General features: G+C 42.7%; 2 protein-coding genes and 1 pseudogene across 2 annotated transcripts; 1 reads left to right on the top strand and 2 right to left on the bottom strand.

The window, feature by feature from the left end:
• The first annotated feature begins 15,335 nt into the window (after positions 1–15,335).
• Dhx9 (DExH-box helicase 9) lies at positions 15,336–50,541 on the top strand. Its single transcript, XM_032914854.1, is given in 29 exon segments — positions 15,336–15,479; positions 18,014–18,146; positions 19,078–19,218; positions 23,659–23,773; positions 25,673–25,788; positions 26,190–26,338; positions 28,641–28,687; positions 31,070–31,206; positions 31,555–31,644; positions 31,740–31,901; positions 32,003–32,080; positions 32,620–32,811; positions 35,092–35,233; positions 35,640–35,722; positions 37,276–37,432; positions 38,647–38,747; positions 40,529–40,742; positions 40,885–40,979; positions 41,292–41,365; positions 43,081–43,233; positions 45,007–45,167; positions 45,740–45,851; positions 46,064–46,225; positions 46,332–46,459; positions 47,265–47,494; positions 47,586–47,701; positions 48,028–48,228; positions 49,525–49,834; positions 49,837–50,541. Coding segments are annotated over 28 exon segments (4,179 nt in total). The 5' UTR covers positions 15,336–15,479; positions 18,014–18,035; the 3' UTR covers positions 50,239–50,541.
• A 3,252-nt stretch (positions 50,542–53,793) lies between these two features.
• Positions 53,794–84,762, bottom strand: Shcbp1l (SHC binding and spindle associated 1 like). Its single transcript, XM_032915289.1, is given in 11 exon segments — positions 53,794–54,045; positions 56,563–56,685; positions 58,061–58,311; positions 60,072–60,225; positions 72,204–72,309; positions 73,897–74,115; positions 74,186–74,272; positions 77,104–77,203; positions 77,206–77,317; positions 80,859–81,008; positions 84,406–84,762. Coding segments are annotated over 11 exon segments (1,911 nt in total).
• Positions 84,763–86,440: 1,678 nt separating this feature from the next.
• Positions 86,441–91,938, bottom strand: LOC116911629 (annotated as a pseudogene).
• Between the last annotated feature and the right edge of the window lie 13,788 nt (positions 91,939–105,726).

The raw sequence follows: 105,726 nt of genomic DNA, 5'->3' as shown, positions 1-105,726 counted from the left end.
AGTCCCTAGGCTTGGCTTGAGCTTCTGAGACCTGCTTGTGGGTCAGGCTGTGAACTCTCTGCTGTTGCTGCTGTCACACTTCGGCCCGGCCATCAGGGACTCTTAACTCTAAAACCATAACCCGGAGTAAACATTCTTCATGTAGAAGTTGCTCTGGTCATGGAATTCTGTCACAGCAAAGTGATTAAGACAGTGTTAGAGTCTTTCTAGATCCTCTAAAATAGGACCCTGCCTGATTGAGAGGGATCCGTTGTCCGAGTCTCCTGGACTTTCTCACTGAGCCTGGCGCTGAGTCAGACGTCTTCCTTTTAGGAACTTCCCTCTTTGCACACCAGGAGCCTCTTCTGGCCACACACTAAGCCTTGCAGTCTGTAGGCTGAGCAGGTTTGCTCCCACTCTAGAGACTCCCCAGTTTATACATCCAGGGACGGCTAATGTCTAGCCAGGGGGATGTGTCTTCTGGGAGCCAAGCACAGCCCTGAGATCTGTACAGGAGGAGCAGCCTCTGCTTGCAAATCCAAGCTGGAGTGGGGGAGGTTAGGGAAGTCAGGCATTCAAGAATTCTTATTTCAACACCAGTGATCTTTGCCCTGTCGAGGACTGGAGTCTCAGCTGGCTGACCTCAGGCTCAGGCTATTACTGCAAAGTGACTCTGAGTGATCGGTTTAGCTGCTGGCCACAAAGAGTGGGCCCTACCACTGTAGGGAGACTTAAGCGCCAGAGCCAAGCTGTCCCCTGAGCTTCATTTGTCCACATCTGGTCTTCCCGTTCTGCCTCATGCAGCTGTCTTCACTGCAAGTCTGGCAGCTTGACCAGAGGCTCTAGCTCTTGTGAGTATACCTTGTCATCAGGCCCCTACGGTAGGTAATTCAGTCCTAGTTCCTTCTCAAGATGGAGTCTTGCTGTGGCCCTCTGAGACCTGGGCTTTGACAAAATGGATTTCTCTGGCACAGCAGAGTCAAGGAAGTCACCAAAGTCCCAATTAGACTTACTACTACTACTGCTGCTGCTGCTAATAATAATAATAATAATAATAATAATAATAATAATAATTTATGCTGCCAAAAATAAGACTCTTCAGCAGAGTGCCTTGCCTAACTTTCTGTTTTAAATTTTTAAATTCCATCTATTTGCTTGTTCATTTGTTTAGTGTATGTGGAAATTAGAGAACAGCTTGGAGCAGTTGGTTCTCTCCTACCCTATAGGTTCTGGGACTCCAACTCGGGTTGTCTGGCTTTGTGGCAGGCACCTTTGACCACAGGTCATTTCACCTTCCTGTCTTAGACACCGTGGCCATGGCAACTTAGCAGGTAAGATTTTAATTTGGGACTCATAGATCCAGAGGATTAGAATCCATGAACATTGAGGCAGGAAACAGAATATGGTGGCAGGCATCCAGGCAGGCAGGGAGCAGAACATGGCGGCAGGCAGGCAGGCAGGCAGGCAGGCAGGCAGGCAGGCAGACAGGCAGGCAGGCAGGCAGACAGGCAGACAGGCAGCAGGCAGGCAGACAGGCAGACAGGCAGCAGGCAGGCAGACAGCAGGCAGCAGGCAGGCAGACAGCCAGGCAGACAGCAGGCAGACAGGCAGACAGGCAGCAGGCAGCAGGCAGGCAGGCAGGCAGACAGGCAGCAGGCAGCAGGCAGCAGGCAGACAGGCAGGCAGCAGGCAGGCAGACAGCAGGCAGGCAGGCAGGCAGGCAGGCAGGCAGGCAGGCAGGCAGGCAGGCAGGCAGACAGGCAGACAGGCAGACAGGCAGCAGGCAGGCAGACAGCAGGCAGCAGGCAGGCAGACAGCCAGGCAGACAGCAGGCAGACAGGCAGACAGGCAGCAGGCAGCAGGCAGCAGGCAGGCAGGCAGGCAGGCAGGCAGACAGGCAGCAGGCAGCAGGCAGCAGGCAGCAGGCAGACAGGCAGGCAGCAGGCAGGCAGACAGCAGGCAGGCAGGCAGGCAGACAGGCAGACAGGCAGACAGGCAGACAGGCAGGCAGACAGCAGGCAGACAGGCAGCAGGCAGGCAGACAGCAGGCAGACAGCAGGCAGGTAGCAGGCAGGCAGCAGGCAGGCAGACAGGCAGAAGGCAGGCAGGCAGGCAGAAGGCAGGCAGGCAGTGGGAAGCATGGTGACAGGCAGGCAGGTGCTGGAGGGAGGGGCTTTGAAATGTATGACAAGTACCTGTGACTAGGGAGCCTGGAGATCTTCATGGCTTTGATATTCAACCCCCGGTGTATGTCAAAGAAGCCATATGCCCCTTCTGTTTGAGGTAAGGGAGATGACTCCTTGTGGCCAATGGGAACTGGGGTAACAAGTTTCTGAAAAAGGCTGGCTTCTATCTAAGCGCCAGAATGCCTATAGTCTAGCCTGGGCTCACTTCTGGATATTTGGACATCCTTAGACCTAACAAGAACCAACGAACACAGTATATGTGTGGAGGTCAGGGGACTGTTGTGAGGCCTCTCTTCTCTCTCTCCACTGTGTGGGTCCTGGGGATCCATGTCTGGTTGTTAGGCTTTGACGCCTGTGCATTTACCTGCTGAGCCATCTCCATAGCCTCCTCTCCTCCCCCTTCTCCTCCCTCCCTCCCTCCTTCCTTTCCTCCTTCCTCCCTGCTATGTGGCAGGCCTCAGTCTTGCAGTGACCCTCTTGCCCCGCCTCCCAAGAGCTGGAATTGCAGGTGTGTGTCACAATAGCACACAAATTAATTTTCCCATGAGAATAAATATTTCACAGCCACTCAGTGAGTCTTTTTTTTTTTTTCTCTTTCAAAGATGATATTTGATTTCTTTTTTTGAGACAGGGCTTCTCTAGCTGTCCTGAAACTCACTTTGTAAGCCAGGCTGACCTCAAACTCATAGAGATCCACCTGCCTCTGCCTCCCGAGTGCTGGAGCTAAAGCCACTATGCAGCCAATACTTGATTTCTTAAATGACAGTTAATGAGATCTTAAAGTAAAAAGAAGGGCTGGAGAGATGGCTCAGTGGTTAAGAGCACTGACTGCCCTTCCAGAGGTCCTGAGTTCAAATCCCAGCAACCACATGGTGGCTCACAACCACCTGTAATGAGATCTGATGCCCTCTTCTGGTGTGTCTGAAGACAGCTACGGACGGTGTACTTATACATAGTAAACAAATAAATCTTAAAAAAAATATTTAAAGTAAAAAGAAATATGATAGTTAAAACTATCTGGGCTGGGTGTATCTTTTTAGATATCCAAATGCTTAGAAATTAACTTTGTATATTGCATGCTGTAATCTCTGTTTCAAGATAAAAACCTGAAATGAAGCTCACTGGGAAAGTTGGCAGTAGGAAGCAGTCTCTGAGACTGATAGTACTTGGGACTTCTTGTGGGATTAAAGGATTAAAGACATAGGAAAGTGCTGTGAGCAGATCATGGGACCAGGAGTGGGGAGTAGTGCATGCACTTTCCTAGAAAAGCTCGAAATTTGAGAGAAATTTCCCCTTTATTATTATCCAAAAAGCACAGGGGATCCCCGTGCTTAGGGAACGTCCTAGAATGACTGCTGTGTTTTATAAAATGGAGGTGGTGTAATGCAGAGGGAGGGAGCACCTCAGTCAGCCAGGCCAATGTGTCCCCCCTGAATAATCAAGCCATGCAACAGGCCTAATATTAAAGGTTTATTGGTGGGAAGGGAAGGGGACCTGGAGAAGCAGGTAGAGGCAAAGAAAGGAGTAGGACAGAAAGAGATAGGAGAGAGAGGAAGAGGAGAAGAGGCCAGCAGGGAACATAGAGGGGAAAGGGAGAGAGGTAAGGACTGGTCTTCATTTTCTTTTTTTTTTTTTTTTTTTTTTTTTTCAGAGCTGGGAACCAGAACAGGGCCTTGCACTTGCTAGGCAAGTGCTCTACCACTGAGCTAAATCCCCAACCCCTGGTCTTCATTTTTTAAGATCTATTTATTATGTATGCTTGCAGGCCAGAAGAGGGCACCAGATCTTATAATAGATGGTTGTGAGCCACCATGTGGGAATTGAGCTCAGGACCTTGGGAAGAGCAACCAGCACCCTTAACCTCTGAGCCATCTCTCCAGCCCAGGACTGATCTTTTTAAGTGCCTGGCTCCTGGCTGTACCTGTGGTCAGATACAAGCTGTTTATTGCCCGGAACCTCCCAGCCGGGAAAGCTTAATGGCGGAGGGGGGGGGGCACAGAGTAGAAAGGACTCTAGTGATAGCTTTAGTCTGAGGGTCCCTGGATGTTCTAGCTCTCTAACTGTACTGAAACGCTGATGATAACTTCTAAAAAGTCCTATAATGTTTCTTGCTCTTTCTGAGGGCAAAAGGCTGCTGTTTTAAGCTATTGACACCTGTAGCCTAACAGCGAGGGATTAAGTAACTTGGCCTTTGTTCTATGTCAGCAGGAACTGCTCTAACTTTCAGCCTGCTAGTCTCAGGAAGAAAAAGGGACACTTTTTATAGTGTTTATTACTAAGTTTTTATTACCATTTATTACTAAGTTGTAAAAAGTTTCTTATGAAAGCTATCTAAGGGGAAAAGTAGAAAGATCCTAAGTGGGGGGTGGGGGATAGAGGGTGGGGGTGGGGGATTCTTCTAAGTGGGGAGAGGGAAAAAATTCTAGTAAGGGAAAAATTCTATTCCTCCTTCTCCTCTCTTTGTCCTCAGTACTCACACATCTTTCAGAATACATGATCACATGTTAAAAGGTTCATCACAAAGTTTACACACGAAAGTCAAACCATACATTGAAATAGAGAATGTTTACATGCACATCCATTGGGAGTAATTATTTGGGTAAACCTCCATCACCTGTCACAGCTCCATAGGTTCACAGAAGGTTTAAAACCATAACTAAGTTATTAGTGAAGTTTTGTATAGATTAAACCCAGTCAATATTTTATCTTCTGTCCTAGCACCTATAATACATTGTTAGTTCCCTTTTATGACCTTTGGTTAATTGTTTTACAACCTCTTGGAATGTGCTCTGAGTAGGAGAATGTTTGGTTACCATCTAAGAGCAAGTAACTGGTGACACCTGGGAGACTGGCAGAGATCTTATTGTAGTTTTGACTATCAGAAAATGACCTAACAGCAGCCCCACTATAAAAGAGCTTAATAATCACTAATATAATTTTATTTATTTATTTATTTATTTATTTATTTATTTGGTTCTTTTTTTTTCGGAGCTGGGGGCCGAACCCAGGGCCTTGCGCTTCCTAGGCAAGCGCTCTACCACTGAGCTAAATCCCCAACCCCAATTTTAGGAATTCTTATAGGATCATCATAGGACTTAAGAGATCATCTATTTGTCTATATAGCATCACTACAGGCAGTACATCTTCGTAGATCTGCAGAGGAATGGGCTATTACTTAGTGATTGTTATATATGTTTAGTAATAACAGGAAAAGCATTTGAATAGCAGGAATCTTTCCTAAAATGAATTCCCTTACAGCCTTGCTTAATAAGGGTGAACCTGTCACAGATTATATAGTAATCTGAAGCAGGCCATCTCAGGAAGATTGAGATAGACAGTGTTCTAGGACAGACTGGGCTACACAAAGAAACCCTGTCTCAAAAACAAAACAAAACAAACAACAAAAAAGACAAAGAAAAGAAAGTTAGCCTAGCCGGTGTGAGGCGTGCATGCCTTTAATCTCAACACTCAAGAGACAAAGGCAGACAGACCTGTGAGTGTGAACCCAACAGCCTGGTCTACAAACAGAATTTCAGGCCAACCCTGAAAGGAGGTTGAACTCAGGCATTACTCACCCTCAGGCTCATGACCACAGATACAATGTGACCAGCTTCCTCTGTCCAGTTGTTGCACAGAAAATACATGAGCCATGGTTTCTTTTTTTTTTCTTTTTTCTTTTTTTCGGAGCTGGGGACCGAACCCAGGGCCTTGCGCTCGCTAGGCAAGTGTTCTTCCGCTGAGCTAAATCCCCAACCCCGTGAGCCATGGTTTCTTTAGTGGTTCATCTCTCAGACCGGAACCCTCTCATGACCAAAGAAACAGAATCCTGTTGGGATAGAGTGGTTCTATGGTCATTATGCTTACTAGTTGTGTGATTATGATTTCAGCTAATCCATTTGCCGAATCTTGGTTCAATTCAATGTTGGGGTTGAATAAGTAGGGAGACGACTCAATGAGTGTGATGCGTTATTTGCTCTTCTCCATGCAGGTTCTTGTTCTCTCTCTCTCTCTCTCTCTCTCTCTCTCACACACACACACACACACACACACACACACACACACACACACACACCATGTGAAAGGACTGAAGGTCTGTATGAGGTAGGTGGATATGTGGCTTTGGGTTGTAGTCATTAGACTACAAATTCCTCTAGGCTCTGCCCAACAGCTATCAACTGTCAGGAGCCACAATGGGACAATTATGAACTCTATGAACTCTATCTCAGCCTGTAGATCAGGCTGGCCTTGAACTCAGAGATCCTCCCTGCCATTGCCTCCCTAGTGCTGGAATTAAAGGCATGTGTCATGCCCACCCAGCTTAGGCTCACTTTTTTTTTTTTGGAGCTGGGGACCGAACCCAGGGCCTTGTGCTTGCTAGGCAAGCGCTCTACCACTGAGCTAAATCCCCAACCCCAAGGCTCACTTTCTTAAACAGTCCAGGATCTCATTGCAGGAAACAGTGCCACCCACCATGATTGACTCTTACTGCCTCAATTAATATTGATTAATTAACTGGGCCAACTTGAACAAGGCATGCCAGTAGCAGAAGATACACCCCAGGACGAAGGATATATAGATTTGAGAGTTATTCGCTAAAGATTCTGGAATTCAAAGAAACGAATAGAAGTCCATAGATCTGAGTTCAGACACCAGGGAAAGAGTTGAAAGAGGTGGTCTTTAAGGGGCAAGGGGCTAGAGACACAGCTCAGCAAGAAAGAAGAGCAGCCCACTGAGGAGGTAAAGGGAGAGACAGATCTCTATGAGGCCAGCCTAGCCTACATAGTGAGTTCCAGGACAGCTAAAGCTACATAGTGGGACTCTGTTTCAAAAGAAAAGGAAGGAAGAGGAGGAGGAAGAAAGAAAGACAGAAAGAAAAAAAGAAAAGGAAGGAAGGAAGGAAGAAAGAAAGAAAGAAAGAAAGAAAGAAAGAAAGAAGGGAGAAAGAAAGAAAGCACTTGCTGCTCTTGCAAAGGAACAGGTCCAGATCCACATGGTATCTGGTGGCTCATAAACACCCATACCTCCAGTTCTAAGAGCTCTGACACCCTTTTCTGACCTCCATGGGTATGGGCATACATGTGGTGTATGGTGTACACGCATGCATGCAGCCAGAACACTCATATGTAAAAAACAAACATGTCTTTTAAAATCTTGTTAAGAGCTAGAAGAAGCCACATAATGTAAATATAACTATCAACTTAAAAAGAAATTGAACAACTGATACGTGGAGTGGTACAGAGGGAGAAAAGACAGTTTGCAGTAAGTTTTCACTTTACTTCATAGTTTGTGTCATATTATGTCCGAAGATCTAAAGTACATATATCTGGTACAGCCAGAGGCATCTGGATGAGTCCAGAGCAGGGAGAGAGGGCAGCAGAGTAAACTGGGCCATGGGGTCGAGGGGTGAGAAAGGGAAAAGAGAGAGAAAAGGGGAGTGTAAATGAGCTATAAGAGCTGGGGGTGAGAGTGGTGGGGAGGTAACCAAGTGACATGGCAGGGTCTCATAGGGAAGAGAAGCAGCTGGAGGAAGGGAAGGGAAAGCCTGGGGAGGCTTAGGGTAGGGGTTGTGGTGAGAAGAGCTGAGAGATGCCACAGGTACTGAAGGCCTGTGTGCGCTTTGGTATGCTAATAGGCACCACCTTTGTCCCAGGTTTCTTTGGAACCTGACACAAAGGAAACTCCCATCTCCGCAAATCCCAAAAGGCAGTGAGCTCAACCTAGACTACAGGAGGATTTCTGGCAGTTAGATAAAAATCTAGCTCTCCTCAGGAATTCGTGAAGCCAGTTCCTCCCACCAAAAGGAGTTATTTCCCTTCTGGGAGAGGGACCTATAGCTCTCCTCAGGAATTCGTGAAGCCAGTTCCTCCCACCGAAAGGAGTTATTTCCCTTCTGGGAGAGGGACCTATGGCTACCGTGGTGCCTATGAGCATATCAAAGCTCATGCTGGCTTCCGGGTTCAATATCGCAAGTACCTGTTACACATTTCAGAGTCCATGCTTCAGAAGAGAGGAGTCTCTCACCTCCTCTGTACCTTAAACCTCCCTCCAGCTCACAGGCTTCCTTCCTCCCGGCTTCTCATTCTCTTATATTCCTGTTATCCTCACTGTGGTGCCCCCCCCCAACGCCCCTCACTGCTTTCTCCAGCTTCTATTCCCTGCTGTTTCTCCCTCTCTCCCAGAGAACCCTGACCAGATGCAGTCTGCTGACCATGTTCAGTCTGCTCTGCTCTGGACTCTTGCAGAGTTGGGTTTTTTTGTTTGTTTGTTTGTTTTGTTTTGTTTTTTGTTTTTTTTTGTCGTTTTGTTTTGTTTTTTTTTTAATTTTTTTTTGCATGTTCGCACTTTTTGCTTTTGAGACAAGCTCTCCTCTCACCAGGCTGGCCCCTGATCAGCTGCCTCTGCTTCCAAGCACTGCAATCAGAGTGTGCCCTCACACAACAACCATTTTCTACTGCACTGTAGTATTGTAGTTTACAAAAAAGAAAAGCCAGTTCTGATGGCTATTCTTGGTTGTCGACCTGATTATATCTGGAATAAACTACAGTCCTGAAGTGGAGGGCACCATACCTACGACCCGGATCTGGTGGCTGGAAGACATACCTTTAATCCAGATCTTGGGGCACACCTTTAATCCGGGCCAACCTTCTGCTCAAACCTACATAAGGACGACGGAAGTCTTCCTCTTCCTCACCAGCTGGCGCTTACCAACCCATCTGTTGGAACCTACTTCTTCAGGATTCCAGCTTACACAGAAGACCAGCCGAAACACCAGCCTCGAGGGACTGAGCAACGACTAGACTTTTGGACTTCCCATTCATAGCTGCTCATTGTTGGGGTTAGTTGGACTGCAGACTGTAAGTCATTCCAATAAATTTCCTTCATATATAAGTTCTGTGACTCTAGAAACTCTGATTAATAAACCACTCAGATGTCAAAATTATAATTATAATTATAATTATAATTATAAATTATAAATTGTAATTATAAGTGCTGAGCCATGTCTCCAGCCCTCTTTATGAGACTGTTATGTTGAAACACAGTGCTTGGGGTAACCTGAATGTTGGTTTCTGGACCATGGTCAGTGATACTCGGCTCCATAGCAAACTCTTATCCCCTTTAAAGTGAAAGCTGTGCTTTTTGCTTTCACAGTGGAGAAACCAGCACCACCACTTAAAGTGTGACCTACAGGAATCAGAATTTTAGGCAAAAACCTCAACTCCAGTAGCTGCAACACGCTTTATCACACATTCCAATGCACCAATTAAAACCAGGAGAGGTGGTAAAAGAAAGTGGGGCTGGAGAGATGGCTCAGTGGTTAAGAGCACTGACTGCTCTTCTGGAGGTCCTGAGTTCCAATCCCACAACCGCATCGTGGCTCACAAACATTTATAACGGGATCCGATGCCCTCTTCTGGTGTGTCTGAGGACAGCTACAGTGTACTTATATAATAAATAAATTAACGAACTGACATTAGCTCTAGGTTTAAGTCCAGGAGTTGGGGGGAGGGGCTGAGAGAAAGGCATATACACTCCGGGTGAAGGCATGGCTGATTGGTTACTGCTCAGGTGGTTGTGCGAGGTCCTCCTTACTTGGAAGGACAAGTTGGTTCTTGGGAGGTGATACTGCTTTGCTGGAGGGCAGCCCTGCTGTCTGAGGTAATTGCCCTCATCGGGGGCTAGTTTGTTCCCAGAAGCTCTGCTTTTACTGTAATTCAGGATCCACTTCAGCCTTTCAAAAGTTATTGGCCATTGGGTAGAGGGACATGGAGGACAGGGCTTGCTAAATAGCTAAGCCCTACGTACTCTTCTACCTGTGCCTTCAGCCTCGAAGAGGAATGAGATCTATTATGAGAGGTATCAAGAGTTTTTTACACACGCTGAGAGGTTAACATGGCTATGTGCAGAGCAGATGACCCAAAGTAAGAGACAGATACAAAACCAAGGTGAAAGCCATCCTGCGTGCTTCAACAAGGAGTCAAAACTTTTTAATAATAATAGTAATAATAGGGCTGGAGAGATGGCTCAGCCGTTAAAGGCTAGGCTCACAACCAAAAATATAATAATAATAAATAGTTTCTAAGTGCATGCTATATTTTCCTAGTTGCAATTCCTAAAGTTAGGGCTCAAACCTGGGACAAAGGCTAACTGAGGTGCCTGTTTAACTTATCAAAATGGACTTGGCTGCCAGGTTCTCCCAGCATCCCTCAGTTTCTATCTGTTACAGGGTGTGGCTGGCATACCCTCCCCTCTGCCATAAACTTCTCCAGCTCTGGGGCTGAGCTGTGCTTCTTCTACTTGCCCTTTCTGTATAATCCAGCTGCTTGGTTACCTGCCCTTTCCCTCTACTCCCCTCCCCTCCCCCTTCTCCCTGTGTGACCTGACTCAGGGTTTCTTTCACTCTCTACTCTTCCAGGCCGCTTGCCTTTAATCTACAATGAACCTTCCCCTCCACCAAGCCTAGACGTCTTGGTCTTCCTTTTTTTTTTTTCATTAACCTAAGACCCCAATAAAGTTCTTACTCTTTCACGGTCTCCGAAGCTTACACTGATTGACATTAAGGACTAGAGTCCAGCATTTAAGGGAATAATAATATTTAAGAGACAATGTATTTTGTCCAGTGTAGTGGGTACACACTTTTGGTTTTTGTTTTTTTTTTTCAGAGTTGGGGAGAACCCAGGGCCTTTCGATGGCTAGGCAAGCGCTCTACCACTGAGCTAAATCCCCAACCCGGTACACACTTTTAATTCCATCAGGAGGATCTCTTGAGAGTTCGAGGCCAGTCTGGTCTAGAGAGGAAGCCTGGGCAACAGACAGGTCTGTTGAAACAAACAAACAAAAAATAGCCTGTCTTAAAAACAAGAACAAAAAACAAAAAAGAAGAGGAAGAAGAGGAAGAGGAGGGGTTGGATTTAGCTCAGTGGTAGGCGCTTGCCTAGGAAGCGCAAGGCCCTGGGTTCGTCCCCAGCTCTGAAAAAAAAAAGAACCAAAAAAAAAAAAAAAAAAAAAAAAAAAAAGAGGAAGAGGAGGAAGCAAGACAATTTTTTTTTTGGGAAACAGTTTATCCAATAAAACATTTCCTCCTTTATTTACACATCAAACTAACAGTTACTGAGAACTTACAGTATGCAGAGGGTGTGGGTCAGTGACTGGTGAGTGACTTTAGCCAGCCAACGTGTATCACTGTGGTCACAGCTTATTTCCAGTCTCTTGCTTTCACAATCACCCTAATAAAACATCTGCCGAACAACCATTTTGCACTAAGTACTCATGTAGGCCTCTTGATATGCCATCTCATTTATTTTTGAGACAGAATCTCATGTTACCTGGTTTGACCTTGAATTCCGTGAAAGGAGGGAGGGCAAAGGGTTCTTTACAGATTTTCTAAAGGAGTGGGATGAGGGGGAAACTTACTTGTCTCCTAGCCTACATGCCTGGGCTTGAAATGGAGGAGGAAGGCCCTAGACTAGAGAAGAAAGTTACAATTCAAAGTTCTCTCAGGCCTTGTTATCCATGGGAGAGAAGAGCTTGTTTGCAGCTAGCTGCAAGAATGAGAGAATTCTGTGAGAGCCTCAAGGTTGCAGTACAAGTGGATAAGGGAAGAGAGAGAGAAAAATAGAACTTATGGGGGGGGTAAGAGGGGGGAAGAGAAAAGCAGCTAGAAGATCTATAACCTACCAGTACTCAGTCCAGTTTGTCTGTCTGTCTGTCTGTCTATCTATCTATCTATCTATCTATCTATCTATCTATCTATCATCTATCTTTTAAACATGAAGGATTGAACACAGGGCTTCATACATGCTAACCAATTGCTCTCCCACTGGGTTGTATTCTTAGCCACCCCACCCCTCATTTATTTTGAGATGGAGTCTCAGATCTGGTTGCTCTGGTTGACTTTGAGTTCATTCATTCTGTAACCCAAGCAAGCTTTGAACATGCGGTCCTCTTGTGTCTGTCTCCCAAGTAGCTGGGATCATAGGCTTGCTGTACTAGGCTTGGCTTTTCGGACAGTATGTGCTGGAGGTTAAAGTCAGGGCCGTAGGAATGCTAAGTCCAATCCTTACCTGTGAGCCGCAACTCTAGTCTCATTATCTTTAAAATGTTGTATCTACTTTAATATTTCATAGCTTGCATTATTTCATTAAATATTTACATTTAATGCAAGTAAGTGTGTGTGTGTGTGCAGGTGCGTGTGCACATAAGCATAACACGGCATGTGTGGAAGTCAGAGGACAACTTGAGGGACTAGATTCTTTCATTTCACCATGTGGGTCCTAGGATCAAACTCAGGTCCCCAAGTTTGTTAGCAAAGGCCTTTTATTCACTTAGAAACCTCCTCACCTTTCTTGATTTTCTGTTTGTTGTTTGTTTGTTTGTTTGTTTGTTTTTGTGTGCGTGTCTTAAGTGTCTTAGGATTATTGGGGTGTTCAGCAGAGAAGACCACTCTGGCAAGGGTTTAAGCCAATAGGAGGTCTTTATGAGCCAGGTGGTGACTACTCTGGTGTTTGGGATTCCAGTGAGGACCTGAGCCTTTCTCAGGTGAGCTTTTAAAACACAAAAATCATTTCCTGGGTTGATATACTTCAGTTAAAAGAGCAGTTCTTCTGTAGAAGAAGTTAGTACATTTAGTAACTCTCCCATAAGTGTGGACTTTGATGGATGGAGACTTTTAATGTTGGCAGGCGGTGCTGTCCACATGCTGAGTTTACAGCCTGATTGGTAAGTGACTCCAATCATGACTCCATCATGGAGTCAACTGTGTCGAGAAGGTCTGGCACCCTGTTACAAGGATGGCTTCAAATGTATTGATTGAAGAGATGACCTTGAGTCCTGATCCCCTTGGTTCTATCTCCTGGATGCAGAGATTAAAGGCCTGAAGCACCATGCCCAGCTTCTCACGATTGTCGAATTGGAACTCAGGGCACCAGGGACTCGGAGTAAGCCCTCTCTCCTGAGCCACAGCCCCCAGCCTCTTTATTTTTATTTCAGTTCTCTTACTGGAATTTAGGGTTCATATTGCTCTCCTTCCAACCAAATATCCCCAGAGACAAAAATTAGGGGAGAAAATAGGAAAATAGATTTATTTGAGGGCTGTCCCTGGGGGATTTTTTTTGTTTGTTTGTTTGTTTGCTTGTTTGTCTCAAATCTCTTTCTTGGGGTAAGTTCAAGGACAAATGGTCAGCGAAAGGTCACAGAGAGATCATGGTAGGAAATCCTCTCAATGGGCCAAGTCTTTTTCTCTGCTGTCTTTGGAAAGTTTGGGAGCTGCATCACGGGTCACTCGGGGTTAAGATCTGCATTTTTATCTTCAGACACAGTCACATTAGTTGAGAGGAAGAAGCCACCCGCAGAGGCCCTTTAGAATTCAGAACACCACGTGAAGGCAACAGGTCCTTAAAATAGAGGAAGGGTTGGTGAAAGTGAGCAGAAGTGAAATTTCCACTGTTTCGTTTTGGCGTTAGCGTTTGAAACCCTTGTCTCTGCACACTAGGCGAGCATATCAGCAGAGAGCTGCACTTACCCTCTGGCCGGCAAAGATTTTTTTTTTCCCCCTGGAGCTGGGGACCGAACCCAGGGCCTTGAGCTTGCTAGGCAAGCGCTCTACCGCTGAGCTAAAACCCCAACCCCCAGGCCCGCAAAGTTTTTTTTTTTTTTTTTTTAAAGATTTATTTATTTTATGTATATGAGTACACTGTAGCTGTCTTCAGACACACCGGAAGAGGACATCAGATTCCATTACAGATGGTTGTGAGCCACCATGTGGTTGCTGGGATTTGAACTCAGGACCTCTGGAAGAGCAGTCAGTGCTCTTAACCACTGAGCCATCTCTCCAGCCCGGCCCGCAAAGTTTTAAACACATTTTTCCTTTTGACATTTCAATAACTCTGCTTACACGGCTGGGGCGGTGAGGAGGAAAGAATCAGGGCTTGAGGCATGCTAGTTTAGCACAAAATAACAGATAAACAGGTTGAGGATGTTGGGTTTGAAGTGTAGCTTAGTAGTAGGGAAACCTTGGGTTACTCAGTACCTCCCCCTCGAAACAAGTATTAAGCACAAAAGAGCCTTCTCACTTGAAGCTAAAACAAAGAACAGGATTTTGAGATAATTGAGAGTACATTCCAGCCCTAGGGGTAGGGGGTGGGGCAGAGGCAGACAGATCAGTGAGTTCCAGGACAGCCTGGTCTACAAATCCAGGGCAGTTAAGGCTAAACAAAGAAACCCTGTCTAGGGAAGGGGCGAGGGGGGAAGATTAAAGAGCTCCCCTCCTCCCTTAGTGGAGTGGGAGAGAAGCATCTTGAGTTATGGTTTTCTTTTTTGTGGGGTAACGGGAGACTGGGTTTTACTACAATGGGATTAATGGCATATTCTACCACCCCTGGCAATAAACCAGGGTCCTCTTGATTCTTTTAGATTTATTTTACTTTATGAATGTCTTGTTACCATGTTTGTGCCTTTTTAAAAAGATTTACTTTAGGGGCTGGAGAGATGGCTCAGTGGTTAAGAGCACTGACTGCCCTTCCAGAGGTCCTGAGTTCAAATTCCAGCAACCACATGGACCTCTGGAAGAGCAGTTAGCGCTCTTAACCCTGAGTCATCTCTCCAGCCCAACAAGTGCTTTTAACCGCTAAGGCTTTTGTTTGTTTTTTTAGACAGGGTCTTACTATGTAGCCCTGACTGTCCTGAAACTCGCCACATAGACCAGGCTGTTTTGAACTTAATGGAGGTCTGCCAGTCTCTGCTTCCTGGGTGCTGTGATTGAAGGCAAGTGTCACCATGCCGCACATGACCTGCAGCATTTTTGGAGACGCAGAACTATTTCAGACATTTTAACATACTCATGGCACCCAGAAATACATTTCTTTGGCATATTTTAAACTGCCCTTGTGTGAAAAAAAAAAAAACTATCAAAATGGAGATGCATGGTGGCATGTCTCTAAATTATGCTCTCAGAGGTTGAGGCAAGAGGACTGAGATAAGTTGTGGGCTAGCCTTCTCTACAAAGACGTAACTTCCTGAGATCAAGCCGTTTAGCGACTGACAGGAAATTGTAGGCCTAGGCCAGTGGATCTCGCGCGACCTCAGGTTTGGCGCCCGGAAGTGGCTGTAGCTCCGACTCCTCCGGGCGTGCTGGCTGGGGAGTTGGCCTACTGCGCAAGCGTGAGTCGCTGACTCCGCCCCCTCGGTCCCGCGGTCGAAGCCATTTCGCCGCTGCTTCCATGCGGGGTGAGGTGTGTTCCTTCGCCGTTTTTGTGGAAGGTTGGCGCTGCAAACTCGTCTAAGAAGGTTGTGCTCTCGGGCACGGAGAAGCGGAGGAGGGTAAGGAAGCACCGTGGCGGACCTAACGCGGGCTTGTTGTCGCGGGCCGACGCCGGCCTCCGCGGCTCTGCCGTGGCTTTGTTGTGAGGCGCGGACGGGGGGAGGGGCAGCGCGGCGGGTACCCGGATCACGGGCCGTGGGCGCGCCGGCCGTGGCGTTCTCGCGCTGCGGTGCAGCGGATAGCCCTAGGCGGTGGTTTTCCTCACACCGGTTGTCCGCTCTCGGAGGCCCCTTTCTCGGTCAGTCATGCAGCGGAAGTCTTTAATCAGAGTTGCTTATAGCGGTGGCGGTTCGACGCCACACGGCGCGTCGGGTCCTCGCTTCTCTGATCCGGGACCCCCAGACCCGGTAGGGGTGTCCTGCTTTGGGATACGAGGTGTCGTTGCAGTTCCTCCTGCACCGCACTGTTTACTGGGGAAGGATTGGTGGAGCGGAGTGAGGAGCAGGTGGTAGGAAAATGTGTGCATGATTTAGTAAGTGATGGCGGAATTACACCGCGCAACGGGATCGCCCTGCTTTAGATAACGGTTGCCAGAGACGGCGCCTCAGAGTCTGGGGGCTACTCGAGCCTGAGTCTGGCTTTGAGGTGCACAATGTATCCTCTCCAGAGATGCGGAGCGAGATCAATTACGTCTGAGACCAGACTGACCTGGAGGAAAAGAGGGCCAGCCACGTGACCTGAGGATGAGGAAAGAGATTAAAGCATTTTTTTTCAGGGTGGCAAGAAAAAAACCCACAAAATTCGGAGCCGGGAGCCGTGGCTTAGGACTTCATTCAGTCCCAGCACTGGGGTTGGTGGTCGAAGGTAGTCGGATCTCTTGTGCCAGGGCTACTACACAGAGAAACCTTGCCTCGAAAAACAAAGCAAAAAGAATTTAAAACTATTTCGATAATACCAGTAGTGGTGGCAGGTGACAGAAGAGCTGGAGAAAAGCGAGTAGGAATATTACACATCTGGAGCCAAAACAGCAGGGCAGATGTGAGATGAAGCTACTATGATGGAAAGTTTGACAGGGGATAAATTCTTAATTTTCTAGGTCTGTAAAAGAAATGGTGGGTATTTCTAGGGGGCGCATTCACACTCCTCTCTTTCTCGAAGTAAAACAAAACAGTACAGCACACAGTTTGAGGATTATATAGTCCCTAAGCCACTAAGGATCATGTCAGCACACGTTTAAGGATACAAGAGATAGCTGTGAAAGACCTTTGCGGAATGGACTAGAATTCCCAGTTCCTTGGTGCCATTATTGGGGATGGGAATTTATGAATGGGGGTTAGAATACACTTTAGGAGGTTTAAAATTCTTACTGAGATGCCTAGATAGTTTATAGATGGGAATATTAGTATTATCCTTGGATAAAATTTGGAACCTGAAGGACTGTATGTATCTATTTGGACTTAATTAGCAGGGATATTTAGAATTAAATGGGCTTTCTAGAGCTAAAGGGATTCCATAAACCTATGTTTTATGTTACTCGTTTACTTTGTACATTTACTTATGGGGTTTTTGTTTTTGAGACAGGGCTTCTCTGTAGACCAGGTAGCCTCCAACTCAGATCTGCCTGCCTCTGCTCTCCAGGTGCTTGGGATTAAACGTCCGGGCCAGCACACCCAGACTTGTGAAGGACTTTATTGTGTTTAACTTCTGAGTTAGTATTATCTCGCTTTGTCATTTGCTTTACCAAATGACTAAGCACAGATAAGATTAATAAGTTTATCTTAGGGTCAGATTTGGTAAGTAGATTAAAGTTCTGTATAGATGTCTTCTTGCATCCTGCTGCAGTAATCTCTCCTCTCTCCTGTCTCTCTCCTGTCTAAATTTGGTCTTATTTTTATATGCATGAGTATTTTGTTGGCATGTATATGCACCATTTGCTAGAAGAGGGCATTGGATCACTTGGGACTAGAGTTAAGAATGGTTCTAAGTCACCTTTTGGTGCTGGGGGTCAAACCTGGGTCCTCTGTTAAGAGAAATGCTCTAAAACCACTAAGCCATCTTCAGCCCCAAGAGGTTTTTGTTTTGAGATTCCCCCATCTTATCTTTTCTATCCCATTTTTACTTAAAAATTCTCTGAAAAAAAATAATATAATGCGACATGGTTTTCGTTGCTGGGAGGGATAACTTTAAGGCATATAAAATATTTACTGTAGAATGTAGTAAACTGCATAAAATATTTCAGTTAAAAATCAGTCCATGGGCTGGAGAGATGGCTGAGTGGTTAAGAGCACCAACTGCTCTTCTAGAGGTCCTGAGTTCAATTCCGAGCAACTACGTTGGTGGCTCACAACTATCTGTAATGGCATCTGGTGTATCCGAAGACAGCTACAGTGTGCTCATATACGTAAAATAAGTCTTTTAAAAAAGTTTTCTTTACAATGATAACCATTGTAGGATATGTTTATATTCAAATTATACAGGTTGTATCTACATGCTATAGACTTCAACCGTATTAAAATTTCTTAATAAGTTCAATAGTGGTGAGATAGAATGTATGAGGTTTGGCTCTCATAATGTTTTTAACTTGTTTTCTTAGGTGTGAAGAAGACACCTGAATCATGGGTGATATTAAAAATTTTCTGTATGCCTGGTGTGGCAAAAGGAAGATGACTCCAGCCTATGAAATTAGAGCAGTAGGAAACAAAAACAGACAGAAATTCATGTGTGAGGTACTAAAGAATACAGTTTATTCTATAGTTTGTGAAGTTCCTCTGGGGTTAAAGGAATACTTTGGAAAGGCTAAACTGTTGTAGGTTATGGAAGAATTTATTTTTTTATTTTTTTATTTTTTTTGGTTCTTTTTTTCAGAGCTGGGGACCGAACCCAGGGCCTTGCGCTTCCTAGGCAAGCGCTCTACCACTGAGCTAAATCCCCAACCCCGGAAGAATTTATTTTTACTTGGTTGGTTATTGCTTATAAAGGAGCAATATTTTCACAGTACTCTGCTAGGGCTAGGAGAATTCTAATGCTTCCAAAACTTGGTGCTAGTAAGTCAGAAGATAAATGCTTGTAATTTTATATTTTGGGGGTAGAGGTAGTTAGAGTCTCACTTAAGGCATGCACCACCACTCCTTGTTTCTCTAAATCATTTAGAGAAGCAAAGTATTTAAAAGAAAGTTGGAGTTTTCCCTTAGTTATTATTAAATTGCATGCTTGTGTTGGCACAGAAGCATGTGAAAGGACAGTTAATGGGAGTTAATTTCTCTTGCCCTACCAGTCTAGGGGATTCAACTCGAGTTACCAGGTTGGAGGCAAAAGTCTTCACCTAAACCCCATGATTCACTAGTGGTAGGAATTGAACCTAAGGCCCACCATTTGATAGGCAAGTACTGGCCACAGCTTACATACCCAATTCTAAAATTTAAGTATGGAAACCTGAGCCACTTAAATGGTTATTGTTGAACCAGCGTATCAATGAACAATTCAATTCCCTGTTTTCAGTAAAATAATCCCATGGGTTGCTTGGGTATACTAAAAGTATGCTTATACAGAGTATGTCTAAAACAGTTGTTTTATCTTTAATTAGCCATTTAATATTTATTTTTGAATCCTAGAAATTACCTGGCTTTAATTCAACGTTTTTTCTCTTGAATCTTAAAGGTTCGAGTAGAAGGGTTTAATTATGCTGGTATGGGCAATTCCACCAATAAGAAAGATGCACAGAGCAATGCTGCCAGAGACTTCGTTAACTATTTGGTTCGAATCAATGAAGTCAAGAGCGAAGAAGTTCCAGCTGTTGGGGTAAGTATTTATGACCTAGAAATTGAGATATTTTTATGTTCGCTTTCACCTTTATATCCTTGGGTTCAAGTTAACAGACAGATTTACAGGGTGTGTGTACACAACTACACTGTGTGCAGTGGCATTGTATGAGAATACAGTGGTTATACAAAAATGCAGTGAGATTCAGAAACAGGGTTGAGATTTTTTTCCTACCTGAAATGGTGTAGAAGTGACATACTCAGTAGAAACCATACCTTGAGTTGTGAATTTGTCATTTCCTCAGGCTACGATAAACACTAAAAACACAGCCAGTCAGACATGCCCCCAGAAGAGTATGCGCAGCGAGCATTTTAAGTGTATTGTGTTACTAAGCTATGGTGCTTAGAGGGATAAGTACAGGAAGTTAATTTTTGTCTCAAGGATGTATAGTTTCAGATTGTTTCATTGGGAAATAATAGCACCATTGTAAGGTGAAATTTTGTTTCTCATGAGTGTTTATAAAAATAGGTCATAGTGTATCTAGTCCTGGTGCTAACCTCAGTTTTTTACTTCCCTCATTTCCTTCCTTCCTGACAGGGTCTCACTATGTAACTCTGACTGTCCTTGGACTCACTATGTAGAATAGGTTAGCTTAGAACTCAGATCCACCTGCTTTGTCCTCCAAGCCTGGGATTAAAGGTGGATTCTATTATACCCTGCTTCCCCCCCCCCTTCCCCCTTTCTTAATCCTAGTGTCAACCTCTCATTTCTTATTCTAGGACATTGTGATCAGGTGGTAAGATGGGGGAGGGGCAAGAGGGTTTGTTTTGGAAGAGATAAGGCTTCAACCTTGTACTGTCTTCCCTAAAACACCCTAGCCTTGAACTTAAAAAGCCACCATGTTTAGATGGCGGTTACTGAAATTGTAAGACTGGTTATTCATTCCCTTTTCCCCTATAAAGGTACATTATGTATTCTAGGCTTCCTAAAATTCTACTTGAAGACTAAAGGGTGCTTTTTTGTTTTGTTTTTCCTTTTCTCGATAAAGGGTTTCTTTAGCCCTGGCTGTACTGGAATGAGCTCTTTGTAGAGGATTCAAATCATCTACTTCTGTTTCCTGAGTGTTGGGATTAAAGGCCTGTGCCACCACCATTTATTTCCCTGCTAAGACCAAGGCTGGGTCTGCCTATCCTTGATCTTAGGTCCTCTTGTTTGGGTCTTAAGTAGAGTAGTTGGGATGATTGATTGGGCCATGAAGTACGGTGGCAGGCTACTTTTTTTTTAAAGATTTGTTTTACAACTTTAGTTAAAAGCATTTGAAAACTCAAAACAGGTCTCAGATACCCAAATGCTTAAATTATAGGTGTGTGGCATGGTATCTAGTTCCCCAAACAGTGCTTTAATGTATAAAAATGAGCTATACTTAAATAGGATTGTTCACTCTATATCATATATTAGCTTTCAAAACTTCAGTTGGGCTGGTCAGTAGTGCCCTATGCCTTTAATCCCAGCACCAGGGAGCAGAGGTAGGCAGATCTGAAGCCAGCCTGGTCTACAGTTTCAGGACAGGCAATAAAAAATTGAAAAAGGAAAAAAAAATGTCAAAACTTAATAGCCAAAGGAAGTCATGTGGTGGGTTATTTTTGTTTTTTGAGACAGGGTTTGTCTAGGTAGCCCTGGCTGTTTTGGAACTCTGTACCAGGCTGATCTTGAATTTAAAAGATCTGGAATGCTAGAATTATTGGCGTATGCTGCCACACTTTACTACTTTTTGGTTTATACTGTGGTTGTTTTAATTATAAGACTATAACAACCACTGAACCTAAAAAATTACTTGCATTCATTCATTCATTCATTCATTCATTCATTTATTCATTATGTATGTGTGCCTAGGTCCCAGGACAAACTAAAGGAATCAACATTTCTTCTAGTAGGTGAGGTCCAGGGATCAAACATAGATCATTAGACTTGCTATTGCTGGCGAGTGCCCTTACCAAAGTCACTTCATTGGCCCTTTCAGTAGTGCAGGGGTTCAGTAGTTTGACATTTGAGACAGACAGATTCTTAGTATATAATATACTCTTGTCTAGCCTGATTTGTTGTGTAGACCAGGCTGGCCTTGAACTCAACAAAGATCCATCTCGTCTCCAAAGTGCTGGGGTTAAAGATGTGTGTTCTAAATTCTAATACTGTTGAGGGGGGAAACGCTTTATTTCTCAATCATTTAAAATACGGAAAAATAATCTGGGTTTGATTGTGCAAGCCTGTGGCCTTGGCACATGTAAAACTGGAGACAAGATCTTGGCAATGTGGCAAGTTCCAGGCCAAGTAGGCTATTGTATGGTATCTTACTTTGAAAATAATAAATCCAACCAGAAGTATTGGGACATACGTGTTACTATTGAGGGTTAAGCTCTCAACCCACTTGGACAGTGTACAGTAAAAGGGGAAGGGAAAAAGTATATTTAACTGCATAAACATTTAGAGATTTTAACACATGGCACTGTGAAATTATAGATTGCCTTTATTAAAGGATAACTCATAAATTCCCAAGACTTAGTAGACTCAGAAATCTGGGCCATCCTGATGCCATAGATCTTGCCTTTAAGAAAATGGGGCTTTCAGAAATGAGCATTTATTCACTATAACTTTAAATACCTTATGCTTCTATACAACAAAGCTCTTGCTTATATTTATTTTTGAGACAAGATCTCACTATGTAGACCAACCTGCCTCTTCTTCCTGTAGTATTGATCAAAGATGTGTGCCACTGCCCAACACTTTTGTTTTTGAGCTAGTTTAACTAACTAGACATTGCTGTCTTTTAACTAATAAATTGGAATGGCTTCAAGTTTACAGCTATCGTGCTGATCATGCCTTCTAGTCCTGGAAGTAAAGGGATACTTTACCATACTCAACACAGATTTAATTTTTTTTTTCTTTTTTTTTTTTCCTCCCTCCCACCTTTTTCTTTAAAAAAAAACAAAAAACAGTCTATGTTTCTTGCAGGAATTCACCTCTTTGTCATTACTAGAGTTGAACATGTGCATTACTGCTCCTGGCTGCTTTCTTACTCCTTTAAGATGATTCTTAAAACTTTCTTAAGGTTGACTTTAACTCACTGATAGTCCAGGCTGGTTTTGAATTCGTGATTGTTGTCTAGTGTCCCAGGTGATGGGGTGTAGTATAAGCTACTGTGCTCAGGTAAGAAAGCTTTCTAAGTGCACAGGTGTCCTTGCTGCTCAAAACTGAAAAAGAGTGGGGCAAGAAAAAAATTGTGAAGATAAAACCAGAAATTGTAGAATTAGCAGAAATAAAAATGACTTCATAAAATATATCTAGTTTTGGAAAGATGGCTTAGCCCAGGTTTGGTTCCTAGCATCCATGTGGTGGGTCACAACCTTCTATGACCAGCTCCAGGGGATCTGATATGTCTAGCCTTTTAAGGGTTCTCACACTTAACATGCACACACCCTTTTTATACATAGTTCAAAAGCTAAATTTTTGGGAAGTCAAATTTATATTTAACACACCATGGTTATTTAACTTTCAGAATTTTAAAATCTCATTGGATAATGAGTACAGTGGTAGTGTTTGTTTAGTATGTGCCAGACCCTTAGATTTTTATATCCAGCACCAACCAGTTTTTAATAAAAGTTAATGCTGGGTATAGTGGCTTGTGCATATAATAGAAAGTAATAAAAACAGCATGAAGAGGCTGGAGAGATCGCTTAGCAGTTAAGATCACTCACTGACTGACTGTTCTTCCAGAGGTGTCCTGAGTTCAATTCCCAGCAAACACATGATGGCTCATAACCATCTGTAATGAGATCTGGTGCCCTCTTCTGGTATATAGGTGTACATGCAGGCAGAATGCTGTATACATAATAAATCTTGAGGGAGGGGAAGGATATATTGTACATCCTTTAAAAAATGTTCAACCGGTTGTGGTGGCACAAACTGGTAAGATTTGCTGAAGGAGGCAGAGGCAGGAGGATCACGAGTTCGAAGCCAGCCTGGGCTACACATTTGGGCTGGACAGGTGGCTCAGTGGATCAGAGCACTGACTGCTCTTCTAGAGGTCCTGAGTTCAAATCCCAGCAACCACATGGTGTCTTACAGCCATCTGTAATGAGATCTGATGCCCTCTTCTGGTGTGTCTGAAGATAGCGGCGATGTACTCTTATACATAAAATAAATAAATAAATCTTTAAAAACAATGTTCAGATACTAAGGAAACAAACCAATAGTGAAAGCCAGGCTGTAGCATGCACTTAGGCTCCCAGCAAGTGGGGGTGGGTTCCAGTAGCATTCTTTAGTTATGTGAAACTTGGTCTTCAAACTAAACCAGAGATGAAAAAAATACTATGTGGAAGGATGTTTAATATATGGGCATCTTTGAGTAATCTTGAGTCTTGTTATTCTGCAAATAAAATTTAAAAAAGCCCAAGTACTGACATTTGACATTTCCTCTTGTAGATTGTACCACCCCCACCCATACTTAGTGACACATCTGATAGCACAGCAAGTACTGGAGAAGGCTTACCACCACCCATGGGAGGACCACTTCCTCCTCATCTGGCTCTCAAAGCAGGTAAGGGACTTGAATATGTCTACTTGACTGAGGATAACACAATCATGTTTGATCATCTCACCATTTGTCAATAAACAAATATGTTTATTAGATCATCCCACTTAAGCAGCCACTGTTTGAGTTTATTATAAGGGATTTAAGTTTTATAGGTGTTTACCTGCAATACTTGTGGGTTAAAGAATTTTGTGAGTTGTCTTTTTTGTTTGTTTATATTCCTGTGTGTCAGATTTAGGGCTTTGCATATATAAGATACCCTGTGGTATCTAATATGTAACCTTTTGTTTTGTCCTACTTGTAATAGGATTTGTGGATTCTAGCCCTGCTGAAATTTTTATTTGGATTAGTGTAAGATTTTGACTTACTAATGCTGAAACAATTTACAGCATCTATCCCATTGCTTTGTCTAGTAAAAGTTGAGCAATAACACAAAGCTGTAATAACCTGTCACTATGGAGTTGATGCATATTGGTGTTTGCCTGCAGTACCTGAGGAGGCCACAAGGGGATACTACTCCCTACAATTGGTGCTAACCGGAACCTTCATGGCTACTGCATCTCAGTCCTTTGTAAGAGAAACCAGTGCTCTTAACTGCTGACCATCTCTTGAGCACCCCACTCTAGTTTTACAAAGAGTCAAAACTTCTAGGGGCTACTAATTAATAGTCCTGGGATTAGCTTCATTTCAGAATCTTTATTAGGTTTGGGGTTTTTGTTTCTATTTAGGCTGTAATTTGGAGAACGAACTTGAACTTTTAAATCCTTCTGTTTCTCTCTCCCTAAAACTGGGCTTCAGTCATGTTCATCACACGAGTGTTGTTATTCTGTGGTGAGGGTTGAACCCAGTGCTTGCTTGGTTTGTAAATGAGCATTGATTGTATTAACCAACCTTCATTCCCAACATCTCCAAAGAACATTTTACTTTAAAAAAGATGTATTGGGCCAAACATGGTGGCACGGACCTTTAACTTTAGCACTTGGGAGGCAGAAGCAAGTATCTCTTGAGTTCAAAGGTGTTCTGGTCTACATACCAGAGCTACAGCCAGAGCTACATAATATAGAGACAGACTAACCTCCCCTGTGTGTTTCCATATTCTTGTGTTTGAGGCCCCTTTATAGTACAAGGGCAAAACCCATTCAGCATACAAACTCAGAATCAGGCTGATACCTTTGCCAGCTAGACATTTCCTAGCTGGATAATTTTGTCCTTAGTTTGTTATTCTGAATATAAAGACAACTAAGTGCCTTAAAAGTACATGTTAGTGCTAAGGAGAAAGAGACAACCAAGTATAAGGAGTTGTGTTCTATACCCACCAGCATCCACAATGTGCAATCAGATGGGTCTGTGAGAAAGATGGCTGACTGGCTAGGTACCTTAGTGTACTTTACTGTTCCTGTGAAGGAAAAAAAGTCCAGTGAAAGGGCTTATTTATTCTGCTTCATAGTTCATGACAAGATTCAAGGTGGCAGAAACTTGAAGCAGTTGGTCACCTTGCAGAGTGCAATGAATTTGTATTGTTAACTGTTAGTTTCAGTTTCTGTTTTCACTGTCCAAGTAGCGGAGCATTTACAGTGGACAGGTCTATCTTCTTTCTCTCTAATAGACCATACTACCAGGGGATTTGGAGTAAAGTTACCAGTTAACATTAACTATCAGACTAACCTACTTGTCTGTTTTGTGGAGATTATACTATGGCCTCCACATGCATAGACATAGACACACAAAGAAATAAGGTTGATCAGCATAGTTTTCATTAGTTTAGACGTCCTTCCAGATTATTGAAAACATGTATCCAAACATGGAGTGTCAAATTGTCATTAGGGATAATCTTTAAAATATGTAGATGTAGCTCCCCCACCCCAAAACTTGATTAATTAAAAGAGCAATTTTTTTTTTAAGCAGAAAATAATTCTGGAGTAGAGTCTTCATCTGGCTATGGTTCTCCTGGACCCACCTGGGACCGAGGAGCCAACTTAAAGGATTACTACTCAAGAAAGGAAGAGCAAGAGGTGCAAGCGGTAAGCAATCTCATGTAGTATTAATGTACATGCTTGAAAGTGGGATTACTTACACATTTTGAGACAATCTTGAATCCCAGGCTGGTCTTCATTCCAGTAGCTTAAAAGCCTATTTTACTAGTTGTTAGATCTAGCCTGGTGTACATCTTGTAGTCTCAGCATTAAGGTCAGGAGAATGACTAGTTCAAGGCCAGGCTGGACTACAGGGTTCTAAGAACATAGTGATGTCCTGTCTCAAAAATACAGGCTCAGTGATAAAGTGGTTGTCTAGCCATGTTCAAACCCCTGGATCTCAGCACTACAAAAATGTGGTTTTATATTGAAAAAAGCTGTATGTTATTTAGTATTCCTTACTTACATATAAGTAGCGCAGCCAAATTTAATCATCATTGATTCTACAGACTCTAGAGTCAGAAGAAGTGGATTTAAATGCTGGGCTTCATGGAAACTGGACTTTGGAAAATGCTAAGGCTCGTCTGAACCAGTATTTCCAAAAAGAAAAGATCCAAGGAGAATATAAGTACACCCAAGTGGGTCCCGACCACAACAGGTTTGCTTGTTTCACTATTTTCCTTGTAAAAAATTAAGGTGATTTGACTTTGTTAACTAAGTGTTCCTCAGTTAATTCTGTGCAGCAGCAGTGAATTGTGAAAAGATATATAACTATAGTTTACCATAACTTTTGCTTAAGAATGTAATGCTATTCTATAAGAAGTCCTGCAAAAGGTCTGTTGCTGGACTTTGATGCCAGTTAATATCTACAGTGGTAGTTTGCTATACTTGTTGACTTAATTGGTCAGAGGTGGTGATTTTTTCCCCCCAGTGTAGTTTTATTGGTGATAGCTTTAAATACTTAAATGGTTCTGCTCTGTTTTGTTGTCTTAGAAGTAGATTGTATGTATTACCTATACATCCAAATTTGACCTCGGTTTAATGTTGACAGCTCTTTTAAGAATCCTGTTACTTGAGTATTATGAAGTTAAAGGATCGTGAAGTTCTTATGTATGGTTTAAATAGAATGCCTTTTTTTTCCTGTTAAGCTTATAAAACAATGTAAGGGAAGATAATGTGACCGTATGTTTCTCAGCCTGCTTGATGTTCTTCCTAAGAGCATTCCAGGGTGTAGTACTTATTACTCCCAGGAAGGCTCATACAGATTAGATTCTTCAGGGAGGCACTGCATTATTATTGGAAGAGAAAAGGAAGTGGTTCTGGAAAATGATTCGATTTGCTGTCTTTAATTATAAAAAATAAATTATCCAAAATAAATTTAAAACATTTTTCTGAAATTAAAGTGTTCTCCCTTGGGTGCAAGTAGCAACCCTAAAATTATCATTACCCAAAACAAAAAACAAATTGACAACATATTCAAAATGATGAGAGCATGGCTCCTCCTGCTTCCTACTGCTTTGTTCAGTCCTGAATTCTCAAATACTACATACTTAGTGTTATATTTTTAAGATCGTTCTCCATTTTGGTGTCATAATTTTAAAAACAAAACTCCCAGGCTGTAAAAAGACACCATTTCCTTTAATGCTTTGTCTACAACTTACTGCACTTGGCAGCTCCTGGTGGTTTTTCTTTTTTTAAGAATAAGTGAAAGGCTGGAGCTCAGGAGTGGAATGTTTGCATAGCATGCATGAGGCCTTGAGCTCAAATTTCCAGCATCAATGTTACCACTACTACTATTATTTTGAATTGCTGCCCCTCCTCCCAGAAAAAACCACCAACATTTGATGTCAGTATCTTACTGATTTCTGATGTAAAACAAAGAATTCGGGACAAGACAATGTAAGAGGCAGACAGTTGGAGCTGGGACACATTGCTCCTGTATGTCCTTTATTGAAAGGCATAACAGACAGCAACACCAGAGGTCTGTGTTCATATACACATGTGCTGATGCTTAGGCTGAACTAAGCAATCACATGGGAAACTATTGTAAACTGATTTCTGGTGTTGCTGTTCCCCCCTAGGTGGAGGAGAATGAGATTGAGTGCTGACTTTAAGCCTGGCTGAGAAACATACTGTCATCGGTGTCATTAATGAAAGGGTGGATGTTGTTCCCCTGAAAGCCAGTGGCCTTTGACCCCCCTTGAAGCCCTTGTGCCTGAAGGTCAGTTGACAAAGAAGTTTAGGAAGGAACCTAACTTATCTTTTTCCTTAAGTTTCACCTAAACTTTTATTCACAGCACAAAGCCAAGTTTGAGTGTGCCTGAGCAGTAAAGGACCAGCATATAAAACCCTAAAACCTATATTTACTCCTAGGGCCTGCTAGCAGTTTTAGCTATCTATAATGTGAAAATGACTTTTGTCCTCTAGGCCCTGATTTAAGTATCTTAAAAAAGTAGGCTAAATTTTTTTGTAACCAAGGACTTCTTCCAGCTTGGGATAATTTGAACTCTGCCACAGGAGCTACTGGTATATAGTGGTTGCATGTGTAAACTACCCTAATAAGTTGCAGTTGTAAATTAGTGTATATATATAGAGAGAGATATATATAGATACTTTTGAGGAGTTTGGTGTTTTTCTTAGCTCTCCAAGATAAGCAATCTTCTTTCATTGAAAGCATTCTTATATTGAGACACGAACCTTGGAGTAAAAATAAGTAAATCTATAATCTAAAACCATAACTTTTTTTTTCATGAAAGAAAGCTCATCAGCTGCTTTATAACTAATGTCCTATATATTTGCAGTTTACATACTTTCTGTTCTAGGACTGGACAAAAATAAGTGTTCAAAATGGTTTTTGCTGTAATGTCTTACCTAATGCAGTTGGAAAACCCTCCCTGACTAGGATAATGGAGTAATTTACAGTGGTCAATTCCTAACTTTGTTTGTATGTGTTGTTACAGGAGCTTTATTGCAGAAATGACCATTTATATCAAGCAGTTGGGCAGAAGTAAGTGTAATTACTTTTTAAAAATAACTCTTATTAAACATTTTTTCAGAAATATTTTTACATTGAAGGCTTGGGCTACTATGGTAGAACATGTAACAGTGTAGAACTTATAAAATTTTCCATGAAGACAATCTTGGCATTTATATAAGTTGAAAAAAAAATTAATGTGAAAGAATAGTTTGAGTAACACATAGGGTTGTAAGAGTTATTAATACTGTCAAGTGAAGGAGGGGAAGGTGTTAGCAGGCCTAGGGAAAGTTGAGACAAAGAGGTGTACAGTGGATAGTCCTTTGTCCTAATAAGCAGCTGCCACAACCTGTGGTAACTGACTGGTCTAGGTCTTGAAATATGCCGAAAAATCTATTGAGGTAGCAAGTTTTAGGTCTCAATAGTACCTGCAATATTAATAGGATACTACTAATTTTTCCACAGGCTTTATCTCCCAATTTGCATATGTAAAAGATTCTACAGTAATATTTTAGTGGTCAAATTATGAAGGATTCAAGTTTAGAGTTACGGAATTTAACACAGGTTGGATTGGGTAATAGCATTAAATGCTATTAGCTGTTTGGCAGCATGAGAGTGCAGTCAAAGCTAGGCGTGGGGTTAAGTGCAAGTATGCACTGTATGGATCGCTAAGGTATAAGGAGGACAGTCCATAAACTCCAGTCTAGCCTGGGTTACGGACTGAAACCTTGTTTTAAAAAACAAGATGCTGGGCGGTGGTGGAACAATCCTGTTATTCAGGAGGTGGAGGCAGAGGAGGGTGCCAGCCTAGTTTACAAAGTGAAATCTAGGACACCCTGCACTACGTAGAGGAAACCCTGTCTGGAGCAACAAAACAAACAGAAAACCCCCAAAAGGTTTAAGTATAGTCTGAAAGCAAATAGGTAAGATTATGGATTTAGGAGATTAGTAGACTGGTTACTTGAAGGCTATGGAGTTTGGTCCCCTGTACCACAAAACAAGCCGAGGTGCACCTATGATGAACAAGTTCTTGTGCTTTATATCAGTATAATGTGCAAAAATTGTTCTTTTCATGTTGGGTCTCAATGGTAGTGAGTTCAGATTTTGTAGGCCCTGAAGGTACATATTTTCCATGAAACAAACCAAAAAAAATTTTTTTTAAGTATGAGGACTGGCGGCTTATACTTAGTTGGCAGAGTTATTTGCATAAATTTCTGGGGCCTGAGGTTGATTCCCAAGTATCTTATAAGCTAGGGAAGGAGGTGCAGGCCTAGCCCTGGGAGATGATGCAGGAGAATCAGAAAAGTGTTTGGGCAGTGAGAGCAGCAATTCAGAATACTGTGAAACACTCCCTGTCTTAAAACAGCCACCAAAAAAACAAAAACAAAAACCACCCTTCTTGGAGGCTATGATTTGGCTACACTAGACCCTCTCTCAAAACAACCAAACAAAAACCATGAGGTCATTAACCCTGAGAAAACAGAATAGAGGTCATCCATGGAAAATGATAGGCTGAGAATGGTGCTTATGTTCTTTATTTTTGAGGACTAAGATTAAGACCTATCAGGTATGTTAGGGTAAAAAGGGGGTATCTCTGTATCTGTTTAACTGACAGACTCTTACTTTATGTAATTCATACCATATAACAGTGACTCAATTCATTTGATCGGGAGAGTTGGAAGAATGGCCTGAAATACTTTGTAAAGTACTTAACAAAAATACTTATCAGTCTATGGAAAACTTTGATGTATGTAACCTATAGTCAGTAGTTGCTTTCACTTTTTTTTTTTTAAATTTTGAATCAAGGTCTTATGTAGCTCTGACCTGGGTGTAACTGACATTCTGTGTTGAGTCTGGATATTTTGTGACAGGCTAATGGACTTGATAATGGCTCTCATTAAAGTTGTTTTGGAATCCTCACATAATTTTAAACTGCAGAGCTTATTAGGTAGAAATATTTTGACAGATCTAAGCAATGACTGTATATTCAATTTTGTCTTATACTTGCTTTTAAATATCTACATACCAGAGAACAACATCAGACAGGCGTGAGCTGCCATGTGGGTGATGGGAATTGAACTTGAAACCTTTTGGAAGAGCAATGAGTGCTCTTAACCACTGAGCCATCTTGGAGTTTAATTCCCAGCAACTACATGGTGGCTCATAACGTTCTGTAATGAGATATGATGTTCTCTTCTGACATACATGCAGGAAGAACACTGCACAATAAGTAAATCTTTTTTTAAATGACAATTTTGTGCCAGTCTTTATCAAAATGATTAGTTTTAGGTTGTAGAACTGTATTTAGTAAATAAAATGAGAAGATGCTGTAGTATCAGTGTTTCTTTTAGTACATAAATACCTAGTTTCTGATGGTTCATTACATAGCTCATTTGTCTTTGGTAATCTTTGTAGGGATTTTCGCACGTGAACATGGATCAAATAAGAAATTAGCAGCACAGTCATGTGCCCTCTCACTAGTCCGACAGCTCTATCATCTTGGAGTGATTGAAGCTTACTCTGGGCTTACAAAGAAGAAAGAAGGAGAAAGAGTAAGTTCTTAAGTATAACCATAGTATTTAGATGAGGTGCGTTATAGTGGGGATGGAGATTAGGGCTTTTAAATGCTAGACAAACAATGTTTTACTTCTGAGCTATATTCTAAGCTCAATACTTAGTAATGAAGAAATTAAAATAATTATACTAATCAATACTTTATGAAGAACTTATGTTTATAGGAGCCATTGAGTGAGTCATTGGTGAAATTCTGACTTAGAGAGTTGTTGGTTTCTGGCAATCAATAATAGCCCTAATGTCAGCTATATATTAGTTTAGGTGAAATTATTAGTTAAATTATATTCATGGGTATATTCATGATTTTCTTTGCTCCTTCTTTGTAGGTGGAGCCTTACAAAGTTTTCCTTTCCCCAGATTTGGAGCTTCAGTTGCAAAATGTGGTTCAAGAGCTAGATCTGGAAATTGTTCCCCCAGTAAGCATATAGCTTTGCAGTTTACCTTGTTTTTAAAGTCTTCCCTTAGGAGCATGTCTTCTTTTTATTTATTTTTGCCTTTTATTTTTAAATAGCCTGTTGATCCTTCTATGCCAGTTATACTCAACATTGGGAAATTGGCTCATTTTGAACCATCTCAGAGGCAAAATGCAGTGGGAGTGGTTCCTTGGTCACCCCCACAGTCCAACTGGAATCCTTGGACAAGTAGCAACATTGATGAGGGGCCCCTTGCTTATGTAAGTACAATATGGGTTCTAAGATTAGTTCTATATTTTCCTTTGTATCTTTTTTTATGTCAGAAGTGAATAGATTTTGTTTGAATGCTTTCTTTTTACAGGCTTCTACAGAACAAATAAGCATGGACCTTAAGAATGAATTAACATACCAGATGGAACAGGATCATAATTTACAAAGTGTGAGTGTTGAAGATCTTATACATATATTGTCTAGAGCTTATTAAATACATTGTTAGGTTGAATGGCAGGTTTTTATAATTTTATAATTGTTAATTATAGTTAACTATGATAGTGGCTATTAAATCAGGGCCCATGAATGATTGATAGTACTGTTATACAATATTAAATATATACTTTGATTATTTTATAGCAAATGTAAAGTGATAACATTTTTTGCAAGTAATTATAATACATTTTATGTTTTTGGAGACCTAAAATTTAAGAAGAAATTGAGGTATTAAGACCACAAGAAGGGGTTGAGGATTTAGCTCAGTGGTAGAGCGCTTGCCTAGCATGCGCAAGGCCCTGGGTTCGGTCCCCAGCTCTGGAAAAAAAAAAAAAAAAGACCACAAGATATATTCTTAAGAACATTGTAGTGGGAATAGATTTTATCAGATAAAAATGTTTTCATTCTTTGAAATATTTCAAGTCCTAAACCAGTTAGAAAGCAGTACTTTTTTATGGAAATGATTTAAATGACTTATCTTTGTTGAACCAGGTGTTACAAGAGAGAGAGTTGCTTCCTGTGAAGAAATTTGAAGCTGAAATTCTGGAAGCCATTAGTCAAAATTCAGTTGTGATTATCCGAGGGGCTACTGGTTGTGGTAAAACCACACAAGTTCCACAATACATTTTGGATGACTTCATCCAGAATGACAGAGCAGCTGAGTGCAATATTGTTGTGACTCAGGTAAGTCATTGTATGAGTTTGTCTTGGGGTTTATAGAGTTCTGGCAATTGTTTGAGATGTAGCCAAGTGAGCTTTCAAGAGTGTTAAACAGAAACACTGTTTTGCCTGAGTGTAGGTCTTTGTCTTTGGAGAAAACTGGTTCCCCTAGGACTGGAGTAACAGACACTTGTGAGCTGCCGTGTGGATTCTGGGAATCAAACCTGGTTCTTTTGCAGGAACAGCTAGTATACTTAACTAATGAGCCCTAATTTGTTTAGTTTTGGTGTGTGTATGTGGTACCAGCATACATGCCAGCAAAATTCCATACATTTTAAATGAAATTTATTTTATTTCTAGTTATGTGCCTCTCGGTGTGAGCATGCCAAGTATCTGTGAGGGGGCCTCACAGGTGTTGTGTTTTATAAAATGAAACCAGGGATATGTTTTGAAGGTGTAAGGTGTGGGTGAAAGGGGCGAGTTTGCAGGCCTATGTTGAGGCATCCCTTCCGCCTGAGGGACATGACGGTATAGTACAGAATTTATTTAGGGCATGAGGACGGGAGTTGAGAGGTTAGTAGAGACAGAAAGGCAGAGAGAGAGAGAAAGTAGAGGAGTAGGGGCTGGCCCTGAGCTCTGGGCGGGAAATAGGGGATGTGAGGAGAGTGGGGAGTAAGGAAAGGAAGCAAGAGAGTCAGAGCAGTGTAGGGATTCTTATTCAAGAGGATAATGAACCTTATTTTGTGTGCATTTACAAAGGGTATTTCTACATTAGTAGTATACATCATTGCTTTAATTGCTTTATTTTTAAAGTGCACAAATTTGTATTTAGCGGGGAACTTGTAGGGCAGTGTTACTCTGCATTTAAGTATGAACGCAGCTTTAAAGTGTATTGTTAACTTAAAAGTGATAGCATGGAAAGAAAGCTATCTTTTTTCTTTATTTATTTTAGTCATACGAGTACACTAGCTGTTTTCAGACACACGAGAAGAGGGCATTAAATCCAGTTACAGATGGTTGCAAGCCACCATGTGGTTGCTGGGAATTGAACTCAGGACCTCTAGAAGAACCATCTCTCCAGCCCAGAAAGCTATCATCTTAGTTAAGCCATTAAAACGGAATGTGGAAATTGGTTAGCAACGTTTGAGTTCATCCTAGGCTTTTAGACTATGTGGGTTTGCAGAAAGAACATTAGATAGCCGGACATGTTTTGCCTGTGTTAGCAAAAGTTATCAAGTCCAAGGATGAGAAAGAACAATTAATTTACAGTAAGATCACTGAGTAACACTTTTCTGCATGAACACAGGAAGCAGAGTACATTAAGAAACTTATTAGATATTATGTACAAGGTTGACATCCTTAAGCATGCTTATTTATAGATCACTATTTATAAACACATTAAAAATGTTGCACCAGAACATCTTAGGGGAAGGAATTGACTGTGAGAACTGTTATGATCGGAGTTTTAAGTAAATTGTTAGAGGGGCTGATCAATCTTTTCTATGTAGTTATATTTTTAGCAGCATAATTTAAAGTCTCGTAACATTCTCAAGGTACATGTGGTTAAACCTATCATTTTGTTGACAGCTAACTTTTTCAAAGATTTGTGTATGTGAGTCCTTGAAGAAGTAAAGTGAACCAACCATCTTTTGGTTCAAACTTGCTCTAAGTACAGCCATTTGTAAGAAAGAGTTTTTTTTGTTTGTTTGTTTGTTTTTTTTTTTTTGGGGGGGGTTCTTTTTTTCGGAGCTGGGGACCAAACCCAGGGCCTTGCGCTTCCTAGGTAAGCGCTCTACCACTGAGCTAAATCCCCAGCCCCAAGAAAGAGTTCTTTGTAGGTTTGTGCCATTCCTCTTAATCATTTTTTTTTTTTTTTTCTGGAGCTGAGAACTGAACCCAGAGCCTTGGCGATTGCTTTGGCGATTGCTAGGCAAGCGCTCTACCACTGAGCTAAATCCCCAACCCCCCTCTTGATCATTTTTAAAGCCCAAACTGGAATTTGGAGGCAATTGCTTACTCTTAACTAAAAATAAAGTGGTTATATGTTTATATAGTTATATCTTCATTTATTAAAGTTAAAATTTCAAACTTGATGAAAATCATTTCTATCATTTTGTTGTTCCTAAGCTACATGAAACTTGACTATATAATCAGACCCTTTTAGAAAACTGCTGTGTATCAGTTTGGTGATATATAGCATTTGCCTAGCATGTTATGTAGGTTTTATCACCCATATCACAGAGATACTATTAAACAAATAAAACTAATTTTGTAATTTCATACCATATTTGTGTTCTGTTTTAGCCCAGAAGGATCAGTGCAGTTGCGGTGGCTGAGCGAGTTGCTTATGAGAGAGGAGAAGAACCTGGAAAAAGCTGTGGCTACAGTGTCCGATTTGAGTCTATACTTCCACGCCCTCATGCCAGTATAATGTTTTGTACTGTAGGTCAGTGGTGTATTTTCATTTATAGTTTGTCAACTTTTTATAAAGAAAACAACAAAAAACTGTTGGTTGGTATTCATTTGAATTCAAGAGCTCTGGAGGTAGAGACAGGTTCAAGGCCAGCCTGATGTACAGAGTGGGTTCCTGGACAATCATAGCTATACAGAGAAACTGTCTCAAAAATAAACAAAACCCAAGATATTTCTACTTGCATATTATTCAAGTAAGCCCTTTCCTGTACAATGCAAGGATTGTGTTAAAACAGAGTTAGTTAAGTTAGTAAGTGTTTGCTTCATTGGCTGCTTTGAGATGACCGCGAGGGCAAGAGCCACCAACCCGCAGCTAAATTTTTGGTTTGTTGCTTCTTTGATTCTGTAACAAAACTCTGTTTGTTTTTTATTTTCCCAAGGTGTGCTACTAAGAAAGCTAGAAGCAGGCATTCGAGGAATCAGTCATGTTATTGTAGATGAAATTCATGAAAGAGATATTAATGTAAGTAATCTCTGCATGACTTTTTCCCCTTTAACTGGAGAAATCAAATCCTTGCTTTCTTTCTTTTTTTTTTTCCTTTTGTTTTCTTTTTTTAGGAGCTGGGGACTGAACCCAGGGCCTTGCGCTTGCTAGGCAAGAGCTCTACCACTGAGCTAAATCCCCAACCCCAAATCCTTGCTTTCTTACTCTACTGGTAAATGCTAACTTAGAGAACCATTGTTTAATAGCTGAGTTAGTAATGAGTAGCTGGTGGGATTTTAGTTTTTCTTTGTGATAAATTCTGTGATTTTGTGATAGCTCATTTCAGATGCTAGTGATAATCATGGAAAATAAAATTATAATTGTTTACCATTCTTACTCTTGATTAGTAAACCAATATACAATTCTGGCATTCAAAGTTTGACAGTGTAAAACAACTTTTAATTTATCATTATCTTTTTCATTTGCTTTTTCAGTTGGGTATTTTTCTATGTATACAAGGTTGGCCTTAAACTCAGATATCCAACTGCCTCTGCCTCTGCCTCTGCCTCTGCCTCTGCCTCTGCCTCTGCCTCCTGAGTGCTGGTATTAAATAAAGGCTTTGCCACCATCACCTGGCTAAAACAATGTCCCTAGTTATAGATTAAAATCAAGTGTGGTCTCTTTAAAGGGATGTCAGTTTAGTTTGGTCATTGAAGCTGTCCCTAAGTTGCTGTTACAATAACCATTCTAACAAACACTTTGTGCATGCTCTGCATACACAGGTAGCATTTGTATTTATTTGTTTTACAAATAGGATTTACATGGTCTTGAAAATAAGTAGGGAATAGGAGCACACTATTGGATGAGTGTGTTTTAAAGCTGCTGGGTATCAAATCCCAACCTTGCAATTAAAGCAGGTGCCCCACTATTTACCTTAAACGATCAATCTTAGCACTGGGATTTTCATTTAATAACTTCATTGTTTTGGAGAGTAGCTTTATTCATACCTATCCCTAGGTAGTTGTGTTCAAATTCTTACAAGTGTGGTATATATTGATAGGAAAGAACTGTTAAGTGTAATTGAGGACGATTGTTTAGCAGACATTTATTTAAACTTTACAAAACTAAGTTGTTTTGGTGCTGCTAAAACTAGTTTTTATCATGTTCTAATGAAAATTGTGTTGTACAACTATAAACTTAATTGTACGAATGTAGATAAATTATTTATATACCTTAAGCTTTTTTTCCCTTAAAGGATGCACATATACACACAGAAACAAAGGAAGGGCTGGTGATGAAGATTAGTTGATAGAATGCTTACCTTGGATACATAGAACCCCTAAGTTTGATTTTTCCAGCAGTACATGATTGTAATCCCAACCCTTGGACTATATAGGCAGGAGACTCACAAGTTTAAGGTCAAGTGTGACTGTAGTAACATCCCATCTCAAAATGGAAATTCGTTGTGATCTTTGTTGACACTTTTTACTGATCTTTGAAACAGAATTTCATGGTGTCTTATGACTAGCACAAGTCTTAACAGGTTTATTTTAATAACCCCTCTCTTTAAATTTGTATTTTTATTTCAATAGACTGACTTCCTCTTAGTAGTACTGCGTGACGTGGTTCTGGCTTATCCTGAAGTTCGTATTGTTCTTATGTCTGCAACTATTGATACCACCATGTTCTGTGAATATTTCTTCAATTGCCCCATCATTGAAGTTTATGGAAGGACTTTCCCAGTTCAAGGTAAATTTTGTGGGTGGGATTTTCCAATTGACTAATAGAGCATTCAGTGTTTACTGTGTAAGCAAAAGTTCCTGAATTTAAATCCCCATCTATTGTTCGTGTATTGTGTGACACATGGCTTATAGTCTTGGGGCTGGAGTGCTGTGGTGAAATTTTCTCTAGTTTGCTGGCTTATGAGTGAGCTCAGGTTTGGTGAACAGTAATTTGGAAGATACCACACAAACATGTACATAAATAGATTAAAAAAGTTACCTCTGAAGCAGAAACTAATGTATTTCTTTGTGTATGGGTTTTAAAGTTCTAGTATTTGCTATCTTGCTCTTCAGAAATAGATTAATGGATGGTAGAGGGTAGTCACTAAAGTTATAAAGTTGCAGATAGGGGTTGGGGATTTGGCTCAGTGGTAGAAGACCCTGGGTTCAGTCCCCAGCTCCGAAAAAAAGAAAAAAAAAAAAGTTGCAGATAGTGTTGTAGTTAACTTTTGTCTTGATTGTGAAGAGATATTATGACCAAGGCATGAAAAGCTTTTTTTTTTTTTTTTTTTTTCCCAGAGCCGGGGACAAAGTTAATGATGGTAAATGATGGTACTAGAGTAAACCCAAAGTTTAAAATATGAATATATACTGAATAGGGAGTTAAATAAGTGATAATTACAGATTTCTAAGTAGTATGCGGAGTTGATTTTTCTTGTAGATGAGACTTGACTCTCCAACGCAGATGATTAAATGTGATAGTAATGGTTCCTGATGAGTATAGTTCAAGTGGCAAGGGAGCTCAGCTTAACACTGAACATGATTGTTCAGGTGGAGGTAATTTAGGTGGAGGTGTATGTGCCTTTGGTTTGTAATCTTGGGTGGTCACTTTGTGGTTGAAGATAGGCAAGATATAAATTAGATGCTTCTCGACCTATTAGAATTTCAGATACATTGATTGGTATTGCATTGAGATCCTGGTGGAGAGTATAACAGTGTATAAAGGGGAGATCCCAGCTGGTTTTGTAAGACTGTATTCATGAGTCACCTTTTTCCAGGATCCAAGGGGATACGTGCATTAAGTTTCCATTGTTGAAATTTAATTAGAAAATTTCTGCTGCTATGAATTCTTACAGTTTGTAAAGACTCAAGTTGATGGTGATTAAAGGAATTAGCAAGTGAATTACAGCTGAATCATTTGTAAATTATCGTGATCTTGACTAACTTGATTTTCCCTGACAGAATATTTTCTGGAAGATTGCATTCAGATGACCCAATTCATTCCTCCTCCAAAGGACAAGAAAAAGAAGGATAAAGAGGATGATGGTGGTGAAGATGATGATGTAAGTAGATTTCTCTCTACACCCAAAAGACTGAAGCATTTTAATATGAGAATATCTGATGGAGAACAGACATATGGCTTAGTTCAAGCATAGAATGAATTAATTGGCATTGCAGGGTCCTTTAAAATTGTGATATCTGGCCTGGAGAGATGGCTCAGTGGTTAAGAGCACCCGACTACTCTTCCAGAGGTCCTGAGTTCAATTCCCAGCAACCACATGGTGGCTCACAACCATCTGTAAAGAGATCCGATGCCCTCTTCTGGTGTGTCTGAAGACAGCTACAGTGTACTTATATATAATAAATGAATAAATAAAAAAATTGTGATATCCTAGATCACTGCCTATAATTCAAATAATCTCTGGTTCAATGACGAGGCTGTTGAGGTTATATAGTCTCCAGTATAAGAAGTCTTTGTGTTTCTCTGTGTCAGAGTACCTGGAAAATTAAGATAAATTTCAGTTTTATTCATCGTGGGAATTCAGTTCAGGACTCTCGATGTTGGGTATTATTTGAACCCAGGCCTTTTTTCTTTTTTTTAACTTGTAAAATTTGTTCATTTAAGAGATTATTTGGATGTTTGCCAGGGAGAGACATTAAAAGACCATTTTGAAGGAATATGTTTTTTCATTTGACACTGGGTCTTGGGGAGCAAAGTTAAGTAGTTAGGTTGAGATAGGGTTTCAGTTCCAGTCTTTAAATTGCTGCTACTTTAGCTTCCCGCAGAGTTGATGGTACAAGGACTCTTTACCACCAGGTCTACCTTATCTATAACATAACGGCCAGACGGAGAATTTGGTTTTTTGTTTTTTGTTTTATGTGAAATTTCGGGCTGGAGAGATGGCTCTTCCAGAGGTTCTGAGTTCAATTCCCAGCAATCACATTGCGGCTCACAACCATCTGTAATGGGACCTGATGCTCTCTTCTGGTGTGTCTGAAGACAGATGGTTTACTCACGTGTATTGTATAAATCTTTTTTTAAACAATGTGAAATTTCTGGGTGTGTTGGGGCTTGAAGTAAGAAGTTCTAGGTCATCCTCTGCTAACAACTGTTTTAAGACAGCCAAAGTTTTCCAAAGGTAAATAAATACTTGAAGATCACCAAGATATTACATGTTCAAAGCCAGACTGGGTTATAAAAAGGGCACAATCAATGTAGGTAGTTAGCATAGTTCATTGTAAAGAAAATTTCCAAAGATATTTAGAAGTTAATGGGTAGAAACCTTTCAGAATCAAATGTAAGAGTTTGAAGTTGGATTTTAGCTATACTTCCTCAGGAAAATAGTATATTTTTACCATAGGTTCTATCTTTATTCATGGGTATCAATCTCTTTGCTCTATAGACTTAATTACATATTTGTTCAGGTGCTTTTTTTATTTTTTTAGATTTATTATATGTATGTACACTGTAGCTGTCTTCAGACACACTAGAAGTGTGAACCACCGTGTTAATAGTCCCTGGAATTTATATTCAGGACCTCTGGAAGAACAGTCAGCGCTCTTAACCATTGAGCCATCTCCAGCCCTGTTCAGTGCTTCTGTGGGCACAGAAACGGGTGTTGGTCCCTGATTCTGATGTTATAGGCAGTTGTGAACCGCCTGGGTGGAAGTAACTGAACATGGGTGTTTACATGCTGACCATCTCTAGTTCGGAACTAAAGTTTCTTAGCACGTATATGACTATCCTAAGACAGTAATGTTAGATGTGACTTGTGTGGAAAAAGTAAGAAATTTAAGAGCTATAGTAATTATGGCAAATAAATCATTTTCCTTTTTCTTGTAGGCAAATTGCAATCTCATATGTGGTGACGAATATGGACCAGAAACAAAGTTGAGCATGTCTCAGTTGAATGAAAAGGAAACTCCCTTTGAACTTATTGAAGCGCTCCTTAAATACATTGAAACCCTTAATGTTCCTGGAGCTGTGTTGGTATTTTTACCTGGCTGGAACTTGATTTATACTATGCAGAAGCATTTAGAAAATAACTCACATTTCGGTATGATTACTCTTGTTTTAGATTGCCTTTTGAGTATTTTTGCTTTTGTCCTGGCTCATGTTAGATGAAAGTGTGTGTAATGGAGAACATTCTCATATTTTAAACCAGCTTAGGTTTTGTCCTTAACCTTTGTGTGTTGTAGGAAGTCACCGGTATCAGATTCTACCTCTCCATTCTCAGATTCCTCGGGAGGAACAGCGCAAAGTGTTTGATCCAGTACCAGATGGAGTAACCAAGGTAAATACGGCATCACAATGAGATCAGATATGATATGGGTCTGAACTAGTAAGAGTGTTCCAAGAGCTACTAGGAGAAAGCTAAAGTATCAAAAATTAAATGGGAAAAAATTCTTCTCTTTCTGTTTGGTTGATTATTATTTTTTTTTCGGAGCTGGGAACTGAACCCAGAGAGCTAGGCAAGCGCTCTACCAACTCCGATTATTTTTTTCTTTTTAATTCTGTTGCTGTATTAAGTGGGTTGAATGATTCCCTGGTGATTGTTGGTAAGCAGAAAGTTTTTAGTTAATATAATTTTATACTCTTTTTGCAGGTTATTTTGTCCACAAACATTGCTGAAACAAGCATTACCATAAATGATGTTGTTTATGTCATTGACTCCTGCAAGTAAGTTCCCAACACTTTGTTATTTTCCTTTTTGTAAGTTATGTGTATCAGTGTTTGGCCTGCATATATATGTCTGTGCCCTTAATTGTGTGCATGGTGCTCATGAGCTGCCATGTGGGTGCTGGGAGCTGAACCCAGGTTTTCTATAAGAAAAGAAAGCAAGTAGTTTTAATCACTAACTTGTCTTTTCAGCCCCTATAGTATTTCTTTTGTGGTAGTTTGCTTCAGGCTTGATCTCACACACACACACACACACACACACACACACACACACACACACACACACACACACACACACACCCCTGCCACGCTCCCCTTCAAATACTGGGGTTTCACATAGTTTTATACTATCACACCAAGTTTTTAGACTTCATTGTTTTAAATTTTTTTTTTTTATACCCATACAGATACCCCATGTTTATATACACTGATTATAGATTAAGAACAGTTACCAGGTTTGATAGACAGCCAAACTAACTTCTGACTTCTCATTATCATAGGATCTTTTATTTATTCATCCCATTGGTTGTTTGTTCACTGGACTTCTCATGCTATCTTGTAATAATCATTACTTAGCATGAGACAGTTGACTTGATCACTTGAGAAAATAAAACCCTATAACCTGGTATTGTGAGATCTGCCAGCCAGCCTTGATTGAGCCTCGAGTTAAAAGACTTAAAATCTGTGAACTGAGCCTTGGCATTGTTTAGGTAAAATGAGTGCACAGAAATTTTGTAGAGGGGACGAAAAAAAATCCTGGTTATAGCTGTCTGTTGTACACATTTTCTGAATACTAGTATGGCATGTTGATGGAATTTGATTTGCTAATAACTGCTTATTCAACAGTGAACAGCATTCAGTTTCAATCTCAGTCACATAGTAGTGAGTACCTATAGCTACTTTTAGGTTATTTGTGAATTTTAAGTGACCATGGGATCACTTTGATGTCCTGGACTCCCTCCACCTCTATAAAATAGGTCCCTAGTTGTTGAAGTGCAATCCCAGCAGTGCTAAAAGAAAGGTTTTGGGTTGGGCTTGCTTTGTGTTTAAGCTTACAGAGTCCATTCTGTACATAATTTTTTTTAAAGACAGTGTCATGGTTGTACAGTCCTAGAACTCAATCTGTATTAACATGGGTTGTTTTTTTTTTTTTTAGCTTGTGATCCTGCTGCCTCAGCCTACCAAGTAGTTTGATCTATAAGCTTGTACCACCAGACTAGTCTTTTTCTTTTTAAAGATTTATTTATTATATCTAAGTTCACTGTAGCTTTCTTCAGATGCACCAGAAGAGGGCATCAGATTCCATTACAGATGGTTGTGGGCCACCCTGGTTGTGGGATTTGAACTCAGGACCTCAAGAAGAGCAGTTAGTGCTCTTAACCATTGAACCATCTCTCCAGCCCCTAGGCTAGTCTTTTAAATTTAGTAAGTTGTAAATTCACATAAATCTCTAAGTAGCTATTAGCATATATTCTGTTCACATCCACACCTGCCCATTTTCTGAGATAAGGTCTGTTACAGAGCTTGGAACTCATTGTCAAGCCAGAAAATTTCTAGGATCCTGCTATCTCCACTTCCAGCATAATTGTCATAATTTTGCTTAGTGTAAGTGGTATATCGGGATATCTTTTAATCGTGTGGCAGCTAAAAAGAATGTGAAGTCATTACTGATTTGTCACTTACACTGTCTTTAATAACTACTTTTCCTCATTTAGACAAAAAGTGAAACTCTTTACTGCTCACAACAATATGACCAACTATGCTACTGTATGGGCATCAAAAACAAACCTTGAGCAAAGGAAAGGGCGAGCTGGCCGTGTACGACCTGGGTTCTGTTTCCACCTTTGTAGTCGGGCTCGTTTTGACAGGTAAATTTCTAAATAAATTACATTGGCTTATTGGGATTGGTCATATAGAGATCAGTGAATAACTTTGGGGAAAGCTGTCATGTGAGTTCTTACCCAGTATATCATCTTATGGTTCAGTGAGGTCACAGGTTGGTTTTTAGGTAAGGATGGAATTCATCTCTTAAACATCTTGCATGCATTTCCCACCCTTTTTCCCCATGAACTCCTTATGTAAGAGCCCTCAGTAAGGCTGAATAATGGATTAAGCCTGAATAATGGGATTCTATACAAGTAAATATAAGAATAAAAAATTAGAAGTTGCCATTGTTAGCTTATGGAATAAAAGGATTTGTGGGCATTAATTAGTTCTGTTGTTTTATCTGTTTGGAATTATTGATGATACTGGATGGTGAACCTTTTGAGAAGCACAGGGTAAAATTTTCTTTGTATTCATGACTTTTGGTTGGGCTTCATAGGTTCTTACCATGAACCTCTGGCTGGCCTTAAACTCATGGGGCTGCTTTTGTTCCTTGAGTGCCCGAGAGATTAAATAGCTGTTGCAATAGTTCCTTTGGTTTTATAAAAATTGGATTTCTTAGTCCAACAGCTCTGCCTGTTGACTAGCTCTGTAGACTAGGTTGACCTTGAACTCAGAGATAGGACGCCCAGGCATGAGCCAGTACTGCTGGCTTTTTTTTTTTTTTTTTAAATCTTTACCATGGAGACAGGTAGATCTCCTTTAATTTCAGGCTAGCCAGGACTACACAGAAACCCTGTCTTAAAAAAAAGAAAAGGAAGAAAACATTTGATTGTCCTTGGAATTGAAAAGGCTGGTATAAGTTGCTTTTTATAGTAAGATCACCCAATTCTTGATGGTTTTGGTTGACCCTCAATATTGAGTGGTTTGTTCCTGGTATGGGAAGTAGTATATATTGATAAATTACTTTTGTAAACTTCAAGGTGTTACTGTTAGAATCTCATCTGCCAACGGTTCCAATGAGTCCTGATTGTAACATTTTGTTAGAAACACTTCTAAATTAGAGATGTCAATTTTTTTAAGGTTTTCTGTTCATTCTATTGAATTGAGTTCAAGTAATAAGTGAATTAAGTTTAGGTACTATGAGACATGTCAGATTGGTCTGAAGATTAAGTTACCTTGAAATGCTCATAACAGTGCTTGTTCATAATAACTTCCCAGTAAAAAAAAATTAATAATTTGTGCAATTTTTATTGTTCCCAAAATGGTTGGCACTGGGACCTGTTGGGAATGATGGTTTGGTCTACATTATGTCTTCCTTTTGTTGAACTTGGCATCACTTTTTTTTTTTTTTAATATTTTTTTTAAAGATTTGTTTATTTTATGTATGAGTACACTGTCGTTGTCTTCAGACACACCAGAAGAGGGCATTGTATCTCATTAAAGATGGTTGTGAGCCACCATGTGGTTGCTGGGAATTGAACTCAGGACCTCTGGAAGAGCAGCCAGTGCTCTTAACCGCTGAGCCATCTCTTCAGCCTAACACCACTTTTTTTAGTTCATGCACAATTGCTAATAGGCAGAAATCAGTGCAGCCATAATTAGAAGTGATAACATTAACTTTTTCCTTCCTCCTTTACCAACTAAAAGGACATATCTTGGCTGTGAGAGTAAAGTCCAATGCCAGTTTTTAGTCAGCTAGTCTAGTTTTATAGTGAATAGGAAAAGTTGTAGACTAGGAAAGGGCTACTATATACACAGTTGTCTGTGCAAAGATTTTTATTGTCACCTTTGACTTTTCTACTTCTAAATTTTAGACTGGAGACCCACATGACACCAGAGATGTTTAGAACACCATTGCATGAAATTGCTCTGAGCATAAAACTTCTGCGCCTAGGAGGAATTGGCCAATTCCTTGCAAAGGCAATTGAACCTCCACCTTTGGATGCAGTAATTGAAGCAGAGCATACTCTTAGAGGTAAGTGATACTTTCTTAGTCTGCCTCTACCTACTTAACAAATCCTATTTAACAAGTCAGATATAGACTGGGGGTGGGGAATTAACATGTTAGGCTTTATGCAGCATGTATCACAATTTCTACAAGGAAATTGTGGGATGAAGGGGCATAAATGGATCTCATTAAATAAACATTTAAGGGAATAGAGAATCCACCAGAACATGGATTACTTCTTACCTATATTTAATATTTAAATACATGTCTTAGTGGTTTGGGTTGTTTTGTTCTAATCTCGAATTTGTTATAAAAGTGATGTAGCCTTGTGAAAAATAAGGGCATTGAGCTCAGATGGCTCTGCATTGAACCTGGAATCTGGAACTCACCTGATTCTGATTCTGTGTGTGTGTTTAATGCTGATGTTGCTACTGTATCAGTGGCTGTAGTCCCAATTTGCATCATAGGTCATACCTTTATAGCGTCTTCTGTGTTGGCTATTCCAGTGTTTGGTCCAGACATCATATTTAACTTGACATAAAATTAAACACTAATATCCTATTTATTGACATCACTCACAAGTATGTATTTTCCCATAGAACTTGATGCTTTAGATGCCAATGATGAGTTGACTCCTCTTGGACGAATCCTGGCTAAACTCCCCATTGAGCCTCGTTTTGGAAAAATGATGATAATGGGGTGTATTTTCTAGTAAGTTCATTGTTTTTTGTTACTCAGAATAAAATGGACTTAATAAAGGCAAAGGTGTGTTGGTGGTAAAAAAAAAAAAAGTACAGTAAACCTTTATAGTATAAACTTTTATAGTAAATATTAGTTGTTATATCCTAGCTAACAGAGTATTGAGTCCACATTTGAAGGTCTTCGCACAAAAAGGCTTAACTGCTGTTGTGCTGTTGTTTCAGTGTGGGAGACGCTGTCTGTACCATCTCTGCTGCTACCTGCTTTCCAGAGCCCTTTATCAGTGAAGGGAAGCGCTTGGGGTACATACACCGGAATTTTGCTGGAAACAGATTTTCTGATCATGTGGCTCTTTTATCAGTATTCCAAGCCTGGGATGATGCTAGGTAGGAATTTAAAGGCAATTCCTGTGAGAATTTAGTGAGCTTGTCTGAATTTGTAACATAGCTTACTAAGCCTTTGAGAATGAATGCCTTTTCTGTTTTGGTTTAGGATGAGTGGAGAAGAAGCAGAAATACGGTTTTGTGAGCAGAAGAGACTAAATATGGCTACACTAAGAATGACTTGGGAAGCCAAAGTACAGCTTAAAGAGATACTGATTAACTCTGGCTTTCCAGAAGGTAAGCCCTCTTCTATTTATAAACTGGTTTTTGTGTCTCATTCTGTTTACTCTAGATCTTGGAGGTTAAAGGCAGAATAAAATCACTGAATTAATTTGTGACATCTTTTCTCAGTCAAATAGAGAACAAAAAGCCCCCCCCCCAAAAAAAAGATAGTTTGTGAGCCATTGTGATAAGCTACAGGTACATTGGCTGAAGAATATTTGCTTATAATTCTTAGCTATTTGAACATACTTAACCGGATATGTTAGTACCAGAAACTAAAATTTTTAAAGGTTACAAATTGAATTAGAATAGTTTTTTTTGTTTTGTTTGTGAACTGACAGATTTAAAAAAAAAATCTAAGGGGAAAAATCTGTATGTTCAGAATATTCTAATGATCTTAAGATGAAGCTATTATCCTGCTTTATTGCTAATAACAGCTTAAGTTATTTAGGTTTGTTCACATAGATCTAATATTGAGGTTTTAAGCATATTGGTTGACAGGTTTTTAATTTGGAAATGAAAATACTGTGGGGTTGGGGATTTAGCTCAGTGGTAGAGCGCTTGCCTAGCAAGCGCAAGGCCCTGGGTTTGGTCCCTAGCTCCGAAAAAAAAAAAAAAAAAAGAAAATACTGCTAAGGCGTATCTTGGATAAGACAGCCATCCTTACAGTGACTTGTTGGATTGTCCTTTCATCTGCTCTGCTAGTAATAAGAGCAGCTGATAACCTTTGATTGTAAAGTTCTGAGAAAGTTATCAGAGGACTTTGAGTCATGCTATTATCTAATTTTTACAAACCATTTTTCTATTTTTTTTTTAACAGATTGTTTATTGACACAAGTGTTTACTAACACTGGACCAGATAATAATTTGGATGTTGTTATCTCTTTGCTGGCTTTTGGTGTGTACCCCAATGTATGCTATCATAAAGAGAAGAGAAAGATTCTTACCACTGAAGGTCGTAATGCACTTATCCACAAGTCTTCTGTGAACTGTCCTTTTAGCAGCCAAGACATGAAGTACCCATCTCCTTTCTTTGTTTTTGGTGAAAAGGTAAGAGGATTAGGGAAGTCTGAAAGTTCAGAGTTATAATAGGACTAATGACCCATCAGTGTGTGACATTTTACATTTTCTCCATCTACAGATTCGAACCCGAGCCATCTCTGCTAAAGGCATGACCTTAGTGACCCCTCTACAATTACTTCTCTTTGCCTCCAAGAAAGTCCAGTCTGATGGTCAGATCGTGTTTATAGATGACTGGTAGGGCCTTTCAGTTGTAATCTTCAAACTGAATTTTTAGAATAAAGATTTCTTAAATAACGTGTTTAATAATAATCCTTGGAGATCTTGCTAGTCTAGTATATCATAAAGAGTTTCACTCTGAGGCCTGGTCATTTTTGAGGTGTGTTTATAAGGTATATGCTGCATGTTACTGTTAATTACATTCACCTAGGTTTGGGGCATGTCTAATTCTAATAAAATAGTTAAATTTTTGGCACCTGGGAGGACAGTTTGACTACTTACTACTCACTTATCTCTTTCTGTATATGTTCCCAGTTTTATGCCTTGCTTTTCCTTCATTTTAGGATCAGACTGCAAATATCACATGAAGCTGCAGCATGCATCACAGCCCTCCGGGCAGCCATGGAAGCTCTGGTTGTTGAAGTATCCAAACAACCAAACATTATCAGCCAGTTGGACCCTGTCAATGAGCATATGCTAAACACCATCCGTCAGATTTCTAGGCCCTCAGCTGCTGGTATCAACCTTATGATTGGGAGTGTAAGGTGAGTACCTAATTTATGTGTCTATAGCTTTTACAGACCTATAATTATTAAAGCTAGTTGGTAGAATCCTTGCTACTCAGGTTAAAATTATTTAACACTAAATGTGGGAGTTTGACTCAGAACAAAAGATTTCCTTTTTTCCTGTTAATTGATGTACCCATTGCCATATAGAAATAAAGTCCTGACAGGTAAACCATATTAAAAGTTGAAAATCATGTAATCTTGATGAAACCTTTTCTTCCACACTGTTGTAGTCTCAGTCTCAGATAAAGTATTGATTCCTTCCTCAAATAGAAAGAGCAATTTATTTTAGGCTGTCTTATTTATTTATTTATTTATTTATTTATTTATTTATTTATTTAATGTACAGCATTCTGCCTGCTTATGTGACTTGCAGGCCAGAAGAGGGCACCAGATCTCATTACAGATGGTTGTGAGCCACCATGTGGTTGCTGGGATTTGAACTCAGTACCTCTGGAAGAGCAGTCAGTGCTCTTTATCACTGAGCCGTCTCTCCAGTCCCCAGCCATCTCTCCAGCCCCCTAGGCTGTCTTTAAGAAATAAGAAATTTTTCTTCAGTGTTTACCTACCTGCATTCATAAGAAAGGAATGTTAACAGTGTATGCGTATGTTCCTTCCTTATGTTTACTAGTTTTGAGTTATTTAACTTTAATCATTCATGAAGTTATGAATACACTGATTAAGAAATCATTTTCCTAAGCATGGCTTCAGAGTTTTTTTCTTCTGTAATTTTATTTAAAGATTTATTAATATGAGTATTGTAGCTCTCAGACACACTAGAAGAGGGCATCAGATCCCATTACAGATGGTTGGTAGCCACCATGTCGTTGCTGGAAATTGAACTCAGGACCTCTGGAAGATCAGTTCGTGCTGTTAACCACTGAGCCATCTCTCCAGCCCTATGGCTTCAGGATTATAATAATATACAAATAAACAAAAAGTCCTTTGAGTCTTTATCAAGTTTTTGCTTTTAATTTTAGTATAACTGAACTGTTGATTCACATTATTTCTGTCTTTAACATGAATATCAAAGACATGAAGGTAGGGGAGTCGTATATATTTTCTGAGGAGTTTCCACCAAAGACATTTTTCAAATTTGTACATGGAAATACTTGATTAAAAATACTATGAATTAAGAGAAACTTCAAGGCCTGTGGAAAAATATTAACAGTGCTGTTTGTACCACACAGGTCTCATTTGGTTAAAGTTTATTTATTGTGGTTCTTAATTTAGTGTGTGCAGAGTATAGCTAAAGTGATTTGTTGTTTTTCCTAGGTATGGCGATGGTCCGAGGCCTCCCAAGATGGCCCGATACGATAATGGAAGTGGATATAGAAGGGGATATGGAGGAGGAGGATATGGTGGTGGTGGATACGGTGGTGGATATGGTAGTGGAGGCTTTGGAGGCGGTTTTGGAAGTGGTGGTGGGGGAGGCTTTGGAGGCGGCTTTAACAGTGGTGGGGGAGGAGGCTTTGGTAGTGGTGGGGGTGGCTTTGGCAGTGGCGGAGGTGGATTTGGTGGTGGGGGAGGAGGCTTCAGTGGAGGAGGTGGTGGGGTGGATTTGTGGTGGCGAGGAGGTGGCTGTGTGGTGGTGGCTTTGGGGGTAGTGGAGGTTTTGGAAGTGGTGGGGGAGGCTATGGTGTTGGAGGTGGTGGCTATGGAGGTGGTGGCAGTAGTGGTGGGTATGGAGGAGGCAGTGGAGGATATGGAGGTGGTGGAGGGGGTTACGGAGGTGGGGAAGGTTATAATATGAGCCCCAACTCTTACCGAGGAAATTATGGTGGAGGTGGGGGAGGTTATAGAGGAGGTTCCCAAGGAGGCTACAGAAACAACTTCGGTGGAGACTACAGAGGATCTAGTGGAGACTACCGGGGATCTGGTGGGGGCTATAGAGGATCTGGAGGATTCCAGCGAAGGGGTTATGGAGGTGGTTATTTTGGACAAGGAAGAGGAGGAGGAGGTGGTGGTGGTGGTGGTGGTGGCTATTAAGAATGGACTGTCAGAGCCTATGCATACAGTTAAAAATGCATGCTGTATGTTTTTCCAAGATGTTTATTTGCACCAAAAAAGTAAACCCATTTCCCACTTAATCTGTAGTTCATGTGTAGTTTCAAATAATTGTAGATTAGTGATTTTGTTTATATTGTGTAATGTAAAATATGACCTGTTATACAAGTATCACACCATACAGTTTGTATTTTTTTCTTGAAAGGGTAAAGGTTTGCCTTTTAACTTAACTTGACATTTTCTTGGTTTTCATTTAATAGAAAATAAAGTATACTGAAAATTGATTGTGTAATGGTATTTTTTACAGTATAAGAGTTGAGCCCATATCCCTCCCATCTTTAATGTTAGGGTCTCAGTAAGGAACTAGCAGGTTCGCCTCACCCTCAGAAACTCAACTTGCCTTCTCCCAAGTGGTAGGATTAAGGTGTATTACAACCATTTTTCTAACTCTGAAACATTTGACCTTAGCTGAAATATTTGTCTTTGAAAACAAAAGACTAAGGGAAGCATTTTCTATTCCAAATTCATTTCTGTGGGTTGGGTGGGTGAGAGGGTCGGCAACAAATTTTTTATTTAGGCAGTGAACAAAGGTAGGTGAGCTCTATAATGTATGACTCAGTATTTAGGGGGAAAAGAACTACTTGACCAGTTCTTTACCACTAACTTGTATCCCAAAGTATGTAAAATTATAGGTGTTTTTTGACACTTTTTGAAATCCTAATTTTCTGTGAATTGCTAGAGTTGTTTTGGGAACAAAGAATCCAGGACCTGAGGCATGCTAGGCAAGCACTAATAATAGGTAGTGTACCCAGGTTTCCACTGTTTGAGGGAGATCACAGATCAATGGAGGCCAGACGTAATGACTGTTACCTACCACCTTGGATGAATTGATTGGGCACACAGTCTTTCATCATTCTTCTGCAAGCATTCTTTAGTTTTGTGCTAGGCATGTTTTCCCTGTGAGCTACATTCCAGTTACAGCACAGGTACTTTTTTTTTTTTGTTTGTTTGTTTGTTTTTTTTTGTTTTTGTTTTCGGAGTTGAGGACTGAACCCAGGGCCTTGCGCTTGATAGGCAAGTGCTTTACCACTGAGCTAAATCCTCAACCCCGGATTTAGTTACTTAATTGCATGTTACATCTGGTCTGATCTTCAGATGTTCCCATCTGTTCTTATAAAAACTTAGTAATCCTATATCCTGGTTGGCCTTAGCCTGCTTATAAGCAATTGATCCTGTACCCAGTCCATAATATAACTAGTGCTATCTTTTGCTTAGAGGATAATTTCTCTGTATTCATTTTTACAAGCTATACTAAATCATACTGAATATCTGGGTTCTGAAGATCTTTTAATCTTTCCACAGTGAAAACTAAGACTTAGAAAATCCTGTAATGTACTGTTTGGGGTGGGATTCTCTAACTTTCAGAAATGTGAAGCTGGATTGTGTATGCACCCTCCACCTCCATATGGGGGGCGACTAAGATCTGTAGTCTGGAGTTTCAGACGTTTGAGCATAGCCCTGTTTTTCAGTATTGTACTCAACCCAAGAGACCTCCATAGATCTGAAATTAGAACTTGCATTCTTCAACTAGTTTGTTTCCCAGATTTGGATGTTAGTTGCCGGCATTGCCAATCTCTAAAGCAGTGATCTTTCTTCACATGAGATGAATGTCAAAGTACCAGTTTAGATTAAGTAGCAGATTGCATAGTGGACAAGTTCACTTCGTGTGCTTTTTCCTTTTTTTTTTTTTTTTTTTTAAATCTAAGATTTATGTGGTACACTGTAGCTGTCTTCAGACACACCAGAAGAGGGCATCAGAGCCACCATGTGGTTGCTGGGAATTGAACTTAGGACATCAGGAAGAACATGCATTTCTTAATATGAGCATTAATTATAGTATCCTTACTACTATAGTGGGGGCGGAAATTAATATAGGATTGTCAGAAGAAAAGTTTACTGCAGAAAATTGAAACACCAGTTTATGGAAGCCACGTTAAGGTTTAGGAGTTTCTGAAAGCTGCATTCAGAATCTGGACTTTTGTGCCATGGGTCAGATCTGCCCAGACAGCAGGTATCCAAGCACAGTTGTCACAGGACACCAATTGGACTGGTGCTAATAAGAAAATTGTTGATTTCTAAAGCAGTTGCTGAATTTGAAGGCTTTGGTTTAAATTACTGTTTGGAGGATGGAAGTGCAAGGATTGATCTCTGCCTTTTCATTGTGGCTGGGACAAGTGGAAACTTCACTACTGAGTGAAGCATTGCATTTGTCAGACTCGGTGATCCTTCAGGTTTTAGCTGTGTGAAAGACAGGGAATCTTGGAACTGAATCTCTTAGTGGCAAAGTCCTTTCTCCAGAACATTGAAAGTTTATGGAGTTGCTAAAGAAAGGGTGGCGGTTTCAAAGGTAAAAGCCAGTGCATAAGTGGAGAGAAATATGAAGCCATCCCCCTTTTGGTTAACACAACTTTGGAGTGCCTTAGGGGTTTCTACTGCTGTGGAAACAGGTCAAAAGCATCTTGGGGCAGATTGGGTTAAGGAAGTCAGGGCAGGGACTGAAGCAGAAGCTATAAACAAAGCTGCTTAGGAAAGTTGTAGGAAAGGACTGTTTTGCTCAGTCCTTCCCTACATCTAGAACACCTCTGGGAGTGGCATCACCTACCTACAGCAGCCAAACAGCTCAGCTACTCAGCACTCAAGGCAGAGGCAGGAGGACCTCTTGAATTCTACAGAGTGAGTTCTAGGATAGCCAGGGCTGTTACTCTGTCTTGAAAACAACCCGATTGAGATACTCCTGGATGCTTATCAAGTTGACAAACATTGGCCAGCAGAGGGAGTAGTGTGACGACAGATGGTGGGATGGACATGTAAGGCTAGGGGTTCTGTCCCTGGTTGGTATGTGCACAAATATACAAGATTTGTACTGGAAACATCCTTCTGAGTTTAGATTGCCTTGGCTGAGAAAATCTAGGTTGCAGGCAAAATAGTTGTCAAAGACTTAATTAATGGTCCTAGTTCTCAGGAACTGTCGGTACATTATTATGTCGAGGTTCAATCTGCTTGTGTGATTTAGGTTAAGGCCCCTGAGACAGGGAGATACTCCAGATATTCTCTGGATTATTAAGGTGAGCCTAATCTAGCCAAAATGGCTCAGGTTGGCCATTAACTCCCTTGTAGCTCTGGCTGGCCTTAAACTTCCTTATTGTCCTGCTTCCATCTCCCTGGTACTGGGATTATAGGCACACTCCATCCGGATGGTGGATTTCTGTGGTGCTTTGTTACCAAATGGAAGGTCAGTACTTTACCTACTGAGCTACATCCCCAGGCCCCAGCTACACTTTAAAGAGTAAATGTTATGGCTTATGACTCATATCTTAATAAAGCTATGTTGTATCTTATATAACACATTAAAATGAGTAACTAAATGAAAGCATTTAAACATTTTAATCTTTGAATTTAAAACTACAATTTCTATGAGGTACAAGAATCATTTATCACATTCCTGAACTATAAAATCTGAACACCTATCCAGATGCTTTACCCAGTGACTATCCTAATATCCCCCTTTGAGTTTGCTTCTATCCTGTTGTTGTTCATTTCCACATTCAGAGTTTGCATGACTTTGGAGAGCATTTTGTCATCTTTCTTATCTCCTGACGCAGCCCCTTTGTTGAGAGCTGCTTCTGCTACAATAAAGAACTGTTCTGATGGCTGAAGAATGCTCACTCCATAGCCATTGTTGTTGTAGATATGATTGTTGGTCATCTTCAGTTTGGGTGCTGGAAGAACCTGTTAAATTGTTCGAGGAAATCAGCTGTTCAGTGATTTGATACAAAGGCAACCAGCACTAACTAACAACATAAGACGGCACTGAGACTTAACTCTGGAGTCACTAGGGTTCCTTAAAGCTACAATAGTTATCCTCAAACAAATGCATGTCACTCACATTCATCAACCTTATTATAAATGTAAATGAAAAAGTATAGGTTTTTTTTTCCCCCTAAACTGATAAAATTGTAGGTAGGGGATGCAGCCTGTTAACATCTATAACATGATCAAACAGGAAAATGGTTTTGGGCAATGTGGAAAAATACAATAGGTCAATGAAACAGCATGATTTGATAAGAAGACAGGCTGCCGCTTAACTAGAATGCCCAGTAGCCACTTCTTTGAAGAACAGTGATAATAATGGAGTATTCACACAGTACTTACAGAAGAATGTGTCTCAGGTGGAAGGCTAAGGCTAACATGAACGTACTACATGGGGCTTGGCAGGGATCTAGTTTAAATCATACTGTGGAATAAGGCTCAAGGATCCACGGGCCTTTTGTTGGATTTTGCTTGCTATTTACTTTGCCATCCTGCCTCTGCTTTCTGGGCTCTGCTCACACTGGCCCTCAGGATGCTGCAGTTCCACTCACCCACCAGGTGGTGTCAGTATTGTGCTGTTCTATGGTCACGGTGATCAGTGTGTTTATATTTTAGTGACCAGTAATTTCAACATCACTTTGGAAACTGATAAGAACAAATTCTCAGGCTTTACTCCAGACCTACTGAATTAGTAACTAGATTACCAATTGGTTGCAAGAATGGTTAAAAATGGTCCTGATGCGAGCTAACATTGAACAACTGAAAAATACTTAACAGAAAGAAAAAAAAAAAAGATAAATTGGGTATTTCAGAACTGACTTTACAGTGTCCTGTGTACATTTACCCCCTTTATCAACCAGTTATCTGACTTTATTGAAAGTTCAGCGGGGAGAGGGGGGCATTGGTGGTATGGATGGTCTACTGGAACTCACTGGTAGACCAGGCTGGCCCCCAACTCCTAAAGGCCCATCTGCCTTTGCCTCCAGAGTAACTGGATTAAAGGCATGTGCCACCATACCATGCCAAGAATAGCCTTTATTTCTTTTCTTTCCTTCCTATGCCCCTTCTTTCTCTCCTCTCCACTTCTTTCCAAGACAGTCTCATTAACTACTGGCAAGCCTGCTATCTGTTATATTATTGGGCAGGCCTGGAATTCATACCAGCTCTCCCACCTCAGCCTTTTGAGTGTTAGGATTGTAGGCGTGCACACTACATTTCACCTCAAAAGTGTTTTAACATTCTCTTAATCTGCTGCTTTGTGTTGGGATAGCTTACATGGAATCTCATCTATAACCTGTTAGCCTCACTGTAGCTAAAGATGTTGAACTCCCGACCTTCCTGGTTCATGAAACAGGCCTGCCTACAATATTCTATTTGCTTTACTTAGCAAAATGTACTAAACGTCTAGTCAGTGAAACTCTTACATAAGAGCAAAGCCTGGGTTGGGGATTTAGCTCAGTGGTAGAGCGCTTGCCTAGCAAACGCAAGACCCTGGGTTCGGTCCCCAGCTCCGGGAAAAAAAAAAAAAAAGAGCAAAGCCCACCTATCTTCTCATTCAGAACCACTTTATGCCAGGCCTAGTGGCCTGTGACTCCAGAAGGCTAATGCAGGAGGACTTTAATTTGAGGCCTGTCTAGGCTATAGACTCCCAGGCCAGCCAGGGCAGCTCTGTCTCAGAAGATAGTGGGGACATTGTCAGTGGGAGTGTGGACTTATGAGCATAAGAGCGTAAGTTTAATGTCCCTCCACCTAGGTCGGGGGAATATGCAGGAATGGGCTTGTTTCTCAGCAGCTACCATTTACTATGTTTTAGCATGTGTAGGAACCAAATAGAAATAGCATTTGAATAAGATCGTTACTATTTTAATATTTGTATAGTATTGATTTTCAACTGGAGAGAATTACCAAGCCTCCAGGCACATCTGTGAAGGATTATTTAGCCTCTGGCTATGCCAGTGAGAGATTAAACTGCTTAAGTTAATTGAGGTGGGAATACCCATCCTAAAAGGGGGCACCATTCCCTGGGGCTCGGCCCTAGATTCACAGAAAGGAGACATCAAGCTGAACAGTAAGCACTCGATCACCCTTGTGACCAGCTGCCTCAGGCTCCTGTTACTTTGACCCTGCTATGATGAACTATAACCTGGAACTGTGAGCTAAATAAACCCCCTCTGTCTCTCAAGTTTCTTTTGTCATAGTATTTTATTACAGCAACAGGAAAAGAAACTAAGACCTGACCTACCTAAAACTCTTAGAACATTTCTCTAATAAGAACTAAGACAAGCCATTCATGGTACACACCTTTAACCCTAGCACTTGGGAAGGAGAAGCAGGTAGATCCTTGTGAATTTGAAGCCAATCTGGTCTACATAGAGTTCCAGGCCAGCCAGAGCTACACAGTGAGATCCTGTCTCAAACAAAGTACTAAGACAATACCTTCATGTTAACACCACCCAAGGTGCTTTTTGAACTGTCGCTGGTTCTGAGATTATTACAGTGATGAATCTCATTCCCTTCCAAAATGGCTATGCTCCCAGGGTATAGTTCAACACCAGCGCCCTGAAAGTCAAAACAGATAACACAAGTTACAAAACGTTTCTACCTCCTGGGAGCAGGAATTAAAAGTGTATGCCATGCCTGTCATAGCTCCTATTTTTTAAAAAAGGTTATCTTTGATTATTCATGTTTATGTGCATGCAGACATGTTTATGCTAACACAGGTGCTTACAGAATACAGAAGGAAGCATCAGATCCCTTGGAATTACAGGTGGTTGTAAACTGGCTGAAGTGGATTCTGCACAGGAACTCAACTCAGATCTCTCCAGCCCTGTCTCCCATTTTCTAGCTGAGTCATTCTGGTCTGTGGAAAGCTAAGAAGCAGTCCTTGGGGACTGGGGAAAGTACTTGTTAGCATGAGAACCTGAGTCCAAACCATAAGAACTGACGGCAAAACCAAGCATGAAAGAAAGCATGAGGTCTGTAGCCCTGGTACTTCTCTGGCGATGCGGAGGCAGACACAACAGAAGCTCCAACTGGTGGTTCTCTAATGCTGCGACTCTAACATCATGTGATGTCCCCTAACCATAAAATTATTTTGTTGCTACTTCATAACTGTAACTTGCTACTGTCAGAAATTGTAATGTAAACATCTGATAAGCTCTAGACAATTACAGGCCACCTAACCTGGTGAGTGTAACGGCAGTGAACTGCCCAGAGCCCATGGGAGCGAGGGAGAATCAACTACTGAAAATTGATCTGTGGGTGTACTTGCACACACAGCTCACAAATGCTTGCACACACACACGCGCGCACATAGACACAAATGAATGCACTCAATAACAACAACAACAACAACAACAGAACAATTTTAGTCTGAGCTTGGTAGCTCACACCTTTAATCCTAGCATTTGGGAGGCAAAGGCAGGCAGATTTTTGTGAATTCGAAACCAGCCTGTTCTACAGAGTTAGCTCCAGGCTAGCAAGGGCTATTACATAGGAAAGCCTTGTTTTGTTTTGTTTTTTTTAAATAAATAAATAAATAAATAAATAAATAAATAAATAAATAAATAATTTAGACCATTTTAATTACAGACGTCCTGTTTCAAAAACAAGGTAGAGAGTAAGAACTCAGACCCAAGGTTGTTCCTGACTTCCTCACGCGTTCCATGAGATGTGCATACTCACACTCCCATACCCAAATATGCATTAATTGTTCTCTTTGGGGGATTTTTGTTGTGTTCTTTTTGTTTTTCCAGACGGCCCTGGCTGCTCTGTAGACCAGGCTGGCTTCCAACTCAGAGACCTGCCTGCCCCATGTCCCGAGTGCTGGGATTAAAGGTGAGCATTGCCACTGCCTGGCTGTTGTCCTTTGTTTCCAAGTCAGGATGGCTCCAAGTCGTTAGTCACATAAAGCTACCCTGTTGTAAGAAAGTACCTGGGCACCAGTTATCTCGCTGTTTGTGATCGTCAGGGAAGCCCCTGTAAGAACGCACACTCCTGTCCCTTCACACTTTAGCAAGCAGTTTTCTAGAGTCAGGTGACCAGACTCGACCACCACAATGCCATCGACTGTCCCTTGTTGTATCAAAGAAAGCTGCATTAGTTTCACACTGTCAGCTTTGGATACCACAAAGCTGTCATGCGAAGGTTCAGAAGTAATCATAATTTCTTCTCTCTTTCCAACTCCTGATGCATAGAGAAAAACAAATTAGTTCTACAAGTTCCAAGTTCTTTAGTAATTCAGTAATGTTATTTCTGTTTGTTTTCATCAAGACATATCCATATATATATATGTATATTTATATATATATTCACAATCAATTAATTGACTATTTACTTATAATGCAATCATGATATTCAATATGCATGCTGGTATGTGCTCACCTGTGTGGGTTGAGGCCAGAGGTAAAGACCAGGTATCTTCCTCCACTACTTTCTATGTCATTTTTAGAGAAGGCCTCTTGTTAAATATGGAGTTCACTGTTTCAACCTGACTAACTGGCCAGGAAGTCCCAGGATCTGTCACCACCTGCCTAGCTCTGGGTTACAGATGTGGCCCACTGCCACTCCTAGTCACACGGCACAGGGGAACCTCAGACTCCTCGTGCTTGCACAGTAAACCCTGTATCCTCTGAGCCATCTCCCCACCCACACCTACAAAATAATCTTTGGAAATTAAGTTGATGACTTGATATTGGAATCTATGTTTATAATCAACCTAACTATACTTGCAGTATTCAACATATTCATTCCACAGTTATTTCCAGTAGTAATAGTAATAATAATAGTATAATAATAATAGTAATAATAATAATAATAATAATAATAATAATATAGTTACAAAGTTACAAAAGTGGCTTTAAAGTTATAGCTCAGCCTCCTAGTGTTGGGACTATAGGCATGAGGTACCATACCCACCCAGCTTCTAAATCTCATTTATTTTCATATAATCAACAGTTGTGTATAAATGTCTAAGACAAAAATGCACTACATCTTAATTTGCTTTCTGATCCATAATCAATTACCACAGCAATGGCTCAGGGTTACCATCAAGGCACTTGCTGCCAAGACTGATGCTCTCAGTTCTATCTCTAGGACTCACGGTGGAACGAGAGAAGGTACTCCCTAGAGTTGTCTTCTGACCCCTGAATTCGTGTACGTACACACACAGCAGAGAGCCTTAGATTAATCATGCCAATTATTTGCCCTAATTATTTGTCCAAAATTTAGCATCAAGAAGGCTACATCTGGGGGTTGGGAATTTAGCTCAATGGTAGAGCGCTTGCCTAGCAAGCGCAAGGCCCTGGGTTCAGTCCCCAGCTCCGAAAAAAAGAAAAAAAAAAAAAGACTACATCTGTTTTAAAGTACTCATATAATTATTATTACCCAGACTGTTTGATAAGTTATTGTTACAGTAGAGATTTTCTTGAATTTTCAAAACTCATAGGTAGAATGTAAGTTTACTATTCTTTTTTCCCATCGGACAACAGGAGTACTCTTCTTTAAAGTTAACAGAACACAAGCATTTGCTAGAAATATACATAGAAGTATAAAAATATGATGAATATTGGCGGTCTATAGCACGTGGTGGGGTGCTTGCCTAAGCAGAAGGAAGGCCCTTTGTTCAATCCGAAGCACTACAAAAAACTACAAAAAAAAAAAAAAAAAAAAAGGGATAAAAAAAAAGAAATGAACCATTGGGCACGATGTAGCTCCTACCATTCACCAAGCCTATTCAGGGAAAGGTCACTTGAGCCCAAAAGCTTGAGAGCAGCATACGCAACATGGCCTTTAGTGTAAAAGGCATGGAGGGGTTTTAAGATAGAGAAGCTGTTCTTGTTCTGACTGTCTAATTAAATGCGCTTCCAGTACATACCCCTAAGTGTGCTTACAGTTTGGCTAGTCTGTGTTGCTGTGAGAAAAACTGCAAAGGACCGCCTGCTCACCCTTTATAGTGATGTCATCAGTCAGCAAAGCCAGATTGGAGGCTTGGTACTCCCCGGGGAAAATGACAACTATATCTCCACTGTAGCAACTGTCCAAAGCCAGGTTCAGGTCGTCGTGCTGCTGCAGAAGTGTGTCCGAAGACAAGTTCTTTACCTGAGAAGAAAAGGGAGAGCCACGTGCCTTCAGCAGTGTGCCACCTGGGCACACTTCCTGGCAATGTCATCCTCTCCAGAAGACTTAGCTGAGGAGTAGGCATTTACCTGGCGACCATTATTCCTCTTGTCAAGGGTTGGGTATGGGTTACAGGACAGAAGCCATTTTGGATAGTCCGTATTACCTTAAGCAGTAAAGTTAAATGGACAGCTCAAGGAGGAGGAGTGCCTGGGTCAAGCCTTAGATATGAGGCAAATAACACTGCTGTCACCACCACCTCCTCTGCCCCTCCTCCCGACAGTCCCCTCCTTCCTGTTCTTCAGCTGCAGCTTCCTCCTCTTCCCCTTCCCCTTCCTCCTCTTCCCCTTCCCCTTCCTCCTCTTCCCCTTCCCCTTCCCCTTCCTCCCCTTCCCCTTCCCCTTCCTCTCTTCCCCTTCCCCTTCCTCCTCTTCCCCTTCCCCTTCCTCCTCCTCCTCTTTCTCCTTAAATCACTGTTCCCTAAGTAGTACAGGTGAGCCTGGAAACCCTGTCTCATGTTGAGATCATGTGTGCCACTGTGCTCAGTTACACTTTGTTTTTTAACATTTATTTTAGTTGACTGAGTGTGTGTGGTGTGTGTGGTGTGGTGTGGTGTGGTGTGGTGTGTGTGGTGTGGGGCAGTGCAGTGTGGGTACATGTGTGTGAAGGTCAATTTGTGGCCATCGTTTCTTTTTATCTACCATGTGTGTTCTGGGGAGCAAACTCAGGGTTTTGGTCCCCTCACCTACCAAACCATTGTTAGCCTTGACTTTCTTGCTTTAGTTCAGAATCATGGGAATTCACACAATTTCATGTACTGAAGATTCTAAAATTACAAACAATACCAAGGATTTGCACTAGGGACAGAGACGGGACTTCATTATTTACCATGAAAAGCAATGGTATTTATTCATCCATTTGTGTGTTTGTTGAGAAAGTAGCTCACTGTGAAGTCCTGACTGACCTGGAACTTGCTCAGTAGACCAGCCTGGCCTTGAACTCACAGAGAAGCTCCTGCTGGGATTAAAGGTATGCACCTGTGTGGGTACATAGTCCAAGAGTGGAGTCATGTGAGGAGAATTCTGATTGCTTATGAGAAAACTCCAAGAGAACAAGGCAAGAGTCTTGTGACCTGTTTCTTAAAAGCCATGGCATTGTTTTAGGAATGTACTGTGTGCCCTCCTCAGGTATAGAAGATAGGAGTGAGGTGACTTCAGATCATTCACTACAACTGCCTATTGTCATTTGTTTATATGACTCTATGGAAAACCATGTTTCTGCCACATGCAACTTGTCTGCCTGGTCCTTGGGGTCATGTGACCCAAGGGGCCACTTTACTCATGTGACCTTTTTCAACTCTCAGAGTATCAATTGTCTGAGCCAACTGCTTAAGACTTTAGCCCCCCACATGGCTCCATTCTCCTAGGTGGAACTGCTAACTAGAGCAGTAAACATATCCTCATGCCTAAGTAACCACTAAGACAGAGAGTGAGCAGGGTCTCTTACTGCCCTGGAACTTGTCAAATAAACTAGGCTGGGTGGCCAGTAAACCTCAGGTGTCTCCATCTCGCCAGCACTGAGGTGGCAAATGCCACCAAGTTCATTTTTATTTTGTTTGTTTTATTTGCTTTTCTTGGAACTCACTTGAGACCAGGGTGGTCTCAAACTTTTCAAACTCACAAAGATCTACCTGCCTCTGCCTCTGAAGTGAGGGGTCAATGTGCTCTACTGCCACCCAGTAGTAATGATGTATGGTTTTTTAATTAATTATTTTACTTATTTACATTCCACATGTTGGTCCCTCCCCACAGCGTTCTTCATCACATCTCCTTTGCCTCTGAGAGGGTGCTCCCCGACCCCATCCCTCTTCCCTGGGGCATCAAGTTTCTACAGGATTAGGGGTATCCTTTCCCACTGAGGCCAGACAAGGCAGTCCTCTGTTACATATGTGCAGGGGGCCTTGGACCAGCCCATGTATGTTCTTCGGTTGGTGATCCAGATGTCTCTCATCTGAAGAATGCATACAGAAAATGGGACTCATTTGCACAATGGAATACTATCCAGCTATTCAAAAATAAGGACATCATGAATTTTGCAGACCAATGAATGGAACTAGAAAATATCATCCTGAGTGAGCTATCCAGACCCAGAGGGACATGCGTGGTACGTACTCACTGATAAGTGGATATTAGCTCTAAAGTACAGAATATACGTGGGGTTGGGGATTTAGCTCAGTGGTAGAGCACTTGCCTAGCAAACGCAAGGCCCTGGGTTCGGTCCCCAGCTCCGAAAAAAAAGAAAAAGAAAAAAAAAAGTACAGAATATACATGACCCACAGACCCTAAGAAGTTTACCAAGAAGGAAGACCCAAGTGAGGATGTTTTGATCCCACTTAGATGGGGGAACAAAGTTATCATGGGAGGAGGAGGTCGGGAGGAACCTGGATGGGAGAGGGGAGAGAGAGGGGAAAAGGGGGACAGGATCAGGTATGGGGTGGGGGGAGAAGCCCAGAGGGCCAGGAGAATTAATAGAAATATGCAGCTTCTGGGGGTAGGGGGTAGGGAGAACATCTAGAAAGTCCCAGAGACCCGGGATATAAGAGGCTTCTATGACTCAATGTGGGTGACCTTAGTCAAAATGCCCAACAGTGGGGAGATAGAACCTGAAGAGTAGATAGACAGGGCCCCCAGTTGACACAGCATCACCAACCCACCTTCAAAATTTTTGACTCAGAATTGTTCCTGTCTAAAGGAAATGCAGGGACAAAAATAGAGCAGAGAAAGGAAAGGCCATTCAGAGACCAGCCAAACTTGGGATCCATTCCCAAACCCCAAAACTATTACTAATGCTATATTGTGCTTATAGATAGGAGCCTATGATGGCTGTCCTCTGAGAGGCCCTACCAGCAGCTGACTGAGACAGAAGCAGATACTCACAGCCAAGCATTGGACTGAGGTCAGGGACCCCTATGGAAGAGGTAGGGAAAGGACTGAAGGCACTGAAGGGGATGGCAAACCCATAGGAAGATCAACAGTGTCAACTAACCCAGACCCCTGGGAGCTCCCAGAGACTAAGCCACCAACAAAAGAGCATACACGGGTAGTGATGGTTTTAAAATCAAAACCATCTGTCTCTAAGATAAGAAAACCGTATGAGAAACACAGGAAACACATACCCACTACAGTGGCTTCATCTGTACCCCAGTCAGAAAGAAGCTTTTTATTTTTTAACATGGGTTCTGTGGATAGAAATTCAGGTTCTCATGCTTGCCAGGAAGGTATTTTACTGACTAAGCCATTTCTTCAACCCCTCTACACAACTCTTCAGAAATGCAAGAAGTTATCTTCAAATCCACATGGAATTACAAGACATTGCCAAAACAAAAACAAAACAAACAAAAAAACCCCCACATACATTAAAAACAAACAAACAAACAAACAAACAAACAAAACCAAAAACTGAAAATACATTTCTGATTTCAAAACTGATTATGAAGCCATAGTGACCAAACAGTGTGGTGTTGGGATAAGTAAGACATCATCAGTGGGATACAAACAACAGGCTAGAGAAAAACACCCGTTAACAATAAACAGGATTCGGGATGGAGAGATGGTTCAATGGTTAAGAGCACCCGACTGCTCTTCCAGAGGTCCTGAGTTCAATTCCCAGCAACCACATGGTGGCTCACAACCATCTGTAAAGAGAGCCAATGCTCTCTTCTGGTGTATCTGAAGACAGCTACAGTGTACTCATATATAATAAATGAATAAATCTTAAAAAAAAAAACAATAAACAGGATTCAAGGCAGAAAGAAAGGTCTCTTCAACAAATGTTAGGACCCACACTAAATGCAAAATGAACTCAACGTGGATTAGTGGCTTTCAATAAGAGCTATGGTCAGGGAAATGGCTCAGCCAGTAAAATGCTTGCACACATGAGAACCAAGTGCAGTTCTCCAGTCACCATGTTAAAAAAAAAAAAAAAGGCCAAGTGCAGTGGTGTGCATCTGTAACATGTGGCATTATGTTGACCCTATTATTATGAGACATTATTAGGAAACTATCTCTTTCTTTCTCAGAGACTGGTCACTTAAGACTGGAATCCCACTGTGCCCTCAGTTTATCTGTTTAATCTGTCTTTAAAAAGAACATTGTTACAACCAAACTTACTTGTCTTGGATTTCAACTTTCACAACCTACACTGATGCAAAGTTGTAATCTTAAATTATGTTCTCTTCTATGCCCCGACTGAGAATAATGCATGTGTGTTTGTATATGTATTATGGTCATTACTTGCTGAAAACAGTAAATATAGATTGAAAGCAATCTTATCAAATAAATATCCACCACAAATGTGGAAGAAAAGAATGCAGATATTGCTTTGGTTATCTGGACCAGCAGGGGTCAGGTGCACTCAGTGGCTTGTACCTGTAAATCCTGTTAAAGACTTCTGTGGCAGCTCCCACTTCTTCCCCCATATGATGCTTTCTATGCTGTTTGATAAAAGAGAGAGTAATGCCCTTTGCTAGTGAAACACGTGAGGACAGACAGAAATGTAAGAGAGTAGGCAGGTAGGCATAGATTCAGACTCATAACAACAGACACACAGAAAAAAATGGAAGACACAGGGAGACAGAAGTAGAGAACTCAAATCTAGTTTCACTCTAGGTTAATTTACACCATGGGGAAGTGCTTTCTAACTTAGTTTCCTAAATGCAATACTGACATATTATTGGTGACGTTGAGTTTAGCACTAATGCGTTAATCCAAAGCAGTAACCCCCATACTGCAGAGACAAGAAGGTCGTGGAGCTCCCTGGCCAGCCAGCCTTGCCATCAGAGAACTCCGAGTTCAGTGAGACGGCCTATCTCAGAACTGAGTGAGGACTGTGGGTGCAGCTCAGATGGTGCCGTGGGCTCTTAGCATGCACCGAGCTCTGTCTTTGGTCCCCACTACCAATAGACAGTCATTGTGATCCCAGCACTTCAGAGAGACAAAAGGATAAGAAGTTCAAGGTCATCTTCTACAACTTGATGAGTTTGAGACCAGCCTGGTTTTAAACTATGAAGGACTGTCTGAAGAAGAAAAACAATGAAGGTTACTGAGGAAGACGACATCTGTTAATGGCTTCTGGCCTCCACATGCAGGTGCACAAGCACCTCCACATACACATGCTTGGACACAAGCACACATGTGTGCACGCAAAAGAGAAAACCCATCAGTCTCCTAGAATAAAGCAAGAAGGTAAATCTCATGGCCTTGAAGCTGAGAACAGATTTTAGATACATACCAAAAACCAAGTAACTAAAGAAAAATAGGTAAGTTGTGCTTGATTCAAATTAAAACTTGCCAGGCAGTGGTGGTGTATGCCTTTAATACCAGCAATCGGGAGGCAGAGGTAGGATGATCTCTGAGTTCAAGGCCAGCCTGGTCTACAAAGTGAGTTCTAGGACAGCCTGGGCTACACAGAGAAACCCTGTCTCAAAACAAATATAATAATAAAAATTAAAATCTTAAATATAGTTGTGAACAACATCACAATGGTGAAGGACAGCCTATGGAATGAGAGAAGATATTTGTAAGGCATATAGAATATATAAAGAACTCTTATAATCAACAAGAAACATGCACCAAGTCATTTCTCCAAAGAAGATAGACAAATGGCCAACAAATATATGCATGCAGATGCGCCCCAAATCACTGTTCACTTTGGAGGTGAAAATGAACACCCCAGTGAGACACTCCTTCACCCCTCCTGGGGTGACAGTGACAGAGAAGATGCTGATCGTCAGCATGAGTGACAAGCATGGTGACACTTGCTGGTAAGGCTCAGCAATTGGGCAGTGGAAGCAAGAAGATCAGTTCAAGACCAGTCTCAGCCACAGAGCAAGTGCAAGTCTATCCAGAACTGCATGAGACTGACTCTCAAAAACAAAACAGAACTACATCAAAAACCTGATATGGTAAAGACTGAAAACACGAAACCTCTGACATTGCAGGTGACAGTTAAAAATGGCTTGGGCCCTGTAACAATTCCCCATAAATTTAATCACAGAATTACCCGTAGCCCCATGATTCATTCTTATGTCTATTTTCAAAACAAGTAGTGGAAACCATTTGTACACAATGTCCTTACTACTATGGCAGTGACCAAAATTCAGAAACCTGGGCTACAGTCTGGGTACAGCTCAGCTCAGTGTAGAGGGTTGGTCTAGCATATACAAGCCTCTAGACTTGATCTCAGTGTTATAAATAATGCCACTGGTTGATGACCATTTGAGTAAACAAACAGTGGTGTTTACGGGCAACACAGTACTATGTAGCTATAAAACGAGCATAGTACTGATACATGATCCACATGAAGGCTTTAAAACCATGTGTTAAGGGTTTCAACCTAAGTTAGGGTTTTATTGTTGTGAATAGACACTATGACCATGGCAAGTCTTATAAAAGTCAACATTTAATTGGGGCTGGCTTACAAGTTCAGAGGTTCAGTCCATTACCATCAAGGCAGGAGCATGGCAGCATCCCAGGCAGGCATGGTGCGGGAGGAGCTGAGAGTTCTACATCTTCATCTGAAGGCTGCTAACAGAATACTGGCTTCCAGGCAGCTAGGATGAGGTTTTTTTTTTTTTTTTTTTTTTTTTGGATCTTTTTTTCAGAGCTGGGGACCGAACCCAGGGCCTTGCGCTTCCTAGGCAAGCGCTCTACCACTGAGCTAAATCCCCAACCCCATAGGATGAGGGTCTTAAAGCACATCTACTCCAATGGGGCCGCACCTTCTAAAAGTGCCACTCCCTGGGCCACGCATATGCAAACCATCACACCATGCTAAGTGAAAGACATCTGGAAGCAGACAAACTGTCTGTGGAATAACCAGAACCTATCCTTAGGAGATGGCAGAGGCAGTGGACACTGGGTTTCCTGACTGCAGTGTCCGTCTGCTGTCCTTTATATAGCTTACGGTGACCAGTGTAACTCTAGTGGCAGAAAGCCAAGAGAGTAATGAAGGTGGCATGTGGAGCTGCCCCCGTGATCAAACCACAATGTCTTGTCAAGCTCAAAGGCAATCTACTACCCAAAGTCTCAGTCAAGTGAAGTGGAAACTTCTGGTTTCTTTGGAAAGTCAGCTACTTCAAATGATGTTCTGCTAAAGCAAACACATGAAGGGACGTTTCCCTGATGCAGACATGGGTGAGAGAGCGCACGATGTTAAGAAGGAATATAAACATAACCCAACAGACGGTGGGCGACACTGGATGATACCGGTGCCCCTGGCCATTACTGTCATTGTTCATCACGACCTTATGGGAAGAAACACACCAAAAAGCTTCCGGTGGTGTTCTGGCAGCTTCTTGTCACTTCTGCAGACGTAGGCTGGTGGGCAGAGTGACGTGGAAGTTTCTGGACATACCAGCTGATATACTCTCATGTGGAGTTTTGTTAAGACGGATTCACGTGTTGTTTTGCCTGGCCCGTGGCAGGACATGTGATGTCTGAAGGGAGTATAAATAAGACTCAGTGGACAGGTTTGGCTGGCTTGCATAAGCTGGCTTTGCAAGGCTTCATAGGTCGAGTCTTTGTCTTTGCTCATCTTCATTCCTTGAGAGAGGCACGGCAGAGACCTTCTCCTGACGTCTCTGCTGGTCTTAGTCGCTCCTGCTGACCCATACCCACTCAGCGGAGGCCTGGCAGTTTCTGCTGGGTGGTGCCACCACTGCTCATTTGTGTTTGGTATTCTAACACTGCTGAACTGGACTGCTGGTATCCCGACAGAGCAGATTGCATTTTCTCCAAAGAACTATTTCTACACAGATCATTCCCCTTTATCCTAATAACCTTTCTTTTCGCTATCTCTAGTAGGTGGAGGGCTGGAAGGGAGGTTAAACCACTTAAGAACTCTTATTAAAAGTTGGTTTTGGGGCTGGAGAGATGGATCAGCAGTTAAGAGAACTGACTGCTATTCCAGAGGTCCTGAGTTCAATTCCCAGCAACCACATGGTGACTCACTGTACTGGCTGGTTTTGTGTGTCAACTTGACACAAGCTGAAGTTATCAGAGAAAGGAGCCTCCCTTGAGGAAATGCCTCCATGAGATCCAGCTGTAAGGCATTTTCTCAACTAGTGTTCAAGGTGGGAGGATCCATTGTGGGTGGTGCCATCCCTGGGCTGGTAGTCTTGGGTTCTGTAAGAAAGCAAGCAGAGCAAGCCAGGGGAAGCAAGCCAGTAAGTAACATCCCTCCATGGCCTCTGCATCAGCTCCTGCTTCCTGACCTGCTTGAGTTCCATTCCTGACTTCCTTTGGTGATGAACAGCAACGTGGAAGTGTAAGCTGAACAAACCCTCTCCTCCCCAACCCTCTTCTTGGTCATGATGTTTGTGCAGGAATAGGAATCCTGATTAAGACACTCACAACCATCAGTAATGGGATCTGATGCCCTCTTGTGGTGTGTCTGAGTATAGCTACAGTGTACTCACATAAAAAATAAATCTTTTTTTTTTAAAAAGTTGGCTTTGAAGAATCTAAGTATGTAGTCCGGTGCCAGCTGGGTGGTTGTCTCTTCATTGCTGTCTTCTTTTTATCCTTTTATCCTGCCCACATAGGTCAGGGACAATTACTTACAATATGAAAACATGGTTGCTTTGGATTAAAATCAAGTTTCTGATAATAAAGGAAAGTAGAGAAAATAAAACCAGGACAGATTTTTCTGTTAAGACAGGGCCTCACCCCATGATTCATCCTGGTCTGGAACTCTGTATGTAGACCAGAGTGGCCTTAAGCTTAAACTTGCCTCTGCCTCCTGAGTGTTGAGGTCGCAGGCATGTGCCATTGTGTCCAGATCAGAAGAGATTTAAAGACAAAAATGACAAGTACAAATGAAAAATATAAGGGGAGAAAAAAGCAAGATCTATAATTTTTACAAAGGTATTTCATGGATCCTGGTTTAACAATTAATATAAAAAGAGAAATTTAGGTCTTTCTGTTCTCAGAATTGCTATGGCTTCTGGTTCAAAGAAACTCTGAAGCAGGGCAACAGTTCCCTCACATGGGATAAGTGATAGTGGACGTCATGTTTACGATTCATCCATCTGCCAGTCCTCAGGCTAGAAGAATGGCTGCCTCTCATCAGCTTCCTAAGGAACAGGTTTGCATACAGCTCTCACCACAGACGATCCAAAGGTGTGCACATGCTCAGTGAGGGCCCCATGAGCCTGATGGCAAAGCCACAACACGGACATCCTAACCCTGGTGGGGACTGCATTTCATCAGCATTGATAAGATTGGAGAAAACTTCTACCCATGACACCACAGGTCACTTTACTGTCCACAGTTTTGTACCTGAGAAGGCCACATACACAAAGTGTGAAAAAGGAATCCCTTATCTGGGGTCCCCTAGAACATACAGTGCTCTTTACCTGATTGCTTTGCATGGTCAATAACATTCATTTATTTGCAGACTGGCAAGGTTGTTGAGAGCCAGACTGACCCAAGGCTTTCTCAGAGGCCTACTGGGATCTGAAGAAAGGACAAAAGGAGCCTAATTATATGTGCTTGTCCAGTAGGAGACTGAGCAAGGTCAGTTTGGGGCTGGGGCTAGGGCCTCAAAGGTACTGCAGTTCCTGCTTTTCCTCCTGAGGAGACTGGAGTTATCAGTCCTAAGGCCACTGGGCTCAGGATGTAATAATGCTCCTGAGATACCTGTGTCCCTTTGTGCCATGTTGCTACATTAACCTGCTTCTGGCTTTGTCCTGTTGTGACCGTTCCTGCTGCCTTTGTCTCATTCTCCCTTGGGAAGAGAATATGAGATGCCGTACTTCCTCAGAAGCCTACTTGGAATAAGGTGCAGCTTGTGCAAGACCTCCTGGTCCTAAACTTATCTGTCTCCTTATCTTCCGATCCTCTGATCGTCTCTCTCAAGACCTGTCCCTGAAGAATGACCATCTGGTCCAGATTAAGTTCTGAGCTAGTAACTTATGTACGGTGGCCATGGGAAGAACTGGTGGTTACACGTGGCCCATGTGAAAGACGTCAATGACAGTAATAGCTTTGCCTCAGCTTTCCAACATTTTCGTGACCAGCATTGGCAGGTAAAACCTAGAAATTTCTTCCCTGAGGAAAAGGCCGCACATTGCTAAGGCCTGACAGAGGGTGGCAGCCAACAGCTGTGGGTGAAAGGGATGAGTCAGAGGAACACGTCCGTGATAACATAGCACACTCGATTGCCAGAAAATGAAAAACAAAACAAAACAAAACACTGTTACAAATAATAGGAAGAGGCGCTGACAAGGCAACTGGGGTGGCTTGTTGGCAAGCCATGGCAACCTCAGGTCCACATCCAGGACCCATATGGTGGAAGGAGGGAGCTGAGTCTCTCTCACAAGAGGTCCTGACCTCCACATGCACACTGTGACACACATGTCCCCTCCTCCACAGAGTGAATAATAAAATGTGACAAAGCAGAGAGAACACGAGAAACAAGTTCTATCAAAACAGAATTCAGCTCACCTTGGTCTCTCACACACTCCTCTTAGGTGCTGTGTCCCAGCCGGGGCGAACTTCTCTGACTTTCTCAAATGTGCCTTATTTTCCTGTCATGCACTAACTTATTGATGTGACAACACTGTTGATGGCATCTACACTGTGCCAAGACCAGGCCTGGTGACTGGGTGAGTGGCAAGCACATTTATAGCGAGACAGAATTCAAAAGGCACCACACACAGCAGACACAAGCCTCCATATCTTAACTACAGCATTCTGGAGGCTGAAGCAAGGGGATCTTGAGTTCTAAGCTAGCCTGGGCTGCAAGACTCTGCCTTAAAAATAACAAAACCAAGAAGACAGGCACAGAAAGTACCATTACACTTACAAGAGGGAACGTGTGGGTTCTGTAATTGAATTTAGCAATGTAATGCACTCTCCAAGGTGGAGAAGTTTCACCCCTCGGCACAACCTCTTCCACAGGGTCACAGGATGAGGCCCGTGATACCCTAGAATTCATGATCCTCATCTCTAGTTCCCCTGGGTACTGGACTGCAGGTAGCACTGCCACATTCAATCCCAGAGGGACTTTTTCTGTGGAAATGTTCCTGAAACCAAATTCTGAACAATGGAGAATTACTTATTACAGAGAAGAAACACATCTGCAGGTCACTGGGCAGTCACAACTCTTCATACAACCCCTGAAAATGACAATTATCAACTAGTACATGTGGGAACACGAGCAAGGCGGTGCGTGTGGTCCTGGACTTAGCCGCAGACAGGGGTTGGCACACTTAAGAGTAATGGGTAGGAGGAGGTTTGGACTTAGAACACTGTTATAACACATGAAGTTATAACAGAGACTGATAAATAGGGATAAGATACTGCAGGGAAAAGGCAAACCCTGAGCACTGGGAGGTCAGCAGGAGGGCAAAGGCACCTAGAGACAATGAAAACCAGGCTAGATGAGACCGGGCGAAGCAGAATAGTGCACAGAGAAATGCTATTAAGCATCCAGTTGGGCGGAGATCTTTTCATTTGGTCTCTGAACAAGTTGTTCAGAGGCTGAATAAACATACGAACCCCGGGTTCACTCATTTGATATAGAACCCGGGATTCGGCTGGGTTAGTTTTCCCAGCCAGCACTGTTAAAATCCTTTGACCTGTGAGCCATCCGATGTGTACTCTGTACACAATCCTGTCAGTGTTCATTAGTCTGTGCTGGAGCTGCCTCTTTCCTTGGCTGTATCTCCATTTTGAAATCTATGAAATGTATGGAGAGCCAACACTGCACGTCTGTCTCCCGACTGCAGCCTCTTCGTCTCCTGCTCACTGGCAGCGATGCCATAGTGCTGTGAGGAGCTGTCAGCGCTTATCTAGTATCTGTCTGCCAACACCGAGCGGGGATAAGCGAGGAGCTCTCCCTCTGTGTGGGGCGGCGCATACTGAGTGGACACCCAGGGGAGGGTGAGGGAGTCTTACCATGTCGGTAGTCATCACCTTGGCTACAATGTGGGTTATAGTCTTCCCAAAGTCTCTCTTCCCTTTTCTACGTCTCAGAATCCTCGGAAAGAAAGGTCCATGAACTCTATAGCAAAAAATATTCCTGAGTAAATTAACAGGGAAACATTCAACCTCTCTTCGCTTTGTAAGCTACCATGGTTTAGTAACCACAAGCTTGTTAGGAGCAGTGAGCAGCTTGAGAGTAGTAATCTAACAAGAGCGTTCTTATTTAGTTATTGAGGGTTGGTTTTTTTATACAGGGTGTCACTACGTAGGTCTGGCTGCCTGAAACTCTACTTGTAGACTAGCCTTGCCCAAAGCTCACAGAGATCCTCCTGCCTCTGCCTCCTAAGTGTTGATTGCCATACGTGGCCAACAAGATAACTGATGTTTAAACCCTTACATTCTAAAGTCTTTTTTTTTTTTTTTTTTTTTGTTTTTTTTTTTTGGAGCTGGGGACCGAACCCAGGGCCTTGCGCTTCCTAGTGGCGCTCCACCGCTGAGCTAAATCCCCAGCCCCAAGTCTTTTCATTTTTAAGGGATTGTTCTTTAAAATGGAGATGTCTGCATGTAACCACTCTAAGCTTTGCTTCGGGCCCTCTGACTTTCCATCACCGTAGGAAAGACCCTGGGTTTTATTTCATATTCTATTCTTGTAGACTTACACAAAGCAGAGGCGGGCTGTATCTGGCGATCTGCAGAAATAAAGTGTTTTAGGACATATTTAATTTTTTAAAGGCTTATTTTGTCTTTATGTTTAGATGTATGCCTGTGGACAAGGGTGTGGGCCTCTGAGTCCAATGCCACAGAGACCAGAAGTGGGGGTCATTCCCCTTCCGCCCTTCCTGAGCTGTTGTTATAGGAGGCTCTGAGCCATCTGACGTGGGTGCTGGGAGCGAAACCCCAGTCCTCTGCCAATATAGCAAGTGCTCTCAACGGCTCAGCTGTCTCTTCAGCCCCCGTACAAGGATGTGACTTACAGAACCGCAGCCTGCTGCCCTCGGGCACAATGACTCTATGTTGTGGCCTTCAGCACTTCTACTGTGTCTGACCTCTCTCTCTTGGCTTTTCTTCCCACGTCCTCCTTTCCATCAGGGGAGCTTCAGTGTAAGAACTGACTTTTATCATTCCTGTCAGCTGAGCGTGACAACCACATTTGCCAGTCACCTCCTCAGACTCAGTCTCTGGGGTTCACTGACTCACTTTACTGCCCGATGATAAGAGAAATCGCAAGTATTACAATAATTTCCAATGTACCTAACTCGTTAACAAGGCGCCATTATCACTATTCGGATTACTAGGTGGTTGTTGTTTCTGAGACAGCCGCTCATGTAGCCCAGGCCCTTCTGGGTCCATCTCCATGGGCAGGGACTGTGGATGAGCACTGACTCACCCAGCTTCTGTAACTATTTTAATCAAGCTAATCTATGGGCCAGAAGTGACCGAGAGAGACAGAGAGAGAGACAGAGACACAGAGACAGACAGAAAGAGAGACAGACACAGAGAGAGAGAGAGAGACAGACAGACAGAGTGAGAGAGAGAGACAGAGACAGAGACAGAGACAGAGAGAAAGAGAGAGAGACAGAGACAGAGAGAGTGAAAAAGAGAGAGAGACAGAGAGCGAGCACCCTGCCCTGCTCCTCTGCTGCTCTTTCATAGATGCATCCCTTACCTCAGCCGTAAGTCTTCCCACATCTTCAACAACCCGCAGAGCATCACTATCTCATAGTATTTCTTCCAGCACTCAACGGCCTCGGCCGCAGATGGGTCTTCTTTAATGTTGCTCTGGTACTCGATGAGCTCAACTCGCTTGTTTTTGTATTTCTCAAGCGTTTTCTTGAAGCGTTGTGCAATGGGGCCAGGGATTGTCCCGTCCTGTATGTCGCACCACCTGGAGATAACAATGGACTTTACTTACCTGCCCCCTCCCAGGCGGCTCAGCCTTTCTCCATTCTACTCACAGATTAATTCTCTCTTCAATAAGGGCAGTATAATTCTCACAATTTTCTTCATCATCCCAGTCTCTCCAAAGAAAATCATAAAAAAACCTACAATAAACCAAATTAGAATGACATGACTAACAACACTTAGACTGCGCTCAGAAGCTTCTAAAAAAATTTCATGTCAAAACTTCATGAACTTAAAGATTTATTTATTTATTTATTCTATATAAGTACACTGTAGCTGTCTTCAGACACACCAGAAGAGGGCATCAGATCCCATTACAGATGGTTGTGAGCCACCATGTGGTTGCTGGGATTTGAACTCAGGACCTCTGGAAGAGCAGTCCATGCTCTTAACCGCTGATGCATTTCTCCATCCCAATTCTTTTTTTTTTTTTTTTTTTTTTTTGGTTTTTTTAAAAAACCTAATTTAATTTATATAAAAAAAACAACCCCCATGTAAAAACAACTTTAAAAAAAAACAAAAAAAAAATAAAAAAAAACTGCCGGGAAAAATAGTTAAACCAAAAAAAACAAACAAAAAAAAATAAAAAAAAAAAAAAAAACAAAAAAAAAAAAAAAAAAAAAAAATCAAAAAGGCAAACAAAAAAAAAAAGAAAATTAAAAAAAAAAAAAAGATCTTCTGCAACCCCCGAAAAAAAAAAAAAGAAAAAAAAGTTAGATTTATTTATTGTGTGCACTCTCTCATATTCACCACAATGTGCACCTGTAACTCAGAACAGCTTGTGGGAGTCTGGACCCTCCTTCCACAATAAGAGTCCTAGGGTGTGAATTCAGGTTTGGTAGGGCTCACCACCAGACTGAGCACCAAGTACATTTCCCCCCTGAGCCGTCTTCATGACTCCCACCTTCATCTCCTCACACCTTAATTTTTGCAGGGGTGGGAGTTGAACTTAGGGCCTCACACACACCGGTAAGCACTCTGACTTATATTCCCAGCCCAAATCTTCATTTTCTTAAAGAAAATATTTTTAAATAGCCTATGAACGAACCAATAATAAGAGATCAAACTTTAAATATTAAACGGCCTGGATTATATTTCATGTTACTAAAGGTAAGAAAATAGCTGGTTGGTGGTGGCACTCGCCTTTAGTCCCACACAGGAGGCATAGGCAGGAGAATCTCTGAGTTCGAGGCCATCCTGGTCTACAGAGCAAATTCCAGGCTAGCCAGGGAATTTACAGAAAAATTTACATAAAAAATCTCTTTCTCCAAACAAACAAAGAGAGAGAGAGAGAGAGAGAGAGAGAGAGAGAGAGAGAGAGAGCCAGGTGGTAATGGTGCACACCTTTAGTCCCAGCACTCAGGAGGCAGACACAAGTAGATCTCTGAGCTTGAGGAGTTTAGTCTACAAAGTGAGTTCCAGGACAGCCAGGGGCTACACAGAGAAACCCTGTCTCTAAAAACCAACCAACAACCCAAACAAAACAAAAAAAGGAAGAAAAAGAAAGAGGAAGACAATTATGTTTTTGAAGTAAGATTATAAAATTCAGGTTTTAAAAATTCATAATGTGGGCTGGAGAGATGACTCAGTGGTTAAAAGCACCAATTTCCCTTCCAGAGGTCCTGAGTTCAAGTCCCAGCAACCAGATGGTGGCTCACAACCATCTGTAATGTGAGATCAAATGCCCTCTTCTGGTGTCTGAAGACAGCTACAGTGTACTCACATGCATAAAATAAATCTTTAAAAAATTCATAATTTGAGCTCTGACTTTGTTCAACACAGAAGCAATTAATTTGCAAGACTTGACACAATTTGTATGGGAAAATAACATTAGAAAGCTATAAGCACCCCTTGGATACCGTTCTGTTCACAGACAGCTCTGCTCAAATGTCAGCGTATAACAGCCAAGCACACCATGTACAATGACAGCTAGTGTTTGTAATGTCCTCATATGTTAAAAAACCAAAATCAAACATATTTCAGATGCTCTCTTGGTTACTTATCAACTTGACACCGCCTAGAGTCACTTGAGGAAGGGATCAGTAGAGGGACTGATGGCCCAGATCAGACTGGCCTGTGGCCATGTCTGTGGGGAATCAATTGTTAACTGCTGTGAGGGCCCAGCTCACCGTGGGCTACGGTGAAAGAAAGCAAAGCCAGTTAAGCCGAGCCAGCCAGCAGCGCCCCTGCATGGTGTGTGCCTCAAGATTTCTTCCCAGTCCTCACTTTCATGACAGGATGTGTCCATCAAATAAACCCTTCCCTCCCCTAAGCACCTTCTGCTTACAGTGCTTTACCACCACAATAGAAAGGACATTAAGACAGGGGCCCAACAGGTACAAGTGGGTAAACTGTGTCTGGAATGTGTTCCTTTTTGAGACAGGCTGTCACTAGAGGAGGCTGGCCTTCAGCCTCCTACACAGCCGATGAGCCTCAAGTCTCCAGATCCCCCTGCCTCTGCCTCTCCAGTGTTTGCACCACATGTGATTATCACTGTACTTAGCTTCTAGAATTCATTTTTTTAATTTTAGATTTACTTATTTGAGTCAGGGTCTCACTATGTAGCCCTGGGTGGCCTGGAACTCATGACATAGACCAAACTTATAGAAATCCTGTTAGGATTAAAGGAATTCACCACCACATCTGGCTTTATAAAGTACAAGAGGGTTGGGGATTTAGCTCAGCGGTAGAGCACTTGCCTAGGAAGCGCAAGGCCCTGGGTTCGGTCCCCAGCTCCGGAAAAAAAAAAAAAAAAAGTACAAGATAAAAACAGGGCAAAGCTTTTCTGATACTTATGCAATTTGTAACCAACAGAGTTACACATGTATTGTGTTAATTAAGAATGGGTAAATTTAATCCATCAGTCTCAAGTAAATCAATAAATATAAAGTGTTTATACAACCAAAATGTACACATGAAATGAGCTGCCGGATGAAGTCATTTCACATTTCAGAAGTGAGAGCCTTGTTACCTTACAACTTCCAAGGCCAGAGCAATGTCTCGGACATCTGCCTCTTGCCCTTCCACAGGATACACTTCCAAGAGAGGTGCACTGTACTCCAGTTCCCCAGAACCTCATCCACCAAGTCCCTCGGGATGTTTGCAATGTTAGAAGAAAAGGGCTCAGCCACAGAAACTGTCACTTTGAAACAAGACGACAAGTTCTGGCGTGGTTTACACGTCACCTAGGAAAAAATGTCATACAGTACATAACTACAAATTCACAAAAGCCACCAGGATTTCTCATGTATAGTCACAATGCTGATTCTTCTAAATTCTTATGACTTTCCTTGCAGCCAATACATTGAATAGACATTAATCTGGATAGACATTAAATACCAACAGTTTTTCAAGCACCTCCTGTTTATTATTATATTTTATTTTGGGATTTTCTGGCAGGGTTTTTCTGTGTAGCCCTGGCTGTACTGGAACTCACTCTGTAGACCAGGCTGGCCATGGACTCAGAATTCCATCTGCCTCTGCATCTGGAGTGCTGGGACTAAAAGCACACATCACAAGTGCCCGGCTTCAAACATCATCTCCTTAAAGGCTTTAGTTTTAAAGTTTCATAAAGAGAGTGTGTTGTATTGGACAGAAGCTGGATTCATCTGAGAGGAGAGAGCCTCAATTGAGAAATGGCTTCCATAAGATTAGGCTGTAGGCAAGCCCATAGGGCATTTTCTCAATTAGGATTGGTGTGGGAGGGCCTAGGTCATAGTGGGTAGGTCCATCCCTGGGCTGATGGTCACGGGTTCTGTAAGAAAGCAGTCTGAGCAAACCGTGGGGAGCAAGCCAGTAAGCAGCACCCCTCCATGGCCTCTGCATCAGCTCCTGCCTCCTGCCCTGCTTGAGTTCCTGCCCTGACTTCCTTCAATGATGGACTACAATGCAAACCAAAGGAACCCTCTCCTCCCGAGTCGCCTTTGGTCAAGGTGTTTCCTCAGAGCCACAGAACCCTAACTAAGACTTGTGTCCTTCTGCATTTCTGTTGTTGTTTTTCTGGTCTTTTGAGACAGGGTCTCACTATGTAGCCCTGGCTGGCCTTGAATGCACAGATATTCCCCCAACTCTGCCTCCTGGATGCTGGGTCTAAAGGTGTGCACCACCAGGCCCGGGTTCTTTCCACACTAGTTACTATTTTCTAGTTCCGAGTTACCAGGCTTTTGCATTCCGTTGTACAATATTAATTTTTTGTGAGTCTTGTGAGTAATTTTTTTTAAAAAAAAGTATGTTTAAAGAAATATTGTTTACATTAAATCATTTGTAAAAGAAAGACCATTCCAAAAGAACATTAAAAAGTTCTGGGGCTGAATAGATTTAGCTTCCTGACTTTATGGAACTGGTTCTCTCCTTCTGACTTAACTTGGGTTCCCAAGACTGAACAAACTGTCAGGCTTGTGACATAACTGCTGTTCCCTGCTGAGCCCCTTGCCACTCAATTTTATAAATTTCATAAATGTCACTGTATTAGCTACTTCTTGTTGCTATGATAAAATCCCACGACCGAGACAGCTTACAGGAGGAGAAGTTTATCTGAACTTATAGATTGTTCGAGAGGCATGGCAGTGGAATGAGGAAGCTAAGACAGCACATTTCTAACCATGCACCGGAAGCTGGGCATCTGGAACTCGGATGAGGATGTGAGCCCTCAAAGCCCGTCTCCAGGTCTGTACTCCTTCCAGCAAGGCTCCGCCTTCTGGACATTCCATAGCCTCTCCAAACAGTGCGATCAGCTGAGGTCCGAGAGTTAAACACATGAGCCCATAGGGAGCATTCTCCTTCAAAGCACCGCCACCTTGAAAACAAGCCTTTGTACTTTGAATTACAGTCGTGGGTATGTGCCTGTGACTGCAGGTACCCTGGGGGTGTTGGAGCCCTCCTAAAGCTGGAGTCGAGGCCATTGCAAGCTGCCTGACATGGGTGCTGGGATTCAAACCTGAGTCCTCTGGAAGAAACAAGTACTGTGTTTCCAAATTCTGTTCTTCAGTGTCTGACTGTGTAAAATAATGACCCCCACAGATGCTTGGGCCCTAATCTTTGGAACCTGTGACTATGTTGCCATTCTAGACAAACAGCCTTGCAGATAAGGTTACACTGGAGGACACACATGAGAGGTTGTTCTGGATGACCCAGCCACCGTCCACACCTGTCCCATGAGTCCCTTAGGAGGGGGGAACCCTTCTGGCCTGAAGAGCTCATGGTGATGCAGTGTCAGCTTGAGGATGGAGGGAAGTGCCACAAGCCAGAGAATGAAGGAAGCGTCTAAAGTCTGGAAAAGGCACAGAAACAGATCCCCATCCCTGCTTCTAGAAAAGTCTGCAGTTCTGCCTGCACCTCACTGTCATCTCCGTTAGTCACACAGCAAGCACATTTCTGATCTATAGAGTTAGGAGATCTATAACCTAACACTCTTACTGCACCAACCTTGTGGTCATCTGCTGTGGCAGAAACACAAAAACAGTAAGAGGATTGGGGTGTAACTCACTAGGAGAGAGGTTGCCCAAAGTGCATGAAGCTCTGTCTGTCTGTCTGTCTGTCTCTGTCTGTCTGTCTGACTCTCTCTCTCTCTCTCTCTCTCTCACACACACACACACACATTTCCAGGGAGGGTGACAGACCGGGGTCCATAGGAACACATTCTTGTGACTCTAGAACAGAATGCACCACACGGCAGTTATTTGAGACTTGGCTTTAGTAAGACTTAGGCAGCAGAGCAAGGCAGTGAGCAGGTCTGAGCTTGTCTTTCCACACAGCAGATATATTTTAATTGCTTTCAAGTAGTGTGTGACCAAAACAAGGTTTTTCTTGTGACAAACCAAAACAACATACTTGAAACATCTGTCTAGGTCATCAACATGGCTCAGTGACCGAGGGGCTTGCCAATGCGCTAAACTCTGACTTTGAGCCCCAGAACCCACATAGTGGAAGGAGAGAAGCAACTCCTGAAAAGTTGTCCTTGGACCTCCACACACATGCTGCAGTAGACATGTATGTGCAAGTATGCACACACATAAAATTTTGTCAATATAAACAAAACAAAATTGAAAAAAACGTCTCTTGGAAGACAGAAGTACCAGTCATGAGTATAATATTGATATGAACTGCTCTGTAAGGATAATGATCTTTAAGGCACTCAAACTTATAACACCAATGTGCACTCTCCAGCTTGTGCACTAAGGCATCTGAAGCTTAGGTATGGCTTGTAGGTCAGGCACACTGAAAAGGTCACATTTGACAACAGTTTTGTCATCTGTTTTATTTCTTCATCTGAAGGACTGTATATAAAATTCAGATAAATGAGATGTAGTAGACCATTTGTAAAAGCCCCACTTACTAGTTTTTCAGGAAGTACATTTTTGTGGGTTTTTTGTTTGTTTGTTTGTTTGTTTGTTTGTGACGTGTTATTTCTGTGTCACCTGGCTATTCTGGAATTCTCTATGTAGACCAGGCTGCCTTCTAAATGCTTGTCTCTGTCTCACTGGACTTTCATGCCTGGCAAGAAATACATTCTTGTTATTTTTACAGTATTTGGGCAATAATTACTGTTTAGTGCCAGAGGCAGATCCAATCTCACTGTTAACCGTCTCCAGCAAACCTATACCAGTGGTCCTCTTTGTCTCCCTCCACGCTCGCTAGTGTGAGATCCGTACGAGCACCAGGTGAACAGAATCACAGCTCTGTCCAACAGGGGCTGCTAATTCATCCAACGAAGCGAGCAGAACTTACCTCCACCAGGATACCAACGAAGGGGATGGACGCCTCTTCATATTTCTCAAAGAAGAGCTCCGGGTTACTCTTCCAGACCCCCAGCCATCGGTCCGTCACTTTCAGCTTCTCTGACAGGTATTTGCTCATAGCTTCGTCTGCATCTTCTGCCTAATGAGAGACACGACACGGCTGTGCAGATGGCCACGCGAGGCAGCGAGCCTGAGAGGCAGCTCTGAGGGTGAACAGCTGCAGAGCAAGCCTGAGATCTGAGTTCAATTCCCAGAACCCCATCAAAGGTGGCCAGAGACAAACGAGTGACTCCTACCAGCTTTCCCAACCTCCACAGCGCGCTGGGACACCTCTCCCTCCCTACCTCTCTCTTTCCCTCCCTCTCTTGCTTATACACACAACACACAAATAACTTTTTTAATTGGATAAGTCTTTTAAAGAAATATAGAAGTTTATAACAAATATTCTTACCTGAAAATATGACCAATATTGTCTTAAACAGTGAAAAATCTGAAATTTTTCATATATTTTAAACTAAAACTGTATTTAATAGTAAGTCATAAACATGAAAAAATAAAATGAAGAGATTTATCCACTCCCACTATGTCTTCAAGTAGCTATAATTAATCCACTGGGCAGAGGAGTATAACCTTGGAAAGCACAAGAACGGTTTTAAAACCCATAGGAATGTTTGACAAACTTCAATGGCATTGATTCCGTAAAACATTCGGACCCAGGCCTTCCATCCCAGCACAGAGGAAGACAACGCAGAAGGACTGGGGTCAGAGGCCAGGATCCATTACAAAGTGAATTCAAGGCCAGCCTGGCTCAAAACCAACCAAACCAAAAATTCAGCACATAGAAATTTTAAATTGCATTCCATTTTATAAAACAAGAAGTGTATTAAACACTCAGTAAATATCTGCCCATTGTATTTTTAAATTTAAAGCCAGATGCTTAAAGGATAAGTAATCTAAACTATTATGAAATTTATTAGACCATAATCAGTGATAGAATAATTGTTAGCGGACCTGGCCTCCAACCCTCTGATTAAAAATAGATCACTTACGCAGTCCAAGTTTTACGGAGATGATATTTTTAAAATTAAAACTTTCTCCTATCTCTGAGATAAGCAAACCTTACGAGAAACACAAGAAATACGCAGCCATTATAGTGGGGACATCTGTCCCTCCATCTTTCCAGAAATAGAGGCAGGAGGGTCGCCATTAGTTGAAGGCTAGACTGGACTATTTAATGAGCTTCAGGCATCCAGGACTTCATAGTGAGAGACTCAAAAAACAAAAGCAGGGGGTGGGAAGGAAAGGAGGAGGAGGAGGAGGAGAGGGAGAGGAGGAAGAGGAGGAGGAAGAAGAGGGAGAGGAGGGTGAAGAGGAAAGGAGGAGGAGGAAGAAGAGGAGGATGAAGAAGAAGAGGAGGAGGAGGAAGAAGAGGAGGAGGAGGAAGAGGAGGAGGAAGAAGAGGAGGAGGAGGAAGAGGAGGAGGAAGAAGAAGAGGAGGAAGAGGAGGAGGAGAAAACAGCGGCAATGATTTAAAACCAGCCCTAATCTGGCAACAGTGAGCATTGTTGACCTCACCCCGTTTCCTTTCAGCAATTTTTCTGTGTCTGTTCACCCACCTGCCTGTCATGTCCACCCCCAGGCTTGCTTGCTTTTTAACCCAGTTATAAGCATGAATGTACAACTGCGTAGTTCTCCACTGTGTCGTCATGGATGTTCTTTGTGGGTTATTTTTGTTTGAGATAGGATGTTACTGAGTAGCCCACACTAGCCTCAAACTCAGGATGATCCTCCTGCCTCAGCTTCCTAAGTGCGATGATTACAGGGATGTGCCACTATGCCTGCTGCATTGTAGTTCTCTATGGCTCAGTCCTTTCTTCCTTTCTCCAGGAGTGCAGGAACTGTGTTATTAAAAGCAGGGCATGTGGGGTTGGGGACTTAGCTCAGTGGTAGAGCACTTGCCTAGCAAGCACAAGGCTCTGGGTTGGGTCCTCAGCTCTGGAAAAACAAAACAAAACAAACAAACAAAAAAAACCTCCTGTTATTGACAAAAGCAGGGCATGTGTGCACTATTGGGAATCAAACACGGCACTTTAAGCCCTCTGCCACTTCAGCGAAAACTCCAGCTCTTTCTTTACTATTGAAACAAGAATCTCACTATTGAGATTGACCTAGGTTGACATTAAACTCACAATTCTCGGGCTCCAGCCTCCTCCCAAGTACTAGAATGGGCAGGTGGATCTTTGGAGTTCCAGTCTGGTCTACATAGCAAGTTCTAGGACAACCCTGTCTTAAAAAAAGGAGTTGGGGTGGCTGGAGAGATGGCTCCATCCAGTGCATCCAGATGGCACTGGCTGCTCTTCCAGAGGTCCTGAGTTCAAGTCCCAGCAACCACATGGTGGCTCACAACCATCTGTAATGGGATCCGATACCCTCTTCTGGTGAGTCTGAGGACAACTATGATGTACTCATATATAAAATAAATCCTTTAAAAAAAAAAACGAAACAAGGGCTGGAGGAATGGCTCAGCGGTTAAGAGCACCCGACTACTCTTCCAGAGGTCCTGAGTTCAATTCCCAGCAACCACATGGTGGCTCACAACCATCTGTAAAGAGATCTGATGCTGGGAAAAAAAAAAAAAAAAAAAAAAAAAAAAAAAAAAGACGAAACAAGGCATGAGTCACCATGCTCAGCCAATTTTTATAAACATCACTGCAATGAATATACATGTATACAAATTCTTCTGCTATATTTAAAAAATATAGTATTAAAGTGTAGGATATTCGTTCTGTTTGGTGCTAGCAGGTGCTTTCCATACAGAACCTCTGTCTGCACCGTGACTTGCTGACTGGGAACCATTCTGGGGACACCTTACATCTGTTTTTATTTTATGTGCATCCGTGTATTCGCACCACCTTTGCACCTGATGCCTGGAAGGCTCAGGAGAGGATCCGGGATACCTTGAAACAGGAGTGAAGGATGGATGTGTGTCACCTTATGGGTTCTGGGGTAGGAAAACTGAGCCCTCTACAAGAGCAGCAAATGTTCTTAACCAACAAACTGTCTCCAGCTCCCATTTTTAGATTTCTAGTGTAATCGTAGCTTTATGTTTGAGCCAAAATTGCTACGGTTATCCTAATACCATATGAACTCTAAGATGTATTAAAAACGGGGGTGTGTTAACAATGAGACGTGTGGGACACTAGGGTGTGTGAACACTGGGGTGTGTGGACACGGAGCTGTGTGGACACCCAGCTGTGTGTATTGATGTCTGTGAGTGGACAGTAAGATGTATGCCCAGACTGTGATGAGCCCTCCATGGCCTTATCTTTTAGGAGATGTCATTTTTAACTGACAATTTTGTATGACAGGCTAGTCAACTCCTCTTGGGCAGGAACTGAGGGATCTGGGCAACGACTAAGGTGGCCATTCTGTACTCCTTGAATCCGAGAGACTGTTTTGAAGAGACAGATTTGCTTTCCCCGCCGCTGCGGGAAGGACCCAAAGCTCCCCGAGCTGTCCCCTCTGCGGCTTCGCACCTTCGAGCCCTGTAGCACCTGGTCGCAGTACAGAGCCACCTTCTCGCTGCGCCACATGCCCCTCATGGGGGATGCGCAGATCGGCGGCAGGGGCTGCGCCTCCTCCTGGTTCTCAGGCACCGCGGGCACGGGCTCCTCGTCACCTGTCTCGGCTTGAGAGACCGGCGGGAGCTGGAGCCTTCGCCGTGCAGCCTTGCCCTTCACTGGGCGCGGGGAGGCCACCACCGAGCGCACGGGGGACATGAGGCCCTTGGCGGACGCAGAGTCCCGGAGGGAGACTAGGATCGCCTGCTCCGCTGGCGAGCTGTCACTCCCGATCGCGGCCTCGGGCTCGGAGGTCGTGGGATCCGACTCCATGTCCGCGCCGCAGCCGTTGGCCTCCTTTCCCTCGCGGGACCGCGCAGCCCGTGCGTGCTCCGCGGGCGGGCACGTGCGCAGGCGGGAAATGGGGGTAGGTGCGGGGGTGGGGCGGGAGCACGCTGCGCGGGGCGGGGCTGTGGGCGGGGTTTGTCTCCGACTCCGCCCCTTGCTCGTTGGAATCACCTAGTTAGTGCTGGAACCCAGGAGCATTTGTAACTGGGACCATCTGGTAACTACCAGAGAAAACTCTGCTGATAGATGTAGCTACCTGGGGTCACCTTTCCACGTGGATCTCAGTTTAGACTTTCCTTCATATCTTAAACGAATTGCTTATTTTTTTTGTCAAGATATGGTTACGCCAATGGGACAACTTAGTCTGTGGAGCTGCTAAGAATTCTCCATGATGGGTGTTTAACAGTACTGCAACCCTGAACAACACGGATTTCAGCAATGTGAGCAAGCTGCATTTTCCTTTTTTTTTTTTTTTTCCGGAGCTGAGGACCGAACCCAGGGCCTTGCGCTTGCTAGGCCCTGAGCTAAATCTCCAACCCCAAGCTGCATTTTCCTAAAGACGCTCAAGACCTCTGAAAAGCATCAGGACTCTAGTTTGTGGTATCTGAGCCTGAGCGTGCATCGAGCCAGTTGGAATATCGGCTGTTTACTCTAGCTGAACTCCGTGCGGGGGCCCACAGCTTCGGAGTTGAGGTGCCTTGGGAAAACACCTGCCTTCCTTCTCGACACTTGGAAGGACACTGTGTTAAGCTGTGAGTTTATTTCGAAGAAAACATTCCCGTTCGTATCGTGTTACTGTGGTGCAGAGAATAATTATGACTTGAACTATTCTGTATTTACACTTCACTGTATTTGTCCGGAGTCTGTGACCTCCTTTAAAGTGATGCCATTATAACCGCCCGCCCAAGTCCACCCACCCAAATAAAATCTATTACTGGGCTGTTTTTTCTCCCCTTTTATTTAATGATCTCGTGTGTGTGTGTGTGTGTGTGTGTGTGTGTGTGTGTGTGTGTGTGTGTGTGTGTGTGTGTAGGGTCTTACTGTGCAGTAGACTGAGCCTCAAGCTTGCAGAGCCCTCCCTAGGCCCTATGATCACTCACTGCTTACTCTTCTGTTTTTGTGTTGTTTTAAATTGTTCTTCCTTTAAAAAAATAATTATTTTATTGTTATTATTTTAGCCCTTAAGTTTAGAGTAATAAGCATTATGTGAGCTAGTTTAAAGTGTTTAAAATCCAAACACAGCACCAGTCTTTGTTTCATAGGAGCTCCTAAGTGCCAGGCAGGCACTGTGTAGATGCCAAAGGCGAACAGATAAAAGACAGAAGGCGGGGCTGGAGAGATGGCTCAGCGGTTAAGGCACCGACTGCTCTTCCAGAGGTCCTGAGTTCAAATCCCAGCAACCACATGGTGGCTCACAACCACCTCTAATGAGATCTGATGCCCTCTTCTGGTGTGTCTGAAGACAGCTACAGTGTACTCATATATAATAAATGAGTAAATCTTTAAAAAAAAAAAAAAAAAGACAGAAGGCCTCCTGACCCTGGTGAAGTGTACGGATGGGCCAGTTAACAACACCATGTGTAAGGACTATGATTATTGCACACATTTTTTTTGACTGTCCTAAGTTGTTTATTGGATATGAATTTTACAAATATTACGTGTATTAGCAATAAAAGTGGAGCTGAAGAGCATTGCCCCTTCTCCAGGCTGCACCGCGAGATCCACCAATAGTGTGGTGGAACTTGTGGCCCTTTCCAAGGCCACCGCTCTGGCGGCCAGCAGATGTCAGCCCACGCATCTCCCTGTGCTTGTGGATTGGTTTGGTGATCCACTGGGTGTCAGGATTTCTTCTGATAGCTTTATGGAATGGATCAATGAGGATAACCTCAAAAAATTTGTATGTGGAATCTTCACCAACCCAGCAGGAATTCAGGACTCTCAAAGCTCCACAGTGGCGCCTGGCTCTCTCCTCAGCAACAGACTGAAGGCTTCAGGCAAATTTCAGCCGGTTAACACCATGGTGGACAGGCTTGCGGTAAGTTTCACCTAAGGGAACTGGGCGCTTGCGACCACCGCGACGGACACAAATCCTGTAAATGACATAACCTTGCTTAGCCTTGTATCCCAGCCTTCGCGCTTTATCTTGCACACATATTTTAAAGCCATGCTGTGCTGGAACTGGAGAGATGGCTCAGCAGTTACGAAGACTCACTGTTCTTCCAGAGGTCCAGGGTTTGATTCCCAGAACTCATATGGTGTCACCTGTTCAGAGTCTGATGCTCTTCTGCCCTCTGTGGGTACTGCACACATGTGCTGCATATACATACACACATGCAGGCAAGACACTCGTGCACATAAAGTAAAATAAATAAATATATAAACAAAAATTCCAAAGTGTGGAAGAAAAATAATCTCCTTCTCCCCAGAATAATCAATATTTAATCTGAGTCTTTTTAAAATTAACTTCTAGGGGTTGGGGATTTAGCTCAGTGGTAGAGCGCTTGACTAGCAAGCACAAGGCCCTGGGTTCGATCCTCAGCTCCGGGAAAAAAAAATTTTTTTTTCTAGAGCTGGGGTGGATTGATCCCAGCTCTTGAGAGACAGAGGTAAGAGAATCTCTGAGTTCAGTAGAGGCCACTAAGTGGGACCCTACCTAAAATTGTTTTTTAATTTAATTTAAAGGATTATGTTGGCAACTTCAGACTGCTAGGTTATTTATTTCCCCAGAAGTATTAATTTATATTTCCATTACCAGGTAAAAGTCCCAGTGGAACTGAGTTTTGAAAGAGACGTAAGTTGTAGGTAACTAAGTCAGGGGTAAAATAGAGGGGAGAACGGTGAAAAGAATGCAGAGGCACTGCAAGGCAGGGGCAGGCAGATCTGTATGAGTTTCAGGACAGCCTGGGCAACATAGTGAGTTCCAGGACAGCAGAATTACAAAACACAACCCCAAGTCATTAGTTGCTCTTACAAGGATTAATGTTTGTTTGCTTGTTTGTTTTTTTAAAGATTTATTTATTTATTATTTATAAGTACACCGTAGTTGTCTTCAGACACACCAGAAGAGGGCATCAGATCTCATTACAGATGGTTGTGAACCTCTGGAAGAGCAGTCAGTGCTCTTAACTGCTGAGCCATCTCTCCAGCCCTTTACAAAGGATTAAAAACAGTTTTGGCTTACAAAGGAACATTGTGGGGGACGGGTGTAAGAGTCGGAGGATATGGAGGTGTGCTATAAATCTGTCTTCAGGATGTCACATGGTACCAGCTGTGCGTTCCCGCCTGCGTTGTAACATTAAATATAACAGAAAAGCAGTTGGTTGCACCCAAAACAGTTGTGAAGCTCTTACACCTGTGGGAACTTCTGGCCTGACATGCTGGCACGGTAGCACACAGGAGCAATAGCCAAGCAAAATTGTTGGTAACAATTCTCCACCATTAGGGAGGGAGCTGGGAAGGAGGAAGATTCTAGTACAATACAGGCTTGATTTCTTCATGTCCTTCAGACAAAACATCGTGTGTCTTCAGCCAAAGGACTTAATCGAGTTGTGGCATAGCTAGCAGGAGAAGCAATAACCTCTATGGTTCGTGATGCTTCAGGAGCCCCTTGGCTGTCTTAGTTAGGGTTTCTATTTCTGTGATGAAATGCGTAACCAAAAGCAGCTCGGGTTTATTTGGGCTATTTGTCCTGAGTCATAGTCCATTGAGGAAAGTCAGGACAGGAACTCAAACCAGGCAGGAACCTAACTAGAGACAGGAACTGATGCAGAGGCCATGTGAGGAGTGCTGCTTACTGGCTTGCTCCTCATGTCTTGCTCAGCCTGTTTTCTTTTAGAACACAAGACTATCAGCCCAGGTGCGGCCCCAAACCCAATGGTTCTCGTCCTCTCCTATCCATGGCTAATTATGAAAATGCCCTTTTGGCTTGCCTATAGATGGATCTGTTGCTGTAAAATTATAAAAAAAAAAATGCTTTCTTTTATCCCGCACTGGGTCCGGCACTATAGTGCCCCATGACACCTGTTTGATATTTTCTTTCTTTTTTTTTTTTTTTTTTTTTTTTTGTAGCTTGGGTCCGAACCCCGGGCCTTTTGCTTCTTAGGCAGGCGCTCTACCACTGAGCTAAATCCCCAACCCCGTTTGATATTTTCATCTCAGTCAGCAAAGCATCTCACCCGCTTTGCTCCATCCCATATCACACTGCTGATAGCTACTCTCTGAGCCTGGCAACAATCTCTCTATCTGGTTCCCAAGGCAGGCTGCCACCATGCCAGATACACACATCCCAATTCTGTGGTAGCCCAGTGTCTCCAGCCACCACACACTCTCTTCAATTCAATTAAATCACCACATGAAAGAACACACAACACAATAACCTCTGATCCAATTGATGATACAATTGCCCACCTAGACATAAAAGCCCTGTACACATCCATCCCTTAAGAATATTCATAACAACCTGTAAATGTGCAGAGAGGAATCTTAACAAACATCCGCCTCCATGTTCTCTCGGCTGCCTCTTCTCCACCCCAGTCTCCTCCTCCTCTCTAAAACTTTTCTCCTGCCCATCCTTCCTTCTCGGTCTATCTTGTACCTGCCTTCACCTGCATAATGACATCATCCTACACAGATCTTATGGAGACATTTTCTTAATTGAGGTTTCTTCCTCTCAGATGACATTCACTTGGGTTAAGTTGACATTAAAAACTAGCTAGAACACTGGCCCACAGATGAAATGGGGGTAACCTACCGCCATAGCTCTGAGATTTTCTTTATTTATTTATTTTATTAATTTTTATTTATATGAGTACAGTGTAGCTGTTTTGAGATGTACCAGAAGAGGGCATCGGATCCCATTACAGATGGTTGTGAGCCACCATGTGGTTGCTGGGATTTGAACTCAGGACCTCTGGAAGAGCAGCCAGTGCTCTTAACCACTGAGCCATCTCTCCAGCCCTAGCTCTGAGATTTTCATTCAACAACCTTATAGCCTTTGAAAATGCCCCTTTCTACCCACACAGTGTGTAATTTTAATTTCTTTCAAATCTCATTTTAATGATGGTTCTTAAATACTTTAACCTCCTTTGTAGTCCACCACCCAATAGAAGTAGTGGGAAAGAAAGGATATACGGAAGTGGTTCTGTTTAGAAAGATTCTTTGAAGCAACTCCAGACTGTGTTGTCTGGAAATCGGCAGATCGGTTCACAGGTCAACAGCAGCAGCTTGATTCACTTGCAATCACTTCACAGATACACTAGCAGGCCAGTTCAGTAGAGTCTGGTTGGCAACAGTGGTGACACATGACCCAGCAGAGACAGCCAGGCCTCAGCTTTGGCTCGAGTCAGCAGGAGGGACCAACAGGAACGCCAGGAGAAGTTCTCAGCTGTGCCTCTCTCAGGAAAACAAAGATCAGCAAAGACCGGAGACCCACAAGTGTTGCACAGCGAGGTGAACCAGCAAGCCAAGCTCTGTTTCCATCACACTGCTGAGTGCTCCTTAGACCCTGTAAACCTCACAAGTCCTCCACGTGCCTTGCCTCAGCACATGCATCTAATCAGCCTGAGTCCGAGGAAACGGCAAGAAACTGCAGCACACCACCAAAAGGTTTTTGGTGCATTTCTGTCTACGGAGTCCTGACAAATGCAGCTAAACTATGCAATGTAAGGCAGACCAATACACGTGTGTGGATAGCAAAGAAGCCTTCATCACGTGTCCTTTCATGTGCTTTCTTTAGCAGAACATCCTCTCACCTGTGTCTGCTTTAGCAAAACGTTCCTTCACGAGTCTGCCTTAGCCTTTCACCTGTGTAAAGAAGTTTCCACTTCAACAGTGCCCTTCTTTTAAACTCTGTAGCTACTGTTTTTACTATCCTCTGGGTGTTCTTACAGTCTGTACCACACTCAAGGGTCGATATTGTAGAAAGAAACATTATTAAAGAGGATGGACAGAATCTCTGAAGACTTACCATCATGGATTTCAGGTAAGTGCCATTTGGTAGCTAAGAGGATACAGAAAAGAAACACTAGCAAAGTCCTATGTACTGAGAAAAGATCCAACCACTTCTATCAATTGCTTCATCAAAAAGAGGAATATTGGGGTTGGGGATTTAGCTCAGTGGTAGAGTGCTTGCCCAGCAAGCGCAAGGCCCTGGGTTCGGTCCCCAACTCCGAAAAAAAGAAAAAGGAAAAAAAAAAAGAGAGAGAGAGAGAAATATTAGGTTATTGGTGTATGGGAGACACTACTCCATCTATCCCTCCATATTTCCCATTTGCTATGAAACATTCAGCCTCCACATCCTGGGGTGCCACTGCTCCCTAGAGTCACTGCAATCACTCCACCCCTGATGGGCTTGTTCTGTTAGTCAGGCTCAAGCCTAAATCCAAGCGCCATGCCCTAGCCTGCCATGCCAGCCTCTAAGCCCAGCTCTCACAGGCTTCTGGTGAGCACTATGGGCCTTGACTTTTTGTTAGTCACATCCAGATGAAGGGCTGGGTCAATAATTTTGGCCTTTAATATACCACCCCAACCATCAAGGAAGAAGCACATACTGAATACTCTGGGGGTAGTAACTGCTCCACTACTAAGTCAAGCTTAATCTTTTATTTTTAGCCTGTATAATACGTTATCATTCAAGTCTTCTGGGGCTGGCATAACCTAGTCCATCAAGGACCAACTTCCCTACATTCCCAGTTGACGCGCCTTTGTCTTAAGGAGGGATAAGTAATTATGTCACTCAGTCTCGCTGCTTCCACAGCACTTAGACCGACCCCATCCACTCCCACGTTCCAGAGCCTCATGACCAGGGCTCTTCCTCTGTTTGTTCAAAAGTAAATTCAAGAGTTCAGGTCCTGACTATTCCTGAGTGGTACAGTTTCCTGTACTCTGTCATCGTTAAATCCCAACTGCATGCCTCACCATGGGTTTTTCTTCTTTCAACTGAAGGTTGAGCTTCAGGACGATAGTTCGATAGTTGGTCACTTCTCCCTGGCTTTCTTCACCCTCACTGTCCAAGTGCTTTATGTGATACTTGGTGTCTAACTCGTGAGAGTTGTAAGAATCGCAGAGTTGGAGGGGTACAATGGAGGGCTTCCAACTTCTCTGTTGCAATGCGTATTTAGTTTGTCCTCTGTACTGGATTGTTCCCTTTCTGACACTGCTCATCGGTACGTTAAGGAAGACTTTGCTCAGCACACGGCTGTCACGCTATGGGTTTTCTGTCAGTGCGCAGCTACTAAATTCTGTAGCTCAGTGAGCCTATTTTATGCTATTGTTTGGGGGTGTTAAAGCATGTGCAGGAGGGAGCCTCCTCGTGGAATCTACAGGTTGTCTCATGACAAACAAATTTCTAAGGTTTTGTGTAACAATTACATAAAACCATTTTCTATCAGAAAAAAGCCTTCCGGTCAAGACTTCTTTCTGGCTCACCATGAAGCCAAACCTAGGCTTGTAATCTTTCAAATCTGAGGTAGCTGAGCACACAGCTCGTCTGGGTCTTTTTCTCCTTTAAAAGGAGAACACGGAGCACCGACACCGAGTGACAGCTGGCTCAAGGCAAACCGGAAAATAGGTAAGCATTTCTCAGGTTGGAGGCCAGAGATCCACTCAGAATGAGCTTCCTCAACACTTCCTCTTTATCTGAGGAGGAACTAGGGTTCAGGAACAGAGTGGAATCACTTGACATACACAGCGAGGAACAGGAGTGGCTCCAGGGCAACAGGACGGGGTCTGGAATTAGGGAGAGGCACCTGGGAGGATGCAAGGACCTGGAAGGTTTGCTCTCCTATCATCCTAGTGATGACCCTTGGGCTCCCAGATAGGGTGTTGCTATGTAGTGCAGCTGGCCTGGAACATGCACTATGCACATTAGACCTGCCTCTTGTCTTCCAAGTGCTGGGATCAAAGGTGAGCACGACCATGCCTGGCCCTAGTTGTGACTTTTAGCATGGCTTTAGGTGAGACGGTGGGACCAGGATGAATGGGTACTGAGAGATCTCATCCCCAGTGGGATTGCTCTATGGGGAAGGGAGGCAGTTAGGGTGCTTTACAGATAAAGATTGAGTACCCACTCCACGGGCAAGCCGCTGATGACAAGTTATCAAGGCACGCAAGTGTCTCTTGTTGACAGAGGCACCAAACATATTATTTTTTAAAAAAATTACCAAGCAAATGGGAATATATATCACCTATAAGCCTGTGCATGACAGCCAGAGCTATGGCTCAGCGGGTAAAGGCGTTTGTTAAGCAAATCTGTAAAATTATATATGCATATACTGTCTTTTATCCTGCACTAGATCCGGCACCGCAGTGCCCCAAGATATCAGGTAGACATCTTCATCTCAGTCAGCAAAGCGTCTCACCTACTCTGCTCCATCCCATATCACACTGCCGATGGCTTCTCTCTGAGCCTGGCAACAATCTCTCTACCCATCCAGTTCCCAAGGCAGGTTGCCACCATGCCAGAAATACACATCCCAATTCTGTGGTGGCTCAGTGTCTCCAGCCACCACACTCTCTTGAACTTAAATCACCACATGAAAGAACACACAGCACAGTAACCTCTGATCCAATTGATGATACAATTGCCCACCTAGACATAAAAGCCCTGTACACATCCATCCCTTAAGAATATTCATAACAACCTGTAAATGTGCAGAGAGGAATCTTAACATCCGCCTCCATGTTCTCTCGACTGCTCTCCCCTCTCATCTCCTCTCGCTCCAGTCTCCTCCTCCCTCTAAAACTTTTCTCCCGCCCATCCTTCCTTCTTGTCCAATGACAGGCCTCGTTCTATCTTGTACCTGCCTTCACCTGGGTAACGACATCATCCCACAGAGTTCTATCCCTGAATTCCACATAAAAGGCACTGTATTGTATGCAACACACACACACACCAATAATAATAAAAAGAAGATACATAAATATGTTATAAATATGTTATGGCAACATTGTTAGTATGTTAGGATTTATATTGCTGTGATAAAACACCATGACCAAAAGCAGCCATGGAGGAAAGGGTTTATTTCAGTTTAGAATTCTCAGGTCGCTGAGTGAAATTGGGACAGGAACTCAAGACAGGAACCGGAGGCAGGAACTGAAGCAGAAGCCGTGAAGGAGTGTTTGATTAGAGGTGCTTACAGGAGGAGAATGAAAGTTTGTTGCCAGTGTCTGCACCACTGAACAAAACATCTCCCATCAAACATTAAATGCTTATGGAGGGGTGTGTCCCTGTAAGCCCCGCCCCCTTCGTGACACGGTGATGATGGTCTCTATTGTGTGCAGGTCCTCGCTCTACTCTGCATTCAAGGTTGTGACAGCCATGTCAGGCAGGGAAGACACTCCCAGGCTTTCTCCGGCTCTTACATTCACTCTTCCCCCATTTCATGATGTTTCCTGCACCTTGGGAAGGTGGTGTGTATGTCCCACCTATGACTGGGCCTTTAGTGGTCATTTATTTACTCTTATCCTCTCCCCAGACAATGTTTCCCCATGTAGCTCTCACTGTCCTGGAACTTGCTCTGTAGACCAGACCGGCCTGGGACTCTCCCGAGTAATTGGGATTAAAGATGTGCATGTGCCCCTACCCCTGGGCCAGACATTTATTCTTACACCAAGTCTTTGCAGTCACCTCAGACTGCACGGTCAGAAGGTTCTCTGACCAAAGCTGACCCCAGTGGTAGTCCTTGAACACAAATGTGGTTATTCAGAAAGCCATTTGACAGGCTCTGTAACTTCTTGTTTTGGTTTGTTTTTCAAGACGGGGGTTTCTCTGTGTAACAGGAGCCCTGGCTGCCTTGGACTCACTTTGTAGACCAGGCTGGCCTCAAGCTCACAGAGATCTGCCTCCCTCTACCTCCCGAGTGCTGGGGTTCAAGGGGTGCACCACCGTGCCCAGCTGCTCAACGTTCTTAGTGGTAAAACTTACAGAGTGAAGCATGGTAAGCACTGTGGAGAATGGCAAATCCTGGAGGATGGTGGGGAAAGCTGGATGGCAGATATTTGGGGCAAAGACTCATCCCTAAGAAGATGTTTTCATACAGATTCAGAGAATGACAACAGGAAAGTCTTCGGCATTGGTTACTGCAAATATGAGGGGATTATTTTCCATCAGCAAGTCATCCGTAGGCACAAAAAACCACGAGAACATAAGGAACATAAAGTTTAGGGGCTTTAACATTAATATATTATTTTTAATATATTATTTACATTAAATTAAGTTATTAATATACTAAATATATTTATATATTTATTTTAACCTCCGCTATATGATAAAGCTTTTTTTTGCACCAGGATCTCAGGTAACCCAGGCTATCCCCAACTCCCTATGTAGCTGAGAATGACTTTGCATTTCTGAATCTCCACCTCCGGGGTGCTGAGATAAAATGATCCCCGGGACATTTTATTTGGTGCTGGGCATGGAGCCTCCACCAATTGAGCGACTCACCAAGCCCATGATAAAGTTGCACAAGGCTTATATTTTTCAGAAGGCATAACAAGTGCACCTAGAGATTCAGGCATTTTGAAGTTTTGCTTGGTGGAAATTTACTTTTTATTGTTTTGGAGATGTTACATGAGAGAATATTGGGAAACGTGTTGGGATTTATTTTTTGTTTTTTTTTTTCGAATAAAAACTTTCAAAAACCTTTCCAATTAGCAAAGGATTCCTAAATAGTCTATTTTTCCCCGTACCGGCACATCAAGTTTCTTTCTTGCCCTTAACTCTGCCCAAACTCTATAAACAGATGTTCCTGGACGGTGGGATGCTACATGTAGCTCCTTCATCTAACCACTGGGCGGCACTGGAGAGCTTTGGGGACTGGTGCAAGCTCAATCCCAAAGGGCTGGGCGCAGCCTGAAGCATTCCTGCTCCTCTGACTCAGAAGGCGGTGCAAGCTCAGACTTCTAAGCGCCAGCACTTTAACCTCGGGCTGGCTGTTTTGCTGAGGCTTCAGCCTTTGACGGCAAGTGCTGACCCCTTCGTACTTGTTTAGCTTCCTCTTTCAGTTCTTTCCGAGACAAATACAGGTTTTAAATCTCATTCTATATAAACTACATAAAAGGCTCGCCGTACTGTTTGAGGGCACATGACACTAGAGGCAAGAAAGGACATAAACTAAATCTCTGACTACAGCTACCCCAGAGAAAAGCTAGCGGGCCCACGCGGGTCTTCACTGTCCGCAGGGTGCTCGCATTAAGTCTCCCATGGAAAAGAACAGAAATTCCTAATAACAGGGAAAACACTCAGAAAAGTGGGAGAAGCCATCGAAGGAGCAACTGAGGTCAACACACTCGCACGCACGCACCCAGACACTCAAGCACGCGCACTAAATATTTGAACACACAGGCAAACATAAGAAAAGGATAGGAAAATGTTAGACGTTATTCGGCTCTAGCCTTTGCAGAGGAGCGGTTGTATCATAGAGAGCACGGCTGTGGAAAGGAACTTCATATTTCACCATCTATAATTCTATATTGCGGAACTGCTCTACAATAAAACTTTTGTTCAGCTTGTTTTTGTTTTTGTTTTTGTTTTTGTTTTTTTGGTTCTTTTTTTCGGAGCTGGGGACCGAACCCAGGGCCTTGCGCTTCCTAGGCAAGCGCTCCCCAGCTTGTTTTTGTTTTGTTTTTCATTTTGAAACGAGGTCTTGCTAAATTATCCGGTTTTCCTCAAAGCCAAAATCCTCCTGCCTCACGGTCCTCCGAGGGCTGGGATCTGGGGTGCGTGCTACCATGCCTGTCCCCCGGGGATCGTTCTCTTGTCTCATCTTCTTACCCTGGTAAAAATATCAGAAAATGAATGTTCATTACTCTACGATGTGTAATTATGGCATTTAAAGACGTTTTGGAGCAGCAGGAGACAGACTTAGTGATAAGAGCATTTTCTTTTTTTTTTTTTTTTTTTTTTATTAACTTGGTATTTCTTATATACATTTGAGTGTTATTCCCTTTCCCGGTTTCCGGCAAACATCCCCCCCCTCCCTTCCTTATGGGTGTTCCCCTCCCAACCCTCCCCCATTTGCCCTCTCCCCAACAGTCTAGTTCACTGGGGGTTCAGTCTTAGCAGGACCCAGGGCTTCCCCTTCCACTGGTGCTCTTACTAGGATATTCATTGCTACCTATGAGGTCAGAGTCCAGGGTCAGTCCATGTATAGTCTTTGGGTAGTGGCTTAGTCCCTGGAAGCTCTGGTTGCTTGGCATTATTGTACATATGGGGTCTCCAGCCCCTTCAAGCTCTTCCAGTTCTTTCTCTGATTCCTTCAACGAAGAGCATTTTCTGATCATAGAAGATCCCTGTTCAATACCCAGCACCCACGTGGGGCCACTAGCACCCAAGTGTCTGTAACTCCAGATCCAGAGGATCTGCCCTCTTCCGGTCTCTGAGTCTGCACTGACACGGACAAACCTACACTCAGACACACACAAACACAAACACACACACCAACACACATACATAAATTTTTTTTTTCAATCTTTAAATAAAAAGCATTGGCAGGCAGAACGCTGTATATGTGATAAATAAATATTTTTAAAAAATGAAAAAGTAAAAAGGGCTGGGTTATAAATCAGGTTACAGAACCTGCCTACCTTGTTGAAAGCCCCAGGTTCACTCACACAACACAGGGGAGGGGGGATCAAATTGTAGCGATTTGTCTCGGGGTTGAAGCCTATTGAATTGTGTGGAAAGGGAAGAGAGTCATTGCGCTGGAGGAAGTGAAGTGTTTCCCGGAGGGAAAGCCTTAGATAAGTCTGCTCTGTTCCTGATGCAGAACCCTAAGCCTGGAATTCCCAGGGAAGAGGCTGCCCAAGAGGACACGATGGAGACAGATGCCTTTTGACTGGGAACCAGAAAACATCAGGAAATATCAGGATGCTTGTCAGTACAGACTCAAGGTTGACTATGTGAACACAGCCCACTGTTAGCTATTCTAGCTATGAGAAATGTATTTGTCTTTCTCATATTCAACCAGGAATAGTGGTAGAACCCACTTCATTGGCCGGCCGTGATAATTAAGCGACTTAAAATGTTCAAAGACCTGAGACCCGTGATTGGTCCATAGGTGTGTTCAGACGATGCAGCCTGCTTCCCAGGTCAGTTGCAAAATGGGATTTTTAACTTACCTATCCTCAGTTACATGCACAGAACCACCAAAGACTCAGGCTGTGCCACAGAGAGATCGCTTCCACACCACTTCAGGCGGTAATGCAAATCAATTTATTGGACCAGAAATAGAACGAGTCTGCATTAAAATATAAGAATTTGAAAATGATATATTAGAAATGCCCCCTTTCCGGGTTGGGGATTTAGCTCAGCGGTAGAGCGCTTGCCTAGCAAGCACAAGGCCTTGGGTTCGGTCCCCAGCTCCAAAAAAAAAAAAAGAAATGCCCCCTTTCCTTTTCTTTCTTGTTTTCTTTTTCTTTGTCTTTTCTTTCTCTTTCTTTCTTTTCTTTTCCTGTGTGTGTGTGTGTGTGTGTGTGTGTGTGTTATGATAAAACACCATGATCAAGACAACTTAAGGAAGAAAGAGTTTATTTTGGCCTGTGGGTCCAGAGGGATAAGAGTTTATGAGAGCATAGCGGAGGCATGGCAACCAAGAACTCACATCTTCCACATCTTCCAACTTTGGGGGACGGGGGGGGGGGAGAGATAGAGAGAGAGAGAGAGACAGAGACAGAGACAGAGACACAGAGAGAGAGAGATTGTTCATGTGTGTCTTATATTCTGACCACACCCATATGATAGCTATATCCTCCATCTTCTCCCCATTCCTGCTCGTCCTGTGCCTTTTCCCAATTGTCTTCTACTCAAACCCACGTAAGAGAGAAAACGTGATCTTTGTCCTTTTGAGTCTGGCTTCTTTGGGTTTATTCCCAGGAATGGTGTAGCGGGCTCGCAGGGTAGCTCTGTTTTCAGTCTCCTGAGGAGTCTCTGTGTTCACTAGTGAGTGGCTGGTTGCTCATTCTCACCATCAGTGCCCAAGGGGCCCTTTCCTCTGCATCCTCTCCAGCAGTTGTTATGAGGGCACATTGTGTGTGTGTGTGTGTGTGTGTGTGTGTGTGTGTGTGTGTGTACTGTATGTGAGTTATCGTTTATGTATGTGCATACATGCCTGTGTGCCACCTATGCACACGGATGAGCCTGCATGTGGAGGCCAGAGTTCCATATCAGATGTTTTCCTCGGCCTCGCTCCACCTTAGGTTTTCAAGTCTCTGCTCGCTAAGCCTGGAGCTTGCCATCTTGCTAGATGAGTGAGACAACGCCCTCTAGAGATCCGCAGTGAGAGTATAAATTTGATGGGCACACACAGGGGGGAAAGAGGAGTAGGATCTTCTGAGCGGGGGCGTGGAGCAGCTCAGAGGTCGGAAAGGGTAGGAGGCAAGCCCCAGGCAGGTCCGTGTATGGGATACAGTTTATCAGGAACAAATTGTGCCGAGCTTCAAATGCTGGTCTGTGGAGACGCAGCTGACACTGAAAGCAGTGAAGGCGTCAGTTTTTGGTTCCAGGGAAGGCCAGGCACCATCCCAAATTTGTTCATTCCAACCCGCTTCAGGATTGGCTCCAGCCGATCACTAGTTAATGCTCAGATCTTAAGCTTCCTTCAAAACATTAACTTTTCAAGGATGCGAGACAAAATGAAGGACATTTATAAGATAAACTGAAACCTTCCTTGAACTGGCCTTGACTGGAGTTCTCCAGTTCCCCATGACTTCATTCTTGCCTGAGTTAACTGAAGGTGGCTGTCATGCTTTGCAGGCAAAAGCCCAGTGAAACTATCCAGAGGCAAGTCTTTTCAGCATAGCGCCCACAAGGTAAAGACACGACCGCTCTTTCTGTTTCCCTCTCTACTTAGAATGTTCCTTTCCACTTACCGTCTGAGATCAAAGAGACAGCGAGGAGAGATTATATTTATGTCAGACAGTTCATATCTAAAACATAAGTCATGTCCTGTTTCCTCACTGTTAGGTATGTCCCCTCCAGCAGCAAGGCCCCAGGAGAAAAGGATGACTCCCCTTGAACAGACTTGTTCAACAAAACCCGCTTTGGGCCTTTATTAGCCCTGCCCACATATGTCGAGAGTCTCAGTCAGGCCTGAGCTACCAGCCTCTCACCTCGCAATAATTCCATCTCTGGGTGAGCCTTCCAAACCTGCAGCCGGCAGGATGACGAGACGTATGTGTTCATCTATAAAATGCACAGCTTATCCCTCTATGCATCTACGATGGGTCTGCGTCAAAGCTACATCCTGTAGCTGGGTGTGGCGGCCTACGTCTGTCATCCCAGCACTGGGGAAGCAGAGGCCAAAAGATCACAAGCTGGAGGCTGACTGTGGCTACCCAGTGAGACTGCCTCAAGCAAAGCAGATGATGTGCATTCTGAGGAAGAGAGAATTTCAAAGGAGAGAAAGCAGACATACTAATGCTAAAAACCTTGGCGTGCTTTCTAAATTAGTTCTCCTTTCGGGAAGTTGATTCTAGGACCCAAAGTCAAAGCACTCACCTCACTCACTTACCAGATACCTGGTTGCCTTACAGGATACACGATAGAAGTCGTGTGTGTGTGTGTGTGTGTGTGTGTGTGTGTGTGTGTGTGTGTGCGCGTGTGCGAGCGCACGTATGATGAGTGTGTACATACATGTGTCTGAACCTTTGTGTGTACATAGGTGTATACGTAGGTGTGGGTTTGCATGCCCAGGTGTGCTCATGCCCACAGCAGCCAGGACTTATGTCTGGGTGTCTGTCTAGATCATTCTCCACCTTACACAGTGAGATAGGATCTCTCACTTGAACCCAGAGCTGGCTGATTCAGTTAGTCTAGCCAGCCAGCTTGCTCCGGGGCACTCTGTCCCTTATTCTCAAATCCTAGGATTACGGATGGGCTGCCACACCCACCTGGGATTTACATAATGCTGGGGACCTCACTTACAGTCTATCAATTTCTGAAGAAAACTGGCTGTGTAGCAAACTGGGAAGACTGCCCTGATGCTTAATCTCAAGAACCAGCAAGGTTCCAGCACTCGGGATGGAGGCAGGAGGATTAGGAATTTGAAGCCAGTCTCAGCTACAGGAGACCAAAAAGCCAGACTGTTACAGGTGTGAGACAATTACTACGTTAGTCACTTGTCCTTGGAACAAATACTCCAGATCTCTGCTCTGCAAAGATGGGTTTATTTTAGCTACCTGTAGAGTTTGTGGTAAGTGATCAGTCAGCATGTTGTGTATACTTACACAGGCTGCCCATATCCTGGGACCACCACAGACCACCTGAACTACTTCTGGGAAATCTCTGGTCTTAAGAGGTCAGCTTCTCCAACATAAAAAGCCTCAGTTCCCCGAAGTCCTTTGCAGCCAAGAACACAGAAATGTGAGGCCTTGTTTCAGGAGGCTCGTCAGGAAATCCTCTCTGTTGAAGACATCCATGTTGCAAAGCTGGACAGACACAGACAAGACAGATGTAATCCTCAGACTGAGTCCTTATCTGGGAATCAGCTCTGGGGCTAGCAAGCAGCGTGGATACAGTTAAGTCACCAAGCTGCTAGGCCGCAGAGCTGAGGTTCCTCTCCAGGCCAGCACTACGGTTTTCAGTGCTGTCCAGACTGTGACCTGTAGCCAGTCCTCACGGCAATTTGCGTGAGACTTCCTGCATTCTACTTTGTCTTTTATGGTTTATTGAGCTACAATTTACCAGCTCTATGTTCACCTGTTCCTCACCCAGGATCCTTCTAACAATCTGAATACATTAAATTCGGGTCAACTCTATGGAGAGGTTCACAACCATGGAGAGTGAAATGGCATTTGCCTTTGAGTTGTTTCATGGCTTCTTTTGTTATTGTCGCTGTGAGACATTTGTTAGCTTTTCTTACTTTGCTTTTACCTCTTGGGTACACTTTTTATGTGTATATAATTTTTATTTTTTAGAGCATGGTATTAGGTAGCCTAGGCTGGTCCATATAGTTGAGGTAGCACAGACTGGTCTTGAATTTTCCATCTTGGTGAGGGTGATCTTGAGCTCCTGTCCCTGCCTCTGAGTCCTGAGGTTACAGGCATGTGCCAACATTGCAAGGTTTTGGGTTTTTTTAATTCGGTAATAGGGGTCAAGCCTAGGGCTTTGCATGTGCTGGTAAAGTGTCCTACCAACTAAGATACATCCCAGCCTGCACGCAGTGTGGTGTGTGTGTGTGTGTGTGTGTGTGTGTGTGTGTGTGTGTGTGTGTGTGTGTGTGTTGGGTATCAGGGCACAAACTTGTAATCTCAAAACGTGGGAGGTGGAGGCAAAAGGATCCCTCCCCTTTTAAGGCTACCCTGGTCTACTTCCGAGAGTGGACCCTGTTTCAAAAAAAAAAAAAAAAAAAAAAAACCTATCATAAAAATGGTTAAAGTCAACATTGAAGTGAATTTGCTTTTAAGGGCTCCCCATACCTCAGTCCTTGGAGACTATTCTGGCCCTTGTCACTATGACGTAATCGCAGAAGAGTGTTGGGGTAAAGCCTGCCTCTCTATCAGTGTTACAATCCTGGGCGTTCAATGGATGTGTTTTGCTTATCACTAAAAGAGAAACTGAAGACCCAGAGATGCTCAGAGCAATTCAGGCCTTTTATTAAAAATTGACAGACCCAGCAGAGCAGCCGGACCCCTCCTCCAATAGGAGAATGTGGTATCTAAAAAGTATCAGATTGAGTCAGAAACGACACATGCAGTCACCGTGTTGTTTTCTGGTCTCTGTTTAATTTACAACACAAGGGGGCTTTAAACACTGAGTGGGTTTGCCTAAGAATCTTGCCTACAAATGGACTAGGTTGAGTTCAAGACCCAATAAGATAGGATAGGATTATTTTAGATAAATTTAATCACGCTTTTAGAAATTCAAAACCCACCCACATTCCCCGATCATAGTGATATCCCTGTGAACAAAAGCCCAGAATGGGGGAACTCTTTTTGGAGATTCCTTCTAACCAGAGAGTAAACACAGCGGGACAATGGGGGACCACAGTGGTGCTCTACAGGCACGGGCTAGATTCTGCCTGAGCTCTGTATCAGCACGCTTACCGTCAACCGTTCGAATTTAAAGCTGTGTTACAGGGGTGGGGCGGAGCCTCCGTTTACCTTCATTTGGAGAAAGAAACAAATGTCACTTTTCTCATTTTAGAGTTTCTTTTGGATTTTAAGGACTCCCTGGCTTCTGAGGACCCTGAGGTCAGACAAGCTTGTTCTGCCTTCACTGTGCAGTTACAGTAACTAAGCGGGTGGGGGTTGGGGAGTTTGAAAGATAGGATAGAGCAGTTGCCTTCGGCATCCAGCTGTGAAAATACACAATCAGTTAAATCCTGCTCAACAGCTGCTGTGGAACTGCTTGCTTCCTCCCTCCCCTTCCTCCCCTCCCCTCCCCTGCCCTCCCACTCCTCTTTGCTCCTTCCCTATCTTTCTTTCTTTCTTTCTTTCTCTCTCTCTCTCTCTCTCTCTCTCTCTCTCTCTCTTCCTCTTCCTTCCTTCCTTCCTTCCTTCCTTTCTTTCTTTCTTTCTTTCTTTCTTTCTTTCTTTCTTTCTTTCTTTCTTTCACAAGTAGCTCAGGTTGGTCTGTAGCACAGGTTGGCCTGTTTAACTTCTGGATGTCAGCATTTACAAACTACAGTAGGCCTCCCTTTAGGTTTTACAAATTATTTCAGTTCTTCATTTTCAAAAAGCTTACAGTGAAATAAACTTATGAATGTTCTTGGTTTTCAAATTGTGAATTCATAATAGTTTCAAGAGAATTGCTTACATTTTTCAATACGCAACTATGTCTTTTTTTTTTTTTTTTAATGAAAACATTCCCAAGGAACATTGTGGGGGTTTGTTTGCTTATTTGTTTGGTTGGTTTTTGTTTTTGTTGTTGTTGTTGCTGTTTTTAAGAACTTTGGAAATATTTTATTTAAGTCTGTTAAAATTTTGCCCGACAGTAGGAACTGAAACCATTTAACAGTTGCTGTAGATTACAGGCAATAACCACCCCAGGAAGGCCATGCCTCCCAGTTTATTAATGGCTGGGTTCTTCACTATTGTTTGCTGGCAAAGGAGTCATTCATTCACAAAACTGGACCCACCCAACCAAACAGAGACCCTTGGTGGACGTTCAGTTAGATTCTAACCCAAGAAAAATAATTGCCTCATTTCCTCACTGAACTTTGATCAGTACTGTGTGCTGGGTGGCCAAGTGAGAAAGTAGATGGAATTTCAAACAAGGATTTAATGGCATCCTGGGAGCTGCCACCAACCGTCCTTCAACCAAGGAGAAGCATACCAAGATGGGATGCAGCAGACACTGATTTATGAAAGGAAACCAACCGCGTTCCCATAGGGTACATCTACTGTCAGTGCTGACCCATATTTTACAGATGATGGTAAGTTACTTGCTTTGACATATATGGGATATGATGTGGCTCTAATTCTCTTCTATCGAGCTTGTTTGTTTTATGAGAAAGGGGTTCTCTCTGCAGCCCAAGCTGGCCTCAACTCACAACCACAACCTCCCTTTTGCTGAAATTACAGGAGTGAGTCGCCGGGGCAAGCTCTAGTAACTTCTTCTTTTTATTTTTAAAGGTTTATTTTATTTTATGTGTACACTGTAGCTGTCTTCATGCACACCAGAAGAGGGCATCAGATCCCATTACAGATGGTTGTGAGCCACCATGTGGTTGCTGGGAATTGAACTCAGGACCTCTGGAAGAGCAGTCAGTGCTCTTAACCGCTGAGCCACCTCTCCAGCCTCCTCTAGTAACTTCTTGAGTTTGCCAGATGCTGCAGTACAAAGATTAGCAAGAGCCTGCTCCCATGGAAGAAGCAGACAGTGAATCTATTTTTAAGAACTGTGTAAGGGCTGGTAAGATGGCTCAGACAGTAAAGGCACTTACTGCCATTCCTGAATGCCTTGAATCCACAGGACATACATAGTACAGAGAGAGAACGGACTCCCACAGCTGTTCTCTGACTTCCATAGATGCCTGCATATGTCCATACGCATACACACAACAAGTAAATTAAAATGTAAGAAAGTATAATTGATACATTTTACTTAGAGCCTAGTAGTAGCAATTTATAATCTGAAGCCAGACAATCTACTAAGCTTGTGAGTTCTAGACCAGCCTGAGCAAGAGAGTAAGACCCTGTCTCAAAAAAGTGGAGTAAAGTGCAATTTTTAAGATGTGTTTTTTTTTTATTTGAAGGAGATAGAAAAATAACAGATGGGAACTAATTAGACAGGAGAGAAAAGAATTCGTAGGTTAGAAACTTTGACCTTGAGACCTATTCAAAACCTGACCGGAGGACCATGGTAGCCAGCACATATCCTGCACGGCAGAAGTGTGTGGTGTCTAAGAACAGGCAGAAGCCATCGTGACTGCAGCCTCTGAGCCAGAGGAGGCTGGTGTGGTTGGAGTCTACAAACCATCTAGGGCAGTGGTTCTAAACCTGGGGGTGTCAAGCGACCCTTTCACTAGGGCTCACCAGAGGCCATCCTGCATATCAGATGTTTACATTACAATTCATAACAGCAGGACATTACAGTTATTGAGTAGTAATGAAATAATTTTATGGTTGGGGGGGTCACTACAACTCAAGGGACTGTACTAAAGGGTCGCAGCACTAGGAAGGTTGAGAACCACTGATTTAGGCGTCTCCCTAGCAGTGTTTGACCATGGCTCCCGGTGGCAATGTATTTTATCTCTTAGGTTCTCCAGACAACAAAATGCAGTTCCTGGTCACCTTCAGTCACAGAGTGGATTCGAAGCCAGCCCAGACTACGGGAGACCCCGTCTTAAACAAGTATGTCGTCCTAACATTAACTTGCATAGCTTCCCCCAGCAGACACACCAAGCTCCTACTCGTTACAAATCTATGCATGTTTTTCCTCCTCTGCTTCACCCTCCATTAGACTCCACCTCTGCTTTCTGTTTTATAATTTGAATTATTATAGCATTAAAA

Source organism: Rattus rattus, chromosome 10 (genome assembly GCF_011064425.1).
Source record: "Rattus rattus isolate New Zealand chromosome 10, Rrattus_CSIRO_v1, whole genome shotgun sequence".
In the NCBI taxonomy this organism is placed as follows: Eukaryota; Metazoa; Chordata; class Mammalia; order Rodentia; family Muridae; genus Rattus; species Rattus rattus.
This window is presented reverse-complemented; position numbering and strand designations above follow the sequence as displayed.